This window comes from Talpa occidentalis, unplaced genomic scaffold (genome assembly GCF_014898055.3).
Source record: "Talpa occidentalis isolate TD23 unplaced genomic scaffold, MPIMG_talOcc4v2.1, whole genome shotgun sequence".
Taxonomy (NCBI): Eukaryota; Metazoa; Chordata; class Mammalia; order Eulipotyphla; family Talpidae; genus Talpa; species Talpa occidentalis.
The window spans coordinates 101,240,102-101,384,280 of record NW_026555331.1 but is presented as its reverse complement, the minus strand read 5'-3'; the positions used below and the strand labels follow the sequence as shown (position 1 = coordinate 101,384,280).

The following is a 144,179-nucleotide window of genomic DNA, read 5'->3' as shown; positions in this document are numbered from 1 at the left end:
ATTAATCTTATAGGTAGAAATTTGAACGTAGTGACCACCTTCATCCCATTCCCACATACTTTACATCCTGCCTTTCCTAACTACATTCTAATCTCTTTTTCTGGGTTTGGTGGGTCTTTTGCTTTATGGGTTGTTGGGTTTTGGTTTTTCAAATGTCTACATAAAGGTCAAATCAAATTGCATTTATTTTTGTCTGACTTATTTCACTTAGCATAATGCCCTCAAGTTCAGTCTATGTTGGCACAAATGGTAAGGTTTCCCTTTTCATAGCTAAATACTATCTCATTCACATTTTATTTAGCCATTCATCAGCTAATGACCCTTAAGTTGCTTCAATGTCTTGGTTATTGTAATTAACGTTGCAATACAAGTGGGAGAACAGATAGCTCTTCAACATAGTGGCTTCCATAAACCCCCAGATATATACCCACAAGTGGAATTGCTAGATCATTTGGTAGTTATATTGATATTTTTAACTTTTGGAGTCTTTATACTGTTTTCCATAGTGTCTTCACCAATTTACAATCCCATCAGTACTATAGAAGAGTTTCCTTTTTGCCACATTCTCACCAACATTTGCAACCATCCTAATAGACATAAGGTGATATCGCACTGTAGTTTTGATTTGTATTTCCCTAATAATTAGTGATGCTGAGTATCTTTCATGTAACCTATTGACCATTCATATATCTTTGGAAAAAATGTCTGTTCAGGTTCTTTGCCCGTTTTCAATTGGATTATTTGGGGGGCTGTGTTATCTGATTGTATGAATTCTTTATATTTTGGGTATATTGACCCCTTATCAGATATATGATTTGCAAATATTTTCTCTCATTCTATAGATTGTTTTTCATTTTGTTGATCATTCCTTTTGTTGTGCAACAGCTTTTCAGACTGCTGTAATCTCACTTGCTTACTTTTCATTTTGTTCCTTGTGCTTTAGGTGTTATATCCAAAAAATCAAGATCTCTTATCCCATGTTTTCTTCTAGTTTTATGATTTTCAGACCTTACATTTAATTCTTCAATCCCTTTTGACTTAATTTTTGTGAGTGGTGTAAGAGCCCAATTTCATTCCTTTACATGTAAATATTCATTTTCCCAGCACAATTTGTTGGAGAGGTCATCTTTTACCCAATGAGTTCTCTTAGATCCTTTGTTAAATATTAGTTGATCACATATGCATGGATTCATTTCTGGGTTCAATTCTGTTCTGCTGGTCTGTGTGTCTGTTTTTATGGCAGGATCATAGTATTTTGATTACTACAGCTTTATAATATCACTTTGAATCAGGAAATGTGCTACATTCCACTTTTTCCTTCTTTCTCAGGATTGCTTTATCTATTCAGTCTTTTGTGGTTCCATATAAATATTAGTTTTTTCTACCTTTTTGAGATAGGGCCTTGGAATTCTCATACAGATTACATGGAATCTTTAGGTGGCTTTGGATAGTACGAATATTTTGATGATATTAATTCTTCCAACTCATGAACATGAGCTACCTTTCCATTTATTGCATCTTCTTGATTTTTTTTAAATTAATCTTTTATAATTTTCAGTGGAGATCAATCATCTCCTTGGTTAAATTTATTACTAAGTCTTTTATTGTTTTGTGAATCCACTGTAAATGGGATCATTTTCTTCATTTCTTTTTCAGATAATCCATTGTGAACACATAGAAACACTACTGATTTTTATATGTTAATTTCATATCATGAAATTCTACTGAATTCACAGTTTTTTAGTGTAATGTTTAGGACTTCCTGTATATAAAATCATGTCATCTGCAAATAGAGACAATTTTAATTCTTCCTTTCCATTCTTATTATTTTCTTCCTTTTTATTGCCTTTTTGGCTAGAACTTCAAGTACTTTGTTGAAAAGAGTGGTGAGATTGGGCACAGACTTCAGATCTGTTCCTGATCTTAGAGGAAAAGCTTTTAATCTTTCATTGTTGAGTATGACATTAAGATGTGTTTCTCATGTATGGCCTTTATTATGTTGAGGTACATTTCTTCTATAGGTAATTTAAGTTTTTATCATGAATTAATGCTGAATTTTGTCAAATACTTTTTCTGTGTCTATGGAGATGATTGTACTATAAATGCTCTCCTACATTATGATTTTGTTTAATTTAAGAAATTAACTTGAAAGTCACTTCATAATGTTCATGTATGATCTCAAAATCAGGTACAAACACAGCAAATATGCAGAAGACGGATAAGCAATAGAGTTATTACACTATTGTCATGAAATGTTGCCAACATCTTTTTCCTAAATGAGGCAAAGATGATGTTCTGCCTTTAGAGTGTAGCTTGGTTCCTGTTCTATGAAGTCAGGTAAAGCTATAGGCAAAGGAGTTTCTACAGCAATAACAAAAGCAGTGCATCCTTCACGATAGAGCCTATAAATATTCAGGGTCTATGTTTGACTTATAAGAAATTCTAATTAATAAAGTTATCTGGGTTCTCTCCCCAGAAGATTTAGAGAGCACATAATAAAGCCAGAACTAATAACAAACACAGAGTCACTACTAATAAACAGAAGTGATGCTTTACAATGCAGGTGAGGCATCTAAACTATAAAATAACACTCTAAGACCATCTAATGTAGACAATGGCCCTATTAAGTAAAGTGTTCCTGAGGGTGCCACTAACCATGTTACAAATTCCTGATGAATCAGTTACTAAAATACTAAATTATGGTTGTATTGTTCTTTTTAAGAAGGTTAGAAAGGCCAGGGGGTGGGGAGGGGAGGAAAGAGCTTGTCTACATATAGAAATAAAAGGAATACCTAGAGAAAGATTTATATATTATCTCATTTAATTACCAATCACTGTAGGATAAACACTATTCAGGTCTGATTCCAAAGTCCTTGTTTTTTACACTATGTCACACATTCTCTCTTGCCATGCTTACTACTACACTGAGGATTAAAGTGCTGTGAGCCAACCCAGGAAACTAATCTTTGTTCATAGAATCATTGTTGTGGAAGAATAGGAGAACTATATCAAGCAATCTACACATTATTTTTACAACCCAGCATATTCATTCCTTGGGTTCTTGCTATACTACATTATCTTTGAAGGCCTGCCTAGCACAATACAGGTAAGAAAAGACACCATCGATTTTTATTACGGCTTATATTGTTTCCCATATCTTAATCATCTATTTAGATTCCTATTTTAGGTAAATCCTTATAATTTTCTAATACTTAGTGAAAATGTTCCTTTTTAAGGAAATAAGACACCTTTATCAATTGTATATTATATACAGTGAATTAAAGCATTTCCATTTTCAAATCTATTAGCATAAATTTCTCTTCTATAACAGTGCCAAACACAGTAGGTGCCTAAAAAATTGCCGGCGGCAGGGGAGGGAGGAAGGGTGGAAATTGCCAGTGAGTGAATACATAAATTAATGAATGTAGAGTGTTACTTACAAAAGGGAACTCAGCTTTGGCAAACTGATTTGCCTTGGGGATCAGAATATGGAAGCAGACCAATTCACCAAAAAGCAATTTACTGTCATTATCAATGAAGGCTTCATGTTATGTAACTCAATATAAGAGTAAGAGAAGTGAGTTGGTCTCATGCTCATTTTGGAAGCACGTAATTAACAAATATATCTGATTTCTTAAAATAGACGCCATTCTTATCTACCATCCTCAGCAAATCACTGCTGCTGTTGCTTACCACCATGTGGGAAACAGTGCTAGTAATCTTTCAGTACTCATTCTCTCCTACTTCCTTTAATACTTAATTTCAGCTGGACACATGATCAGCAGGTAAAGAACACAATCTCAACCTTACTTGCATTAGATATGGCCATGTAACTAGAGATTTTGTGTATAACTTCAGAAACATCCTCTTAAAAGGATATATGCTTCTTTTTTTCCTCCTTTTCCCTAGTTGTGGTCATAGAGGTAGTGAATCATCTTTGTTTACCTAGGGGTATCTAAGAGATGAGTTTGAGTCCCTGACACCATGAAACTGTTATAGGGCAGGGAGAGGGGCAGCCCAAACTCCGCAAACCTGCCTATTTTATATAGGGTTCTGCCATCCGCCACATTAACATAAAACATATGAGACTTTAATGGGAAGGAACTTTAATACAATTAGGAAACAATACAGGAAAGGCAAAGAATCTAGTTTCTAAATCCAGCACCCAAAGTTATCCGTCCCCTCGTGGGTAAAACTCCATCCAAATGGGATTGGCCCAGAGCAAGGACCCAAAGCCTGCCACAAGTCCAAAGCATCTTCCAGTGGGGACCCACAGAAAAGGGTCGGAAACAACCAGACAAGCCCAGAAGGAAAAGAGCAAAATCAAAATCAAGATAAAAGCAGCATTGTCACCTCCCCACGGGTCTCTCACCCACATCTGTGTCACCCAGTCCACGACCAAAAGGCAAGCTCAGTTTCTTCACATGTCTCTAGGCTCCATGCACCTCCTCCAGGTCTCCTTCTGGCTCCATCCTGCTTCCTTCCTTCCTCAGTCTCCTCTGCATCCTCTTCTCTTCCTGCTCAGCTCCACCCTCCCTGGGGTGGGGCAGGGAACCTGGAATCTCCCCCTTTTCTGGGGACCACCCTGTTACAAAACAAGCATGTCAGGTCTAACTATTTGCATTCAGATTGCTTTGTGAGAGAGAATAAACTTGTGTCCTGCTTAACTACTTATTTTTTTCTGTTATGGCAGTCAAATCTGGATCCCAAATATTATATGCCATACTATAATCCCCCCACTTTCTAACCCACTTCTACACTTTCTAAGTAATGGTTTTGCTCACCATTCCATCCTTATAGACATTTTTTAGTGATCACACATCTACTCTTGTTGGTAAGATCCTTTAATATTGAGGTTTTTAAAATTTTTTATTTATAGATATATATTACATCATTGTTCATTTTTGTAAAATGTATGCTTGTACGCTTTCTCCTTTTAGGTGTATATATTGAGATTTCTTAGACCTCTCTTATTCAACAGAACCTGCACTTCCACTTCATATCATTACAGTACCACTTTTGTCAATCCTTATCTCTTCTTTAGAATGCTCCTGAAAATAGCATTTCCCCTTTTGTGATAAGTCTGTCTTTCTTTCTGTTCACTCTAAAATGTCTCAAAAGAACAACTTAAAAATGTTATACCCATTTCTACCATATACTATCTGTACGAGTCATGTTTCTGAAGACTATGTATCCTAAAGAAGGTATATTCTCTCTACTACCCTCCCTCAATCCTCTCTTCTTCCAGGGAAAGTCAGTCTTTTTTTTAATTGAAGCAATCAACTGATTATATAGAAGTAAAATGTAGAGGTAAAATTACTTAAAGTCTATTGAGTTAAATCTTAATCTCATTTTTAAAAATATTTTCATGGAAACATCTAGAATGATGTTTCTAGATATTGACCAAATATCTGAATACTATAGTCCAGACAAATTGACATAAAGCTATCACATTCTGCCCCCTTATATCACGTCTGTTCCTTCAGCTCTACAGAAATTATGTCCTTAATCCTAGTGTTAGGGGGAAAGGATGTTCTGAGCTAATCCCATACAGGCTTTGTGGACTCCACCCCCACTCCAGACTAAAGCCATCAGGACATTGGGAAAGACAAATCCCATCACCACCAAAGGGAGGGTGGCTGGGACCTGAGGGTGGAGTTAAGCAGCCAGGTTGGGTATAAAAACCAAACACGTGGGCCTTGGGGGGCTCACTATCGCTCGCCTCCCTGCTTCACGGCTCCTGGCTTGCGGCCAGCTCACAGGGTGCCATTTTGGGATTCCTGATCGGCGGATAGGGTAGGACTCATTTTAAAACTTTGTCTCCCACTTTTCTCCCTGAGCTGTACATTTCCTCATTTCCCCTTTCCTTGTAAATAAACCTTTTATTAACCTTTCGCGTGTGCCTGCAGTAGAGCATTGATAAGTCCTTTTAAGCGCACCGGTGAGGACCCACAGTCAGGCACCCCGTTTTGTATCAGGGTTGCTCTACAACACTAGCATTAAGGTAGAACTGTGAAATCCTAAATTCATCCAAAGTTTTCGGTGCTTGGCATATAATCTTTTTTTCTGGTGAGAGAAAATATCAAATTCTCAAAAGATGAAAAACCATCATCCTATTCATTAAATCCATTGGTCTTTCCCATCATTTCCACCCTTGATTTCTCTGTGACCACTTGCCCTCCCTATAGTTGTTTATGAAGCAAGTCTACTTAATTACTCAAAAAACTTCAATTTGGTTTCCCATTACATGAAACCAAAGGAATCTGACTAACCCTCCCAAGGTTAATTCTAAGTCAACTGATATTCTTGCTATACATTTTCTCCAAGTGATTTTATCTACTCTCATAGATTTAGTCATATCTCTGAGATAATAATTTAGAAAGATATTGGGTATGGAAGCTTTAGACCTCAGTTTCAGTTCTAGCTCTGCTAATTAGCACCTAGACAATATATTTAACCTCTCTGAGCCCCCAATTTTCTCATCTGTGAAATTGGTGTAATAAATTTACGTCATTCAGTAAATCAACAGACTTAAGTGAGTCTAGAACAGTATAAGCATTCCATAAATAATGATTCTTACCTCCTTTTTCTAAACAGATGATTCCCAGGACTAGACCCTAAATAGCCTATTTTCTATCTAGCACTCAAGTTCAGCCTTTCTCTCTGCTTATCAATCATTACCATTCAGACATATGTCATTACAACTTATTTAATCTGCTTAAAGGTAAGATCACATCCTCCTCAAAATCACTTCTTCCTTCTGACCTTACTGTTTCTCTACATAGTATAACTGTTCTCCAAAATGAATCTTCTTTTATTCTTCTCTTCTCACTCAACTTCCTGATCAACTAGGCACAATGATCTCTTACTCTGTGTTTTGCAAGATGTCCCTTCCTTTTCATTTCCATTACATTATGATATATGTCTTTATCACCTTAAGCCCAAATTTTTATCTCTTGAGGCTTTTCCCTGACCCTAGAATGTCACCACTCCAATCCACACAAGGACACCCTAAGGATCATAAAATACTTACTTTGACCATGTTGCTACTCCTTTAAATATGGACTCAAAGATTGCAGGATAAAGAGTGAACTTCTATCCTGGTGTTCAAGGTTGTATATAATCTGACTCCAGTTTATAATATTTCTTCACAAATCTTCTGCTTTAATCAAATTGGCTTTTATTTTTTTTAAACATTTTTTTTAAAGATTCATTTATTTATTTATTTATTTATTTATACAAGCACTGGGTACAGTCAGAAGGGCGGAGGGTAAGAGAATTCACCAGAGCCAGAGCAGGGAGTAGAACAGGCAGAAGGACCGAAGTACACTGCTGAGGGGAGCAGCGGGCGGCAGGAGAGGTCTGCGCGCCATGCGGGACCCTCCTCCGGTGGCTGGGGAGCAGCCGGGGATCGAACCGTCGCTGCAGAGGCTGCGGGCAGCTTCGCAACCTAGCGCTCAACCGCTGCGCCACCGGGGAGGCCCTCAAATTGGCTTTTAATCTACCTCCAAACATGCCTGGTGCTCTCCACCCCTCAATACGACAATAGTATTCCCGTAATTCCATCCTCCTTGAACATTTTCCATGCCTATCTATCTACTCTAACCCTAATCCAGAGTGTTTGGTATCTAAAATACCATCTACTCTGTAGATGTTGACATCAATGACCCAACTCAAAGTAAGCACTTAATCCTCTGAAATCCATTTAACTTTATCTTAATTCTCTTAGTCAGGGTCCCAGCAGGATACAAAAGATACAAAAGAGTTAATGAAAAAGATACAAAAGAGTTAATAAAAAACTAATTAAGAAACCAAATCAACTGTCAAAAGTCAAATCTTCACATTGAGGAAAATAGCCTGTGCCTAGTCTCCATATGCTCTCCATAGTGTGAGCAACCAGAGAGATTAGAGAAGCCTGCTGATAAAGTCAACTTTTGTGGCCCAGAGCAAGGAATGCAAAGGTAGAGAGTGTATCTGAAGGAATAGAGAGAAGATATTTAGCATAGTAGACTACAAGTTCTCAAGCAGTAAAACTTACCTACAACATATCTTTTTCTTCCAGATTTGGTATTAGAACAAAAACAGACACACAGACCAATGGAACCAAATAGAAAGCCCAGAAATAAAGCCACACATATGTGGATAACTAATCTTTTTCATATTTTAAATGCAGCTTCCTATTTCAACTTGTCATACCAGGCTACTGAAACCTCACTAGTAATTTTCAAGGAGTTCAGAAACAAAATGTTGCACATACTGTTAATTTTTAAATGTGTGAATGCTCCCTCCATAATGAATATTCTTTTCCAATAGTATCACCTTTCTTCTAGTATATCAGTATAGAAAGACAGAGAGAAGGTGGGAAGGAGGGAGGAACAGAAGAAAGATGTTGGAGGAAGTGAGATAGAGACAGAGAGAGATCATTAGAAAGCACTTTTGAAAGATTTGAGGTAGACATAATGTAACAGGGTGGTCCCCAGGAAAGGGGGAGGTTCCAGGTTCCCTGCCCCACCCAAGGAAGGGTGGAGCTGAGCAGGAAGAGGAGAAGCGGCAGAAGAGACGAAGGAAGGAAGCAGGATGGAGCCAGGAGACCTGGAGGAGGCGCATGGAGCCTAGAGACACGTGAAGAAACTGCGCTTGTCTTTTGGTCGTGGACTAGGTGACACAGATGTGGGTGAGACCCGTGGGGAGGTGACCATGGCAGCTTTTATCTGGATGTTGATTTTGCTCTTTTCCTTCCGGGCTTGTCCAGTTGTTTGTGACCCTTTTCTGTGGGTCCCCACTGGAAGATGCTTTAGACTTGTGGCAGGCTTTGGGGCCTTGCTCTGGGCCAATCCCATTTGGATGGACTTTTACCCACGAGGGGACGGGTAACTCTGGATGCTTCATTTAGAAACTAGACTCTGCCTCACCTGTATTGTTTCCTAGTTTTATTAAAGTTCCTTCCCATTAAAGTCTCCTATGTTTTGTGTTGATGCGGCGGATGGCAGAACCCATGTAGAATAGGCAGGTTTGCGGGGTTTGGGCTGCCCCTCTCCCTGTCCTATAACAATAAGATGGATTTTAGCATTATGAGTTGCCTTACACTCTCAATATTTACAAAGTTATCACCCAAAATCAATTGTGAAATATTTTTATGCTCTCTAAATGTCAGAATCTAGAAAAGACTGATGGCCTACTAAAGTTCAATGGCTATTTCCTACTGCAAGAAGTATCAGATGATGAGTTGCAGGGCAAACGTGATTAGTTAGGTATGGAAAGAACTCACTCCCTTTCTTCCTTTCCATTCTGAGATAGTGAAAAAAGTTAATTTAAAAAAATGGTTTTGCACAATATTGTGCCCATAATACATTTACATCACAAATGAGAAATAATGTTACCTGTTGCTATGAGGACAAGAACCATGCATTTCCAGTTCTACCCTGTATCTCCAGCATCTGACATACTGCTAGGCCAGTACATGATAAGGAGATACCCTGTGAATCTTTTGAAACGTATTTTGGTTTTGTTTACTTGTTTCCTTTTTTATTGAGGTAACACTGATTATAACACTGTGTAAGTTATAGATGTACAGCTTCACACCTTGGCAACTGTATATACCTTATCTTGTCCACCACCAAAGGTCTAGTTGCCATGCCCTACCACCCAGTCAACACCTTCTAGGAGTTCCACCACCACCTACCCCTTAACCTCCGGGAGCCACTTTTCTATTTTCAGAATCTAAGGGTTTGTTTTTTGTTTTGTTTTGTGTTTACTTTCTTTATCTTCCACACATGCATTGAGTCATACCATGCTTGTCTTTCTCCATCTGACTTGTTTTTCACTTAGCATAACCCCCTCAAGTTCTATTCATATTGTTGCAAGTGACATTTCATCTTTTTACATAGTATTCCACTATATATGTATACTAGATCTACTTTATCCAATCATCCATTGATGGGCACTTAAGTTGTTTCCATATTTTGACTATTATAAATAGTACAGCAATGACCATTAGGGTACAGATAACTTTTCATAGTAATGTTTTCATATTCTTCAGATACCCAAAAGTGGAATTACTAGATATTACGATATTTCGATTTTTAATTTTTTGAGACTCTCCATATGTTTTCCATAGTGGCTGCACCAATTTACATTCTCATCAACAGAGCACAAAGATTCTTTTTTCTCCACATTCTTTCCAACACTTAATGTGTCTTGTCATTTTCATAATAGCCATTCTAATGAATGTGAGATGAAATCTTACTGTGGTTTTGCTTTTCATTTCCCCAATGACAAGTGATGAAGAACATCTTTTCATCTGTCTGTTTGCCATCTGTATATACTTTTTTGGTGAAATATCTATTTAAATCCTTTGCCCAGTTTTAATCGGGTTACTTGTTTTCTGCTGTTGATTTGTATGAGTTGTTTATATATTTTGTATATCAAACCCTTGTCTAAGGGTTTTATTTTAACATTGGTTTATTCACAATGTGAAAGTTTTGCTTGGATGTATTTTGAATACACAAGATCACAAAGACAGAGTAAGCAACATGATGCAATGAAGAATTGAGAAATTAAAGGGGAAATCTTACTAGGTATGCATAAAGAGTGGTGTAACCCCTGGGTAATCAGCTGGTTTCCAAGCCAGTTAACCAGGTAGCAAACTCTCTCTACTGGCTAAGCCCTTTTATTTGATACATCTGATATTAAGAGATTATAATAGTCAAATTATAATCAACCATTCCAGATCTAGGGATCACCCTTTCACTCCGACGACAGCACTCATTTCTGCTCTAGTAAAGTATAATTTTAACTTAAACTTTAGCTTTCAGAGAGAACTATTTTCCTTATTTCTAAGATTTTGTGTTGAAATGATTTTAATAAGTTAACTTTCCTGAGTTTTATTTCTTTATTTGTGAGATGAGGATTATTAGATCATATCACTGGGTCATTGTGTAAATTTAATTAAGATAATGCATTTAAAACTCTCCATTTTTTGTTTTTAAAATCTTAAGTCAATTTTATCTTTATGATCTTCAGCTTTTTCATCCAATTCTGCTCCTATGCCCCTTCTTTAAACCTTACAGGAAATACCAGCGTATATATCTTCTCTTTGACAAAAGTGGTAAAATTGGTTAGCCATCTGCCTTGCGAGGCCCTTAGTTCTCTGACATCCATTCTTCATATTTATCTCCGTGCTATCTATAATCCAGAGACTTGTCACATACACACTTTAGTTGTGGCCATAAGTGGATATCTCCAATTTCCCATGAGAAGGGAAAAATTTCTAACTATGATAAGCATGATAACATTGTTAAAAGTATATTAACTCAGGGCCTCCCTGGTGGCGCGGGCAGTTGAGCACCGCGCGGTGAAGCTGTCCGCAGCCTGTGCAGTGCCGGTTTGATACCCGCCGGCCTCAGAGCAACCCACATAAGGAACAGACCTCTCCTGTCTCACCCCTTGCTCCCCTCCGCAGTGTATTTCGTCAGTCTGTCTGTTCTGTTCCCCACTCTGTCTCTGGTGAATCCTCTCACCTTCCCACACCTCTGGCCTGTATTAACTTAACTACACAGATTGTGAATTATGAGTCCCCTTCCCTGCCCATTCTAAGACTATATGAAAATCTAAAGTTTTCCATTAATATAACAGAAAAACAAAAACAACAAATGTTTGCATTCCTTTAATTTTCCTGTCTCTCAAAGGCTTTTCACAACCATTCCCAAAGACTATCTCTGGTTCCAGTAGGAAGAAGAGCAATGGAGACTGTAAGAAAGACCTAGGCCCTGAGCTCAAAATAGCTTTTATTGTTAAATAAACATTTCCGACTCCTATCATAAACAAAGGAAATTTTATCTACCATATAAAATACTACTAAAAACTGAAGAGAAAAAAACCCAGTGTTACCCTATTTAAAAAAATGTAGGAAGAACATGAGCAAACTATTCATAGAAAATGAAATGTAAATGGCCCGTGTGTGTGTGTGTGTTTTTGTGTGTGTGTGCTTAAAAACTCAGTCTCTCTTATGAGAGAAATGAAATGCAAATTTATTTTTTTAATATTTTATTTTATATAATTCTTACATCATTTTCATCTTTGCACAATGTATGCATTTTCATTTTGGTTTTATTCCCCATACAATTGCACCCCACCCCCTTATTTTGACTCTAGTTTCTTCCTCACCCAGTTCCTCCTTCCTCCCCCACTTTTCCATAGTGTGTCTCTGGTTTATAGTTGCTTGTTGATTTTGATTATTACTTTGTATTGATTAGTCTTTTTCCTGGTCTCTTACTTAGGTTTTCTAAATTCCTGCTATGGGTGAGACCATCCGGTATTTTTCTTTTTCTTTCTCACTTATTTCGCTGAGCATGATCCCTTCTAGCTCCATCCATGTTGCTGCAAACTGCATGTGTTTATCTTTTTGGATGGCTGAGTAATATTCCATTGTGTATATGCACCTCATCTTCTTGATCCAGTCATCTATTTTTGGGCATTTTTGTTGTTTCCATATCTTAGCTATTGTAAACAGTGCTGCTATAAACACAGGCGTGCAGGTGCCCTTTAGAATTACTGTTTCTCCATCATTTGGGTAAATACCTAGGAGTGGAATGGCTGGATCATATGGAAGCTCTATGTTTAGTAGGTCCAGAAATCTCCACACAGCTCTCCATAGTGGTTGGAGCAGTTTGCACTCCCACCAGCAGTGCAGGAGAGTTCCTTTTTCTCCACAACCTCGCCAACATTTGTTGTTGCTAGTTTTTTTAATATGTGCCATTCTCACTGGTGTAAGATGGTATCTCATTGTACTTTTGATTTGCATGAAATGCAAATTTAAACTAACATTTCTCATGTATCAGGTTGTGAAAAAAATCTAAAATATTGACTACACAATTGGTGCAGCTGCAGGAAAAGGGGAATAACTGTTGTGAATTGGGAATATCTAACAAAATTATAGATGTATTTAACTTTTGACCAAGAAATTCCACTTCTAGGAATCTACCCTAAAAAGATGTACCTGCACAAGTATAAAATTAAATAAAAACAAGGTTGCTATTGCAACATAATTTATAACAGCAAAAGAATAGCAACAATCTAAGAGGCCCACAACTGGGGATTGAGTGAATAACATATAACACAATCACCCAATGAAGTACAGTTTCTCCAGAGGAAAAAAACCCTGATATGTTGCCTAAAGCAAAAGATTTCTCCAAAACACTTTTGTTCAGGGGTAATTTGTCAACAATTCCATACACTGTCTTCAAACCAACCCCTTTGCGTCCCTTCTTCATTCTTGGCCCCAAATTACCTCCTAGTTCTGACACTGTTCGGGATTTTGTGTGGCAAAGCAGCTCTCATTTTTTCTTTCCCTCAGCACTTTAGGCTGTTGCTTTCTTCATCTGCTTGATGTCGCGCTCTCTCTCTCTCTCTCTCTCTCTCTCTCACTCACACACACACACACACACACACACACACACACACACACACACCCCTACTTTTATTCTTCTTCTAACATATTGATTTCAAAAATAAAGATCTAGGGTTATCATAATCTGGGTCATGACACACAAATCATTAACCCATGAATGGCCTGCTTTAATGTTGTTCTTTTTTTTTTTTTTAAAGATTTATTTATTGATTGATTGATTGATTTATACATACATTCATGCAAGCACTGGGTACAGTCAGAAGCGTAGGAGGGTGAGAGAATTCACCAGAGCCAAAGCGGTAAGCAGAGCAGGCAGAAGGACCGAAGTACACTGCTGAGGGGAGCAGCGGGTGGCAGGAGAGGTCTGCGCACCATGTGGGACCCTCCTCCGGTGGCCGGGGAGCAGCCGGGGATCGAACCGGCGCTGCAGAGGCTGACGGACAGCTTCGCAACCCAGCGCTCAACCTCTGCGCCACCGGGGAGGCCCCAATGTTGTTCTTTTAATAAAACAATGAGCACCTCTGAACTCACAATCCAAACAAGAACTACAACAAGATCTATAACTTGCACCTAACCACATGTTCTTCCACTCCCAGCCCTTTGTCCCCTTCCTAGAGACAAAGACTATCTTGAATTTGTGTTTGTTATTTCTTTGCAAATAGATTTTAAAGTTTTATCTACATGTATTTAGGCCTGAGTAATATATTGTTTGGTTCAGTTGTTTTGCTTTTGTTTTTTTTTTTTGTTTTTGGGGTTTTTTTTTAATATTTATTTATTTATTTATACAAGCACTGGGTACTGTCAGAAGTGCGGGAGGGTGAGAGAATTCACCAGAGCCAGAGCAGGGAGCAGAGCAGGCAGAAGGACCGAAGTACACTGCTGAGGGGAGCAGCGGGCGGCAGGAGAGGTCTGCGCGCCATGTGGGACCCTCCTCCAGTGGCCGGGGAGCAGCCGGGGATCAAACCGGCGCTGCAGAGGCTGCGGGCAGCTTCGCAACCCAGCGCTCAACCGCTGCGCCACCGGGGAGGCCCTGTTTTGTTTTTGGTCTTTGTAAAAGATAATGCCAATATATCATGCCAATATATACAGTGCCAATATATACAGTGTTCTGAAACTTGCTATTTATTTGTTTGTTTATTTTTGGAACTTGCTTTTTAAATTTAATCATGCTCTCCTGCCGCCCGCTGCTCCCCTCAGCAGTGTATTTCGTCAGTCTGCCTGTTCTGTTGCCCGCTCTGGCTCTGGTGAATTCTCTCACCCTCCCGCGCTTCTGACTGTTCCCAGTGCTTGTATAAATAAATAAATAAATATTTGAAAAAAAATAAATTTAATCATGTATAACAAAACTTATCCATAATTTTTACATGTATCTGAAGTGATTTAGCCTTCATTGCTTTATTCTATTACACTGTGTGACTATACCACAATTTGTTCATTTACCTATCAATGGGTACTTAGGCTTGTTTCAGTACTGATATGAATATTCTTAAACATGACTCCAACATTTATTGTTATAAGACTTCTATCATTTTGTCATTTAAATGATTTAAAATGGTTTAACATTATATCTCAATTTATATTTTCTTGGTTACTAATGTGGTTAATTAGAAGCATAGAGTATATGTATTTCCTCTTCTGAGAAATGCCTCTTACCTTTTTTCCCAAATTATGTTTATTGAGACAAAGTAGGTTTACATCTTTTTATCTGCTCCAGGTAAAGTAAGTTTACATGTTTGTATCTAATTTGTATCTGTTCAAACCTCTACAAATGTATGCTTTTCACCATCACCAGTACCCCAATGATCTTCCACCATGTTCCACTGGACTCATTCCTTTTTCATCTCCCCATCACCGTCCCCATCTGGTTGCCTCAATTTTGCAGTCAGATGTTAAGAGGTTTTTTTGGTTTGGTTTGACTGACCCTTGGTTATGTTTCTCTATATTCCACATATTCATGAGACCATCCTGTATTTGTCTTTCTCCTTCTTATTTCACCTAGCATTATTCTCTCCAGTTCCATCCATGTTGTCACAAATTCAAGTTTATCCTTTTAAAAGCTGAGTAGTATTCCATATCTAATTTACCTCAATAAAAATCAATTTTAATTTAGTTTAATGAATGCTCACAAATTTATAGTTTCATATATTTTGTATTCATATATATAAAAAATTTTATCTGTATACAGAATATTTTATATCTAACAACATATTCAATATATAGAACAAATACAAAAATTCCCTTGTACCCCACCAACCAGTTCCCACACTTTATATCTCAATCAACTATTGATGATATACTTTCTATCTATAAATTAAATTTGTGACTTCTAGAAATTCAAATAAGTGAAACAGAATATTCATTCTTTTATGTCTGACTTCTTGTGGTTTCCTCTTTGATATGTAAATTATTTAAGATATAGTAATTTCTCAATATTAGATTTTCTAGACAGTTGTATTTTTATATTCCTAATTCAATTTTATCATGTTCAGAAAATAAATTTGTTACAACTGTGATTTCACTATAAACTTTTGGCTTCCAACTGCATTTGGTGCATCCCATAAGTTTTTGGTATTTTGTAATTCCATTTTCATTTACCTCAAGATATTTTTAATCTCTTCATTTCTTCTTTGACCCACCAGTTGTTCAGTGGCATATTGCTAAATCTACACATATCTGTAAATTTTCCAGTTTTCTTCTCATAATTGATTTCTAGTTTCATACTATTGCACACATATTTGCCTATTTCTTTCAGTTTGATCTGATTTTGCTTTGTGTTTCTGAAACTCTGTGATTAGCTGCATACACATCTTGAACTGTTATGTCTTTTTGATGAATAAACTCTTTATCACTATGTAATGATCCTTTATATCCCTCACAATAGTCTTCATTCTGAATCTACTTTGTCTTGCATTACAATAGCTAATATAACTTTCTTTTGATTAGGATTAGCGTTTTATTAATTTTTCTACCCTTTTAATTTATGTCTTCATATTTAAAGTGCATTTCAAGAGTGATGTCACTGGATGGGTAATAGGATGCTCCTTGCTTCACTCTCCCTCACAAGAACAACTGATAACTATTTGTGAATTTGACACCATGGAGAGTATCCTGCAGCACAGGGATGAGATTGAAGCACTCTCTTATACCACAGTGATCATCACAGACTACATTAGTTGGCAGGAAGAAACAAGCATCTGTATAATGGAAGGTAGGTGGGGAGGGATGTATGGAGGTGGCAGTATGGGGTTGGTCAGAAACAGTTGGCTGCCAGCCCAATGAAAGGCAAACAGGAATATACCACTAGACAACTTAAGACTTCAGGGAATATGATACCATGAAGAGAGAATTACAACTTCCTAAAAACTAATCTTAAATAAATGGAAGTGTGTAACCTCATAAATAAAATACTCAAAATAGCAATCACGAAGAACTCAAGAGATTTAAGAAAACTCAAAAAAGCAAGTCAATGAGCTCAGGAATAAAATTAACACAGAAGAGGAAGACTGAAGCTATAAATAAGAAACTAATAGATTCAGAGTATAATAACCCCAATAACTGTGAAGAGTACTATAGAAAGCTATGGAAATAGAGTAGACTGAATTGAAGAACAAGTCAGCAAGCTTATTTTTTGTTGTTGTTGTTTTGTTCTGTTGTTTCGCACCTGTCTTTTATTTATTTATTTTTATTTTTTAATAATCAAGTCAGCAAGCTTAAAGATAGAAACCTAGAAATAATCCAGGAGGAAAAGATGAGAAAAGCATGACATTAGAAAAAAAATGAAGAAACTTCATGAGAACTGTCCAACTCTATAAGGAAATGGCTATCAGAATAATGGGTGTCCCAGAAGGTGAAAAGGGAGAAAGGCGCAGGAAGCTAACTCAAAGACTAATACCTGAGAACTTCCCAAAACTGGGGAAAGAACTGAATATATATGTCCATGAAGGGGAGAGAACAACTTATCTAAAGACACAGAGAACTACACCAACACACCAACACACATAAGACAAAGAAAAAAGTACCTGAGCTCATGGGAAAGATCTACTAGTCGCTTATGCATGATCTACTAAAGAGTCTTTCATGGCACAGAAGGATAGTATTATAGTTTTTGCTAACCTACAATAGTCCTGGCCTTTATATTTAAGCAACTTTTAATTTGGGAAACTTTAATAATTAATTTAACAGTTCAGAATCTAGATCTCTGCTCCAACTTCTAAGTCCACATCACCTAACTTAACACTGTTTTCACCTCCTAAAGTGAACTAAACAATATTCATGAAGTTAAGTGCCCCATGGGGGAGATAAATACATGCATACATACATAGACAGATATGTATATAAACAAATATAAATGATTTTAAAGTATCCTTTATATATGTATATATGTGTACAGTGTGTGTATATACATGTGTATGAATATATATAAAGAATTTTTAAAACCATTTTTAGAAAAGGATTGTGCAGACTTTGTAAATAATATCAAAAATAGCTATGGTATAATTTTCACAAGAAAAAAATAATTACATAACAATGTCTGTGCATATTTCCTGAAATATTTTTAAGGAAAAAAAATGACATCCATCTTCTCAATTCCTCAAATGACTTACCAAAAGTCCTACTCTTCAAAACTATATAACACAGAGTTTGGGAACACTGAGATGAGTAACACTTCATTCTAGTCTCTATACATGGTAAAATCTCTGTTCCCTTTCTCTCAAACTCTGATGATAAAAATGATAGTAAAAATCATTTAACATATCTATTGTATCTGTTTTCCTTCAAATTGAGAGGGGTTTTCCTCAGGTTGTTCAGGTTGTTGTGAGAATTAATAAACCCATGATCATTTCTTACTAAAACCAGAACTGGCAATTTTATTTTCCATATTAAAATCATTTACTTGCTCTATATATGGTCACTGGCAATGACTTTGGTCTGAAAAATTAACTTCAACTACACTATATTTATTAGAAACAATACTTTCTATAACAGAGCATTTTAACTAAATAAAATAGACACAGAGAAACTGAAATACAGTTCTTTGCACATATAGTCAATCTGCCAGTCATTCAAGAAAGTGATCTTCACATTTAGTAAGATTCTAAGTTTCCAAAGTACTCAAATAATGTATGGCTTGGTATCCGAGATAAGAAGATTTTATTTCCTGTACAGAATCTACCCTTGCATGTAACTTCAAGAATGAACCAGAGATACTTTTAGGGGGGCGGGGGTGGGAGGGGAGGGATTGGGGTCAGAATGGGGGGACTGCAATTGTATGGGGAATATAACAATAAAATTTATTAAAAAAAAAAAAAAAAGAAAGTAATCAGGGAAAACAACCGACATTTTGTTAAGAGTAGCAAACAGACTCATGCAAAAATAGCAGAGTTGAACTTCATTTTTAACTTCTATGCTAGGATAGAGAGGCTTGGATAAGTTTATTGACCCCAAGATCAATTCACTTTTACTGGGAGATACCACTTTAGGATTAATGACACTTACCAAGTGATTCCTGTCTCATATTTTCAGATACACTTTGTCTCACCGACATATTGAAAATTTTCTATCATAAAGATTCATACCTTTTTGCATCTTTAGCACCTATTTTGTTATCCCACACATAATTTCAATAAAGATAAATGTAATCCTTGCAAAAAGTCTATTCTTCCCCATACCTCTCTTCTCTTTAAAAAGGGAATATGCACTTGTACTTCATAGGAATATTGTGAAGATTAAATGAGATCATGTAGATTACTATGCCTAACACCATACTGGTTTGTGCACTGTGGTAATTGATTCTACATAATCTTTAATTATGAAATAGAATAACATTTCCCAACTTCAGATATTGTTTGTGTGTGTGTCTGAAAGCAGTAGATAAGATTAATAACAAACTTCAACCCTTAATAATTTGCAAAAAATATATACAATAAAATAATTTTGTCAAACTCATAAATTAGTAAAGAATCAATTTAAAAAGACTGCTAAGGACAATTATAAATCAGAGACATACTGCAGGGGAGGAGGCAGGAGAGAGATCAGAGGGAGGGAGGGAGGAGTGCAGGGGACTGAGGTGATGGTGCACGGGTGCATTGGTGAAGGAAATTCTATGGTTGGGGGGAAGCAAATATTGTTTAAAAATGAACAATGAAGTGAAAAATAAAAAATTTAAAAAAAGAAAAAGTAACAGTAGCAGTAGCTCTAAAAAAATAAAAAGACTGCTGCTAAGCATGACTTTAAACACTATGAAACAACAACAGCAAAATTATCATTTAGTGGGGCATGAAGTTTGTTCGCTTTAAAGAAAAGAAAAAGCTGAAAATTTTATAGCAACCACTAAAAAATCATCGAGATCTTCCTGTTAAAGAAAACTTATCACATATTTACCTGTTATGATGTAGGGGTTGAAAAGGATGTAGTGGAAATAAAATTTTGTGAATCACAAATCAGAATGCAGAAGATGATGCAAGCCATGACTCAAGCAAGTACAACAATCATGATCAAAACTGTGCTTGCATTTTCATATACAGTTTATCATAGCAATTATAAATTGTTGTTAATAGTTAATTGCCATAAATGGAACAGATGTCAGATAACAATGAATCACGACATTCAGCAAAAAACGGAAAGAAATATTAAAACATTAATCTGCATAATATTTGAGGCCATTATAAAAAAATGATGATATAACCTAAGTGCAAACCCTGCTATGAACTTGTTCAAGAAATATCAATTTTCCTAGGATGTATGTTGTAAGCAGTAATTTAGTTCTTTCAGCAGTAACTAATTATCTTTCCTTAAGCAAATTAGTAAAAATTTAAAAGGGTGGGTTGGTAGCAGGGAGGAGAAAAGAGGGGAAAGAGGAAAGAGGAAAGAAAGGAGGGGGAGAAAGTAAGAAAGACAGTTATGCAATATAAATATTACTTACCTTTCAAGAAATGAAGGACAGTAAGGACCTTCAAAGTCCAAACATTCAGGCTACACATATAATGAATCTTCCTTGTCAAATACAATTGAAGAATACCTGCAAATGCAAAATAAAATAATAAAACAAAAACATTACCAACAATTTAATTCTTGTGCTAAGTAATTTTGTGGTCTTGTATCAAAAATTTGAAAGCATAACTATAATTTCTTTAAGATACCTCCTCGCTCACACTAAAATTCTTCCAAGACCTTTTCCTCTGAATAGCTTCTTTTTATGAAGGAAAAAAAAACCTGTTTCATAAACAGCTTGACAAATATTCTCTTCGTGAGAAATACAAGAGTTTGAAAAAAGGTAAAAAAAAAAATTCTAGTCAAAAGTATTAAAGACAATGTATAAAGAAGATATTTTTCAACCCCAAGTTATTTCAAAACTTTTTTCACAATAAAATACTTTTCTAAGGAAAAAAACTTTCCACTGGAAGCCCTTATGCCCTGGTTATTCCAATACAGTTTCATTTACTTGATTATACTCTTGAAGTCTTACCTTCATAACATTATTTTTTTGTATATTGAAACCTAATGTAGAGAGAAACCTAATGTAGAGAGAAACTCAGAATTCCATTAAAGAAAAGAGAAAACATTTTTGGTTATTGTGGATTTCAAATAATATAAAATGGATTTCAGGGCCTCCCCGGCACAGCGGTTGAGCGCTGGGTTGCGAAGTTGCCCGCAGCCTCTGCAGCGCCAGTTCGATCCCCGGCTGCTCCCCGGCCACTGGAGGAGGGTCCCACATGGCGCTCAGACCTCTCCTGCCGCCCGCTGCTCCCCTCAGCAGTGTACTTCAGTCCTGCCTGCTCTGCTTCCCGCTCTGGCTCTGGTGAATTCTCTCACCCTCCCGCACTTCTGACAGTACCCAGTGCTTGTATAAATAAATAAATCTTTTAAAAATATATATATTAAAAAAAATGGATTTCAACACATATGCTTTCCTCTAAAAATGAAAATATTCCTTTTTTGACACTGAAAACAGAAAAAGATTCATCTAGAAGTTACTTTAAAACTATCAAGGATATTTTTAATTGATTCTTTTATTATAAAAAAAGAACAAATACACTTCTTATAGAATTGATTTATTAATTCTTACAAAATAGCCTTTAGTAAAAGTTTCCAATCATTCTTTACATTTACTCATTCAACAAATACTGGCTGAATGATTGTCATTGTGCTAGATACAGCCCCCAAATTTTACGGAGTTTATGTTTAAAGAGCTACAGACAAAAATCAAATAATCACATGAAAGAAAAATTATGCTTGTGATGAATTTACATTGTTCAATAAAAAAGTCTGAATATTTCCACTTCCATGACTAATTTAAACCTTAAAATTATCATTTCAAACAGCTGGTTACATAAACATGTTTGCTGCACAACCTGAAACTTTTGACCAGGAGGCTGTAAAACAAGGAAGTTAAATTCCAGGTGAAAGAAATTGTGACAAAGATTTTTTTTGAACAATAACATAAAATATGTGACCTAAGTTACATTAAATCTTAACAACGGAGAAAATTATAGTACCCTCACCCAAATTAACAAAACAAGTGGGATTGCATTTAGAAGTTTCATTACTAAAACTTTCCTTGCAGATGCTTATCCCAGGATGCTGTAGGTCCAGAGCTACACCTGGTGGCCATACACAAACTTACAAGAAACTGTTCTAAACCTTTTCATGGAAATTTAAAGTTACTCCTCTATCAGGCAAAAATAAACATTGCTTATTTTTGAAATGGCACATTATTACTTGATAGCTGGGGAAAATTCTAAAATTCAATGAAAAATATAAAAACATTGAGGTAGGTAGTTATATAACAAAGTATAATACGTTAATGGTAGGACTTAAGAGATACACAAACATTCACTGTAAAATTCATTTCACTCTGCTATGTTGGGGAGTATTCATGTTTTTAAAAATTAACAGTTTGATGACAAAGGAGCAAAGAACATGCAATGGAACACAGACAGTTTGTTCAATAAATGGTGCTGGGAAAACTAGACCATCACATGAAAAAAATGAAGCAAGACCACTATCTTTCACTATGCACAAAAATCAACTCAAAATGGATAAGAGAACAGGAAATAAGACCTGAAACCATAAAATAAATAGAAGAAAATATAGGTAAAATACTACAAGACATACATCACAATAACATCTTTAAAGACTCATCACCCAAAGCAAAGATAGTCAAGGAAAAGATAAACATGGGCCTCCCCGGTGGCGCAGAGGTTGAGCGCTGGGTTACGAAGCTGCCCGCAGCCTCTGCAGCGCCAGTTCGATCACCGGCTGCTCCCCAGCCACTGGAGGACGGTCCCACATGGCACATAGACCTCCCCTGCCGCCCACTGCTCCCCTCAGCAGTGTACTTTGGTCCTTCTGCCTGGTCTGTTCCCCACTCTGGCTCTGGTGAATTCTCTCACCCTCCCACACTTCTGACTGTACCAAGTGCAGTATAAATAAATAAATAAATAAATCTTAAAAAAAAAAGAAAAGATAAACACATGAGATTACATCAAACTGAAAAGCTTCTGTACAGCAAAAGAGACATTAACCAAAACAGAGAGACACCCCACTGATTGGGAAAAAAATCTTTGCACTCCAGTCTACTAATAAGGGACTGATCACAAAGATATACAAAGAATTCATACGACCCAACAAAAACAAAATAAACAATCCAGTCAAGAAATGGGCAGAAGAACTTAAAAGACATTTCTCCAAAGAAGAAATGCAAATGAACAACAGGCATATAAAAAATGTTGAACATCCCTTATCATCAGGGAAATGCAAATCAAAACCACATTGAGATACCACCTTACACCAGTAAGAATGACACATATCAAAAAAAAACAGCAACAACAAATGTTGGCGAGGATGTGGTGAAAAATGAAGTCTCTTACATTGTTGGTGGGAATGCAAACTGGTCCAACCACTATGGAAGGCTGTCTGGAGGTTCCTCAGTTTACTAAAAATGGAGCTACCATGTGACCCAGCAATTCCACTCCTAGCAATCTACCCAAAGGACACAAAAACATTGATTCAAAAGACCACCTGAATAGGAAAAGAAGTCAAACTATCACTATTTGCAGATGATATGATAATATACATAGAGAACCCCAAAAACTCCACAGAAAAACTAATTCAACTCATCAATCAGTTCAGTAAAGTGGCAGGATACAAAATCAACACGCGAAAGTCAGTAGCCTTCCTATACACAAACAATAAATCTGAAGAAGAAGAAATCAAAAAAACCATCCCTTTTATTATCAAAACAAAAAAAAATCAAATATTTGGGAATAAATCTAACAAAAGAGGTAAAGGACCTATACAAAGAAAACTATAAAGCCCTGTTAAAAGAAATAGAAGAAGACACGAAGAAATGGAAAGGCATCCCCTGCTCATGGATTGGGAGAATAAACATTATTAAAATGGCCATCCTACCAAAAGCAATATACAGATTCAATGCTATTCCAATCAAAATTTCAATGTCATTCTTCAAAGAAATAGAACAATTATTGATGAAATTCATACGGAATCACAAAAAACCCCGAATAGCCAAAGCTCTCCTGAAAAAAAAAAGAAGGGAATGGAGGCATCACACTCCCAGACTTCAAACTATACTACAAAGCCATAACCATCAAAACTGCATGGTATTGGAACAAGAACAGACACACAGACCAATGGAATCGAATAGAAAATCCAGAAATAAACCCATAGATTTATGGTCAACTAATCTTTGACAAAGGAGCAAAGACTATGCATTGGAGCAAAGAAAGTTTGTTCAATAAATGGTGCTGGGAAAACTAGGTCGCTACATGCAAAAGAATGAAGCTTGACCACTACCTCACACCATACACAAAAATCAACTCAAAATGGATTAAAGAACTAGACATAAGACCTGAAACCATAAAATACATAGAAGGAAATATAGGCGAAACACTACGGGATTTGCACATCAAAGACATCTTTACAGACACATCACCCAAAGCAGTGATAGTGAAGGCAAAGATAAACAGCTGGGACTACATCAAATTAAAGAGCTTCTGCACAGCAAAAGAGACAATAACAAAAACAAAGAGAAACCCCACCAACTGGGAGAACATTTTTGCACCCAACACTAATGATAAAGGACTGATCACAAAAATCTGCAAAGAGCTGATGAGACTCAGCAACAATAAAGAAAATAACCCAGTCAAAAAATGGGCAGAAGAGCTAAAAAGAAACTTCTCTGAAGAGGAAATGCGAATGGCCAACAGGCATATGAAAAAATGTTCAACATCACTTGCAATCAGGGAAATGCAAATCAAAACTACAATGAGATATCATCTGACACCAGTGAGAATGGCACATATTAAAAAAACTAGCAACAAATGTTGACGAGGTTGTGGAGAAAAAGGAACTCTTCTGCACTGTTGGTGGGAGTGCAAACTGGTCCAACCACTATGGAGAGCTGTGTGGAGATTTCTGGACCTACTAAACATAGAGCTTCCATATGATCCAGCAATTCCACTCCTAGGTATTTACCCAAAGGACACAGAAACATCAATTCCAAAGAACACCTGCACCCCTATGTTTATAGCAGCACTATTTACAACAGCTAAGCTTTGGAAACAGCCCAAATGCCCAAAAATAGATGACTGGATCAAGAAGATGTGGTACATATATACCATGGAATATTACTCAGCATTCAAAAAAGATAAACACATGCAATTTGCAGCAACATGGATGGAGCTGGAAGGGATCATGCTCAGCAAAATAAGCCAAAAAGAAAAAGAAAAATACCAGATGGTCTCACTCATAGCAGGAATCTAGAAAACTTAAATAAGGGACCAGGTAAATGAATTTAACTATAAGAAAGTGAAAATCAAAATCAACAAAAAACTATGAACCAGAGACACTTTTGGGGGGGTGGGGGGCGGGAGGGGAGGGATTGGGTCAGAATGGGGGGGTTGAAATTGTATGGGAATATAAAAATAAAATTTATTATTTAAAAAAAAAAAGAAAGTTATTACTCAGGTTAAAAAAAAAAAAAAAGACCACCTGTACCCCTATGTTTATTGCAGCACTATTTACAATAGGTAAAACCTGGAAACAACCCAAATGCCCAAAAAATAGATGACTGGATCAAGAAGATGTGGCATATATACACAATGGAATATTATTCAGCAATCAGAAAAGATAAAATCATGCCATTCATAGCAACATGGATGGAGCTAGAAGGAATTACGCTCAGTGAAATAAGCCAGAAGGAAAAAGAAAACTATCAGATGGTTTCACTTATAGCAGGACTATAGGGGAACCAAATAAGACATCAGTGTAAATAAATAATAACAGTACAAAACACAGCAAAGCAAAAACACATAATTATAAATCAGAGACATACTGCAGGGGAGGAGGAGGGAGAGGGATCAGAGGGAGGGAGGGAGGAGCACAGGGGACTGAGGTGATGGTGCACGGGTGCATTGGTGAAGGAAACTCTATGGGGACTACATCTAAGGGGCTGGGGGGAAGCAAATATTGTTTAAAAATGAACAATGATGTAAAAAAATTAAAAATTAATAAAAAAAAAATAAAAATAATTAAGTATTTGAAAAATCTTTCATCACCAATGCTTTTTCCATAATTTTTTTAGGTATTATTTACCTTAAATATGAGTATAATGAGTGTCTTCTTAATTCAAGTTTTTCTAACAGTCTAATATACTGATATACAATGAAGTATGAAACAATTCACTGGATTCAAAAAAATTCAATAAATATTCCACATGTATTGTTTCCAATTGAATATTTACATATGTGAATTTTTATGTTAAATCATGTTCTGAGACATATTTGGCTATCATTAGGATCAAAGGAGATAATGATTTTTATGGCTCATGAGACATATGATCAAACTACTTTCTAAGTACTTACCATGACCTTCACAAAAGAAACCCTGTCACAAAAGATAACCTCTACCAATTTAACCAATATTGTGGGACCAACCACTTTACTAAACATAAAAGTATTATCCAAACATTAATCTAAACTTCTTTGATTTCTTAAACTCTTAAATATTTTTTATTTCTGCATTTATCTACTAGAATCTTAATACTTTTCTTGTAAATATGAATAATCACCTGTGTGTTATAACGATAATCCTATTTTCTCATAAACTCATACAAATTTTTCTGGTCAGCTTTCATCCTTTAGTTGTTTCTAGAACGTTAAGTGTAATATATTAGTCTCATGTTTCATGATTTCTTTAATCATTCAGAACTTAGAAATATACTACTTCTCAAAAATACCAAATTTTTTTGTTTTAACCTATACACATTCAATTCAGAGAGTAAAGCTTCCTTTAAAAAGATAAGAGAGAGTAGAGAGGGACCAACATGGTGACAGAGGCGGTTCCTTGCTTCTCTCCCAAAAGAGTCATCCAACAATTAACTGGAGGGATACTATATCCAGAGAGTTCTGTGGTTTTGAGCGAAACTGAAACCTTGACATCAGATAGCAACAAAAACTTCAATAGAGGAGACAGAAGAGTCACACTTCATTGAACAAGAAGGGGTGGAGAGAAATGCCTGGAGATTGTGGTCTATGGTGGCAATACAGATGGTGGGACTTCTAGAAACACATGCAGAGGAGTTGGGGAGCCTTCTACAGGCTGGGTCCCCATTAAAAAGAACAAAAACAAAACACTGAACTGCACTATCCTTCCCTAAACCCTCAGGAAGGACAGGTACTGAACTAATTAAGCATACTGATGGCACAGACTGCAGAGTTTCATATTAGCAATCACAGAAGAATATTGGCAGTGCCACAAACATAAAACAGCCCTCCCCTGTTCACACATTCACACCAGTGGCTTGACCCTCCAAGATCCTCCCCCATTCACTGATTCAGCAACTGGAAGATCAGGTATCAGAACCTATGGAAGCCAGAAAATATAATTTTAAAAAAAAATCAAATAAAGCCACAGCACCACTTGTTGGAAAAGTAGTTTAACTTTCTAAGTTACTGCCACAAATAGAAAAAAAAAGGGAAATCTAAAGCAGAAAAGTGGTTTAATGTACAAAAGTGGTTTAATGTACAGTGATCTCCAATATACTAATGCACAGTAATACAGGTGGAAGAAGAAAAGAAAATCAAAGTAAAAAATGTAAAGAAACACTTCAAGAATTATATAAGGCTATTAAAAAAAGGCAACATAAGGATAATGAGTATCTGTGTGGGGAAAAGATAACAGAGCTTATTCAAAGAAATAATAGAGGAGGGCCTCCCTGGTGGCACAGAGGTTAGTCTAGCACTATCAAGCTATCCACAGCCCACTGTGGCATGAGTTCAATCCCCAGTCAGAGAGCTAACCCACATGGTGCAGCAGACGTCTCCTGTCTTGCTCGCTTCTCCCCTCAGCAGTGTATTTCAGTAGATACACCTGCTCTGTTCCCCACTCTGTCTCTGGTGAATCCTCTCACCTCCCCAACAACCCCCTACCCCAGCACCTCTGGCCTACACCCCAGTTCTTATATGCATAAATAAATAAAAATAAATCATTTTTAAAAAAAGAAATAGAGGAAAATTTCCCAAACAAATATAAAAGTCCATGAAGTTAAAAAAAACATTTGGTTACCTGCAAGAATGAGACCTACACCAAGATACATAATAGTGAAACTTCCAAAAGGTCAAAACTGAAAGAATATTGAAGTCAATTAGGAAAAAATAAACAGATTACTTACAAAAGTACTCCATCAGTATTACATCAGACTTTTCAGCAGAAACTCCCCAAACAAGGAGAAAATGGAATAATATATTCAAAATACTCAAAGGTAAAAACTGCCATCCAAGAATACTATAACCTGCAAGACTCTTTCAGATACATGGGAGAAATAAAGGTATTCACAGACAAACAGAAGCTGAAGGAGTTGCCAATACTTTCCTCTCCTACAAGAATGATGAAAGAAGCTCTCCTATCCAAACCAAAAAGAAGAAAATATGTACTAAAAAATAGAACAAAGAAATGGATAGAAACAGAAAAGACAAAATGGACCAATAAAAATGCACAAAAAAAAACTTTCCGCTGCCCTGAGAAAACACATGTAAAATCCAAAGACAAACATAGCCTCAAAGCAAGTGTTTGGAAAACAGTCCTACAAGTGCATGGGACTCCCAAAAATCCATACTTTGATCAGATAAAATAGATGATCAACTAAAAAAGGTAACACAAGACAAGGATGGAGTATTTATAATAATTAAGAAGCAAAATAGCATGAAGACACAGCACTCATCAACATAATAATAGGGGATTTCAATGGACAAATCAGCCAGGCAGAAAATCAAAAAGGAAAAAAATCCTTAAATAAGGAATTAGACCATATGGGCTTAATGGGTATTTTATACAGTAAGCCACCACCTAAAAGTTGAATACATATTCTTCTGAAGTACACAAGGTACATTCTTGAGGTTAAACCACATGGTGAATAACAAAGAATATTTTCTCTGAAATTACAAATTCACAAAAGATTATTTTCTTTGATCACAATGGCATGAAAATACAAATCAATCACCAAATAATGGGGGGAAAAAAAAACTAGTTAGCAGAGACTGAATAACACATACCTGACTGAGTATTGGTTTTAGAAGAAAATGAAAAAAAATTTTTTAAATACCTGGAGATAAATGAAAAGGAAGACATGAGGTACCAAAAAATACAGGATGCAGCAAAAGCAGTAATAAGAGAGAAGTTTACAGCAGTAGGGGTCCACATCAAAAAATAAAAGCAATCTTAAATAAATATCCTTACACCTTAAGGAACTAAAAAAAGAACAAACAAGACCAAAAAGCAGTAGAAGGAAATAATACAAATTATAGAGTAGAAATGAAAAAAAATTTTAAGGTACACAATACCAATAAAGCAAAAGATGGTTCTTTGAAAAAATAAACAATATATACAGACCTCTAGCTAGGTTCACTAAAAAAAAGAAAAGGAGGGGGGAGAAAACTCTAAAAATAGAGTCAAAAATATACATTATATAGACAAGCAGTACCTCAATAAAAATATATCTATATAAAATTTGAGTAAATAAAAATTGTGAACTCATTCTCCCAGAGTACTATTTCAAACATGGTCCTCCCATATTAACTGCATAGAGAAATATATAAGGGACTGATTCTAAATGTAGATGATGTACTTAGGTGGTATTTCTCAGTATGGACACTAGAAAACTGCACTTTTAAAATAACAGGTGACTCATATGCAGATTTAGGCTTGAAAAATCCAAACAGAAGAAAGAATGTAGGTGAGCCATGTATTGTGAGATTAGAAGAAGGATGAGCAACATAGAGGCCTGAAAATCAAGACTGAAACGAATATCAAATAGTACATACATGTATTTTTTTCTCATAGTTTTTTTGAGATATAATTCACATACCATAAAATTTACTCTTGTTGAAAGGTGAACAATTCAGTGCTTTTAGTATATATTCAGAGCTGTGAAACCTTTACCATTATCTAATTAGAGAACATTTCCTTCAAAACTAAAAGAGATCTCACATGCATTAGCAGTTATACACTCTTAGTCCAAATCCCTATTGCAAGCAATCACTAATCTACTTTGTCTCTACTGATTTACATGTGAAATGTTCAGATAAATGACATCATGTCATATGCAGACTGACTGCTTTCACTTCACATAATGTTTTCAGGGTTTTTCCATGTTGTAACATGAACTAATACTTCATTCTTTTTTATTGCCAAGTAACACTTCATTGTATGGTTACTCCAGAAAATGTTTATGCAGTCAGCAGTAGAACATTTGGACTGTTTTCACTTTTTTGCTATTTTGACTATGTTGCTATGAATGTTCATGTGTAAGGTTTTTGTATGGACAGACATCTCCATGAATGTTGGATGATTATCTAGAATTTAAATTGCTTACTACATATGGTAACTACATGTTTAAACTTTTGAGAAATTGTCAGATTTCCAAAGCCACTTCACCATTGTACATTTGCAACACCATTTCCAGTTTGCCTCATTCTTCCCAGTATTTGTCATTATCTGACTTTTTGATTCAAGTTATGCTAGTGGGTGTGAAGCAATATCACATTGTAATTTTGATTTGCATTTCCCTAGTGACTGATAAGGTTGAGCACTTTTTCATGTGCCTCTTGGGCATTTGTGTATCTTCTTTGGAGAAATGTCTATTCAAAGTCTGGCCCATTTTTCAATTGCCTTTTATCTTTTTGAGTTCTTTATATTAAACACAAACCCTTTCGTGGTATGATTTGCCAGTAATTTTCCCAGTCTGTGGGCTGTCGTCTCATTTTCTTGGTAGTATCCTTTGATGCACAAAAAACTTAAATTCCAATAAGCCTAAGTTTTCTTCTGTTCCTTGTGCTTTTCAAATCCTATCTAAGAAAAATTACCTAACCCAAGGTCAGATTTAAACTGCTTTCTCTATGATTTTTATAGCACTAGCTTTATATTTAGGGCTATGAATTAATGAATTTTACAGATGGTATCATAGGGATGGAAATTCTTTTACATATAAATATACAGTTTTTCCAGCATCGTTTCTTGAAAAAGCCCTATTACCTTATTGAATTGTCCTGGTACCCTTGTTGAAAATCAACTGACCACATTTGTTTGTATCTATGTAAAACATAGAAGTTCCAAAATTCATCATGGATCTGTATGCCTTTCTTCGGCTTTAGCTTTCAGTAGTTTATGGCATGTCTAGTTGTGGATGTTTTCAAGTTTATCCTTCTTGTAACTTACAGAGCTTGTTGAATATGCACATTCATATTTTTAATCAAATTTAGAAAATGTTCAGCTATTACATACTCAAAAAAAATTTTTTTAAAGATTTATTTATTTATACAAGCACTGAATACAGTCAGAAGCACGGAGGGTGAGAGAATTCACCAGAGCCAGAGTGGGGAGCAGAGCACGCAGAAGGACCGAAGTACACTGCTGAGGGGAGCAGCAGGCGGCAGGAGAGGTCTGAGCGCCATGTGGGACCCTCCTCCGGTGGCCGGGGAGCAGCCAGGGATAGAACCGGCGCAGCAGAGGCTGCGGGCAGCTTCACAACCCAGCGCTCAACCACTGCGCCACCGGGGAGGCCTTCAAAATATTCTTTCTGCCCCTTTCCTCTCCTTCAAGAAGCTGAAGGGATTAAAGTTATTGGTTTGATTGATGGTGTTCACTGGCCTCACTGTCTCTGTTCATCCTTTATTCTTTTTTCTCAATTGACATGTTTTAATTCACTGATCTTTTGTAAATCTAAATCTGCTACTGTGGCCCTGTAATGAATTTTTCATGTATTATTTATTTTTTAACTCCATTAATTATACTTGATTCTTATGATTTATTTGTTGATATTCCCTATTTCATGACACAGTTCTCATTTTCCTATGATTCTTTAGGTGTGGTCTACTTCAGTTTCCTTAAACATTTTTATTACAGTTGGTATGTCTGTATACTAAATCAACAACTGACTTCCTCTAGGAAAATTTTTATTGACTGCTTGCTTTTTCCTGCCTATGAACAATAGTTCCTATTTTTTGAATGTTTCACTTTTTTACTTAAAACTGGACATTTAAAATACAACAATTTCCAACTTTGGAAATCATTTCTCCCTCTCAACCAAGAGTTTATTGCTACTGCTTGCTGTTGATTATGATATTTGCTTAGTGATTTTCCTGGACTAATTCTTTCACATCTGTACTCTTTTCATGTGCAACTAATCTTGATGGTCAGCTAATAACAGATGTTTCTTTAAATGCTTACAACCAGTAAGTTGACTTCCCAGCCTTTGCTGAGATGCTCTATATGTTGGGACACATATTCAACATCTGGCAATTTAAAACTGCTTTCAGTCTTCTTACTCTGCTTTCCACAACCTTAAGGTCAGCCAGGGACAAAAGACTGGAGACCCTGCACATGTTTCCTGGGCATTCACAGAGCCTTGAACATGTATGTAATGTGGCCTTCTGGAACCACAATATGTTTGGAGCTTTTCCATGCACCCCATCAACATAATTCCCAGATTTTCCTATTAAATTGTTGTTCCCAACAGGTATCACCACCTCAGGTAGTTGTGATATTAAACAACTGCTATGATTTTTTCAACAAATGCCCTGGAAAAAGTGTGTTTCCCTCTGAACAAGTTCTGACTTAAGCCAAATAAAGGAAAGTCCTATGAATGGGGATTTTTCCTGGGAGCTGACAACCTGGTCAAATACTGGCAATTCTCTAGTAATGGAGCTTTTTGAAGAAATAAAACATTCTGCCAATTCCACTGACTGTTAGATCACTGTTTTATATAGAAAACATGATTATAAGGCTGCTGGTTCAGAAAACTATAGCAAAAGCTGGGGACAGGGAATGGGACTACAGCAAGTAAAAACACTACAAAGCCCACAATTCTTACCAAGATTCAGTTATTTATCTTGAACATTCTTTCAAGTGTTACAAGTCCTTGGCTAAGAGTTCTGAAAACTGATTTTGATAATTTTTGGCAGTATTCTTGTTCCTTTATAGAGGAATAGATTTTTCTGAAGTCCTTACTCTGCCATTCCAGAAGCGCTTCTACATGTCATTTGAAGGGCAAAAGATATGATTGTACCAACAAATAAGAAATGATAAAAATTGTAATTTGATGACTTGAGAGAAATGCTAAAAAGAAATTTAACAAATGTTGTCATTTAAATATACACTGAAATGACTCAGCACTGATACTTTGAAATGAACCAGAGGTTTTCTATAAATTTCTTAGCATTACCTCCTCCACAATGCTTTCCCTGTCACCCCTCTTCCATAGGATGAGCAGCCCTCCTCTGTGATTCCACAAGCTCTGTCCAGAGCTATCATTGGATATTCCATGCTGTGTTGTGAAGATGTGCCTACATCTCTGACTTTCTCAATAGATTATATGCTTTATAAGTGCAAAAACCATGTTTTACTTATATTTATATCCCTTCAAGTGGATAAAAAGCAGATGACAACTATCATTTGTTGAACAAAAGTGTCACCCAACATCATGAGCCAGCCAAGATACTGAAAATCTGTACAAGATTTCTCCAGCAATCTAGTAACCTTTTCTATTATAATTATACTATATAATTTCCAAAAGTAACTACAGAAAACCCTCCCTTAACAACTACAGTTAAATAAAATTTCAAAGCATACAATATTTTACATAGCCAAATATGTTTTATTTTTTATAAGTGGAATACCAAAAACACAACCCAACTAGCTCCAGAACACATTCAGAATTTTTTTCAGTTTATTTAACCAAACTAAACAAAGTTATTAAAATGAATATTTGCACTAACAAAGAATATTATTCCATCAATCAAATTTGGTTTCACCATTTCTTATCTTTTCCTTGCTCCATCTTAAATTCTTCCTCTTTATATTGAATATATTCAGTATCTTTTTCTGGGTTTGGAATTGACTTCCCCTTTGGTAGCAAAAAACATTCAGCATTCAGAACTTGTTCAGCTGTCATTGAATTTCTACAACAGATCAAGCTACAGAGGAGGGATTTGATATTATCATCCTGCAAGCAAAAAGAGATGTTACAAAAATAAATAACAACAATCGAACAGCAAAAGGACAAATTTGTAATAAGGAAGGAGAATTCAATTCAAAAACACTTTTAGTCAATGATATAGAATAAAAGTATTTTCTATTTAGATTTTTTAAAAGATTTCTACAAAATCCAACTGGTTTTTATTGGAAAGGAATTACTCTAGTAATAAAAACAATAATAATGTGTGTTGGGGGGAGGAGTAAATGGAAAGAAAATCACCACTGAAATAAGTCAAAAACAAGTGAAAATCCAAAACGAACACTTTATAACTCCCCCTTGTTTTAAGGCATGGAGTCAGAGTTTGACACTGCAGATTTCACACTGGTGCCTCTACAAAGGCACCCTCCTTTACCTGATCAACTGCTTCTGGGTTCAATTTTGAAGTTTTGATCTTATATAGGAACTCTTCTACTACCACTACCATCACCATCATTATAGGAACCATAATTTATTAGGGCTCACTATTTCAAAGAAATGTTATTTCTATTATCACTTGTAAACAACACAATGATTATTATTTCCATGTCCCTACGCAATTGGGTATGCCTTCTTCACTCCCTTTGATGACTCTAATCAGAACACATTTCATACTAAATAAAAATCACCTGTTGACTGCTGGCATCCTCAGACCCTAAGATTCTTCAGATCATAAATTTTAGTTTACTATTTCATCCCCAACAACTAGCGTAGTGTCAAGAAGATACTCAGTATTTACTAAATGAATAAAATGTCAACACCTATACTGCACTCTATAGAATGTTTTAAACATATGTAAAGGCGAGTTTTATGGCCAAATAGATTGACTCAGAAAAGGAACTCTGGATAGCAAAATTAATGGAAGTAAACTGAGCGCTTCATTTATACAAAATACACACACACAGACACAAACACACACACACAGAGAGCGGTAGTACCCTCAGAAGGTATAAACTTAACCAAAAAGTACAAAATCTAAATGAGAAAAAATAGCACATACTCTTAAAAACAACAAAGGTAGATATAGAACAAGTAGAGAATTGTGTGTTCTTGGACAAAAAGATTCACAATAAATGTGCCGATTTTCCCAAATTTATAAACTTTACATGACTCTAATAAAAATGCAGAATTTTTCCCTTCAAACAATATAAGTGAACTGTAAAGATCTTTTAGAAGAATAATACGCAGACATGAGAGACCTGAAAAAAAATAGCAATGAAGCAATAGCCTTCTCAACTATTGAAAGATATTTAAAAATCTGTTAATAAAAAAAAAAAAGGCACTGGAACATGACTAAACAAACTAATGGGACAAAATTGAAAAACTGAAAATATACTCCTATAAAATGAAATTTTAATGTGTGAAATGATTGCCTTTCCAGGGGAGGGATAACTTTTTAATAAAATGTTTTACAATGGAAAAGGATATTATCAAATCTATTTCTCATACCAAACACCACTCTGGGGGGGATGCTGATAATGGGTAGAACACGCATACATATGTCAAAAGAGACAGTAGATGGGAAATCTCTACCTGCCTCTCAATTTTGGCAAAAACCTAAAACTGCTATTAAAAAGGGAGGGGCTACAAAAAAATAATTATAAAATATTTTTAAATGACAAAAAATGAGGATTTTCTTCACCTAAAAAATGGCATGAAAATTTATTTAGAACCCAATCAATATACTTTCACAGATTCACTTACTGCCACATGTAACCTCTTATTATCTAATCATACTAGATGATTTAATTACAAAAGAACATTAATATTAACATAACAGGATACTGGAGGATACAACAAAGACTAATTTACCTCCAGTATTAGACTTACATAATTTGTGTCAAACATACAATCCAGCAGTATTTTCTGGCAACAATTCCCTGGCAGTAGTCTAAATAGGGCACTTTAATACTTTTCAATACCTTACTGTGAATGCTACTCTGCAATCTTACAAAAATTAGAGAACATTCTCAAGTATTTAGTTTTGCATTATTACTACATATCACATTTCCAATCAAAAAATGACTAAAGATCACATACCAAATGACACTGATCCACTTTCGGGATTCCATCTTCATTTGTTTCAAATTCCTGATTTTGAACAGAAAGCTGTTAAAGAAAATGAAAATGAATAAATACCCAATGTACCAAAATGCCATTCCTATAGCAAAGTCAAATCTGGAACTTTTCAGCACCTCCCTGGTGGCCCATCAACCTGTGGGGCAGGCTGCGGCAAGAGTTCCATTCCTGGCCAGCCACAGAGCAGCACACATGGCACAGTGGACCTCTCCTGACTCGCCAGCTGCTCCCCTCAGCAGTATGTTTCAGTCAGTCTGCCTGTTCTGTTTCCCGTTCTTTCTCTGGTGGATCCTCTCACCCGCCTCCCTGCCCCCCACCCCCCTGCCCCAACACACACACACACACACCTCTGGCCTGTACTCCAGCTCTTGCATGCATAAATAAATAAATCTTTAAAAAAAATCTGGAACTTTTCAGATTCTAGTGAGAAGATGACCACTCACCCAAAGCACATTAGCTCTTGTAGGACAAAAAACTATTCATTCACAAACAACAAATAGTTCCTGAGGCTCCTAAAGCATCAGAGTTGATGCACACACTATAAGCACTTTTAATATACTAAATATACTAAAATTTAGTAGCTTACATATAAAACTGGCTTCACCAAAATTCATACATTACAGACAACAAAATAAATAAGGCAATTTTTCTTCCACTCTGATACCCAAACTGTGTTCAAGAAATGTCAAGCTTTTAAAATGAAGTAAAAGATAAACAACTGGAACTACATCAAACTAAAAGGCTTCTGTACCACAAGAGACAATTACCAAAACAAAGAGACACCCTACAGATTGGGAAAAAATACCTGCACTCCACACAACTGATCAGGGACATATATCAAAGATCTACAAAGAGCTTACACAACTAACAAAAAAAAAAAATAATCCAGGCAAAAAGTGAGCAGAAGAGCTAAAAAGACATTTATCCAAAGTAAAATAAAAATTGCCAACAAGCTCATGAAAAAATTCTCATCACTTATAATCAGCGAAATGCAAATCAAAACCACAATGAGATATCACCTCACCCCAAAAGAATGATCCACATTAAAAAAAAAAAAAAAATGACAACAACTAATTCTGGCAAGGACATGGAGAAAAAAGAACACTCTTATATTGCTGGTGGGGATGAAAAATGGTTCAAACACTATGGAAAGCTGTGTGGAGGACCCTCAAATTATTAAAAATGGATCTACCATATGACCCAGCAATTCCATTCCTAAGAATCTACCCAGAGGTCACAAAAACATTAATTCTAAAGGAAACTTGCACACCTATGTTTATTGCAGCAAAATTTACAATAGCAAGATATGGAAACAACCTAGTTGCCCCAAAACAGATGACTGGATCAATAAGATGTGGTATATATACATAATGGAATACTACTCAATCATCAAAAAAGATAAACTCATGCCATTCGCAGCAACATGGATGGAGCTGGAAGGGATTATGCTCAGTGAAATAAGTCAAAAAGAAAAACAATATGAGATGGTTTCACTTACAGGAATAATACAGGAGAACTGTACAAGGGATCAGGAAGAGAAAAAAAAAAAACTAGGGGCGGAGCAACATGGCGGCGAGGAGACGCTGCGAGTAAGATCTCCCATTAAAAAAAGTTAATAGGGAGGAAAAGCGGCAGGTCCCAGTGAGAAGTGGGACACAGAAGATAAACGGACGACTCCAGCAAACTACCCGAAGAAGAAAGTCGCCATAAAAGAGGACTAGAAGGGAGGAAAGCGCAGAACACTGCTCCCCTCCCCCACCCACAGAGTCGGCACTCTCCGACCCACAGAGAGGAGGAAAAAAAACAAACTAAAACGACCAACAAGAACAAACTACACAGCAAGCGGGACTGTGAGTGGAAAGGAACTATGGCAGCCACCACACCCTGTGAACGGGTGCTGTAGAGATCCCTGCAGGATTCGCCGCAGCGGTGAGCGAACAGCTCCAGCGCCATTAGAGAACAACAAAGACCATCGGAGGAGATCTGCACACAGCCCCGGACCAGCTGGTAAGCTTGCACGGAAAAGCAGCGCGCTTGGCGCGCTTGAAAAGCAAACACGGATTGGGATCGCGGCTGCCCAGGTCCCCGCGCCTACAACCTAGGCTTGCGGAGACGCGGAGGCCCTCACTGAGGTGAAAGTCCCTCACTGAGTGAGCAGGAACCAGGCGCCCAGGCACGGGAGCAGGGTGCAAAAGGCGCCATTCCCGTGCCACTGAACTGGGCTATAGCCCGCGTCCTGGACCTGAGGGCTTTGGAACTGAGACCCGGGGCACGAAATTCGGGGCATGGGTTCTCCACGACGGTGGGGCACAAGGCAGACACAGCATCCCAAAGCCGTTGAGGTTTACCCTACCATTCTCGCACTGTTCCCTGTCCCATGGGGGGGGGGGAAATGCAAATCAAAACTACCATGAAATACCATCTTACAGCAGTGAGAATGGCACATATTAAAAAAACTAGCAACAACAAATGTTGGCGAGGGTGTGGAGAAAAAGGAACTCTTCTGCACTGTTGGTGGGAGTGCAAACTGGTCCAACCACTGTGGAGAGCTGTGTGGAGATTTCTGGACCTACTAAACATAGAGCTTCCATATGATCCAGCAATTCCACTCCTAGGTATTTACCCAAAGGACACAGAAACATCCATTCCAAAGAGCACCTGCACCCCTATGTTTATGGCAGCACTATTTACAATAGCTAAGCTTTGGAAACAGCCCAAATGCCCCCAAAATAGATGACTGGCTCAAGAAGATGTGGTACATATACACCATGGAATATTACTCAGCATTCAAAAAAGAGAAACACATGCAATTTGCAGCAACATGGATGGCGCTGGAAGGGATCATGCTCAGCAAAATAAGCCAAAAAGAAAAAGAAAAATACCAGATGGTCTCACTCATAGCAGGAATCTAGAAAACTTAAATAAGGGACCAGGAAAATGAATAACTATAAGAAAGTGAAAATCAAAATCAACAAAAAACTATGAACCAGAGACACTTTTAGGGGGGAGGGAGGGGAGGGATTGGGGTCAGAATGGGGGGGCTGCAATTGTATGGGGGATATAAAAATAAAATTTATTATTTAAAAAAAAAAGAAAGAGTAAAAGAAAAAAAAATAAAGATTTATTTTTATTTATTTATGCAAGCACTAGGTACAGTCAGAAGCACAGGAGGGTGAGAGAATTCACCAGAGCCAGAGCAGGGAGCAGAACAGGCAGAAGGACCGAAGGACACTGCTGAGGGGAGCAGCGGGTGGCAGGAGAAGTCTGCGCGCCATGTGGGACCCTCCTCCGGTGGCCAGGGAGCAGCCGGGGATTGAACCGGCACCGCAGAGGCCGCGGGCAGCTTCGCAACCCAGCGATCAACCACTGCGCCACCGGGGAGGCCCAGAACAGGGAAATTTCTTAAGAAAAGACTTCTTGAAAAGGGCAGAAGGCTTCTCGAGGACCCAGTGGCCAGCTGGGAAGTTAGCCCACGCCAGGACCCTTCCGACCAGCAGTCTGAGCCCACAGAGGGAGCAGGCACCCACGTCCGGGGCAGACCGGGCGCGCAAAAGAGTGTGCCTGAGACCGGATGTGCAGGGACTGAGTCCCGCTTCGCCATATTAGAACAGGGAAATTTCTTCAGTAAAGACTGCCTGAAACCAGCAGAAAGCTCCCCCAGAAGCCAGAGATGGCTCCTGGAGGAGCCAGAGGGGAACAGAGAAGTTCACCCATGATGCCGGCCAGTCCCAGCAACACAGTGTCCCAATGCATACGACAAATTAGAAAACAGACAGTAGGGAGTAGAAGAACCACACGCAACCTAACAACTCCTCAGGAAAGAAGCACACCACAAAAAGAAAACCACCCCCCAGATTGCAACGACAGTAACTTGGAAGAACTTCTGAGCCTTCCAGAAAGAGAATTTAAAATTGCCATGATTAAAAAAGTGACAGAAGTCATAAAGGAAAACAATGATCAGAAGAAAGAAATTGAGTCCCTAAAGAGGGAAAACAATGGTCAGAAGAATGAACTTGAGTCCCTAAAGAGGGAAGTAAAAGAAATGCAGGAGATCAAAGAATTAATGGAGGAACTAAAGAACTCTGGGAAAAGCAATGAAAGCAGAATAGATGAAATGGAAGAACGAATAAGTACTCTTGAAGACACAGAAATAAAAAGAACCAAAACAGAAAAGGAAAGAGAAGTACGAAGGAAGAAGAATGAAGAAAGACTTCGGGAACTATCTGACTCCATGAGGAAAGGAAATATAAGAGTTATAGGAATACCAGAAGGAGAGGAGAGAGATGTAGGAACAGAGAAGATATTCAAGGAGATAATTGAAGAGAACTTCCCAAACGTGAAGAAGGAGCTGAAAATTGATATACAAGAAGCAAGAAGAACACCAAACTTCCACGACGAAAGGAAAAATACAGCAAGACACATAATAGTAAAGCTCCCAAGAATCCAGGACAAGGAAAAAATAATGAAGCTGACAAGAGGGAAGAAACAGATAACATTCAAAGGAAAACCAATCAGGCTGACATCAGACTTCTCTGAAGAAACACTACGGGCAAGGAGAGGGACATAGTCAACAGACTCCAAGAAAACAGATGCCAACCAAGAATACTCTATCCTGCAAAGCTCTCCTTCCTCGATGAAGAAAGAATAAGGACCTTCCCAGACAAACAGAAACTCCGGAATTTCATTACGACAAAACCCCCACTCCAAAAAATACTACAAGGAATCCTAAAGCCAGAACCTCAGAGGGACGAATAACAACGAAAGAAGACCAAAAAAAAAAAAGTTATTAAAAGAATAAATAAATAAAATCAAAGGAAAGACAAACACAATGGCAAATACAGATGCTAACATATCAATATTAACTCTAAATGTAAATGGACTAAACTCTTCAATAAAAAGACACAGAGTCGCAGGCTGGATTAAGAAACAAAACCCAACCTTTTGCTGTCTCCAGGAAACACATTTAGCTACAAAAGATAAAAACAGACTCAAAGTTAAAGCACGCAAAACAATCCTACAAGCAAATGGACCAAAAAAGAAAGCAGGAACAGCTATACTTATATCAGATAAAACAGACTTCAAACTCAAAAAAATAAAAAGAGACCCCAATGGTCACTACATTATGATCAAGGGGACAATACTTCAAGAAGAAATAACACTCATTAACATATACTCACCTAACGAAGGAGCACCAAAATATATCAGACAACTGTCGTCCTCTCTGAAAACAGACATCAGAGAAAACACATACGTAGTGGGAGACTTCAACACACCACTAACAACAATGGATAGATCAACAAGACAAAAAATAAGTAAAGAAACTAAAGCTCTAAATAAAGACCTAGAGCATTTGGGCTTAACAGACATCTATAGAACACTAAACCCAAAAAACACGGAGTACACATTTTTCTCAAGCGCACACAGATCATTCTCCAGGATCAATCACATACTGGGGCACAAGACAAACATCAACAGATACAACAAGATTGAAATCATACCAACCATCTTTTCTGACCATGAAGGCATCAAACTAGAAATAAACCATAAAAAGAAGGCAAGGAACTATCCTAACTCATGGAGATTAAAAACCACACTACAGGAAGACCACTGGACTAATGAGGAGATCAAAGAAGAAATTAAAAAATCTTTGAATTGAATGACAAGGAGGACACCAATATCCTAAATGTATGGGATGCAGCAAAAGCAGTAATAAGAGGAAAATACATAGCAATAGAAGCTCACATCAAGAAACAAGAAAGAACTCAAAGAAACAACCTAATCTCGAAGCTCAGAGATCTAGAAAAAGAAAAACAAAAAAAACCCAAAACCAGTAGAAGAAAAGAAATAATAAAAACCAAAGCAGAAATAAATGAAATTGAAACTAAAAAAACAATCCAAAAGATCAATGAAACCAAGAGCTGGTTCTTTGAAAAAATCAATAAAATAGACAAACCCCTAGCCAGGCTCACAAAGGAAAAAAGGGAGAAAGCACAAATAAACAGGATCATAAATGAAAGAGGAGAAATCACAATGGACACAGCAGAAATCAAAAGAATAATCAGTACCTACTATGAACAGTTATATGGAAACAAGTTCAACAGTCTAGAGGAGATGGACAAATTCCTAAAACTCTACAATCACCCAAAACTAGATAAAGAAGAAATAGAACACCTAAACCAACCAATTACAAGCAGCGAAATTGAAATGGTAATCAAAAACCTCCCCAAAAACAAAAGCCCAGGACCTGATGGATTTACAGATGAATTCTACCAAATGTTCAGAGATGAATTGGTGCTTATCCTTCAAAAACTCTTCCAAAAAATTGAGAAGGAAAGGACAATACCAAACACGTTTTATGAAGCCAATATTACACTAATACCAAAACCAAATAAGGACAACACAAAAAAGGAAAACTACAGGCCAATCTCCCTAATGAACACTGATGCAAAAATCCTCAATAAAATTTTAGCTATCAGAATCCAACAATGTATCCATAAGATAATTCACCACGACCAAGTAGGATTCATTCCAGGGACACAAGGATGGTTTAACATCCGAAAATCAATCAACGTTATCCAACACATCAACAAAAAGAAATATAAAAACCATATGATAATATCAATAGATGCTGAGAAAGCTTTCGACAAAGTGCAACACCCATTCATGATAAAAGCCCTTGAAATTCTTGGGATACAAGGAACATACCTCAACATCATAAAGGCCATCTATGACAAGCCAACAGCCAGTATCATTCTCAATGGTGAAAAGCTGAAAGCAATTTCATTAAGATCTGGAACAAGACAAGGATGTCCACTCTCACCACTGCTTTTCAATATAATACTGGAAGTCCTAGCCAGAGCAATAAGACAAGAGAAAGACATACAAGGAATCCAAATAGAAAAAGAAGAAGTCAAACTATCACTATTTGCAGATCATATGATAATATACATAGAGAACCCCAAAAACTCCACAGAAAAACTAATTCAACTCATCAATCAGTTCAGTAAAGTGGCAGGATACAAAATCAACACGCAAAAGTCAGTAGCCTTCCTATACACAAACAATAAATCTGAAGAAGAAGAAATCAAAAAAACCATCCCTTTTATTATCAAAACAAAAAAAAATCAAATATTTGGGAATAAATCTAACAAAAGAGGTAAAGGACCTATACAAAGAAAACTATAAAACCCTGTTAAAAGAAATAGAAGAAGACACGAAGAAATGGAAAGACATCCCCTGCTCATGGATTGGAAGAATAAACATTATTAAAATGGCCATCCTTCCAAAAGCAATATACAGATTCAATGCTATTCCAATCAAAATTTCAATGTCATTCTTCAAAGAAATAGAACAATTATTGATGAAATTCATATGGAATCACAAAAAACCCCGAATAGCCAAAGCTCTACTGAAAAAAAAAGAAGGGAATGGAGGCATCACACTCCCAGACTTCAAACTATACTACAAAGCCATAATCATCAAAACTGCATGGTATTGGAACAAAAACAGACACACAGACCAATGGAATCGAACAGAAAATCCAGAAATAAACCCATAGATTTATGGTCAACTAATCTTTGACAAAGGAGCAAAGACTATGCATTGGAGCAAAGAAAGTTTGTTCAATAAATGGTGCTGGGAAAACTGGGTTGCTACGTGCAAAAGAATGAAGCTTGACCACTACCTCACACCATACACAAAAATCAACTCAAAATGGATTAAAGAACTAGACATAAGACCTGAAACCATAAAATACATAGAAGGAAATATAGGCGAAACACTACGGGATTTGCACATCAAAGACATCTTTACAGACACATCACCCAAAGCAGTGATAGTGAAGGCAAAGATAAACAGCTGGGACTACATCAAATTAAAGAGCTTCTGCACAGCAAAAGAGACAATAACAAAAACAAAGAGAAACCCCACCAACTGGGAGAACATTTTTGCACCCAACACTAATGATAAAGGACTGATCACAAAAATCTGCAAAGAGCTGATGAGACTCAGCAACAACAAAGAAAATAATCCAGTCAAAAAATGGGCAGAAGAGCTAAAAAGAAACTTCTCTGAAGAGGAAATGTGAATGGCCAACAGGCATATGAAAAAATGCTCAACATCACTTGCAATCAGGGAAATGCAAATCAAAACTACCATGAGATACCATCTTACACCAGTGAGAATGGCACATATTAAAAAAAACTAGCAACAGCAAATGTTGGCGAGGTTGTGGAGAAAAAGGAACTCTTCTACACTGTTGGTGGGAGTGCAAACTGGTCCAACCACTATGGAGAGCTGTGTGGAGATTTCTGGACCTACTAAACATAGAGCTACCATATGATCCAGCGATTCCACTCCTAGGTATTTACCCAAAGGACACAGAAACATCAATTCCAAAGAACACCTGCACCCCTATGTTTATAGCAGCACTATTTACAACAGCTAAGCTTTGGAAACAGCCCAAATGCCCAAAAATAGATGACTGGATCAAGAAGATGTGGTACATATATACCATGGAATATTACTCAGCATTCAAAGAAGATAAACACATGCAATTTGCAGCAACATGGATGGCGCTGGAAGGGATCATGCTCAGCGAAATAAGCCAAAAAGAAAAAGAAAAATACCGGATGGTCTCACTCATAGCAGGAATCTAGAAAACTTAAATAAGGGACCAGGAAAATGAATAACTATAAGAAAGTGAAAATCAAAATCAACAAAAAACTATGAACCAGAGACACTTTTTGGGGGTTGGGGGCTGGGAGGGAGGGATTGGGGTCAGAATGGGGGTTTTGCAATTGTATGGGGGAATATAAAAATAAAATTAAAAAAAAAAAAAAACTAGTAGGCACACTATAGAACTAAGACACAGTGCAGGGGAGGGGTAGGGAAAGGGGCCCAAAAAGGGGAAGAAAGCACAGAAGAGACAAAGGTGACAGTTCATGGATGATTTGGTGGTAGAAATTTTAGAGGGATTACATCTGAGGGGAGCAATCAAACATAAGAAATGAACAATGATGTAAAAAATAAATATAAAATGAAATAAAAACCATTTTAAAAGTCAATATGGAAAATTTCTTACATACAAATATATTCTGAATCCCATGTATTTATCGCCCAACATTCAACCAAATACATTATTTTTGTTTTGTTTTGTGTAAAACTTTTCACAACAAATTAAGGCAAGAGCTGTGCTTGCCCTAATTGGTCTGGTTATATCTTAGAGATAATCATGTGTATAACTGACTAGATTTGTTTACTTATAATGACTGAAAGATTAGAACCATGCTAGTGGTTTATTCATAGAAAATGTATTTATCAGGGCTGATAAACAGGTTTGCTTTTATTTGCCAGTTCTCATGAATCAGTACTATCTCTTTTCTTTTCTTAGATTTATTTATTTATTTATACAAGCACTGGAAGGGTAGGAGGGTGAGAGAATTCACCAGAGCCAGAGCGGGGAGCAGAAATGGCAGACTGACAAAACACACTGCTGAGGGGAGCAGCGGGTGGCAGGAGAGGTCTGCACGCCATGTGGGACCCTCCCCTGCAGAGGCTGCGGGCAGCTTTGCAGCCCAGCACTCAAACCGCTGCGCCACCGGGGAGGCCCAGTACTATTTCTTCTCTTTTCTTTTTTTTTTAATTTTTATATTCCCCATACAATTACAACCCCCTTATTTTGACCCCAATTCCTCCTTTCCCCACCCCCCACCCGCCATAGAGTGTCTCTGGTTCATAGTTTTTTGTCGATTTTGATATTTTCTTTCTTATAGTTATTCTTTTTTCCTGGTCCCTTATTTAAGTTTTCTAGATTCCTGCTATGAGTGAGACCATCCGGTATTTTTCTTTTTTTTTCTGGCTTATTTTGCTGAGCATGATCCCTTCCAGCGCCATCCATGTTGCTGCAAATTACATGTGTTTATCTTTTTTGAATGCTGAGTAATATTCCATGGTGTATATGTACCACTTCTTCTTGATCCGGACATCTATTTTTGGGCATTTGGGTTGTTTCCAAAGCTTAGCTATTGTAAATTGTGCTTATAAAAACAGGGGTGCAGGTACTCTTTGGAATTGATGTTTCTGTGTCCTTTGGGTAAATACCCAGGAGTGGAATTGCTGGCTCATATGGAAGTACTATTTCTTATGGATGCTGCTTTGAGGTCATATCTGAACTCAGTGCACATGATCACGATCATTTTGCAGTGCCTGCTATGAGTATAAATAAGGAAGGAATGGCAATATATGCATTTTGTACTAGCAGCTTTAAATAGGTTTTTGTGATGTGCGTTTTGTAGTAATCTCATTGATAGTTCTATATTATGTATGCACCTTTTTTTTTTCCTTACCTACTTTCAATTTATCATATCTTGCTCTGTTTTAAAGTAACCTAGTAAAATGCCTTATATTCTTTTAGAACAAGATAAAGTACCTAATAAATTAAGTAAAAGTAGCCAGCAAAAAGGCATATATAAACAGAAGGTTGAAACTCTGTCAAGATGACTAGGTTACACTCACAAATGTGAGAGCCACTAACAAACAGGTGGTAAGAGAAACTATAAGAGTAAGTAAGAACACCCAAAGAAAGGCTGTACAGTGAAAATCAGAGGATAAAGCAAAACCCTTTGGGATCGCAGGGAGAAAGGGAGGAGCATAGGGGACTGTGGTGATGTTGCGTGGTTAAACTGGTGAAGGAAATTCTATGGGGACTACACCTGAGGGGCAGGGGGGACAAACATTGTTTAAAAATGAACAATGATGTAAAATATATATAAACAAAATAAAGAAACCAAAACCCTTGGACACAGAAACAGTAAAGATTAAATATTATTGCAGCACAATTTATACCTCTTGGATCCAATAGAAAAGGAATGAGTCTGAGGTCCTTGGTTGAATTTCAGAGCAAGTCCCAAAATTACATGAAATTCTTACACAGAGAAGGGTACTAGAGATTTTGTTGGGTGCATCCATCCTGGACCCTTAAATCTCCTGCATCCAATTCTGTAATAATGAGATCCACACCGCTCAGTCTGCTTTATTATTAAAAACACTTCCAGATTTTAGTGGATTTCCACCCATTTTTCTTCTCCTGAGATTTCTCTTACTTATAATATTTCTGAGTTACTCATTACAGGCCATATGAGCTAGGTCTAAAGGAATGACATAATATGAAATATTGTTTCTCCCACTGTCTCTTATTTTTGGATTAAGAATCAATATCAAGGGACTCCTTTGGTGGCACATGCAGCTGAATGCCGCACTGTGAAGCTGTCTGCAGCCTCTGCAGTGCCTGTTCGATCCCGGCTGGCCAGCGAGGGTCCCACATGGCGCGGCAGACCTCTCCTGTCATGCCCGCTGCTCCCCTCAGCAGTGAATTTCAATCTGCCTGTTCTGTTCCCCACTCTGTCTCTGGTGAATCCTCTCACCCTCCCACGCATCTGGCCTGTACCCTGGTTCTTGTATCAATAAATAAATCTTTAAAAAAAAAAAACAAATGTTAGATACAAGACTTTCTAAGAGGAACACTTCCCACCAAACAATTCACATGGCCCACATGGTGCAGCCATGTGGAGATGCCTTGACAAAGAGAATTATATATCTTAAGGAAAGTCAGTGTGATGACATTCACTGGTGACTTATTTCTGAGCTCTGGAACCCCTTCAGCAATTTTTCATTACTGGGTTCAGTGCAGGCTGTGCCTTTGAGATTTCATAATTGTGATGAGAAGGCAGAAGGTGTCTTGCACGGAGCTTCAAGACAAATTCTGCAATGGTACATAATTGAAGAAGCACTGTCCCTTTGACTCTCATACTCCTCATGTTTATGCTTGGGATAAAGAGGAGCTCCCTCATATGGTTGTTTAGGAGGATGTAGTAAGATAAAAATTGCTAAAGCACCCAAAGCAGTGATAGTGAAGGCAAAGATAAACAGCTGGGACTACATCAAATTAAAGAGCTTCTGCACAGCAAAAGAGACAATAACAAAAACAAAGAGAAACCCCACCAACTGGGAGAACATTTTTGCACCCAACACTAATGATAAAGGACTGATCACAAAAATCTACAAAGAGCTGATGAGACGCAACAAATACAAAGAAAATAATCCAGTCAAAAATGGGCAGAAGAGCTAAACAGAAACTTCTCTGAAGAGGAAATGCAAATGGCCAACAGGCATATGAAAAAATGTTCAACATCACTTGCAATCAGGGAAATGCAAATCAAAACTACAATGAGATATCATCTGACACCAGTGAGAATGGCACATATTAAAAAAACTAGCAACAACAAATGTTGGTGAGGATGTGGAGAAAAAGGAACTCTCCTGCACTGTTGGTGGGAGTGCAAACTGCTCCAACCACTACGGAGAGCTGTGTGGAGATGTCTTGACCCACTAAACATAGAGCTTCCATATGATCCAGCAATTCCACTCCTAAATATTTACCCAAAGGACACAGAAACATCAGTTCCAAAGAGCACCTGCACCCCTATGTTTATAGCAGCACTATTTACAATAGCTAAGCTTTGGAAACAACCCAAATGCCCCAAAATAGATGACCAGATCAAGAAGATGTGGTACATATACACCATGGAATATTACTCAGCATTCAAAAAAGATAAACACATGCAATTTGCAGCAACATGGATGGCGCCGGAAGGGATCATGCTCAGCGAAATAAGCCAGAAAAAAAAAAGAAAAATACCGGATGGTCTCACTCATAGTAGGAATCTAGAAAACTTAAATAAGGGGCCAGGAAAAAGAATAACTATAAGAAAGAAAATATCAAAATCGACAAACAACTATGAACCAAAGACTCTCTATGGCGGGTGGGGAAAGGAGGATTGGGGTCAAAATAAGGGGGGTGTAATTGTATGGGGAATATAAAAAATAAAATTTAAATTAAAAAAAATTCTAAAGCAATTAGGTTCTAAACATGCACTAAGCAGTCCTAAAAAAGAAGAGTGTTGCCACCATGTTAAAAATAGAAATAATAAGGCCTCCCCAGTGGCGCAGCGGGTTGAGCGCCACGCTGTGAAGCTGTCTGCAGCCTCTGCGGCAGAGGTTTAATTCCCCGCCAGCCGGGGAGAAACCCACATGCCGCAGCAGACCTCTCCTGCCTCGCCCATTGCTCCCCTCAGCAGTGGCTTCGGTCCATCTGCCTGTTTTGCTCCCCACTCTGTCTGGTGAATTCTCTCACTCTCCCACGCCTCTGACTGTACCACAGTTCTTATATAAATTTTTTTTTAAAAATAGACATAATAATGTCCTTAAAATAAGGGTACACTTTAGAGAAAAATTATGCAATGTTTTAGTTGGGTTTTTTTTTTTTTTTTTATGTTTTTTGCATCACTGTTCATTCTCCTCTTAGGTGTAATCCCATAAAATTACCACCAAGACACCCGTGAACCATCACCAAGTGTCTTATGCTCTTCCCTCCCATGTTTTTATCCCTCTCGTTCCCCCTCCCCAGTGAATATCTCCAATTTATAGTTTTCCTGTTAGTTTTGCTGCTGGGTTTTTTTCCTGATTCCTTATTTGGTTTCCCTATGTTCCTCCAATAAGTGAAACCATCTGATACTTTTCTTTTTTCCTTCTGGCTTACTTCACTGAGCATAATCCCTTCCAGCTCCATCCATGTTGCTGCTAATGGCTTATCTTTTTGATTATTGAGTAGTATTCCGTTGTGTATATATACCACATCTTATTGATCCGGTCATCTGTTTTGGGGCAATTAGGTTGTTTCCATATCTTAGCCATTGTAAATTGTGCTGCAACAAACATAGGTGTGCAAGTTTCCTTTAATGTTTTTGTGACCTCTGGGTAGATTCCTAGGAATGGAATTGCTGGGTCATATGGTAGATCCATTTTTAATAATTTGAGGCTCCTCCATACAGCCTTTCATAGTGTTTGGGCCATTCTGCATTCCCACCAGCAGTGTAAGAGAGTTTCCTTTTAGAGAAAAATTATGTATGTCTTTTATAATAATTATTCACACATAGAAATAGGAGGTTCCTGATAGACTAGGAGAAAAGGGAGACAGTATTAGAGATTTACATATTGGAGATTTACAGGGCAGGTGTAGTAAAATGAGAAGATAGGAAGTCTTGTCTAGATAAAAACTGGTGTTAAGGAGGTCCAGAAAATGCAAGGTCAAACTGGTTCAATGAGTACTCAATATGACCACTTATATCTCCTAGCTATGTATTAGGAATTGGAATTTAAAAAAAAAAAAAGAACATCTTCAAGCAAAGTTCCAAAGAAATGTACAAAGAGTGATAAATGAGAAATTAATAGAAGAATTCCCCAAGGAAACATGGCACTGTTTAAAAAAAAAACAAAACAGCCTAAGGGTCTCCCTGGTGGCGCAAGGGGTTAAGACGCAACCTATGAAGTTATTCAATGCCACTGCAGCACGAGTTCTATCCCCAGCCAGCCAGGGAGCTACCCACATGGAGCAGCAGACCTCTCCTGTCTTGCCCACTGCTCCCCTCAGCTGTGTATTTTAGTCAATCCGCCTGTTCTGTTCCCAACTCTGTCTCTGGTGAATCCTCTCACGCCCCACACCTCTGGCCTGTACCCCAGTTCTTGTATACATAAATAAATAATTTTTTGAAAAATGCCTAACATTTCAGCACATAATTATAGCTGATTTTAAATATCCATTCTGATATCATAAAAGCATACATTCACTCAGTTAACACACTTAGTGCCTACTCTATTCCAGGCTCAGTTGTAGGCACTGAGGATACAGTAGCAAATAAAACAGACAAGTTATCCCTAATGCGTTTACAATCTAGTGTTAGAAACAAACAATAATAAAGAAAAATACAGGATATTTAGAGAAAACTAAAGCAGGAAAAAGTGTTTAAGAGAAAGTCATGCTGAAAAAGTATCCTTTGAATAAAAGAAGTCATTCACTAACTATATTTTAAAATTATTTGAATTCTTTAAAGAAAATCAAAGATTACTTCATGACATATGAAAAGTAAATAAAATTCAAATTTCAATGTCCATAAAAGTGTTCTCTTGGAACTGTCAACCATTCATCTGTGTACTCTCTATCACTACTTAAATGCTTCTGCAGCAAAGATCATCATATGGCCATTACAGAAAATTTTTCTGACTCCCAAGCTACAACTTCCAACGTAATGCTAAACAGATGAAGGGAGAACAGACATCCTTTCCTTGTTTATATTTAATACCTAATAATTCATAGGAAGAATGGGTTTAAGTCACGGATAAAAAATAGCTATTTGATTTATACTGAAAGTAGGTATACTCAACATATATTCACTTAACATTTGTTTTCCACATATGCATGAACTGCTTCCAGATTAATATAGAACAAAATTATCTTCACTGTTAATCTTGACTTTACCAAAACTAAAACAATAGCATGATATATAAAATATACCAATAAATAGAATATGTACAAGGTATATAAAGTACAGCAACAATCTGTGATAAAAACTTTAAAAAGGAAAACCAAACAATTTTTTATTAAAAACTTACCACTCCTTTTTACCCAGAGTATTATGTTAAGGAAAAATATATTATACTGCAATATACTGAAATATATATATATTTATATACTGAAATATATGTATATATTATTGATCTAGCTCAATAAAAAATATGACATACCCACAATAAAAGGCAGCCATAAGCATACAGGTCAGAACTTGGAGAAGCAGGCTTTCCAATTTTTAATTCAGGTGATATCAAACTCAAGTCACCAACCATCATGTTCACTGAGGCTCGCTGACTCTACAAAAACAATAGGTTAAACATTTTAAAGGCAACATGGCTGAGCTGGCTTTCTGGTCATCACTCTGCAATTAATCAATGTAAAAAAGAAATTGACTTGAAATAATTTACTCTCTTCTTTCAAATATTCTTACCTAATTTCTATTAAAAATTGTTTTTAAAGTCAGTCTCATATATTTTACTGAATGGAAGAAGTTATGCACACACACTATGTAACCAACATAGGATTAATATCCAAGCTATACAAAAAACTCAACTCCTCTTAACTACAACCAAAAAAAGCAAGCAACCTATTAGAAAATGGGCAGCAGATGTGAACAATTTTCCAGAAAGGATATACAGAAAGCCAACAGATACATGAAAAAAAAGTGCTCATTACCATTTTTAATAAATGAAATGCAAGTCAAAACCACAATGAGCTATCTTTCATACCTGTAAGATTGGCATGCATCAAAAAAGACCTCTAACAGCCAATCCTGAAGAGGATGTAGAGAAAGAAGATCCCTAATACATTATTGGTGGGAATGTAAATTGGTACAGCTACTGGTAAACAGATTGGACTTACCTTAAAAATTAGGACTAGAACTACCTTATGATCTAGCAATCCCACTTTTGGGTATCTATATGAAGAACATGAAATCATCAACTTGAAAAATCATAATGCTCCACAATGCATACTGTGGTATTATTTATAACAGCTAGGATCTGGAAGCAACCTAAGTAACCACTGATAAAGGATGTGGTATAAAATGTGATAAAACTGTTCTGGAATTAAACAGTGATGATCAATGCATAAATTTGTGAATATATTAAAAACTACTACTAAATTCACATGTAGTATGTGAATTTTTTTAAAGATTGTTTTTCATTTATTTATGCATAGAAGAACTGGGGTATAGGCCAGAGGTATGAGGGGTGAGAGGATTCACCAGAGACAGAGTGGGGAGCAGAACAGGAAGTGTATCTACTGAGATAAACTTCTGAGGGGAGCAGCAGGTGAGACAGGAAAGGTCTGCTGAGCCATGTGTGTCAGCTCCCTGGCCGGGGATCAAACTCATGCTGCAATGGCTGGCAATAGCTTGACAGCACTGAGACTTTAACCCCTGTGCCACCAGTGAGGCCCCCTAGTATGTGGATTTTACTCCATATAGCTGTTATTTTAAGAAAGAGAACTCTCCTCTTATAATCATGTACATATATTTTTAGACTAGCCATTCTACCAAAAGAAAAATCACAATAAGCTATTTGTTTGATGTTTATCTCTACAAAATGCCTGTTTTGAAATAATATGGCACCAAATTAACAGCAAATGTAGTTGAACCAGCACTTAAACTATGAAAAAGTATAAGGTGTCCAGGTTTCTAAAAATGTCCATTAATCAGTAAATAGCAAGGCATGTCTATCTAAATTTAATCTATTGTATGGGAGAGATCCAGCAAAGTGGGAGATGGCCACCTAGTTTCCTTTGCTTATTTCCTAGCAATTAAGTGTTTCTTGATGATGATTTAAAAAATTAATGATTGTTGTCAGTGCCATCAACTATAAGGTTGATGGCATCAGACAGGTTGCTAAGACTTATTTTAAAAATGTAATGCACACACAAAAAAAGTAATACATGAATTTAAACACTCTTGTTTCAGGTACCTGGCTGATAATGGATAGTTACAATACAAAACACACTTTATTTCGAGGCAAAGATCATATAGTAAATTGCCAGATCATGTCAAAGTGCTAAATTTACTGCTCAATAATATTTAAATGAAGCCTAGAACCTATCGTATAACCAAGATGTTTTACCACAGATTTGGTGAAGTCAAAATCGCCAACAATTCCTTGTTCACGGTTTAAAGCAAATACATTGTTCTGATGAAGTGATCCATGAATTATGTCAGCTTTGTGCAATGTATGCAGGCCCTGGGCAACACCTTTCATGACCTTTAAAACTTCCTATAGACAAGTACATACAAAAGAAGTTAGAAGGTAAGTAAATCCTTTTAAAACCTGACACTTATAATTAAAAAACTTTTCCAAAATTCTATGGGGACTCAATCTGAGGAGGTGTGGGGAAGCAAATATTGTCTAAAAAAATGTAAAAAAATTGATAAATGTTAAAATAAAAAAAATTTTTTTAAGTAAATAAAAATAAAAGTTCAAGTCATATGAGTAATTTTAAAATAATTAAAAAAAACTTTTCCAAGAGTAAAGCTACCTCCAAATGAGCCCTTAATAAGAATATAGCATAAAGGAACACAGAAACCCTGATTATGTTACTGGTGACATCATACATACATATATATGTACATAAGTAAGTACATACATACATACATACATACATACATATGACTCAGAGACTGCAGTCTTTAAGACTAATAATGACAATGTAAAGTATCTAGAAAAGAAAAGGAAACTGAAATAGGGTAGGAAGATCAGAATATCACACACTGTTACAAATTCTAAATTTACAACAGAAATTAAAGCTGTCACTTAAGCACATGTATTAAGCTGTCACTTAATACCAAGTGCTACACTATCCAATTTACATACAGTACAGTTTAATAGTTATTAGCAAGGGCTCAAGGATCAAAAAGACCTAATTTCTAGTCCCAACTCTACTTCTCACTGAGAAGACCTACGCAAGCTGATTTACTCTCTCTGAGCCTCATTTTTCTCATCTGTATGTAATAGGACAACTCATATCACGGTGTTGATGTGGCAATTAGGTAGAATGAAAGTCAAAATTTTACATAAAATATAGTATGTAGCATGCTCTAAATAAACATTTGGGTCATTATTTTCTTATTTAATATATCCTCGGAAGTTGTGCTTTACTTACTTCTGAAGTTAAAGGCATGCTGGCTTGAATAGCACTCAGGTTTGCCTTAGGGTAGTATGGGACCATCAGATAAGCCATAGGATCTGACTAAGGAGCAAAAGCAGAAAATGAGACACAAAGTAAAAAATCGTTCAATATATTTTTAGTATACACTGACTGTACAAGATATCTTTTTGTTAAAAGAAATTAACCTCTCTACAACTTGGAGCTAAACCTTATTTTATATAAAATGTTTTCTGCAAGAGATTAGCATAAGATTTTACCTTACACAAAAATAGGAATATCAATGGTAGTAACCCAGACTCTTCTTTAGCTTCTCTCCAAGCTCTGTGATAGGCAGCTGCTCTCTGAATCACTCTAGCTTCTGTGTCAACATCCACAGAATAGCCCTTATTCCAAATAAAAGAGGCATTGATAACAATTTTAAGATTAAAAATTTATCATTCCAACTTAAACAATGATTTTTTTATACAAATTAAATTACAGATGATTTTATTTTTTGATTGTGTAAGTAACTTTTCTATTTGCTTTGTAGCTGTAATTTAGAAAGAACAATTCTACCTGAACCTAATGTATAATCTAGAATGTGCAGCCAATAAGGTCAAATTAATTATGCTAATATCATGATTAACAGTTCCCCCAGGTCAAAGAAGACATTAGAGAAGACTGTTGGCAAAACAGTTGAGATTTCAAAGAGAAATGTGAAAAACAGCAATTATGGAAGACAACTAGATTGAATGTAGGGATATGAAAGAAACTAAATTCGAAATTAGCTCTGGCAACCAAGCTAGAAACACAATCATCACGCCAGTCAACTCATATAATTTAGAAAACGAAGACGTTTTTACTTTCTTGTAAAGTATGAATACCACTCCCCTTTATATTTCTGAATCTCCCACAGGCAAAAGTTAAAACTTACCTTTAAAAGAATTATCTGCCCATTAACCTCAGAACACACCAAAGGACGCTTGCTGCTAAGTTCTTTCAGGGGCTCAGCATCAAGAAGATCACGTTCCAAACTCATAGTAAGAAGACCAGCAGAGTTCTAGGCACAAGTTTTTGTTACAGTTGAATAATCCAAACAATTGTAGTACTTTAAATTCATTAACTTAGTTAAATGCTATTAGATGGATTAGACATCATCACCCTACCAGAGAAACCAATGAAACAGAAATATTTAATGTTTCCTACATTTTTTAGTTCGGGCTCTTGAACTCCTCCCAACCAAAGTGTAATCATCATATATTCAGATGCTGCTACAAACTCTAGAACAGAATCTGAAGATGACTGAGATTAACCAGACGTGCTTTCAAAAAACCCTAAGTTTTACTTGCAAAACTTCATGTGTTCCCTAAAAATAATAAGGTAGCCAAAAAAAAAAAGAGGTTATAGATTGGAAATGGAAAGTGTGAAAATTATGACTACTATAAAATTATTCTACACGCTGCCTCTGAAGTGGAATCCTCAAAGATTAAGAGGACTTACAAAATTTTGAATTCTATTATATATTTATGCTACTTTTTAAAGGGAATCATTTTTGCACTAAAATATGATGATCAAGATTTTTCATAAAGTTTTACTGTGGTGTAATTTTAGGAAGACAGGTCTCAGATTTGTTTTCCAGTTCTTTTTCTTACTGTCAAAATTAAGTAATCCATAATATATAATCAGCCTTAGAGAGGTTTTCACAGCATAAATCACAGCTTAAACACCCTACAGTCATTAAATTCATTAATAAGCTTTGACTCAAATATTTTATAGTTTTCACAATAAAATAGACAAACATATTCTTAAAATTTCATTTTCACACCCTACATAGCATCATCCTACATGAAATAATCTCTAAGTTAGAGCTAAACATTTGCAAGGAAAGCCCAATAATATTTTAAAGACTGACTGAAATTTACCAATCCTATTCTGTATCAACCTTCTATTACACCAATCTCCCTGTCTTTGGTCCTGCCTGCGCAGAAAACTACATCCACATAAGAATCTATACCTTAATCAATTTCTCTAGAATTTTTTTTCCAGTCTACTTTAACTTAACAGATACATTATGTTTAAATTTCTCATGGTAAGCAGTATCCTGCTTTCAATCTAACTTTGAGAACTTATTATTCTAATTTTCAGTCTAACATTTAGAAGCACCTAAAACTGCTTTATCATTTGGAGGAAAAAACAACTATAATTGAAATAAGTGATATACAATGTATTGAATGGGTATGAAGGGGAAAAACAATAAAATATGTAAATTACAACAAAAGCTAAAATATACTATACCAGTATTAAACACAGTCTTGCGAAAGAGTTCTAATAATGCCCAGAAACTATTCATCAGGAATGTTTTTACAATAAGAACATTATAAATTTAACACTGACATACAACTTTATCATTACTTCTCAACAAAGTAGTTTGCAGAAGAGGAAACAAAGCTTACCATGTACTTAAGTAATCCTATTTCAGGATAAAGCAGAGGCAACTCAGGGAACCATTTCTGTACCAAGCCATTCAATTTCGCCTTCATTTATAAAAAAATTTTTGTTACAGATTAATATAACCTGAATTGTGACATGTTGGCCTTCAGAAAAAACATACCAGTATTTCCCTTATATATCTCACAAGACATATAAGCTAATAAATATATATAAACAGATATGCATATACACATATCTCTGATTTTGCTTTCCACTACAAGAAACAGCAAATGACAACTAAGCATCATCTTGGAAAAAGAAAAATGTAATTAACAATTTTAAGTTTCATATGTGTGTGTGTGTGTATGTGTGTGTGTGTATACACAAGCACAAAATCCTGGCTAAGTCAAGCTAAAATGAAAAAAGCATAAAAAACCAACTTGAATCATAAAACTGTCGTTTTCCATAATATTAAATGGAGACATTTAAAAATAATGACTTTCATTTAGGAGGGAGGAAAATAATAAAATCCTTGAAAGAAAAAAAAATAGAGCCCTACAAAAGCCACTCTGAAGCAAAATGTGAAAATTGATCCTAAGAAAAATCATCGTGTTTACGTTCTATAAAGCCAACATTACACTTATACGAAAACGGAACAAGGACAACACAAAAAAAGAAAACTACAGGCCAATCTCCCTAATGAACACTGATGCAAAAATCCTCAATAAAATTTTAGCTATCAGAATCCAACAATGTATCCATAAGATGATTCACCATGACCAAGTAGGATTCATTCCAGGGACACAGGATGGTTCAACATCCGAAAATCAATCAACGTTATCCAACACATCAACAAGAAGAAATATAAAAACCATATGATAATATCAATAGATGCTGAGAAAGCTTTCAACAAAGTGCAACACCCATTCATGATAAAAGCCCTTGAAATTCTTGGGATACAAGGAACATACCTCACCATCATAAAGGCCACATATGACAAGCCAACAGCCAATATCATTCTCAATGGTGAAAAGCTGAAAACATTCCCATTGAGATCTGGGACAAGACAAGGATGTCCACTCTCACCACTGCTTTTCAATATAATACTGGAAGTGCTAGCCAGAGCAATAAGACAAGAGAAAGACATACAAGGAATCCAAATAGGAAAAGAAGAAGTCAAACTATCACCATTTGCAGATGATATGATAATGTACAGAGAACCCCAAAAACTCCACAGAAAAACTAATTCAACTCATCAATCAGTTCAGTAAAGTGGCAGGATACAAAAATCAATACACAAAAGTCAGTAGCCTTCCTATACACAAACAATAAATCTGAAGAAGAAATAAAAAAAAAAAAATCCCTTCTCCTATCAAAGCAAAAAAAATCAAATACTTGGGAATAAATCTAACAAAAGAGGTAAAGTACCTATACAAAGAAAACTATAAAACACTGTTAAAAGAAATAGAAGACACAAAGAAATGGAAAGACATCCCCTGCTCATGGATTAGAAGAATAAACATTATCAAAATGGCCAGCCTACCAAAAGCAATATACAGATTCAATGCTATTCCAATCAAAATTTCAATGTCATTCTTCAAAGAAATAGAACAATTATTGATGAAATTCATATGGAATCACAAAAAAAACCCAAATAGCCAAAGCTCTCCTAAAAAAAAAAGGAGGGAATGGAGGCATCACACTCCCAGACTTCAAACTATACTACAAAGCCATAATCATCAAAACTGCATAGTATTGGAACAAGAACAGACATACAGACCAATGGAATCGAATAGAAAATCCAGAAATAAACCCACAGATTTATGGCCAACTAATCTTTGACAAAGGAGCAAAGAATATGCATTGGAGCAAAGAAAGTTTGTTCAATACATGTTGCTGGGAAAACTGGGTCGCTACATGCAAAAGAATGAAGCTTGACCACTACCTCACACCATACACAAAAACCAACTCAAAATGGATTAAAGAACTAGCTATAAGACCTGAAACCATAAAATACATAGAAGTAAATATAGGCGAAACACTAGGTGATATGCACATCAAAGACATCTTTACAGATACATGACCCAAAGCAGTGACAGTGAAGGCAAAGATAAACAGCTGGGACTACATCTAATTAAAGAGCTTCTGCACAGCAAAAGAGACAATAACAAAAACAAAGAGAAACCCCACCAACTGGGAGAACATTTTTGCACACAACACTAATGATAAAGGACTGATCACAAAAATCTACAAAGAGCTGATGAGACGCAACAAAAACAAAGAAAATAATCCAGTCAAAAAAATGGGCAGAAGAGCTAAAAAGAAATTTCTCTGAAAGGGAAATGCAAATGGCCAACAGGCATATGAAAAAATGTTCAACATCACTTGTCATCAGGGAAATGCAAATCAAAACTACAGTGAGATACCATCTTACACCGGTGAGAAAGGCACATATTAAAAAAACTAGCAACAACAAATGTTGGCGAGGTTGTGGAGAAAAAGGAACTCTCCTGCACTGTTGGTGGGAGTGCAAACTGCTCCAACCACTATGGAGAGCTGTGTGGAGATTTCTCGACTTACTAAACATAGAGCTTCCATATGATCCAGCAATTCCACTCCTAGGTATTTACCCAAAGGACACAGAAACATCCATTCCAAAGAACACCTGCACCCCTATGTTTATAGCAGCACTATTTACAATAGCTAAGCTTTGGAAATAGCCCAAATGCCCAAAAATAGATGACTGGATCAAGAAGATGTGGTACATATATACCATGGAATATTACTCAGCATTCAAAAAAGATAAACACATGCAATTTGCAGCAACATGGATGGCGCTGGAAGGGATCATGCTCAGCGAAATAAGCCAAAAAGAAAAAGAAAAATACCGGATGGTCTCACTCATAGCAGGAATCTAGAAAACCTAAATAAGGGACCAGGAAAAAGAATAACTATAAGAAAGAAAATATCAAAATCAACAAATAACTATGAACAAGAGACACTCTATGTGGGGTGGGGGGCGAGGAAAGGAGGGCTTGGGGTCAAAATAAGGGGGTTGTAATTGTATGGGGAATATAAAATTAAAAAAAAAAGTAAAATGATTTAAAAAGAAAAAAAACATCGTGTTTATTAAATAAAATTTTTAGACACGTGTCAAGTCACTATACAAAGTTTACAATGAGGTTCACAGTCACAACACTTAAAATGTGTATTATTTTCATTTTTCAAGAGCACTGTTTCTTACTTTATTCTTCCTTACAATATCCTGGAATATAAAATTCCATTTAAAAAGAATATTCTTCCCCTTTTAAGAAGAAAATGCTGAATGAGTCCCCAAAGGTTATAAAAATTGGTGGTAGAACAGAAACTTAGCTTAGGTAATCCGGTCCACATAGGCTTATTTACCTCAGAATTAATAGAATTTAAGTCTTGAATTATGAGCTCTTAACTGAAGATGCACCATATATAATGTACTTCTTAATAAAAGGAGTGGATTCCAATTAAAAAAAAGAATGGAAACTTAAAAATGCAACTCCTCCCCCAAAAAAACAGGTAGTTTTAATTTGCTATATTCTTCAATTAAATTATGCTGCCATATTAATGTTTTCATTACAGCATTATGCTAAAATGATGTTCACATAGATTTAATAAAGGAAAAAAATCCTTAGCTGTATATTAAACAGAAATCAAGCAGTATGCAAAAATGTGTTTGTGATATCTCACAAACACTTATTTATCCAAATAAGTAAAAAAACTGAAAGACAATTAAAACTTAACAGTAATTACTTCTGTTACCACTGAGAAAGTTACAGGTGATATTTTTTCTCCATTAAATTTCCACATTACAGTGGCCATGAATTATTCTGTTATCAGAAATTAAATTCTACATTAACATAAATATTAAAATGCTAATACACACTGCTTCTGATTGTAGTCCACTTCATTAAATAGATATTTGAATTCAATTTCTAGAGTAAAAACTAATTCAAAACTTTAAAGAATTAAATACTTACATATTCTTCCTGCTCATGATAAATTTCCTGAAATACACTATTACGCAATTGAGTTATTTCTTGCTTGATTTTCTCAATTTCAGATCCCTCATGGTCATCAGACTTTAATCAGAAAGAGAAAAAAATGACTTTACAAGCTTATTAAAGCAGACTGAAAATAAGACTTCCTAGTAATAACTAGTACAACTCCTACAACAAATCTGATTTCTATGTATACTTCAAAAACTAAAAAATAATGGGCCTTGATAACACTTACTGAATATTTATCAGTTTGTCCAAACAACTTTCCCAAAACTTACAAAAACAAATGATAAAAAAATAAAAATACACAATCAATTACATAGATGTTTCTTAATTTGCTTTAAATTTCCTCTAAAACAAGGAGGACAACTTCTATCATAAGATAAATGTTAAAAATTAGAACCTGAATTCAATTAAATTCCCTAGATTTATTTTCTATATGACATTTGGGTGTTTTGTTTTTTTTTGAATAAGTAAATATGCATCACATCTACCTACTAAAGAAAGACAATATAGGAATCACAAAAACACCATAAAATTCCAAAGATAATAAAAAGGTATACAGATTTTCAAAATTAGATATATTTGAAATTAAAAAAGGAAATTTAAAAAAGACCCCATTCCCTACAGTCCAGAATAGAATTTAACTAGAAAAATCTTTATTAGTTTTGTTCCATCCCCAATTAAGTGTAGCCAAAGAAGAAAGCTGATTCAAATTGGATTAAGACATACTGTCTATCCCTTTCATACTACATACACATATGCACATAATTGATACTGTAATGAACCTAACCAATGGAGAGGTTATATGTATTGATACTGTGATGTTGCTGTTTGCTCAAGAGGTGGAAGTAACTGAGACAGAGTGACTTGTTATCAATTTTTAAAAAGCATTTGTTTACAGAAACAGTGATAAACAGACAAGAAAAGGCAAGTTAAATAAAAACCTGTTTGTGCAGGGAGGTTCTGCCTAAATCAAAATTAATAAGTAGCCCTGATAAGGTTCTGAATAGTGGTCTCTATATTGGCACTGAATTTGAGGCAATTAAGATGCTTACAGGCTCCATACCTACTCCTGCACAGTTTGGTGGGAGCCACCAGACTCTGGCCTGAAAAGTGGCAACTCCCCTCCCTGCACATGCATAACCACAAGGAGTAGGCCGAGTCTCATCACTTTGTGCCAGTCTCCAAAACTTTCACTAGAGGTTCCTACCTTCCCCTTACCTTTCCTGTCAACTGGTTTATGATATTTTGCACATATTATTACAGTGCGGATTCCATTCCACCCCACCAAATTCATATTACAGTTATAAGCATTTAACTATACTTAGAGGTGAAACCTCCATGCTTCGTAGAAATCAGCACTCTAAAGATCTCAAACTTGATAAAACAACATACAGAAAGAGAAGATAAAATAAAAATTTTAAATGTGAATAATGGTTTAAAGAGTGTACTTATGCATTACTTTTCCAAAGCAGAGCTCAAAACGAAGTACAGAGTTCAGTAAAAAGCAAGTTTCCTTACTTCCTCCAAATTATTCTTTTCAACCAATTTCCATCTTAGCCGAGCTTTTAAACTTTTCAGTGTTTTTTTAATGGATAGCAACTGATCCACATTTGGGCTCTTGTTTAAACATTCAGTAATTTGCTTCTTAAACTAAGTAAGAGAAAAGAGTCATATTTTCAAAATATAGACAACAATATTTACTAAATAGTCATAACCACTTCTTATTTCTCTATTATAATTCAACTAGTATTTACAGAATTCAGATTGAAATAAGAAATCCTACAATTTGAACCAAGCAATTCTACCAATGATTTCTTAATTTTCCACACTTCTTAAAATAGTTTCAGTTCCAGCAATCAAAGTAGCAACAAAGATAAAAGAAATATTTCCAGATACACACTGAGACACACTTTGTTAAAGAGGATATAAATTAGAATTTCTACCAAGGAAAAGTTTATGTACAGTGTCTTTATGCTTAAAAAAAAAATTGAGAGTAACCTTAACCTCTAACAGATGAAAGGCTAAATAATGCTATACACCTATACAAGGGATGATGTTTCAGTCATTCAAAAGGATAATACTGAAGAATCAATAATTGTATGGAAAAATGTTCATCAAACACCTTTAAATGAAGGAAATTTTTCAAAATAGCTTACAAAATCATGCAATGCACATTATACACACACACACACACACACACACACACACACGCACGCACGCGCGCGTGCGTCACCATCCAAAAAGGAAATATTCTGAAACTACCACTAAAATTATATCTTAGGCTAGGGGGATTATCTTCTTTTTTTTAATTTAAATTTTATTTTTATATTCCCCATACAATTATAACCCCCTTATTTTGACCTCAACACTTCCTTTCCCTGCCCCCCACACCCCATAGAGTGTCTCTGGTTCATAGTTGTTTGCTGATTTTGAGATTTTCTTTCTTATAGTTATTCTTTTTCCTGGTCCCTTATTTAGGTTTTCTAGATTCCTGCTATGAGTGAGACCATCCGGTATTTTTCTTTTTCTTTCTGGCTTATTTTGCTGAGCACGATCCCTTCCAGCGCCATCCATGTTGCTGCAAATTGCATGTGTTTATCTTTTTTGAATGCTGAGTAATATTCCATGGTGTATATGTACCACATCTCCTTGATCCTGTCATCTATTTTTGGGCATTTGGGTTGTTTCCAAATCTTAGCTGTTGTAAATAGTGCTGCTATAAACATAGGGATGCAGGTGCTCTTTGGAATTGATGTTTCTGTGTCCTTTGGGTAAATACCTAGGAGTGGAATTGATGGATCATATGGAAGCTCTATGTTTAGTAGGTCAAGAAATCTCCACACAGCTCTCCATAGTGGTTGGAGCAGTTTGCACTCCCACCAACAGTGCAGGAGAGTTCCTTTTTCTCCACAACCTCACCAACATTTGTTGTTGTTAGTTTTTTTAATATGTGTTAGGCTAGGGGGATTATAATTAAAGTTTTTCTTTCTTTTCCTTCTGTATATACCAAAATTTCCTACTGGAAACTTGTATGGGCAGAAAGAAAACAAGAAAATAAAGGTTATACTTTAAAAGGTCTAAGAAAATCAAAGATTTAAGACAATCAAAAACTTACTATAATTCTATCATTATAAACTGCTATATCCCCTATAGGGTGAACTGAATAATATACCAGCTAAAAATGGTTGTAGTGATTTTCTAGCAATAATAAATACCTTGTGTACACATATGGTATTAAAGTATTTGAGAAAAGTTTGAGTATTAATAGAATTTAAAACATGAACATGTAAGACCAATAAAATGAAGCATAATCTGACCTCAACACTCTCCTTGTACTTGGATTGTACTGTAGCAATAAGCCTTTCCTCTGAATGGATCTTTTGTAGTACTTGGCTATATGTATTTGAAATGATCTGCTTGTCTGCATCACCTTGCTCCTAAAGGAAATCACATGCATGGAATTATACACAAAGTTGTACCCAAAATTGTGAAACCAGTAGTAATGGATAAACATCAAAGTAATACCTTTAACAAATTTCTATATCCATTTCAAAATATTTCTCAAATACAAATCTTTTTCTATACCGAAGAGAGATGTCAAAGATATTCATAAGGGAAATTTTACTTCCTTTACATTACTATTTCTAAAGTTGTCTAGATTGAAGCATTAAAAGAAATCAGGGGATACTACTTTACTAAATGCAAGAACTAAACATTATATAGAACTTCACCATTTAATATTTAGAACTCAATATTAACAACCACTTTTAAAATCAAGTCTGACAAAACCATCTAAGTAAGGACTCTATAGTAATAAGGAAGTATAGTAATGCAAATGTATTTTGTGAAGGCATTATGAATAAAATGACAAAAAGAAATACATAAAATGAAGACTACAACCCACTGAGACATGGTAAGCAGCCTGAAAAAAATAATAGAATCCCAGTGAACATTATTAACAATACATCAGAGCAGTTCCAGACTATTTTCATAAACTCTGAAAAGTCTTTTCTTTCATTTGGTATAACGAACTAAAGAATCAGGATATGAAGAGGTAATACTCAGATTAAGAGATTTCCTAGAAGTAAACATTGGATTTTTTAATGTGAAATTTCCTGTTAAAATGAAAAGACCACCCTGTGGAAGAACAAGATCTTGCATTGTGCTTGGATTACAACTTGACAGTATTACTCTTTCAAACAAGCCTCCAAGCAGAATGCTAAGGCAAATCTTAATACTTCCAAACTCGCAAAAGAAACCATACTGCTTAAATGGAAGCAACAATAAAAAAAATCAATACTCACAATCAGAGATATCTCCAGCTCTTTGCAGATACTTGACTCAGTATTTTCTAGGATTTCATCAATGTTACCTATCATGTCTTCAGAAGCCAGTGATTCTTCCACAGATAAATCAAAAACCTTATTTGAAAAATAAAAACAAAAAGTATCTTATTTAATTAATTCAATCAGTATTTATTTGTGTGCACTGGAGCAGAGCATTAGCCCATGCAATAAGCAAAGTGAGGGAAATAAGGGCACACAAAAAGAACAAAAAAAAAAAAAAAAATACTGCCCTCATAAAACTTATACACTGAAAGAAAAAAGAAACACAAAAAAATCCCTAAAAAATTTTTTTAATATAATTAATGGTTAAGAGACATAAGAAGACCACACAGGGCCTCCCCGGTGGCTCAGCGGTTGAGCGCTGAGTTGCGAAGCTGCCCGAAGCCTCTGCAGTGCTGGTTCGATCCCCGGCTGCTCCCCAGCCACCTGAGGAGGGTCCCACATGGCGCAGCAGACCTCTCCTGCTGCCCGCTGCTCCCCTCAGCAGTGTACTTTGGTCCTTCTGCCTGCTCTGCTCCCCGGTCTGGCTCTGGTGAATTCTCTCGCCCTCCCGCGCTTCTGACTGTACCCAGTGCTTGTATAAATAAATAAAAATAAATCTTTAAAAAAAAATAAAAAAAAAAGAAGACCACACAGAGGAAAAGGTGAGGAAAAACAGGAACAACATCCAAGAATTTTTGGGGGAATAGCTTAAAGGAGCAGTCTGAGTAAAAGCTGGTAAAACTTGAAAGCTCAGGTGGCATGTTTAAATCGGATAGATAGTAGGTAGCCAATATCAGCTCTTGCACAAGGAAGGGCTATTATTTTTTTTTAATATTTTTTTTTTAAGATTTTTTATTTATTTATTTATACAAGCACCGGGTACAGTCAGAAGCACAGGAGGGTGAGAGAATTCACCAGAGCCAGAGCGGGGAGCGGAACAGGCAGAAGGACCCAAGTACACTGCTGAAGGGAGCAGCGGGCGGCAGGAGAGGTCTGCGCGCCATGTGGGACCCTCCTCCAGTGGCCGGGGAGCAGCCGGGGATTGAACCGGCGCCACAGAGGCCGCGGGCAGCTTCGCAACCCAGTGCTCAACCGCTGCGCCACCGGGAAGGCCCAAGGAAGGGCTATTATTATAGCTGGTACTTAATAATAACCTACTGGTATTTAGGAATCTGAAGATTTAAAGTTAAAGATTAAACCCATATGATTTCCTCCTCATTAGAAAAACAAAGATATTTCCTGTCATGAAATAGGGTTTATAATAAGGTAGTAAGCAATAAAATCAGTTTACAATACTGAACATAAAAGCTACAGGTAGTCACTCTGATTCACAGATTCAGATTTTTTCATTATGGAGATCTGGATTTGGAAGACAACAATGAACATGACGGAAAAGGACAATTAATAACAAACCAAAATAGAAAGATGATTATGACTGATAACAAAAGACAAAAAAATCAGTTATGTAAATATATCCATAAGAAAGTTTCAAAAACAAAAAGTTCTGGAAATTAAAGAGTTGGGGTTTTGTTTTTTGTTTTTTCCCCATAACAAAGCTAGGTGTGAATATTTGGAAATCATTCCCACAGAGAAGATAAATGGCACCATAGGTGTCCTTACCCTTGCCAAGAATGTTGTAAAGCAAACAGAAGAACAGAGACTCAATAACAAAATTAGACCAAAACTGAATTAGGGTTCTGAATACATTATGCAAAACCACATGCCCCCAAGTTTTTAGAAAAATGTTGTATCAACAAAGACTAATATTCCCTATGTATAGATATCTTAAAGATAAGTAAGATATCTAAAATTTAAAAGATTTAAACACTACCAAACAATTAACACATCATTTAAGCATAACTACTCAAGCAATGTTAAAATACAGGCCTTGTTGAAAAAAAGAAATCAAAAAAACAAAAACAAAAAAAGATGAATGTTCTACTACTGTCTAAGTACATAATATACACATACCCTTATCTCTACACTATAGCTGCAAAATGTACACTACACTTGTAATAAACTCCAATGATATTATATTATATCTACAGCTTAAGTTTTCATATAATTCCTAAACAGAGAATATATATACATGTAAATTCTTCACTCTTCCACACCAGTGCACACATTTTTATCCATTCTCATTCATGCTCATAATCACTCTTTCCTGTACACATGAACATGTTCTCAAAAGTATATTACATTTGAAGAAGAAAACCGTATTTCTTGGTACACTACCACTGGGCAGGAGCTCATATTACCTTTAAGGTATTCTGGAACCATGCTACAAGACATTGTAGAGAAGCTTCTGTTTCATTTCTAACATTGGTGAACTCTTCTCTTTTATCACACTTCCAGTCATAAAATTTCTTAAATATTTCTTCAGAATTTGTCCAGTCTTTGGCCTGTCCATATACCGCTTCTAAGGAAATTGACAAATCCTGTAGAGATATATTTCTGTTTGTTAAAGGTTATTATTTATCAGCTTTGCATTAGTATTCAAGCACTACATTAAAATATGATTTTGTGTTGAACTCCTATACTTAAGAATTTTATAAATAAAATTTAGACTAGACAAGGCATGAACACATAATACTACATAAAAGGTGATTTATTTGGGTTATTTATTACATTAATTAAGGTTACAAATACAGCCTACCCTTGAACAGGAATTTGAACTGCATGAATTCACTTATATACAAATTTTCTTGTAAAAAGAGTGTATGTAAACTAACTGTATGAATACAGGCAGTACTGTAAAATGTATTTTTCTTCCTTATGATTTTCTTAGTAACACTGTCTTTTCTTTAGTTTACTTTATTGAAAGAACATAGTATATTATATATATATGTATATATGACATACAAAATATGTATTAATTGACTATTTATGTTATCACTAAGGCTTCTGGCCAGCTGCATGCAGGTTACTAGTGAAGTTCTGGGGGAAATCAGAAGATGTATGAACAGTTTCTACTGCACTGGAAAGGGTCAATGTTCCTAATCCCCAAGTATAAGGTCAACAGTAGAAAGTTTTAAAGTCTTAAGTTTTTAATTAAATAGAAATTACCTCCTTTCCTTGACTTCAAGTAAGAATCACTACTGTTTTGTCCTAACATAGAAGTTTATAAAACCTCTTCCTGAATAAACTACAAACCAAAATATACAAATAATTGCAATTAAGGAAAGACAGTGACCATTTATATATACATAAAAGTTTTTCTAAAGGACTAGAGGAAACAAGAGCACCTTTTGGCCCTCTCCAGGAATCAAACCTTGGAATGTGACACAAACAAGAGAAGTAGTAGATGTCTTTTCTAAAGGACTAGAGGAAGCTTTTCTAAAGGACTAGAGGAAACAAGAGCACCTTTGGCTCTCTCCAGGAATCAAACCTTGGAATGTGATAGAAACAAGAGGAGTAGATGTCATAAATTTTTATCATGAAACAGTCAAAAACGCCTGGAAAGACAGAGGATGGTTGGTGCTTAGTAGTGAAGGACATGAAGTGGGAGGAGGCATTTACAACATCAGGGAAAAACCTATGGGAAAAGAGAGCTTTCTTCACATGCCCTCCTCTCTCCTTCACACTGGGCAGGAAAGCAGCAGCATAAGTAAGAGACAAGGTGTTTATACAAGTACAGTACAGGATCCAAATGAGGCAAAAATGGTAAGTACAAAAGAGCATTCTCTTCCTTTTCCTCTGTATTTACAACTAAGGGTCTGAGTCCCTTGAAAGAGTCATGGCTGAAGTAGGACTAGGAAGTACCATGAAGACCAAGGTCTCATGCAGTAGAGATGAAAAGAGGGTATACTGGAATTAGTTTGCAACCCCTACTCTGAGAAACACCCCTATTCCTAAACATAACTGAAAACTCTGAAGTGGGAGACAAAGCTACCATACCTATATAACAGTTCAAATCTAACATCGCTTACAGTTTGCCAAGGCAATATGAAATCCTGAGGGAAGGATAGAAGATAAAATATGTGACGAATACAAGCACTCTGAAAGATATACCAAACGTAGAAAACTTATAAAAAGGAGGCAAAAGCAATGGTACAGATAAACTAAGATCAAAATATACCCAACAAACATACCCAAAAAAGAAAGAATATTGTGAACATAAAGCAAAACCAGTTATAAATAAAAAATTTACTTATAACCAACTTATTAGGTAATAAAAAAATAATCTTTGAAATAAAGGATTGGCTAAACGGTGGAAGAAATATAGCTAAAAAACAATCAGTGAGCTAGATGGTTAAGTCAAGAATCCCTCCAAAGAGACACAAAAAGATAGAAAAGATAGAAAAATTATGAGCAATTAAAATATGAAGATATGAGTTTAAATGTTCCTGTAACAGAAGTCACAGAATGAGAGAAAAAGTAAATGGGGTTGGTAGGGAAGTGGAGACAGTCTCTTAAGAAATAATTACCTACTATTTCCTACTTAAACATATAACTGAATGACTCACATAGATCTAAGCTTAAATGTTTTTAAAATTTCAGAACAAAGTCAAGAAAAATATGTTGGAAATTCCAGGGGCGAGAAAAGATCACAGAAGAACAAAAATCATACTAATAGCAACAACTATAGAAATAAGAAGACAATGGATCACTGCTGTCAAAGGTGTAAAGGAAAAAAGGTCTTTGAACCTAATATTGTATAGCCAACTAAACAACTACTTTAAGTGCTTAAATGTAAACAACTGTTTAAATGTTTAAGTTGTTTAAATAAGATTTACTGAGATATTTACTATCTCACAAAGTCCACAACATGACTGCCTTGAAAGTACTTATGAAAAATACTACAAAACACAGAGAAAACCAAAAGATGTCCAAGAACTCATGAGTGATAACTAGAAAATAAATCTAACGTTTATTATCTGATTTATCAGTATACAATATATCATTAACAATCTCAAAATCCTGAACAACTGTGCCTATTTGATTAACCGGTTTCTGGGAGGGAAACAGAGAGAGAGAGAGAGAAGAAGACAAGTAAGAATGTTCTTTAATATTAGGGACAGAAGGTAGAACAGGAGAAAAATGCAACCATGATAAACCCAAAATAATCAGAGGAATAAGTTCTAATAAAATAGTAATTGTAAATAAATCAGTGAAGTCACCCATCAAAAGGTAGCTTTAGAGGTGGGGTTCTTTTTTTTTTTTTTTTTTTTTTTTTAAATATTAAATTTTATTTTTATATTCCCCCATACAATTGCAAATGCCCCATTCTGACCCCAATCCTTCCCCTCCCGCCCCCCACCCCCAAAAAGTGTCTCTGGTTCATAGTTTTTTGTTGATTTTGATTTTCACTTTCTTATATTCATTTTCCTGGTCCCTTATTTAAGTTTTCTAGATTCCTGCTATGAGTGAGACCATCCGGTATTTTTCTTTTTCTTTTTGGCTTATTTCGCTGAGCATGATCCCTTCCAGCGCCATCCATGTTGCTGCAAATTGCATGTGTTTATCTTTTTTGAATGCTGAGTAATATTCCATGGTATATATGTACCACATCTTCTTGATCCAGTCATCTATTTTTGGGCATTTGGGTTGTTTCCAAAGCTTAGCTATTGTAAACAGTGCTGCTATAAACATAGGAGTGCAGGTGCTCTTTGGAATTGATGTTTCTGTGTCCTTTGGGTAAATACCTAGGAGTGGAATTGCTGGATCATATGGAAGCTCTATGTTTAGTAGGTCCAGAAATCTCCACACAGCTCTCCATAGTGGTTGGACCACTTTGCACTCCCACCAACAGTGCACAAGAGTTCCTTTTTCTCCACATCCTCGCCAACATTTGTTGTTGCTAGTTTTTTTAATATGTGCCATTCTCACTGGTGTGAGATGGTATCTCATGGTAGTTTTGATTTGCATTTCCCTGATTACAAGTGATGTTGAACATTTTTTCATATGTCTGTTGGCCATTTGCATTTCCTCTTCAGAGAAGTTTCTTTTTAGCTCTTCTGCCCATTTTTTGACTGGATTATTTTCTTTGTTGTTGCTGAGTCTCATCAGCTCTTTGCAGATTTTTGTGATCAGTCCTTTATCATTAGTGTTGGGTGCAAAAATGTTCTCCCAGTTGGTGGGGTTTCTCTTTGTTTTTGTTATTGTCTCTTTTGCTGTGCAGAAGCTCTTTAATTTGATGTAGTCCCAGCTGTTTATCTTTCTCTTCACTATCACTGCTTTGGGTGATGTGTCTGTAAAGATGTCTTTGATGTGCAAATCCCGTAGTGTTTCGCCTATATTTCCTTCTATGTATTTTATGGTTTCAGGTCTTATGTCTAGTTCTTTAATCCATTTTGAGTTGATTTTTGTGTATGGTGTGAGGTAGTGGTCAAGCTTCATTCTTTTGCATGTAGCGACCCAGTTTTCCCAGCACCATTTATTGAACAAACTTTCTTTGCTCCAATGCATAGTCTTTGCTCCTTTGTCAAAGATTAGTTGACCATAAATCTGTGGGTTTATTTCTGGATTTTCTATTCGATTCCATTGGTCTGTATGTCTGTTCTTGTTCCAATACCATGCAGTTTTGATGATTATGGCTTTGTAGTATAGTTTGAAGTCTGGGAGTGTGATGCCTCCATTTCCTTCTTTTTTTTTCAGGAGAGCTTTGGCTATTCGGGGTTTTTGGTGATTCCATATGAATTTCATCAATAATTGTTCTATTTCTTTGAAGAATGCCATTGAGATTTTGATTGGAATAGCATTGAATCTGTATATTGCTTTTGGTAGGATGGCCATTTTAATAATGTTTATTCTTCCAATCCATGAGCAGGGGATGTCTTTCCATTTCTTTGTGTCTTCTTCTATTTCTTTTAACAGTGTTTTATAGTTTTCTTTGTATAGGTCCTTTACCTCTTTTGTTAGATTTATTCCCAAATATTTGATTTTTTTTGTTTCGATAATAAAAGGGGTGGTTTTTTTGATTTCTTCTTCTTCAGATTTATTGTTTGTGTATAGGAAGGCTACTGACTTTTGCGTGTTGATTTTGTATCCTGCCACTTTACTGAATTGATTGATGAGTTGAATTAGTTTTTCTGTGGAGATTTTGGGGTTCTCTATGTATATTATCATATCATCTGCAAATAGTGATAGTTTGACTTCTTCTTTTCCTATTTGGATTCCTTGGATGTCTTTCTCTTGTCTTATTGCTCTGGCTAGGACTTCCAGTATTATATTGAAAAGCAGTGGTGAGAGTGGACATCCTTGTCTTGTTCCAGATCTTAATGGAATTGCTTTCAGCTTTTCACCATTGAGAATGATACTGGCTGTTGGCTTGTCATAGATGGCCTTTATGATGTTGAGGTATGTTCCTTGTATCCCAAGAATTTCAAGGGCTTTTATCATGAATGGGTGTTGCACTTTGTCGAAAGCTTTCTCAGCATCTATTGATATTATCATATGGTTTTTATATTTCTTTTTGTTGATGTGTTGGATAACGTTGATTGATTTTCGGATGTTAAACCATCCTTGTGCCCCTGGAATGAATCCAACTTGGTCGTGGTGAATTATCTTATGAATACATTGTTGGATTCTGATAGCTAAAATTTTATTGAGGATTTTTGCATCAGTGTTCATTAGGGAGATTGGCCTATAGTTTTCCTTTTTTGTGTTGTCCTTATTCGGTTTTGGTATTAGTGTAATATTGGCTTCATAGAACGTGTTTGGTATTGTCCCTTCCTTCTCAATTTTTTGGAAGAGTTTGTGAAGGATAGGCACTAATTTGTTTCTGAACGTTTGGTAGAATTCATTTGTAAATCCATCAGGTCCTGGGCTTTTGTTTTTGGGGAGGTTTTTGATTACCATTTCAATTTCGCTAATTGTAATTGGTCTGTTTAGGTGTTCTATTTCTTCTTTATCTAGCTTTGGGTGATTGTAGAGTTGTAGGAATTTGTCCATCTCCTCTAGATTGTTGAACTTGTTTCCATATAACTGTTCATAGTAGTTACTGATTATTCTTTTGATTTCTGCTGTGTCCGTTGTGATTTCTCCTCTTTCATTTATGATTCTGTGTATTTGTGCTTTCTCCCTTTTTTCCTTTGTGAGCCTGGCTAGGGGTTTGTCTATTTTATTTATTTTTTCAAAGAACCAGCTGTTGGTTTCATTGATCTTTTGGATTGTTTTTTTAGAGGTGGGGTTCTTTTTAAAAATGAGTTAGTGTGATGTCCAAGAGAGACATTTAAAGTAAGAGGTGGGGACTCCCAGAGACCTCAAACAGCCCCAGACCAGCAGGTAAGCTTGTGCTGAAAAGCAGCACTCTTGAAAAGGATACCCGGATTGCGGCTGCCCAGGTCCCTGTGCCTGTGACCTAGGCTTGCGGGGAGACGCGCGGGGGCCCTCACTGAGGTGAATGTCCCTCACTGAGTAATCAGAAACCAGGCACCCGGACATGGGAGCAGGGTGCAAAAGGCGCCATTTCTGCAGACACTGAACTGGGCTACAGCCCACGTCCTGGACCTGAGGGCTTTGGAACTGAGACCCGGGGCATGAAATTCACGGCGTGGGATGCCCATGACAGTGGGGCACAAGGCAAACACAGCACCCCAAATCCATTGAGGCTTTCCACACCACTCCCACTCTGTTCCCCTGTCCCACGGGGTAAAAAAAAACAGCTCCCCAAGGACACTAGGAGAGATCTCTGGCACCACCTAGCAACCAGAAAAAAAATCACCAACACCCCACAGAATAGGGAACTTTCTTCAATAAAGACTGCTTGAAACCGGCGGAAGGCTCCCGGAGGAGTCAGAGGTGAGCTGGGAAGTTCACCCAAGCCAGGCCCCTTCTGACCAGCAGTCTGAGCCCAGAGCGGGAGCGGGCACCCATGGCTGGGGCAGATCTAACATGAGGGACAGTGTGCCTGTCTCCGAATCGCCATTTTAGAATAGGGACCTTTCTTCAATAAAGACTGCTTGAAACCGGCAGAAGGTTCCTGGAGGAGCCAGAGGTGAGTAAGGAAGTTCGCCCACGCCAGGCCCCTTCTGGCCAGCAGTCTGAGCCCAGAGGGGGAGCAGGCACCCACGGCTGGGGCAGACCGGGCGCGGAAGAGTGTGCCTGTCTCCAAAGTGCCATTTTAGAACAGGGACCTTTCTTCAATAAAGACTGCTTGAATCTGGCAGAAGGCTCCCCGTGGAGCCAGAGGGAGAAGGTTCCCTGTGATGTCAGAGGTGAGCTGAAGGCCCCCACAAGCCCAGTCCCACTTGGCAGGAAGTTGGAGCCCAGAGGAGGATCCAGAGATTTGGAACCCAGAGTGCAATCCAGCTGCCCCACTTCCAAGGAAGTCTGTGGGACTTCAAGACGCACCTTTATAATTAAACACAGAAGGAGGAGAGATTCTGTGACAGTGACCATTATACATACTCAGTACCACTGCCTCACTAGACTTCTGGCATAACAGTTTTTGACTCGTTTGGATTGCCGAAAAACACCAAAAAGATGCCAGCCAGTACCAGTGGCACAGTGTCCCAACGCATAAGGCAAAGCAGAAGAAAGGCAGCAGGGAAAAGAAAAACTACAAGCAAAGTAGCAATGCCTCAGAAAAAAGACACACCACCAAAAAAAAAAAAAAAAAAAAAACAATCCACCAGTTTGCAACTACGGTGACTTGGAAGAACTTGTGAGCCTTCCAGAAAAAGAATTTAAAATTGCCGTGATGAAAAAACTGATGGAAGTCATTAAGGAAAACAATGCTCAGAAGAATGATTGAGTACCTAAAGAGGGAAATGAAGGAAATGCAGGAGATCAAAGGATTAATAGAAGAGCTAAAGAATACTGGGAAAAGCAGTGATAACAGAATAGAGGAGATGGAAGAACGAATAAGTACTCTCTAAGACACAGAAATAAAAAGAACCAAAACAGAAAAGGAAAGAGAAGTACGAAGGAAAAAGACTGAAGAAAGACTTTGGGAACTATCTGACTCTATGAGGAAAGGAAATATAAGAGTTATAGGAATACCAGAAGGAGAGGAGAGAGATGTAGGATCAGAGAAAATATTCAAGGAGATAACTGAAGAGAACTTCCTAAACATGAAGGAGCTGAAAATTGATATACAAGAAGCAAGAAGAACACCAAACTTCCACGACGAAAGGAAAAATACAGCAAGACACTTAATAGTAAAGCTCCCAAGAATCCAGGACAAGGAAAAAATAATGAAGCTGACAAGAGGGAAGATACAGATAACATTCAAAGGAAAATCAATCAGGCTGATATCAGACTTCTCAAAGAAACACTACAGACAAGGAGAGAGTGGAGGGACATAGTCAACAGACTTCAAGACAACAGATGCCAACCAAGAATACTCTATCCTGCAAAGCTTTCATTCCTCTATGAAGAAAGAATAAGGACCTTCCCAGACAAACAGAAACTCTGGAATTTCATTACGACTAAACCCACACTCCAAAAAATACTACAAGGAATCCTAAAGCCAGAACCTCAGAGGGACAAAAAACAACGAAAGAAGGCCAAAAAAAAAAAAAAAACCACAAAAGTTATTAAAAAAATAAATAAATAAAATCAAAGGAAAGACAAACACAATGGCAAATACAGATGCTAACATATCAATATTAACTCTAAATGTAAATGGACTAAACTCTTCAATAAAAAGACACAGAGTTTCAGGCTGGATTAAGAAACAAAACCCAACCTTTTGCTGTCTCCAGGAAACACATTTAGCTACAAAAGATAAAAACAGACTCAAAGTTAAAGCATGCAAAACAATCCTACAAGCAAATGGACCAAAAAAGAAAGCAGGAACAGCTATACTTATATCAGATAAAACATTTCAAACTCAAAAAGGTAGAAAGAGACCTCAATGGTCACTACATTATGATCAAGGGAACAAAACTTCAGGAAGAAATAACACTCATTAACATATATTCACCTAACGAAGGAACACCAAAACATATCAGACAACTATTATCATCTCTGAAAACAGACATCAGAGAAAACACATACGTAATAGGAGACTTCAACACACCACTATCAACAATGGATAGATCAATGAGACAAAAAATAAGTCAAGACACTAAAGCTCTAAATAAGGATCTAGAGTGCTTGGGCTTAACAGACATCTATAGAACACTAAACCCAAAAAAAACTGACTACACATTTTTCTCAAGTACACACGGATCATTCTCCAGGATCAATCACATACTGGGACACAAGACAAACATCAACAGATACACCAAGATTGAAATCATACCAAACATCTTTTCTGACCATGAAGGCATCGAACTAGATGCCTAAACCATAAAAAAGAAGGCAAGGAACTCTACTACCTCATGGAGATTGAAACCCACACTACTGGAAGACCACCGGACTAATGAGGAGATCAAAGAAAAAATTTAAAAAAATCTTTGAATTGAATGACAAGGAGGACACCAATTTCCTAAATGTATGGGATGCAGCAAAAGCAGTAATAAGAGGAAAATATATAGCAATAGAGGCTCACATCAAGACACAAGAAAGAACTCAAAGAAACAACCAAATCTTGAAGCTTAAAGAACAACAAAAAAACCCCAAAACCAGCAGAAGAAAAGAAATAATAAAAACCAAAGCAGAAACAATCAAATCAAAACTAAAAAAACAATCCAAAAGATCAATGAAACCAAGAGCTGGTTCTTTGAAAAAATAAATAAAATAGACAAACCCCTAGGCAGGCTCACAAAGAAAAAAAGGGAGAAAGCACAAACAAACAGGATCACAAATGAAAGAAGAGAAATCACAACGGGCACAGCAGAAATCAAAAGAATAATCAGAAAATACTATGAACAGTTATATGGACACAAGTTCAACAATCTAGAGGAGATGGACAAATTCCTACAACTCTACAATCACCCAAAGCTAGATAAAGAAGAAATAGAACACCTAAACCAACCAATTACAAGCAGCAAAATTGAAATGGTAATCAAAAACCTTCCCAAAAACAAAAGTCCAGGACCTGATGGATTTACAAATGAATTCTACCAAACGTTCAGAAACAAATTAGTGCCTATCCTTCACAAACTCTTCCAAAAAACTGAGAAGGAAGGGATAATACCAAACACGTTCTATGAAGCCAACATTACACTCATACCAAAACCGAACAAGGACAACACAAAAAAAGAAAACTACAGGCCAATCTCCCTAATGAACACTGATGCAAAAATCCTTAATAAAATTTTAGTTATCACAATCCAACAATGTATCCATAAGATGATTCACCACGACCAAGTTGGATTCATTCCAGGGACACAAGGATGGGTTAACATCCGAAAATCAATCAACGTTATCCAACACATCAACAAAAAGAAATATAAAAACCATAAGATACTGAGAAAGCTTTTGACAAAGTGCAACACCCATTCATGATAAAAGCCCTTGAAATTCTTGGGATACAAGGAACATACCTCAACATCATAAAGGCCACATATGACAAGCCAACAGCCAGTATCATTCTCAATGTTGAAAAGCTAAAAGCAATTCCATTAAGATCTGGAAAAAGACAAGGATGTCCACTCTCATCACTGCTTTTCAATATAATACTGGAAGTGCTAGCCAGGGCAATAAGACAAGATAAAGACATACAAGGAATACAAATAGGAAAATAAGTCAATCTATCACTATTTGCAGATGATATGATAATATACATAGAGAACCCCAAAAACTCCACAGAAGAACTAATTCAACTCATCAATTAGTTCAGTAAAGTGGCAGGATACAAAATCAATACACAAAAGTCAGTAGCCTTCCTATACACAAACAATAAATCTGAAGAAATCAAAAAAACTATCCCTTTTATTATCAAAACAAAAAAAAAATCAAATACTTGGGAATAAATCTAACCAAAGAGGTAGAGGACCTATACAAAGAAAACTATAAAACACTGTTAAAGAAATAGAAGAAGACACAAAGAAATGGAAAGACATCCCCTGCTCATGGATTAGAAGAATAAACATTATTAAAATGGCCATCCTACCAAAAGCAATATACAGATTCAATGCTATTCCAATCAAAATTTCAATGTCATTCTTCAAAGAAATAGAACAATTATTGATGAAATTCATATGAATCACCAAAAACCCTGAATAGCCAAAGATCTCCTGGAAAAAAAAGAGAAGGGAATGGAGGCATCACACTCCCAGACTTCAAACTATACTACAAAGCCACAATCATCAAAACTGCCTGGTATTGAAACAAGAACAGACACACACAGATCAATGGAATCTAACAGAAAATCCAGAAATAAACCCACAGATTTATGGTCAACTAATTTTTGACAAAGGAGCAAAGAATATGCTTTGGAGCAAAGAAAGTTTGTTCAATACATGGTGCTGGGAAAACTGGGTCGCTACATGCAAAAGAATGAAGCTTGACTACTACCTAACACCATGCACAAAAACGAACTCAAAATGGATGAAAGAATGACACATAAGACCTGTAACCATAAAATACATAGAAGGAAATACAGGCGAAACACTACATGATATGTACATCAAAGACATCTTTACAGACACAACACCCAAAGCAGTGACAGTGAAGGCAAAGATAAACGGCTGGGACTACATCAAATTAAAGAGCTTCTGCACAGCAAAAGAGACAATAACAAAAACAAAGAGAAACCCCACCGACTGGGAAAACATTTTTGCACATAACACTAATGATAAAGGACTGATCACAAAAATCTACAAAGAGCTGATGAGATGCAACAAAATCAAAGAAAATAATCCAGTCAAAAAATGGGCAGAAGAGCTAAACAGAAACTTCTCTGAAGAGGAAATGCAAATGGCCAACAGGCATATGAAAAAATGTTCAACATCACTTGTCATCAGGGAAATGCAAATCAAAACTACCATGAGATACCATCTGACACCAGTGAGAATGGCACATATTAAAAAAACTAGCAACAACAAGTGTTGGTGAGGACGTGGAGAAAAAAGGAACTCTCCTGCACTGTTGGTGGGAGTGCAAACTGCTCCAACCATTATGGAGAGCTGTGTGGAGATTTCTCGACTTACTAAACATAGAGCTTCCATATGATCCAGCGATTCCACTCCTAGGTATTTACCCAAAGGACACAGAAACATCCATTCCAAAGAGCACCTGCACCCCTATGTTTATAGCAGCACTATTTACAATAGCTAAGCTTTGGAAACAACCCAAATGTCCAAAAATAGATGACCAGATCAAGAAGATGTGGTACATATACACCATGGATTATTACTCAGCATTCAAAAAAGATAAACACATGCAATTTGCAGCAACATGGATGGTGCTGGAAGGGACCATGCTCAGTGAAATAAGCCAGAAAGAAAAAGAAAAATACTGGATGGTCTCACTCATAGAAGGAATCTAGAAAACTTAAATAAGGGGCCAGGAAAAACAATAACTATAAGAGAGAAAATATCAAAATTAACAAACAACTATGAACCAGAGACACTCTATGTGGGGTGGGGGGCAGGGAAAGGAAGGGTTGGGGTCAAAATAAGGGGGTTGTAATTGTATGGGGAATATAAAAATAAAATTTAAATTAAAAATAAATAAAGTAAGGTGGGGGGGGAGGTACACAAAGTATATATTAGCTAGAAAATCAAGCGGGATAGGAATTATAAACGAAAAAAAAAATTATTCCAAAACACCTTAAGAAAATTAGGTTACATAGTGATTAAAAAGAAGAATTCAAAAAGTAACAATCATGGGCCTCCCTGGTGGCACAGGGGTTAAGTCTCAGCTATCACCAGCCACTGAAGCATGAGTTGGATCCTCTCCTGTCTCGCCCGCTGCTCCCCTCAGCAGTGTATTTCAGTAGATCTGCCCCTTCTGCTCCCTACTCTGCCTCAGGTGAATCTTCTCACCCCCCTATCCCCACACCTCTGGCCTACACCCCAGTTCTTCTATGCATAAATAAATTTTTAAAAATGTAAAAGTCATGAATACATTAACGCCCAACAATACAGCACTGAAACATTTTGAATAAAGAACTAGAATGCATAACAAAATTACAGAATATACAGAATTACTAGACTATATAATGAAAATACCCCAAAACTGATAAACTGAATAGACCAAAACTAAAACACAAGATTAAATCTTCAAATAAAATAGATCAAGAATAAGCCTAGAATATACTTTCCTTTTGAAATTGTAAGAAACAGTCATGAAAAATCAACTTTATGTTGTAGGCCACAAGAAATCTCAATAAATGCTAAGGAAATCAGCAATAATGAACTTTTATTACTTTGACCTAAATCACTTAAGTTACATTTCTTCAGTACCTGAAGAAGTCAAATAAAAATTAAACTATTTCTCAAGAAAATAAAGAGAAGTTTAAAGGAAATTCTGGTGACATAGGGAAATCATATGGGAAAATAAGCCCAGAAGTAGCAAAAAGTCTTTTAAGATTAAACTTTAAAAAGACAGATGTTTCAAAGATGATCTTGGAGATAGACCCTTAACCTAGTTTGCAAAGAAAAAGAAATAAACTTTTACAGGGTCAAGTTCAAGCTGCACTGTAAGCCGGTAAATTCTTACTACATCCTTTTATATGCAAGACTTAGTAGTACACACTACAACATTCTGGAGGAACTTATACTATTTACACAATTCCATTTAAGAAAAGGCCTGTTAACCTCTTCGATAAATGGTATTGGGAAAATTGAACTGCAACATGCAAAAAAAGGAAGCTACACTACTATCTCACACCATATACAAAAATCAACTCAAAATAAAGACTTGAATGTAAGACCTGACAAGGTAAAATACACAGAAGAAAACATAAGCAAAACACTCCATCACACAAACCTCAGAAAATGTAGAGGATGTCTCTCAAGAAGCAAAGAAAACAAAGGAGATGATAAACAGCTGGGACTATATCAAACTAAAAAGGTTCTGTACAGCAAAAGAGACAATGATCAAAACAAAGAGACGCCCTACTGAATTTTGAGAAAATATTTGCACACCATACAACAGATAAAGAACTAATATCAATTATCTACAAAGAACGTACACAATTCAACCAAAACAAAGCAAACAACAGTTAAAAAATGGGCACAACTGAATGGACACTTCTCCAAAAAAGAAATGCAAATGGCACACAGGTATATGAAAAAAAGTTAAACATCACTAGTTATCAGGGAAATGCAAAGCAAAACCATGATACCACCTCACCCCAGTAAGAATGGCCCACATTAAAAAAATCAAGAACAAATCCTGGAGAGGATGTGGAGATAAAGGAACTCTATTATACTGTTTGTGGGAATGTAACCTGGTCCAGCCACTATGGAAAGACGTGTGGAGGTTCCTCAGGACACTAAAAATGGATCTACCATATGATCCAGAGATTCCACATCTAGGAATCTACATAAAGAACACAAAAATACTAATTGGAAAGGAAACCTGCACTCCTATATTTACTGCAGCACTATTCACAATAGCCAACATATGGAAATAACCTAACTGCCCCCAATAGATGAACAGATCAAAAACTTATGGTATATTTATACAACTGAGTATTACCGCTCATGAAAGACAAACTCATGCCATTTCAGCAACATGGATGGAACTGGAAAGGATTAGGCTAGCTGAAATTAGCCAGAAGGAAAAAGATAATACCAGATGGTCTCACTTCATGTGGAATATAGAGAAATGAAACAAAAGATCAAGAAAAAGTCAAAACTTACAAGCTGACCATAGAACTGAGGCATACAACAAAGGGGAGGGGAAAACAGTATAAACCCAAGGGAATATGATGATGGTTCATGGGTGATATGGTGGTGGGAGAACTATGGGGACTACAATGATGAAAGAAAAAAAATTTAATTTAAAAAAAAAAAAAGGCTTTAAGTGAGGAGTCCAACAGCTACAGAACCATACACAACAGCATCAAAACTTTATCTTCATAAAGGCAAACAGAAAAAGACAATGCCAATATATTCCTGAATAACCTTTACTCTAAATATCTCTAGCAAAAGCATTCCCTGCAATCCAAGATAAGAAGTAACATCTGGGCCTCCCTGGTGGCGCAGCGGGTTGAGCACAGCACTGTGACGCTGTCTGCAGCCTCTGCAGCATGGGTTCAATTCCCGGCCAGCCAGAGAGATACCCACATGGCGCAGCAGACCTCTCCTGTCTCGCCTGCTGCTCTGCTCAGCAGTGTTTTCGGTCATCCGCCTGTTCTGCTCCACACTCTGTGTCTGGTGAATTCTCTCACTCTCCCGTTCCTCTGGCCTATACCCCAGTTGTTGTATAAATAAATCAATCTTGAAAAAAAAAAAAAAGACAGTAACCTCTAACACAGCTACTATTTAACTTAATACTAGTTACTGACCCAAAAACTAAAAATTCAAACATCCATAAAAGATAGAAGTAGAAAAGAGTTACAGCTTTGAAGTGATATGACCACACAGAGTTCAGAAAGTATCAGCAGACAAATGAGAACTAAAGAAGAGTTCAGCAGAGTTGCCAGAGAAACATCAGTATATAAAAATCAACAGAATTCCTCTATATCATCCAAAAAAACTAGGAAATGGAAAGATAATATTCATAAAAGCAACCAAAATTATGAATGCTGGAAACTCATGAAGTCTTTTAGAGAAATTTGTAAACATTATAGGACATTTTAAAAATCTAAATAGAGAAATACTATGCTAATAGATGGAATGACACTGTCATTCTCTTTCACTCCAAATAAAAGTCATTACTGAGGCTAGATGGCAAAGCAGGGCTGAAGGCAAGGTTCCATATGGTAATGAATCTTAAAAGTCATATCTAACCTCAAGGACATGGATCCCTCTCCTTAACTGACATGTGATTCTACTTGATTTTCTGCTAGAAAGTGATGGACAACAGGCAGTATACGCCTGCTACTAGCTCTGTTTCCATGAGATTTCCCAGTGAATGTTGCTTCAGTAAGCTTCACATGTCTGACCATTTTATCTATCCTTTATAGGATAGATACACATATATAAAAAAAACACAAACATGAAATTTGAATTCCATTAAAAAGAAATTAAAATTCATCAAAGAAGAGAAGGAAAACTATTAGTCATCAATACTACATAAAGTCTCAAGGGAAATGCTGATTTCATTTCTCAAACAATGAAACTATTTTAATGTACACCTAGTATCCACAAAACTTCTAACCTGCAATGTTTTCAAGCGTTTATTAAGAGGTAACTCATCTACTTCCAGAATAAAAACTTCTACTGCCATGTACAGCTTCTGTTGTAGTTCATTTCTATTGGTAATCAAAATAGTCCCTTCATCCTAGAGGAAGGTAAAAAAAATAACCATAATTAATACACAAGGGGAAAAAAACATAACTAATCCCTTAAAATTAGTAATTTAACATTACATTCTGCAAATTATAATAGAATTTAGCAAAAACACTCATCTCCTCAGATCATCAAACTGATAAATCACTTCCCTTAACTAAACATAAGATTTTCAACAATCCTATTCTGCTTAATTTTTCCCATTTTTCCTGCAACTATGAAATTTTGGTTTGTTTTTAGAAAATTACACAAGTTCCTATTATTAACTACACACTGCATCCCTCCTATTCCTATCCCATCCTCAATTCCTTCATCTAATTATCCTTCAAGATTCAGTAAAACACAAGGATAAAACACCAAGCTCTCCCCAGAGTCTATGTCTGGAAAGAAATATGTGAGAGATTTCCAAGACCCTATGCATCATCTCTGTTAGTTTTTACCTGCCTCTATGGAAACTATCTACATGTCCACATATCTATCATAAAACCAAGACAGACAGAGAGGGAGGATCGTGCCATCTCCACTACCTATAATAGTGTCTGGCACATACACTTAAAAGTTCTAGTTTTAGGATATTCTTTCTTGTGTGAGCGCAACCAGACCATTTCATAACTATAAAAACAGAAGTCAAGAATCTCTTTCACCAAAAACTACCTGACAATGAAGCTGTGGAACTGTGCAAAATACACATATGAAATCACTTTCCTAATTTCAAACCACAAAAGCCACCCCCCCCCGCAAAAAAAACTAAAAGCCATCTCTTTATTATATGAAAATATGAAGTATTATAACGTAGCAGTTTGGCTTAAATGGAAAGAACTCTGACATACCTGACCTCAAATACTACAGTAACATTTAGTACTATGTAACCTGAGCAATTTCCTTTGACACTGAGGGACTCAGTTTCCTCATTAATAAAATGGGAGTAAAAATGTTCATTTTAAAAGTTAGTGTATGAAAACATTTATAAAGTACTTGTAACTCTGCCTATGTTTCAGAGAAGTGCAAAAATTTAATTCACTGTCACTTTTTTCATCTAAGTGACAAGTCAGGTAAAATAACCTGAATGTAATCTCTTCTCCAAATTCAACATTCCAGACATTTCTAAAGGTACAAATACCCCGTTGACTTTCTCATTCAGAGTTAGTCAGGTTATCAATGAGCCAACCTAGCTCTGAATAGGGAATAAGACTTTGAGAGTACAATCCCCAGAGGGAGAAACCACCAATACTTAAGGTGGGCAATTTCAAACACAAATATAGAATCATAGGTATTACTGAAAGCTATGACTGTTGCGCTAAATAGCATTATACAAAAAATGAATCCTATACAGTTCAATATAAAAAACTAAAGAAAACATGCTTGTGACTAAGCTAATAAAGGATTTATATGGAATGTTTCAATAATCTTCATCTGCCCCCAAATAACTGCCTCTAAACAAACAGGTGGTTAGATACCATTTAATAAAAGACACACTCCAACACTGCAGCATGGAACATGATACATTAGAAGGCAAATGCATACTAGTGAGTTTGGGAACCACTTAGGCTTCTAAGTCTCAGGTTCCCCAAGAAACATTGTCTGTTGTTGGCATTGCTTTCAGGGCTCCTGAAGGGATATGCCAGTTGCAAGGGTCTCCAACAAGTATTTGCAGTTTATAACAAGTGCAGACAAAATTTACTAATCAAAGGTTTTATTTACCTAAACCTAGTAACATGGCTCAAATGCCATTTTATCAAATTACTAAGGAACAGAGGAAGAATTAATCAAAAGTCAAATCCTCATGCAAAAGGGAAAAAATATTTTGTTCACACTTTATCCATAATCAGTATTTCTTTTCCTACTTTTCTCACAAGGCAATAAAAGAAGTCAAATTTTAAAATGATACTATAAAATTTTTTATGCAAAGTATTCTTATTCTGCTTTCTTGAAAGATATCTCAAATTCAAATGACAAAAACATTAATAGAGAAAATTTCTTGACCTACCACATCTTGACAAGTTTGAATCTTCTCCTGAGCCAGACTGTATTCTGCCCAAAGAATCTCTAATTCATTCAAAGAAACTGGAGTAGTAAAACACCCTTCATTCAACACTTGTATAGCATCTGAAAGGTCATTTCCAAAACGAACATTGATATTAACACGTCTATTTAAAAAGAAGGAGGAAAAAATTAAGAAATTTGAAAGCTGGTGTGAGAAAAATTTACACTTAAATACTACTGGTCTAAAGTTACTAGTTTACAACACTGGCTATGAAGAGGTACTCATAAAAACTTTCTTTAAAAATCATAAATAGCTTTGACACAAACTTTTAATTTAAAACTATATTTCAACCACTGAACTCCTGTGAAAATGGCTCACTCCTCAAGAAGACCAGAAACAAGTGCTGATGAGGCTGTGAGGAAAAAAGAAACCTCTGACACTGTAGAATGGAGATGGCCCAGTACAGTCCCTATGGAAAACAGTATGCAGGATTATCAAAATATCAAAAACATTATGTGACCCAGTAATTCCACTCCTGATATCTACCCAAAGAATACAAAAACACTAATTCAAAGGGAAACTTTTACCCCCATGTTAACTGCAGCACTATTTACAATAGTCAAACTGTGGAAACAACCTAAGTGCTCCAAATCAGATGAGTAGATCAGGAAGATGTGGCATATATACACAACAGAATACTACTCGCTGATCAAAAAAGATAAAATCATGTCATTTGCTGCAACATGGATGGAGACAGAGGGGATCATGCTAAGTGTACATCAGAAGGAGAAAGACAAATACCCGATGATGTTACTCATATGTGGACTATAAAGAAACCAAAGATAAAACCAAATGCAAAATTAACTCATGAAAACTAACTAAGGAAGCAAGGCATCCAGAGGAGGAGATGGATGGGGAGAGTGAAACAAAGTGGGGAGAGCACAATGGACTATTGTGGTGGTGGAATGTTAGTGTGTGTGCTTTGGTGGTGGGTGTGCTATCGTAATACCACCTGAAGGGGAGGAGGGAATACTATACTTCCAAAATATAAACAACGATGCAGAGGACAAAATTATTCGAACTCTTAAGAACCTTATAAACCAGATACCAAGGGGTATTTATACTGGTGAACACAAATTTCCAATGACAAAAGAGCAGTACAGCAGTATTCATTCAGGGTAACAACATCTTAATATTTCAAAGGACATAAGAAAACAAACCACGCTTTAAGTTCTATGTGTACCATGAAAAGGGAGTAAGCTGTTTTGAAAACTATTTTTACTATATTCCAAAGAAGGTGACAAATTATCACTGAGCAACAATAAGCAATTTTCTATGAAGATAAAATACCTACACAATTCACACAGTTTGAGAAATGCTGAAGACTTGCTAACCATTTTCTTTCCCTCTAATTCCATGAAAACCACTTTTTCCTTTATTTAAACAGAGTACTATTATGTAATTTAGGTAACTAAAAGCTTTAGCTTCTCTTTAGGGCTGAAAATAACCTCAGGCAAAACAATTAGACATAGTAGTTTTTCACCAAACTACCACTTACAAGTCATGTTGAATTTTTTTTCTTTAAATTTCACTCTCCCAAATGACTCAAGGACACTGCGATGGAAGCACTGTAAAATATGCCTCAGAAGTAACTTTTTAGTATCTCTATTTAAAGTCATAAAAATAAAGATCAAGGTCCTCCCCTGGTGGCGCAGCATTGAGCGCTGGGCCACGCAGCTGCCTGCAGCCTCTGCAGCGCCGGTTCAATCCCCAGCCACTGGCGAGGGTCCCACATGGCGCAACAGACCTCTTCTGCTGTGCCCGCTGCTCCCCTCAGCAGTGTATTTCGTCAGTCTGCCTGTTCTGTTCCCCACTCTGGCACTGGTGAATTCTCTCACCCTCCAGCGCTTCTGACTGTACCCAGTGCTTGTATAAATAAACTTTTTAAAAATAAATAAAGATCAAGTTTCAAAGAAAAAATGTTGGGCCCTCAATTTAAACAAATCACCAATTAAGAGTTATTTAAGTTGTCTTCCAATAAAATATTTGTACCTACCTAATTTCTTTTAATATTTCAACCTTAGCGGCTAGATTTTTCATCCTGGTACCCACACGAGTCTTCAAAGTACTTTCTAAATGTTTAGTCAAATCCATGGTAGTTGCTTTCTCTTGCTGAAACACAGAAAAGTATACCCTAGTGAGACTCAAATGGGACCATGAATTTCCAGTTATTTAAATGATTTCTTTGGAATAATTAAAATTTTAAAGGTTAAAAGTTTGGCCATGGGATAACAAACACTGATATCCCTATAAGTTATAATCTGAAAAAAAATTATCAGTTCCAGTCCTCTGCCTCCCCACAAAGTTGAGCCGTTTATATTTCATCCGCGTAAGGAAACATATGGAAACCAAATATTGTATGTCTTAATACTTAGACTTTCAAAAGATAAATAAAAGATCCCCTTGGAGACTGGGTAAATCAGGGAAAAGCAGTCAATTGAATGGTGATGGACAGAAACTAGACTACTGGTGGTGAACATGACACAAAACACAGAGATACAGATTTATAAAGCTATACATCTGAAACCTACATAACGTTTTAAGCCAGTATTACTTCAACTAAAAAGGAACATCAACTTCCACTCTTCACCTTTGCCATCTCTTGTACCTGACATCCAGTTAGTTTAAATAAACATGGACATTTTATTTTGAGGAGAAAAATCCCCATAAAAAGCAAATGACTATCAATGACACTTTTTCTGATAACTTTTGTCATTCTGTATTTAAAAGGTGAAACCACCTTTTCCTTGACCAAGCTAGATTAAACTCCCTAATTCTCCCAAATAGACTACTACTGTGATCATCCAAAATATAAAGCAATAATATAGAGACCAGACAATTTTATTCCAATTATACTACAAACCAGCTATGACATAAAAACACAACTTTTACTTACTATTTAAAACAACACACTCTCCAGTTCCCACATTCTTTCAAATACTTCAGGTAAAATACAGAAATCCAGAGTATACTGAATTTTATTAATATCAGGTGACAGCCAGGTATGTTCATGTCTTTCTGTTCTCATTTGTTGAGTAGGATGACCATAGTAATAATTATTCATAAATCTGTTTATATCTACTGTAACCATTGTAATTATTCCAAAAATTAAATAAATCTAACTTTTAAACTGGCAAATATAAATTTCCATTGACAAAAGATCAGTATGGCAGTATTTGTTTAGGGTTACAATATCGTAGTATTTCAAAGTACATAAGAAAATAAATCACTGCTTTAAGTTCTATGTTTAACATGAAAAGGGAACAAGCTGTTTTGGAAAATATTTTTACTACTCTGATTAAAAACGATAAATTCATGTCATATGCAGCAACATGGATAGAGATAGAGGAGATCATGATAAGTGTACATCAGACGGAGAAAGGCAAATACCAGATGATCTGACTTATATGTGGAATAGAAAGAAACCAAACAAAGATAAAACCAAATAAAATTAACCCTTGAAAACTAACTATGGAACTAAGGCATCCAGAGGTGGAGGTGGAAGGAGAAACGGAAGACAAATGAATGTAACAAAATGGAAGGTAACAAAATCAACATATAAAATTTGATACACTTATATACAAATAATGAGAACAAAACAAAATTAAGTAAATTTCATTCAATCACATCAAAAACAATCATATATCTAGGAATTAATCCAACCAAGGAATAAAATTCATGATAAAAATTATAATACTCTAAGGGATCAGAGGGAGGGAGGGAGGAGCACAGGGCACTTAGGTGAAGGAAATTCTATGGGGACTACACCTGAGGGAGTGGGGGGAAGCAATTATTGCTTAAAAATGAACAATGAGGGGTGGATAAACATGGCGGGGAGGAAACACTGCGAGTAAGATCTCCCATTAAAAAAAAAAAGTTAATAGGGAGGAAAAGCGGCAGGTCCCAGTGAGAACTGGAACATGGAAGATAAACGGACGACTCCAGCAAGCTACCCGAAGAAGAAAATTGCCATAAAAGAGGACTAGAAGGGAGGAAAGCTCAGAACTCTCCAACCAACAGAAAGGAGGAAAAAAACAAAAAAACTAAAACAACCAACAAGAACAAACTATGCATCAAGCGGGACTGAGAGTGGAAAGGAACTATTTCAGCCACCACACCCCGTGAACTGGAGCTGTGGAGAGCCCTGCAGGATTCCCCGCAGAAGTGAGCAAATGGCTCCAGGCGCCATTAGAGAAAAACAAAGACCCCCGGAGACCTACAAACAGCCCCAGACCAGCCGGTAAGCTAGTGCGGAAAAGCGGCGCGCTTGAAAAGCAAACGCGGGTTGCGGCTGCCCAGGTCCCCATGCCTGCGACCTAGGCTTCCGGGGAGACACGCAGGGGCCCTCACTGAGGTGAATGTCCCTCACTGAGTAATCAGAAACCAGGCGCCCAGACACGGGAGCGGGGTGCAAAAGGTGCCATTTCTGCAGACACTGAACTGGGCTACAGCCCACGTCCTGGACCTGAGGGCTTTGGAACTGAGACCCAGGGCATGAAATTAGGGGCATGGGTTCCCCACAATGGTGGGGCACAAGGCAGACACAGCACCCCAAAGCCATTGAGGTTTTCCCCACCATTCCCACTCTGTTCCCTGTCCCACGGGATAAAAAAAACAGCTCCTCAAGGACACTAGGAGAGATCTCTGGCACCACCTAGCAACCAGAAAAAAAAATCACCTACACCCCATAGAACAGGGACCTTTCTTCAGTAAAGACTGCTTGAAACCAGCAGAAGGCTCCCGGAGGAGCCAGTGGTGAGCTGGGAAGTTAGCCCACGCCAGGCCCCGTCTGACCAGCAGTCTGAGCCCAGAGGGGGAGCGGGCACCCACGGCCAGGGCAGACCGGGCACGCAGAAGATGTGCCTGAGACTGGACGCACAGGGAGTGCGTCCCGCATCGCCATTTTAGAATAGGGACATTTCTTCAGTAAAGACTGCCTGAAACCAGTGGAAGGCTCCGTGAGGAGCCAGAGGTGAGCTGGGAAGTTTATCCACACCAGGCCCCTTCTGGCCTGCAGTCCAAGCCCAGAGGGGGAGCAGGAACCCACCACCAGGGCAGACCAGGAGCGCAGGGAGTGCGTCCCGCATCGCAATTTTAGAACAGGGACATTTCTTCAGTAAAGACTGCCTGAAACCAGCAGAAGGCTTCCTGAGGAGCCAGAGGTGAGCTGGAAAGTTCACCCACACCAGGCCCCTTCTGGCATGTAGTCCGAGTCCAGAGGGGGGCGGGAACCCACCACCAGGGCAGACCGGGCGCACAGGGAGTGCATCACGCATTACCATTTTAGAACAGGGACATTTCTTCAGTAAAGACTGCCTGAAACAGCAGAAGGCCCCTCAGGAGCCAGAGGTGAGCTGGGAAGTTCGCCCACGCCAGACCCCTCTGGCCTGCAGTCCCAGCCCAGAGGGGGAGCGGGAACACACATCCAGGGCAGACCAGGCGCACAGAGGAGTGTGTCCCCGCATCGGCATTTTAGAACAGGGACCTTTCTTCAGTTAAGACTGCATGAAACCGACAGATGGTTCCTGGAGGAGCCAGAGGGGAACAGAGAAGTTCACCCATGATGCCGGCCAGTCCCAGCAACACAGTGTCCCAATGCATACGACAAATTAGAAAACAGACAGTAGGGAGTAGAAGAACCACACGCAACCTAACAACTCCTCAGGAAAGAAGCACACCACAAAAAGAAAACCACCCCCCAGATTGCAACGACAGTAACTTGGAAGAACTTCTGAGCCTTCCAGAAAGAGAATTTAAAATTGCCATGATTAAAAAACTGACAGAAGTCATAAAGGAAAACAATGATAAGGGAAAAATAATCAATGATCAGAAGAATGAAATTGAGTCCCTAAAGAGGGAATTAAAAGAAATGCAGGAGATCAAAGAATTAATGGAGGCACTAAAGAACTCTGGGAAAAGCAATGAAAACAGAACAGATGAAATGGAAGAACGAATAAGTACTCTTGAAGACACAGAAATAAAAAGAACCAAAACAGAAAAGGAAAGAGAAGTACGAAGGAAAAAGAACGAAGAAAGACTTCGGGAACTATCTGACTCCATGAGGAAAGGAAATATAAGAGTTATAGGAATACCAGAAGGAGAGGAGAGAGATGTAGGAACAGAGAAAATATTCAAGGAGATAATTGAAGAGAACTTCCCAAACGTGAAGAAGGAGCTGAAAATTGATATACAAGAAGCAAGAAGAACACCAAACTTCCACGACGAAAGGAAAAATACAGCAAGACACATAATAGTAAAGCTCCCAAGAATCCAGGACAAGGAAAAAATAATGAAGCTGACAAGAGGGAAGAAACAGATAACATTCAAAGGAAAACCAATCAGGCTGACATCAGACTTCTCTGAAGAAACACTACGGGCAAGGAGAGAGTGGAAGGACATAGTCAACAGACTCCAAGAAAACAGATGCCAACCAAGAATACTCTATCCCGCAAAGCTCCCTTTCTTCTAAAAAGAAAGAATAAGTACCTTCCCAGACAAACAGAAACTCTGGAATTTCATTACGACTAAACCCACACTCCAAAAAATACTACGAGGAATCCTAAAGCCAGAACCTCAGAGGGACAAATAACAACGAAAGAAGGCCAAAAAACCCACAAAAGTTATTAAAAGAATAAATAAATAAAATCAAAGGAAAGATAAACACAATGGCAAATACAGATGCTAACATAATATTAACACTAAATGTAAATGGACTAAACTCTTCAATAAAAAGACAGAGTCGCAGGCTGGATTAAGAAACAAAACCCAACCTTTTGCTGTCTCCAGGAAACACATTTAGCTACAAAAGATAAAAACAGACTCAAAGTTAAAGGAGGCAAAACAATCCTACAAGCAAATGGACCAAAAAAGAAAGCAGGAACAGCTATACTTATATCAGATAAAACAGATTTCAAACTCAAAAAGGTAGAAAGAGACCCCAGTGGTCATTACATTATGATCAAGGGAACAATACTTCAGGAAGAAATAACACTCATTAACATATATTCACCTAACGAAGGAACACCAAAACATATCAGACAACTATTATCATCTCTGAAAACAGACATCAGAGAAAACACATACGTAGTGGGAGACTTCAACACACCACTATCAACAATGGACAGATCAATGAGACAAAATAAAAGACAAGACACTAAAGCTCTAAATAAGGATCTAGAGTGCTTGGGCTTAACAGATATCTATAGAACACTAACCCCAAAAAAAATGGAGTACACATTTTTCTCAAGCACACATGGATCATTCTCCAGGATCAATCACATACTGGGACGCAAGACAAACATCAACAGATACACCAAGATTGAAATCATACCAAACATCTTTTCTGACCATGAAGGCATCAAACTAGATGCCATAAAAAGAAGGCAAGGAACTCTCCTACCTCATGGAGATTGAAAACCACACTTCTGGAAGACCACTGGACTAATGAGGAGATCAAAGAAGAAATTTAAAAAATCGTTGAATTGAATGACAAGGAGGACACCAATTTCCTAAATGTATGGGATGCAGCAAAAGCAGTAATAAGAGGAAAATATATAGCAATAGAGGCTCACATCAAGACACAAGAAAGAACTCAAAGAAACAACCTAATCTCGAAGCTTAAAGAACTAGAAAAAGAACAACCAAAAACACCCAAAACCAGTAGAAGAAAAGAAATACTAAAAACCAAAGCAGAAACAAATCAAATCAAAACTAAAAAAAACAATCCAAAAGATCAATGAAACCAAGAGCTGGTTCTTCGAAAAAATAAATAAAATAGACAAACCCCTAGGCAGGCTCACAAAGGAAAAAAGGGAGAAAGCACAAACAAACAGGATCACAAATGAAAGAAGAGAAATCACAACGGGCACAGCAGAAATCAAAAGAATAATCAGAAAATACTATGTACAGCTATATGGAAATAAGTTCAACAATCTAGAGGAGATGGACAAATTCCTACAACTCTACAATCACCCAAAGCTAGATAAAGAAGAAATAGAACACCTAAACAGACCATTACAAGCAGCGAAATTGAAATGGTAATCAAAAACCTTCCCAAAAACAAAAGTCCAGGACCTGATGGATTTACAAATGATTTCTACCAAACGTTCAGAAACAAATTAGTGCCTACCCTTCACAAACTCTTCCAAAAAACTGAGAAGGAAGGGATAATACCAAACACGTTCTATGAAGCCAACATTACACTCATACCAAAACCGAACAAGGACAACACAAAAAAGGAAAACTACAGGCCAATCTCCCTAATGAACACTGACACAAAAATCCTCAATAAAATTTTAGTTATCACAATCCAACAATGTATCCATAAGATAATTCACCACGACCAAGTTGGATTCATTCCAGGGACACATGGATGGTTCAACATCTGAAAATCAATCAACGTTATCCAACACATCAACAAGAAGAAATATAAAAACCATATGATAATATCAATAGATGCTGAGAAAGCTTTTGACAAAGTGCAACACCCATTCATGATAAAAGCCCTTGAAATTCTTGGGATACAAGGAACATACCTCAACATCATAAAGGCCACATATGACAAGCCAACAGCCAGTATCTTTCTCAATGGTGAAAAGCTGAAAGCATTCCCATTGAGATATGGGACAAGACAAGGATGTCCACTCTCACCACTGCTTTTCAATATAATACTGGAAGTCCTAGCCAGAGCAATAAGAGAAAGACATCCAAGGAATCCAAATAGGAAAAGAAGAAGTCAAACTATCACCATTTGCAGATGATATGATAATATACATAGAGAACCCCAAAAAACTCCACAGAAAAACTAATTCAACTCATCAATCAGTTCAGTAAAGTGGCAGGATACAAAAATCAATACACAAAAGTCAGTAGCCTTCCTATACACAAACAATAAATCTGAAGAAGAAGAAATAAAAAAAAAAATCCCTTTTACTATCGAAGCAAAAAAAATTAAATACTTGGGAATAAATCTAACAAAAGAGGTAAAGTACCTATACAAAGAAAACTATAAAAAACTGTTAAAAGAAATAGAAGAAGACACAGAGAAATGGAAAGACATCCCCTGCTCATGGATTAGAAGAATAAACATTATTAAAATGGCCATCCTACCAAAAGCAATATACAGATTCAATGCTATTCCAATCAAAATTTCAATGTCATTCTTCGAAGAAATAGAACAATTATTGATGAAATTCATATGAAATCACAAAAAACCCCGAATAGCCAAAGCTCTCCTGAAAAAAAAAGGAGGGAATGGAGGCATCACACTCCCAGACTTCAAACTATACTACAAAGCCATAATCATCAAAACTGCATGGTATTGGAACAAAAACAGACACACAGACCAATGGAATCAAATAGAAAATCCAGAAATAAACCCACAGATTTATGGCCAACTAATCTTTGACAAAGGAGCAAAGAATATGCATTGGAGCAAAGAAAGTTTGTTCAATACATGGTGCTGGGAAAACTGGGTTGCTACATGCAAAAGAATGAATCTTGACCACTACCTCACACCATACACAAAAATCAACTCAAAATGGATTAAAGAACTAGACATAAGACGTGAAACCATAAAATACATAGAAGGAAATAAAGGCGAAACACTAGGTGATATGCACATCAAAGACATCTTTACAGATACATGACCCAAAGCAGTGACAGTGAAGGCAAAGATAAACAGCTGGGACTACATCTAATTAAAGAGCTTCTGCACAGCAAAAGAGACAATAACAAAAACAAAGAGAAACCCCACCGACTGGGAAAACATTTTTGCACACAATACTAATGATAAAGGACTGATCACAAAAATCTACAAAGAGCTGATGAGACGCAACAAAAACAAAGAAAATAATCCAGTCAAAAAATGGGCAGAAGAGCTAAACAGAAACTTCTCTGAAGAGGAAATGCAAATGGCCAACAGGCATATGAAAAAACATTCAACATCACTTGTAAGCAGGGAAATGCTAATCAAAACTACCATGAGATACCATCTGACACCAGTGAGAATGGCACATATTAAAAAAACTAGCAACAACAAATGTTGGTGAGGTTGTGGAGAAAAAGGAACTCTCCTGCACTGTTGGTGGGAGTGCAAACTGCTCCAACCACTATGGAGAGCTGTGTGGAGATTTCTCGACCTACTAAACATAGAGCTTCCATATGATCCAGCAATTCCACTCCTAGGTATTTACCCAAAGGACACAGAAACATCCATTCCAAAGAGCACCTGCACCCCTATGTTTATAGCAGCACTATTTACAATAGCTAAGCTTTGGAAACAGCCCAAATGCCCCCAAAATAGATGACTGGATCAAGAAGATGTGGTACATATACACCATGGAGTATTACTCAGCATTCACAAAAGAGAAACACATGCAATTTGCAGCAACATGGATGGCGCTGGAAGGGACCTGCTCAGCGAAATAAGCCAGAAAGAAAAAGAAAAATACGGGATGGTCTCACTCATAGCAGGAATCTAGAAAACTTAAATAAGGGACCAGGAAAATGAATAACTATAAGAAAGTGAAAATCAAAATCAACAAAAACTATGAACCAGAGACACTCTATGGGTGGTGGGGTGCGGGGAGGGGAGGGATTGGGGTCAAAATAAGGGGTTGCAATTGTATGGGGAATATAAAAATAAAATTAAAAAAAATGAACAATGATATAAAAAATAAATAATAAATAAATAAAAACTAATACCCTACTAAAGGTTATAGAACATCATACAAGTAGATGGAAAGAACATGATACATGGATGGGGCGAAACAAAATGACTATTCCACCAAAAGTGGTACATAAATTTAATGCAAATCCATTAAAATACCAATGATATTTTTCAAGAAAACAGAACAAAAAACATTTTTATATGAAACCATAGAAGCCCAAATAGTGAAAGCTCCTGAAAAAAAAGTAGAAATGGAGGCACCATGTTACCTGGCTTTATACTATAAGCAACAGTAATTAAAACAGTATGGCACTGGAATAAAAAGACACATGGATCAATGGCACATAATCAAAAACCCAGAAAAAAAATCCATGTATATATCTATGCTTACTTTATAATAAAGGAGCAACAACCATACATTGGGAGGAGAGTATTCTTTTAAATGGTGATTAAAAAACACCATTTTATACATGATGATCAATGTATAAGAATGATGTTAGATCACTCTCCAATCTCATGCCCAAAAATTAAATGTAAAATGGACTGAACACTTAGATATACAGAAGAAAATATTGGAAATATATTTCATAACATCAATTATTAAGATGTCACTGGAGGGCCTCCCCGGTGGCGCAGCGGTTGAGCGCTGGGTTGTGAAGCTCCCCGCGGCCTCTGCGGCGCCGGTTCGATCCCCGGCTGCTCCCCAGCCACCAGAGGAGGGTCCCACATGGCGCGCAGACCTCTCCTGCTGCCCGCTGCTCCCCTCAGCAGTGTACTTCGGTCCTTCTGCCTGCTCTGCTCCCCGCTCTGGCTCTGGTGGATTCTCTCACCCTCCCGCGCTTCTGACTGTACCCAGTGCTTGTATAAATAAATAAATAAATCTTTAAAAAAAAAAAAAAAAAAAAAAAAGATGTCACTGGAAACTTCACCTCCAGAGCAAGGGAAATAAACACAAAAATAAACAAGTGGGATTACCTCAAATTAACATACTTTTACAAAGCAAAAGAAAATATAATTAGATTAAAAAGACACCCTACTGAATGGGAGAAAATATTCATACATTACACAAGTGACAAGGGGCCAATATCCCAGACCTATAAAGTTTATTGATGCATTATAATACAATAACAAGGACAGGGAAAGAACCTAACTGCACTAATAGAGGATTAGATTAAGATGTGGTAAAGCTACACAACAGAATTTTTGTTCAGCTATGAGGAAAGAAGAAATTTTGCTACTTACAGCAAAATGAAAAGAGTTTGAGGAAATTATGTGTAGAAAAACAAGTCAGAATGAAAAAGAAAAATACTGGATACATACCCAGCAGACAAATCAACAAAACAAAATTCCTAGCAGACACTAATAAACAGAGTGAGGTTTCTGAAGGTAAGTAGGAGGGTGAAAGAAGGAAAGAGCCAAAGAAGTATAAGGGATGATGGTGGCAAAAAAAAAAAAAAAAAAAATGGCTATCTTATCTAAATCAATTTACAGACTCAACACAATTACTATCAAAATACTGATTGTATTTTCCAAGGCCATAGAAGAAACAATTCTAAGTCTGTACAAACCACAAAAGATACCAAACAGCCAAAGCAATCTTGAGGAAAAATAAATATGGAAGTATTAGGCTCCCCAACTTCCAACTATAATACAAAGTGAACTAATCAAAAGAGACACACAGTCCAATGGAATAGAATTGAGAGCCCACAAATAAACACACACAAATATGGTCAGCTAAATTATGACAAGGTGCCAAGATCATATAGAGTAGAATGGAACACCTCTTCAACAAATGGTGTTGGGAAACAAGGGCAGGCATATGCAAAAAAAATGAAACCACATCATTATTTAATACCATACACAAAAATTAATTCAAAATGGACTAAAGACATGAATGTAAGACTGACATCATACACTACTAAGAAAAAAACAATCCTGGACATGACCCACAAGAGATATCTTTGAGCACTGAATCCCAACTGCAAGCAAAATAAAAACAAAAATTCACAAATTGGAGTGTATCAAACCAAAAAACTTAAGTACAATGAAAGAAACTACCACAAAAACGAAAGGCAACCTCCTAAAGATATCTGCATATATACAACAATGGGTAAATGTTCAAAATACTTAAAGAACTCATGCAACATAAACAAACAATGTAAACAAAAATAGACAAAAAATCTGAATATACCTTTCTCCAAAGAAGACATACAAATGGCCAAGAAACAAGAAAAAATGCTCAACTACACTAATTACTAGGAAAATGCAAATCAAAACCATAATGATATCACCTCACATCATGAGAATGGGTTATATCAAAAAGACTGGAAACAAGTGCTCATTAGGGTATAGAGAAAAAGGATCTCCTACACTTTGGGGGGAATGTAAATGAGTACAGCCTCTATGGATAAACATATGGAGATTCCTTAAAAAACTAAAAATAGAAATACCATATAATTCAGCAATACCAATCGTAGGGATTTAGCCAAAGAATATGAAAACAATACTTCAGACTATAATATAAAGCCATAATAATTAAAACAGCATTGTACTGGAGCAAAAACAGACACGCAGACCAATGGGATAGAACTGGGAGCCAGAAATAAAACCATATTTATATGGGCAACTAATCTATGACAAAGGAGTGAAGTATATATAGTGGAAGAAGGAAAGCCTCTTCAATGAATGGTGTTGAGAACACTGGACTGCTACATACAGAAGAACTGAACTAAACCACTATCTCACACCATATACAAAAATTAATTCAAAATGGATAAAAGACTTAGATGTTAGACTTGAAACAATAAAATACATAGAAGAAACACGTAAGCTTCAGAGATTTCTTTTTGCTCTTACCCCCAATAGCAAGGAAACAAAAGAATATACAGAAGTGGGATCACCTCAAAAAAAAAAAAAAAAAAGGTTTCTGCATAGCAAAGCAGACTGTAACTAAATTAGAGACACCTGACTCAACTGCAGAAAATATTTGTACACCACACATCCAGCAAGGAACTGATATAAAAGATCTACAAATAACTCATATAACTCAACAAAAAGAAAACAAATGACACAATCAAAAAATGGGCATAGTAGCTTAACAGGCAGTTCTCCAAAGAAGACAAAGATGGCCAATAACACGAGTGCTGTCACAGGAACCTGCAATTTATAGGAAGTCAGGGGAAGTGCAGATAGCCAAGGAACCGTATCTGTAGCTGGTGTCTGAGTGAGGAAGTCTTGTGTGACTGAGTCCTTTACTGTGGGGTCTGAGCTAGCTCAGGTTATTTAGTGTGAAAAATGAAGTGAGTTAGAAAACATCCTGTTGGTGTCAGGAGGACTGAAAAATCAGTGTTGGAGTAAAGCACTCAGGTTCAGGAAAAAACTGCACATTTGAGATACACACAGTATTTTTGGAGAAAAAACACTTTAATTACAATAGGGGCAAAGCTCAAGCCCTAACTACCAAAAAATAAAATACATAAAGAAGTCTGTCAGGGAACACAAGAATGCAGAGTAAGCAATTTAAGAGATTTATGGACCTTTTCATGTATGAATCTACTGGGATCTTTGGAAGAAGCCAACAACAAAAGGATATTCATGGAATAATATGAGAAATCTGAACACTGGATATTAAATGGTATTAAGGAATCATTAATTTTTAAGTATGAGTGGTACTAAAGTTATATTTTAAAGTTCTTTTCTATTAGAAACATGTACTAGTGTATAAACAATAAAATATTATGAATGGGATTTGTTTTAAAATAACTCAGGAGGTACAGACAAAAAAAAAAAAAAAGACTGTCCATGCATTTAATAATCATAAAGCTAGGGAGGTGAGTAGTAGGTATTAATTATTTAATTCTCCCTCGTTTTTGGAATTTTGGAAAATTTCCATAGTTACAAGGTTTTTAAAGAACATAAAAGGAAATGTAAACAAATTTTTAATCCTTCAAATATGAAATCCAAAAATGGTTAGTATGGAATGTGAGAAGAAATTTCACCTTGAACATACAGAAAGAAAGAAAGAGAATGAGAGAAAAAGAAAGTGAAAGAAAATTAAAACAATTAAGAACAGATGAGTATTCAGATTTTCCAGCTGGATTTTTTTTTTTACCTTAGCCATGGAACATACCATACCTGCAACTCCTGGGTAGTCTGTTCTACTTTCAATTCTAACGCCTTATAACTTTCAAGAAGAACTTCCTTCTCTGTTTTAAGCTTTTCATTTTCTTCAATCAATTTCTGGTCCTGCTTTATTTTTGCCAGGCTGACATTAGACCCTAAATTAAAGTCACCAACAGCCAAACTTTCCCTATAAAAAACAAATTCACTCATTTTAAAAATTGTTCTGTATCAGGCTAAAAGACACCAGAAATCTACATTAAGTTACCTTGCATTTTTTAATACCATAATATAACTTAGTTTGATTACTAATCTAAAACTTTCATTTAGTTCAACATTTAAAAATATTGTAATGCCAACTAGATTTCACAACTGAAGTCATATTTCAAAAACAATGCCACTAACTCTCAAAGAGAACATTCCAACTTCTTCATAGCATTGTCAACTACAGCAATGACAGTAAAAAGCATTTCTGTATCAGTGTTCTCCAATCCCTCCTCTCCATCACCCCCATCCCATTTGACAGTTTAGTTCTAACACATTAATAAGATGCTAACAAAGAGCTAGATCACCCAAGACATGACAGCAAGGTTTGGATTATGATATAGAAGGAAATGAGTATTTTGTTACATATAAACATCAAATCTGGCTTTCTACAAGTTTATAATTCAAAATTATCCAGACAGTGAACTTCTTCTGTAATAATTAAATTCCATCACAATAAGTTTTCAAACGAAAAATAGTTTCTCTTTTGTTAAAAAGGAAAAAAAATTTCCTGAAACTCATTAAATATTATTAAAGCCACCAAAAAAAAAATATTCAGAGCTTATCTGAAATTCTGGCTGGCACAGATATTTCTGATTAAGGGATAAGTTTTAGTATTTAATAAATTTATTTAAAAGAGCTTACATAAAGAGTTGGTAATGTGAACTTTAAACAATTTATAAATGAGTTTTTCTTTCAAAACTGATTTCATTGAAAATATTCCTGCTAAAGCAGACAGGAATGTTTGAGAAAAACAGAAATCATTAGTATTATCCCTCAAATTGTTTACTCCAAAAGCATGAGCCTTGACCTTTATTCAATTATGATAAGGACTTCTACCATCAATTAGAAATAAGGTAAAACTAAAAACCCCACCACAGTCTTACTTTGGAAACGTCACATGATTTCCTGCATCATTTTCATTCTTCAAGTCAACAGTCATCCTTCCACTTAAGCGTCCCTTTGGCCTGCTGAAGGCTGACTGATTTGATCTATGCCCCCATAAGGGAATAGGGCTTTTGAGGTTCCTGAGGACAAGCTGACCAGGATCTGATTTTTTTTCCTCACAGACGTTAGTGATGGAACTGAGTTTGCATTTTTCTGCAAATCCTTTCTTAGCTACCTCTTCCCCTATATCCACATTGCCATACTCAGCTTGAGCAATAACTGTTCCATCTTGATATGTTGCTTTAATTCTCATTTTTATTTCCTTTTCAAAAATCAAGCTCGCCAAAAAGGTTCTGCCCTAAGAAATATAAGAAAGGAGACATTAACTGGCTACACCAACATGTTTTCCTTCACTTAATTTGTTTCTACCGACATTTTTCAAAATTGTTAGGGGGAAAGGATGTCCCGAGCAAACTCCATACAGGTTTTGTGGACTCCACCCCAACTCCATAAAGACACCAGGAACTATAAATCCCATCATCACCAAAGGGAGGGTTGCAAGGACCCGAGGGTGGAGTTAAGCAGCCATGTTTTTGTATGGGTATATAACCAGCCATGTGAGCTGGGGTCTCTCTTGGCTTCACAGCGCTTGGCTTTTCGCCAGCTCTCAGCGGGGCATTGGGACTCCAGGTGAGCAGAACCAGTAGGATGCAATCACGAATTTATCTCCCTCTTTTTCTCCCTGAGTTATTCATTTCTTCATTTCCCCTTATCTTGTAAATAAACCTTTTGTTAACCTTTTGTGTGTGCCTGCAGTTTAGCATTAATAAGTCCCTTTTAAGAGCATGGGTGAGGACCCACAGTCACGCAACCTGTTTCATATTGGGGTTGCCCTGTAACAATATTTCTTCATTCAAACATCTCTATAAAAGTGCACTTACCTTGTATGCAATGTACTTCTACAAATGTATGAATATATTCAAATAACACACTTGCTAAGATCTTCCTTTCCAGAAGAAGAGCTAACACCTATATAGGTACACATATTTATAAATTTCAAAATGTGTAGCAAGGGCCTCCCCAGTGGCGTAGCGGGTTGAGCACTGTGCTGTGAAGCAGTCTACAGCCTCTGCAGCATGGGTTCGACTCCCAGCCGGCCAGGGAGATACCCACATGGTGCGGCAGACCTCTCCTGGCACACCCACTGCTCCCCTCAGCAATGTTTTCAGTCATCTGCCTGTTCCGCTCCCCGCTCTGTCTCTGGTGAATCCTCTCACCCTTCTGCATCTCTGAACTGTACCCCAGTTCTTGTATAAATAAATAAATCTTTAAAAAAAATGTGTGCCAAGTAAATAACCCTAGAATAGTATTTTTAATGCTGCATGCTGTATTGGTCAAACTAAACTGGCCCAAACTAAATACAATGGTGTCCTGAGGCGCTACAAAACATAAAAATTAATTTTGGTATCTAGAAAAGGTGCTCAAATCCACAAAAATCATTTTAATGGCAAAATCAGGTACTCTGGTTTTAAAAATAAAGCACAAGCACAAGTCAAAAAATTCAAACCACAAAACAAATTAAAAGTTAGTTTTGCACCTGAAGGAGTATACTTAAGTTATTGAGAATCTTGTGTGTGTTTCATAGATTGATCGTTTGTTTCAAGCAACATAAATTTCTTATGATCTTACTATCAGAACAGCAAGGGACTTCAGTTCTAACATTAGCTCAGCCCCAATTAGCTTTTTAACTTCAAGTCATTTAATTTTTCAAAAGCACTATTTCTTTATTTATAAAATAAGGCAAGAGCAGGTAAATTTTAAGGTCTGTAGATTTAAGATTCTACAGCTCTTGGCATGCAGAAAATTCAAAGTGAGTCCCTATCTATGTCTAAATATTTATATTTTTTAAAATTAACATTAGATTTTTTAAATATTTATTTTCTTATATCATTGTTAATTTTTGGACAGTATTTCATTTCTCCCCTCAAGTGTATTCCCTGAAGTTCTCCCACTACCATAGTACCTGTGATCCATCACCATTGTCCTTTGTGCACTTCACTCCCTGTTTTGACCCCTCTTCCCCCAACCTGCCCCACCCCATCCTCTGCTATATGCCTCAGATCTATGCTTGCAAAACTTTATATTTTAAACCAAAAATTTGGGGTATGACTTTAGAGTAATATCTATGCTATACTCTATATGAAAGTATGAACTCTATGTACATAAATGTCTTTTGTAAGTAACCTTAGTGCAAACAAAACCATACCCAACACATCTACAAGTTTCTCAAAACAAATCAGAGGCAAATAACAAGATTTCTAATTGTTACTATTTCTTATAGTGCTTTCTTCATCAGTTGTTTAAGCTGCTAAATAAAAATATACAAATCTAATTACTCTGCAGTGTAACATTCCCTCTCAATAACAGTAATAACCATCTAAAGAAAATTTTTGCACAGCAGAGTTAAAAGGAGGTAGGATTACTGATATTATCAGATGCTTTCCAGAATTACATTATTAACCTAAGTTTTAACAAAAGTAGGTATAAACAATAATATAGATTAGCAGAACATTACTGCCAACTACTCTATGAAAAAGTATTTTATCTGCAAAATAATAAAGCATGACTAGTTACAATATACTCTTTGAAATTTGTGGTATTTATTGTCAGGTCTATGTTAATTACTTTTATTTAGCAAATACTTTCTCAAAAGCAAAAAATAACAGGATAATTATACTGTTTTTCTCCATCACACTATTCTTGTAAGCTTTCACATAAGAAACACATTTATTACTAAATATACATTAAACTCCTATCTAATTAAGAATGTTTACCTGGCAAAGATAGTTACAGCTATTATATAGCAGATTTTTAATTACTCTATAATGCCTATTTTTCTCTAATTTACAAAGGCTTTTATATTTAACAAAATGTGGAATTTAATCACACTTAGATTTTGTTTCAAGCACAAGTTTTACTTTCATTAATAAAAATAGTTAAAATCTGTGACTTGCCTGATCAAACTGGTTAACTTCTTGACCAGAAGGAATCTGTAGTCCCCAAAGTCTATACTTTTTAGCAACACTGGAAAACTGTAGATCCAAAGGAATCTCAACTATATCAGATCGATTTAGAATTTCAGTATTTCCATAGTCAATGTATCTCACCAGACACTGGGGGAAAAAAAATGGGACAAATACTAATACTGAACTTACATTAAATGTCTACCCCAAATCACCGATTTTCTTCCTGTTAATTAACTATAAATCAAAAGAACATTTTACCTCATAGTGACAAAATGAATTCAAAACAAGACATATTATAATATCTTCAAAATAACAGACCATAGACCATGAGATCACAAAAGCTTCCAAATTTGGTATAGTTAAATTTTATACCAAATAGTACCATTGCCATAAATACTATGCCTCATTTTGGCTTTTTTTACATTGGTACGTCACTCCTACATCTTTGAATGTTAAAAAATCAGTCAATATTCTTAAGTTCAAGTTGGAACCAATAAAGCCCAAAAAGAAAATCAAAATTACCAAACTCCCTTTGATAAAATTAAACTCGCTCCAGTTATCAAACTTTGGAAATGAATTTAAATTCACCCTTACCTCTAGTTCTAGATTTGTTTCACAGTGAAAAAGAGAAATAATTTATGATAAGCCATTTTTCCCTTTATTTAAAAAGTTAAATCCCAAGAAACTACGAAGTATCATCCCCAGTTGACAAATTTTGCAGAAAAGATCTGTTAGAAAGGTCTATTTCACTAAGGTAAACCATTACATATGAAAATAAAAAATCACAAGTTGTATTTTAAAAGAAGTTATTCAGAGCATTACTCAAATTGTTTCATCTTATCTTCTCCTATTATACCAAGAAAAATATTTTAAAAATTATATACATTATAAAATATTTTAAATTCAGGAAAGCATATATAGGAAAAAACAAACTACAGAGAGCTGTTTCTACCAGCCTACTATGTGCAACTGCCACCAAATAGCTATCCAGAATCTCATCTCCCCTAATACCCTCAAAAATATTCCACAAGTGTACATAAACAAACACAGAGAAAATACAGACATCATATTTAACTACGGCATGAAAGAGAAAGTGGGAAATCAATCCTCATAATTAACAACTAAGCAATAGTTATCAACTAAGTAAAAGATAAACCTAATTTCAGGATCAATCTAATATTCTTTTCTACTCATCAATCTTAATTAAAATGCACTCTTAAAAGTTACTCCGCAAGAAACAAACATAATTATTAAGAACTGAGATACAAAGAATCAATCAGTCACCAAAAATAATATACAAATCATATAATGTATTCTAGGACAATCTCAGGTGATTATAGACAAACTTAAATTCAGAAGAGTATTCCTGAATCTGATCTGGATTAATTTAAGCAATTAATTTCTCTTGTGTTAACTAAGGTGGGGAACACATATGTCTTAAATTAGTTATAAATTTATTGAACCAGATCTTATTACTAATGTGAATAAGCAATGAAGGGCTAAATAAGCAGCACTTTGGAACCAGAGTATATATTCCTCAAAGCAACAAAACAAAAAATATATTCCTCAAGGAACACTCATTCCTGCCTTTTCATCACTGATGATTTTCAGTACTTTGCATCTGTACCAACATTTATCTTCAGAAAATAATCCACCATAAATCTAGAAAGAGAAAAAGAAAGTAAAATTATTTGGCACTTGAATGAACCAGACCATGCTAAGTAGACCAAAACAACGGCTAGAATTAATAAGTATTTATTGTGTGTCAAAAAGTACTGTATGGGGCCTCCCCTGGTGGCACAGGCGATTGAGCGCCTCGCTGTGAAGCTGTCTGCAGCCTCTGCAGCACCAGTTTGATCCCCACCGGCTGCACCTCTCCTGTCTCGCCTGCTCCTCCCCTCCACAGTGTATTTTGTCGGTCCACCTGTTCTGTTCCCCGCTCTGGCTCTGGTGAATTTTCTGACTGTACCCAGATCTTGTATAAATAAATAAATAAATATTTAAATATATATATAAAATAAATAAATAATCTTTTTAAAAAATATATTGTATGTATAGCTTATTATATGTCACAACCCTGAGACAGGTACTTTGTTTTTACCATTAAATGCCCAAAGTCATGAGCTAGTAAGCAGAACCAGGATTCAAACCATAGCAATATGAATTCAGAGTCCAGTAAGTTATTCTGCCTCTCCAAAAAAAGAAAGGCACAGGAAAGACATAAAAGCTATGCACATCAAGGACTTCAAATCATATTGGGTTAATGTCTGAAGTCATAACTGGTACAATTAATCATTCTAAAAACATAAATATGCCAAATACATGCCATTTAAGTCTAATTCTCAACCAAGGTAAGGTCCATATGTCCTTCCTGCCAAGAAACATTTTTATACTTTTTACCATGTGTAAGGACTTTAGAGCTATTAAATGGATAAAATTAAATAACATGTACCCCAATAGTGAACTTTCATTAATTCCAAGTTTGTAATTGTTTCATAAAAGAACAGGAGAAAAGAGAAATATTTACATAGTTTAATAAGTCTATTTCTCAGCCTCAGCACTACTGACATTGAAACTGGTTAATTCTCTTAACAAGGTTTGGAAGGGGAGAGCATGGGAGCAGTCCTCTGTCCTCTGCATTGTAACAGGTTTAAAAGACAGATCCCCCTGGCCTCTACGCACAAGATAGCACCGCATCCCCTCCAGTTGTGAAAAACAAACATGCCTCCAGATATTGTCAATTGTTTCCTGAGGGGCAGTAGGGGGGTTTACAAAATCACCCTAGACTGATAATCACCCCTTCTCAATGGGGGAAATACTATCTCCAAAATAGGAAAAACTGTTGTTTTTTTCTTGGGGGCTGGGGAGGAGGGCTGCAAGGAAGCTTAGGTATTACAAAAGCTTTCAGTCTTCAAAGTTCAAACATTCCTGACAATATAAACATGTATACAGTATATCCTGCTTGTTAAAATGTCTTGTGGGGGCCTCTCCGGTGGCGCAGCGGTTGAGCGCTGGGTTGCGAAGCTGCCCGCAGCCTATGCAGCGCCGCCGGTTCAATCCCCGGCTGCTCCCCGGCCACCGGAGGAGGGTCCCGCAAGGCGCGCAGACCTCTCCTGCCGCCCGCTGCTCCCCTCAGCAGCGTACTTCGGTCCTTCTGCCTGCTCTGCTCCCTGCTCTGACTCTGGTGAGTTCTCTCAACCTCCCGCGCTTCTGACTATACCCAGTGCTTGTATAAATAAATAAATCTTTAAAAAAAATAAATAAAATAAAATGTCTTGTGGGAAGGAGCTCCATTTGAGAAAAACAAGTATAAAAAGGCTGCTTAGAGCACTGTTTACAATAGCTAAGCTTTGGAAACAACCCAAATGCCCAAAAATAGATGACTGGATCAAGAAGACGTAGTACATATATACCATGGAATATTACTCAGCATTCAAAAAAGATAAACACATGCAATTTGCAGCAACATGGATGGCGCTGGAAGGGATCATGCTCAGCGAAATAAGCCAAAAAGAAAAAGAAAAATACCGGATGGTCTCACTCATAACAGGAATCTAGAAAACTTAAATAAGGGACCAGGAAAATGAATAACTTTAAGAAAGTGAAAATCAAAATCAACAAAAAACTATGAACCAGAGACACTTTTAGGGGGCCGGGGGCGGGAGGGGAGGGATTGGGGTCAGAATGAGGGGGCTGCAATTGTATGGGGAATATAACAATAAAATTTATTATTTAAAAAAAAAAAAAGGCTGCTTAGAAGGGCATAATGAAACAAAGTTGAGGAGCATTTCTTTAAACAATAAAATATGCATTTTATATGTATCAATGTGTGGTAGGTCAAATTCACAGCTCTTAAAGCAAAAGGTGTGAAATGTTAACACCCTCAATTCCCCAAAGCAACAAAGCATAGATCAATTCAGACATATAAATGGATATGTAACAAAGCAACTACTACAAAGGATAAGTGTGTTCAATTAGCACTTAACTTTGGTTCCCTCATAACTATTCAATAACTGGAGAGCAAGAAAAGAGTAGAACAATATGGCACTTTCCCCTAACCTTTTAACTTCATTTTTCATTAAAGAAACAGATTTACTAGCAAAATTAGCTAATAACCAAAAATATTATCCAATTCAAAATCTGGAAAAGGTCACATTATCTTAAGTTCTTGTAATAATGTATCAATATAATTAATAATTCAAAATAAGACACTGACAGAAATGGCATATCACTGCAACCCAGTCTACAGGTGAGGATACTTGTATCCAGAAATAGAGCTAGGACCCCACCAACTTCAGGAATCTGACATTCTCTATTCTTTTAGTGTGAATCATCACAATCACATTATAAATACAAGTCTATCTCAAATAGATTTTTCTTAGCACCTAGTCAGTACTATATATACATTCATTCCCAATTTTCAATTTTCTCCTCTCACAACTCCACTATTCACAGCATGCCTACAAGGTGAGAAGAGAACCAGCCAATCATTATGGAAAATTTACAAAGCATAATTCAGTCACGCATAATCACAGGTAGCTGAGCAATTATTTACTAATAGAAGTCTATTATTGAAACTAACTTAAATTTTTTATAAAGCAAGTAGTTTCTATTGCATGCAACAGGGGAAAGGGAGTAAGTCAATTTAGAACACTTTTAAACATATACAATACATAGATGCCAAAAAAACCTAAAAACTTTACAAATTGCATTACCTTATTATCCATTCTGTTGATTAGCTCTAAGCTGCATTTCTCCCTTCCTTTTAAATGTCCATATATTTTTATATATGCTACTGGCATTTTAATTATTTTTGAAGTAAAACTAATACAGGCACATTATTTTTAAAAAACACAAAGCATTGTATATAAAGGAGTAAAGAGCAAACTTCCTTCCCAACACTCTTCAGCATGCACCTCCTGAAAAAAGTCTACATTTATACTAATTTTACTTCTACATTAGGGTATGTTTATGCTTTTTTATTTATACAATGGACTTATTTTATATGTACTATTTTGTACCTATCCACATCAAAATACAGAAATGTACCTTATTGATCAGAGTTAGGTAAGGCATGTGAAGCACCCAGGACATGTAAAGAGGACACGTTCAATCTTAAGCAGCAACCCTGAATTTCACAAGTTCCTGCTTAAAGCTTTGTGCATACCTTACACTAGCATCAGCCCCTAAAAGGATTACTTAGTATTCTAAAATAAGGGCCTATAACATTCACAAAATATTCCAAAATAAAGTTAACAGGAGGTGGGCTCTGGTGACTTCCATAAATTTATCCTACTTGTGCCTCAAATTCCAAAAAAAAAGTATCAAACATTAACATCTGTTTTATAGAATTGTTTCAGGGACTGAGAACATGCAAAGTACTTAGAAGGTTAAGACTCAATAAATGCTATTATTATTATTACTATTACTATTGCTATAATTGTTAATATTAGTACTATTAGTACTACCATTTTAATATATATTCTCTCTTTTGCCTATTAAAACAATGCGGCAATGGGCCTCCCCTGGTGGCACAGGCGGTTGAGCGCCACGCTGTGAAGCTGTCCGCAGCCTCTGCAGCGCCGGCTAGATCCCAGCTGGCCAGTGAGAATCCCACATGGCAAAGTAGATATCTCCTGTCTCACCCGCTGTTCCCCTCAGCAGTGTATTTCGCCAGTCTACCTGTTCTGTTACCCGCTCTGTCTCTGGTGAATCCTCTCACCCTCCCGTGCATCTGGGCTGTACCCCAGTTCTTGTATAAGTAAATAAATCTTTAAAATAAAATGCTGTAATGAATCTTCTTACCACATCTTATAAAAACATCCAAAAGGTAAATTTGTGGTAGAGAAATTGATACATCTAAGATTACAGGCATTTATTATTTTGAAAAGAACATATTCAGTCATATCAGTCACACGATTTAAAACAAAGATTCCAAAACAATTCAATAAATGGTGCTAGCATAATTAAATATCCATATGAAAAAAATCAAATTTAATCACTACTTCATACCATAATCAAAAATGTACTGGAGGCAAATAATGATCCTAAATGCAAAAGGTAAATGTTTCTGGGGTAGGACAAGGACAGGTGGAGGAAAGAGAGAGAACAGAGGAGAATATATTCATGACTGTGGAATACGTAAAAAGGTATTTAACAGTAAGCACATACCAAAAAAAAAAAAAAACCAGCAATAAATTAGACTTCAAGTGACATTAAGAAGTGAGTAGGGATGTCACAGACTAAGAGAAGACATCAGCAATATACATATAAGAACAGGCACTGAGATACAGAATATTTTCCTACAAGACAATCTTAAAATGGGAAAGATTTGAATGGCCATTTCACAAGAGTACATCCAAATGGCTAATAAAACTCTGAAAACATACTTAGTACTCATCAGAAAAATAAAGGTAAAATGAAAACACTATACATCCAACGAAAATGGTTAAAATTAAGACAACTGACAATGCAAAAGGTGGCTGAGGATATAGGGGAACTGTCACACCCATACTTTGCTGGTAAGGATTTAAACTGCTTCAATATTTAACAGGATGGACAGAACATTATATCTAGGAATTTGGCTCACCTTCTTTGGATCAAGATTTCCAAAAACTGAATTGGCATGGGGACAAACTTCAGACAATGAGCAACCAACCTTCACAATATCCTTGTTTCTACTGATAAGCTAGAAAGAAGAACATATGTAAGATTCAGTAAAATATTATTTAACAATTATGTAATTGAGGATTTTACTTAAGCACAATACTTAAGAGTTTAGAAAATTAGAAACTGAAATTCTATGTCAGTATTTTTTCATAATTTAAATGAGTTCTTTCTAACAAAAAAGGACTAGGCTATAGAAATTTTTCATTTCCCAGTGAGTTCATGTTGCTATTAAAATCAAGATATCAGGGCCTCCCCGGTGGCGCAGTGGTTGAGCGCTGGGTTGTGAAGCTGCCCACGGCCTCTGCGGCGCCGGTTCGATCCCCGGCTGCTCCCCAGCCACCGGAGGAGGGTCCCACATGGCACGCAGACCTCTCCTGCCGCCCGCTGCTCCCCTCAGCAGTGTACTTCGGTCCTTCTGCCTGCTCTGCTCCCCGCTCTGGCTCTGGTGAATTCTCTCACCCTCCCGCGCTTCTGACTGTACCCAGTGCATGTATAAACAAAACAAACAAATAAAATAAATAAATAAAACATGCCTCTATTTAAAAAAAAAAAAATCAAGATATCAAATAATATTAAATTATATAGAGGTAACTTTAAACAATTATCTCTGTGTTTTACTTTAGAGAAAATTCTAATTATTCCATTTGGATAGCATATTTTGGTCAAATTATATTAGTATTCTCACATACTTCTTGTTATGTACAGAAAACAAGTATAAAAACACATTCAAAATGTATACATACCTCTGTACATAAATACTGTAATATAACTAGTAAATTCCTTTCTCACAGGGACATGGGTTAACTATTTTAAAATTATTTTAGGTGTAATCTAGAATCAAAAATAATACATTATAGATAATGAGAACAGGGAGAATGAAATTACAAATAAGGCAGGCAGGCTAGAATAAACCTACAGAGTCAAACTAAAATTGGAAGATACAAGTACACCTCACAGATACTGCAGGTTCAGTTCCAGATCACCGCAATAAAGTTAACAGCACAACAAAGCAGTCATTCCTGTATCAACATGAATTCATAGTATGTATACATGTTTGTTTTGTAAATATGCACATATGAAAGCATTTAACTTTAGCAAACTTTAGTTTCATAGGATTGCTGCAAGGATTAAATGAGTTAGTACATGCAAAGTACTGAGAAGGCTGACTCAATAAATATTGTAATACTACCACTATTATTACTATTACTATTATTACTACTATTATTTTAATATATAACCCCTCTTTTGCCTATAGTTTATTAAATGTATTCATTAAAACTGATTTCACGGGCCTCCCCGGTGGCGCAGCGGTTGAGCGCGGGGTTGCGAGGCTGCCCGCGGCCTCTGCGACCCCGGTTCGATCCCCGGCTGCTCCCCGGCCACAGGAGCAGAGTCCCACATGGCGCGCAGACCTCTCCTGCCGCCCGCTGCTCCCCTCAGCAGTGTACTTCGGTCCTTCTGCCTGCTCTGCTCCCCACTCTGGCTCTGGTGAATTCTCTCACCCTCCCGCGCTTCTGACTGTGCCCAGTGCATGTATAAACAAAACAAACAAATAAATAAATAAATAAATAAATAAATAAATAAATAAAACATGCCTCTAAAAAAAAAAACCTGATTTCACCCATTTCTTTTTACTTTTTTATGTATTAGCTAAATTTTATATTGCTTATATGGCTCACATATTTCTGCCGGTAAATGCTGGTCAAGAAAGCTTTATTTAAACTAGTGATGTTCCCACATAATAAGGTTAATTCATCATTCAACCTGGGACACTGTTGCGTCTTTAATAAAAAGACAATGGGCATAGAAACAGAACATGTGGACACACTTTAAAACATATATTAATAAGAAGACACAGATTTGGGCCTCCCTGGTCGCGCAGCGGTTGAGCGTTGGGTTGAGAAGCTGCCCGCAGCCTCTGCAGCGCCAGTTCGATCCCCGGCTGCTCCCCCGCCACCTGAGGAGAGTCCCACATGGCGCGCAGACCTCTCCTGCCACCCGCTGCTCCCCTCAGCAGTGTACTTCGGTCCTTCTGCCTGCTCTGCTCCCTGCTCTGGCTCTGGTGAATTCTCTCACCCTCCCGTGCTTCTGACTGTACCCAGTGCTTGTATAAATAAATAAATAAATAAATCTTTAAAAAATAATAATAATTATAAAAAAAAAGAAAACACAGATTTGCCACAAGTTTTCTGTGAATATTACCATTCTCAACCTTTTCCATATAGATCTAAGTATGCTGGGTTAATCACATTCTTCTCTAACTTTTCTTCTCACAAATTCTATTTCCCACATTACCAATTCACTCCACCCCCCACAAAAAGGATTTCCCGGGCTACAGGAAGTGTAAAGAAATGTTATTCCTTCTCTTCCATATCATATGAGAGTGATTTAGTAGTTGTATATATAACTGTATGTGTTAGAGGGATTAACCTTCTTAAATTCTGGAAGATAAATACTTAGGTAGTTTGTTCTGTATTTAAAACTCAGTAAATTTATCTAGATTTAATCCTGCCAATAAAAAAAATGACCTATTAATGCTTCCAATTTTACCAGTGAAAGTTTCGTTTCAAAACTCATGCCATTAGAAAAAAAAATTTAAAAACTTAACATCTTTCAGGAACCACTAGCATGAAAGACCCCTAGGTGGGGCTATAACTTCACAAACACAAGAGTCTCTGAGAAACTTCAGTAATTTCGTGCAGTCTACTGCTGTTGGTAATTCTGAAACCATAGTTACAAACTTGTTTCTCTTCTTTTATTGTAACACCATACATTATAAGCCTACAACTCTTAAATCGGGTAAAATAATAGTTATCACCATTTGTCTTCTAATAATCCTTATGTTAAATAATGCTCAGTAATAAATTAGGCACTGAAATGACAAGGCTATAAATTATCCCACAGTTTTTGTGCTTGGTTGTTGGGGAAAACCTATTTTAATGGAGAAAAAGGTAGGAGGGGAAAGTAAATTAACCAGGTTGCCATTTACCTGGGCCCAAAATGTTACTGCATCTTCTACATGACTTCCAACCACATCTTCAACTAAAACCAAATCACAATGCAAAAAAAAAAAAAAAAAAATTAGAAGTTAATCAAGATCCTCTACGTCCTACATTCAAAAGTCAATTTTAATGTAAGTACCTGTATTGTACTGTGTATCTTCATCCATTTGGACAATTCCTGAAAAACTAAAACAATTTGATATCTTGAATTAGGACTCTAATAATCTGTTGAGTAACAGTGAATAAAGAATACACTATTTGCATAATATTCAAATTTCTACAAGTATGTTTGTCCTAAATATAGTTAACAAAAACCAAACTCTATACTAAAAATGACCTCAAAAATATTTTCAATAATTCTGTTTTACATATACCATTGTTTGCAATTCTATCATATACAGTGTCTGACTTTGAAATTATCTCTTTGGCCAAACTTTTAAAGATTTAAACTGCAGTGAGTAATTCGTGCACACTTTGAACATTACATAAATACTTTGAAACAAAATTAATATTTTTAAAATAACTGATGTCTTCCCAAAACATGGACTTCCACAATTGAAACAAAAAAGAGCACTACAATTATAGAGTAAATGCTTCAGAATGGTAATTTTATTGAAAAGTTCACAGCTTTTAAATACCACAATTTAATATTTTAGACTTTAGTCTTCCCTATTTGAAGGAAACGGAAATTTTGTGTTTTAATAACTTCGCAAGTTATCAAAGAACATCACTATGCCAAAGTTTCAAATGCTCTCTTAACCACAGAAAAAGTTTTTAATCTCACTGTCACAGGGCAAAAGAGGTCAGAAATTTTTCTAACATTACTCTTGATTTCTTAGCTTACAAACTTTTTCCAAATACACTGAAGTAGCTTTAAAACATCTTCAAAAAAAGGATACTTCCTCCAATACAATCTCCAAGTTTTTAATTGAGCAAAAACGTGTACAATCAAATGGGAATGTACAGGGAGGCCCTATTTCTCTGGAAGAAACTGATTTATTTCTTAAAAATGAAAATGTTCGCTTTGGGAACCCCTCCACACATTCTAAGAAGCTACTTCTAGAATCGTTGCTTTTAAAATCCTATTATACAGGGCGTCAAAATGACTTTCCCCCCGATGTTTACCAAGAAATTGAAGCTGCACTCACTTTTCTGCACCCTAAATAACCAAATGGCAGTTCCAAACCTTCCCATTCATGAAGAGTTTATGAAAAGAATCCAGATTTTATGAGGGACTTTCAAGCTTTAAGGGGCACCAAAGTTGCAGGGAGAGAGAATTCCACCCCCTAACAGCCAGCGTGACCCACCCTCGCCAAGAATACTAGTCCCAACCCAAGCTATCCGGAGGACGGTTTCACCTCTTGGCTCCACATCCAGAAATCGGGGTGTCTATCACCCTTAGAAACCGGCAGGCGGCTCGAAAGCGAAAGCAGGCCAGGAAACGGGCCTCAATCCACCTTTGGAAACTAAACCGCAAGCAGGAGCCGACAAAATGGTCGTCCAGTGGGCCGTCAAAGCACCTAATCAGAAGGGCTGCTACTGACCTCACACTTTCTGTCACAGAAGCTCTAAAACAGTGCTCCTGGCCCCACATGCTGGGCCTGCCGCTCGCCCGCGACGCCGCCCGCCCTCCGCCCGCGGCGCACGCTGTGGAGACCTACCTCACGCGCCTGGGCCGCTGGAGCTTCACACTGCGCTTGCGCGCCCTGCGCTGCAGCATCGTCCGGGTGAGGCGGGAGTTGCTGCCCGGCTCACTAGGCCGCCGAGGCCTAGGGCCTAGCGCGGGCGCTCAGAGCTGGGCCCCCGCACTGAGAGCAGTGCACCGGGAGGCGCAGGCGTGTGCGGGGGTTTATGGGTAGGGATGTCCACCACCCCGCCCCCCAACCTGCACCTGACAGCCAATTGCCAATTTTGTTTTGTTTTGTTTTAGCTTTGCTTTGTTTTGTTTTGTTTTAAAACGGGACTTCCAACAATGATGTGAGGTTGTGGCATGGATTGCCTCGTCTTTCCTGACTTGCTCACACTGATTTGAATCTTAAAACAACCAAAGTAGAAGCAGCCCAACATTCTTTTTTACAAGATGGAAAGGAAAAATTTTGGTAAATGAAAATGCGGTTTTCAGGTCAATAGTTCTACAAGCGATTCTCAGCCCAACGTTATTATCTAAACTCTTGGGTAGAAGCTTTTTCAGAACTGTAAGAGCTTCCCCAAATAAAATAAGCATTATAATACTATTACTGCACATGACAGATTCTGCTTTCTAGCACCATACATTCGTTTCTAGAATTTGATATTAAGGGAATCATACAGTATGTACATTTCTGACTCTCCTTTCCTTCAGCATAATTATTTAATTCAGTTTTGTCGAGTATAGACACTACGTTTTTTTTATTGTCGAATGCTATTTTATTGCATGAATATAATTTATCGTATGACAGACATTTGGCTTGTTTCCATTTGGGGGTGTTTCAAATAAAGCTGCTCTGAATAATCATGTGTAAGTCTTTACATGGGCCTGTGCTTTCATCTCAATACCTGGGAGTAGAATGATTGGGTCTTACACTTTTGTTTAACTTTTTCAGAAACTGACACACTATTTTTACAAGGCAGTTTTACTGTTTTATATTCTCCCCAGCAGTTTAGGAGTTCCAGTTGTTCTATATTCTCTCCCACCACCTTACGTGGTCACTATTTTTAAGATTAGACTTTTATGCATAATGGTATATATCCTTGTGGTTTAAATTTGCATTTCTAGTGACTAAAAATTTTGAGCATCTTTTCATGTTATTTTCAATGCATAGATCTTGGGTGCAGGGTCTGTTCAAACTTTTTCCTTTTTTTTTCAGCTGATTTGTTTTCTTACTGAGTTTTGATAGTTCTTTAAACACTTTGGATACAACATCTTCAGATTTGCAAATATTTTCTCCCAGTTTGTAACTTGTCTTTTTAGTCTCTTAAAAAAATACTTCAAATAGCAAAGTTCTTAATTTTGAAGAAGTTAAATTTATCAGTCTTCTATGGATTATACCTCTGTGTTATAGCTAAGCAATCTATGGCTAGCCCAATTCACACAAGTTTTCCCCTATTTTATGTTGTAGAAGTTTTGATGTATTAGGCCTTACATTTAGATCTGTAATTCTTTTTGAGTTAGTTTTTGTGTAAGATGTGAAGCAGGAACAGAGGTGGGGTTTTTTGTATATGGGTATCCAAATTTTCCAACACCATTAGTTGAAGATGCTATCATTTCTTTATTGAATTGCCCTTACACCTCTGCCAAAGATCAGTTGACCATATACGTGCCAATCTATTTTTGCGTTCTCTTTCTGTTACATTGATCTGTGTTCTTTAGACTAAACTCCACCATTGATACTGTTGTTTTTATAATAAGTCTTGAAGACATATTGTAAGCCTTTCAAACTTACTCTTTTCAATGTTGTTTGCTGACTTGATTGGAGGAGAGAGTCAAAGTTGTTGCAATCTTGCCACCGGTACTATTAGATTTGGGCCTATTAGCACAGATTGACTTCACCTACAGAAGATGAGATTTTCCTTAAAGATGCTAATTGAGGCACACTAGCCTTCACAGCATGCCTTAAGTAGCTAACATGAGCCCAGGTCATTTTCTTTTTTCCAAGATTTCCAAAACAGTTAATAATGGCTAACACCACTTCCATCTTTACAATTTCCATGGATACCATTCCACTGTAATGGCACAGCCACTGTATCACCTAACACTTCTCTTCAACCTACACTTTGCCAAAATCCACTACAGCAACTTTCATGCATCTATGTCAGGAATTCATTACCACACTTACCACCATCTTTATTGTCAGCTGTCCAGCAAATGATCCAGTCACAGAATCCCACACAGAGAGTTTGCTTTCTAAGGCCATTTCTGACACCAATCTTAAGCTGGTTTTACCTCCTACCCAAAAGTAAAGCCAAAGACAATCAATAGGTGATTTATTTGGAAAGAGATCTGAGAAAACCAGAGAGACTGAAGAGCGAAAAAGGGAAAAAGAGAAAGCTAACATAAGAAATATGTTTGGAGTTGGCTACTGCTATGTGTGACTGATGTACAATCCCACAGGATTTTCTGAGGAAGCTGTGAACAGTATCACAGAATTGTCTTCCTAGAAAATGGAAGGAGGAACATTTATTGGCTTTCTGTAGGGTAAGGTAAAAAGTATCAGGCTTTTCTGCCCTCCCGCCATTAGGATGGATGACGGAACCCTGTGGTCCTGAATGCATGCCTGATGGCGGGCACCTGGAGTAGAGTATGGGCATATGTAGATGGGATTCACCTGGGCTATGACTGGGCTTTTAAGGGCGGCATCACAGGGACTCCAGCAGAAGCCGAAAAGAAGAGAAGCAGTAGAAGCAGCAGAAGCAGAAGCAGAACGAATGGAAGAACAAAGAGAACATGAGAGAAGGCCAGAGAGCCCAGAGTGAGGACTTGCTAGGGACTGGGAGGACTGCCAGCCTCCCAGCCCCCCAGCATCCCTGCCTGCTGTTTACCTGGTAAATTCCAATAAAAGCTTGCAAAAGCCACTGAGGGCTCCAGGACTCTCCTTTACCCGGTCTGCTGGATCATAGAAAACCTACACTTTCACCTCCCATTGGTCAAGGGTTTGCCCCAAAATTATTCACGGCCCCAAATGTCTGGGCTGCACAGCATGATACAGCGGGGTTCCAATCCCAAGACACAGCGTCAGAGGATCCATAGGGAAAGCCAATAGTCATGACATGATCCCAAGACAAAGTGCCATCAAATGACTTCCATATGAAGCTGCCAGAAGCCTGCTTAAAAGTATTTCACAGTAGTACAGGAGTAAGAGGTAGGACCAAGAGGATTTGAAGTGGCATACAAGAATTATATATACCATGCATACTGTAGGGTAAGTAAAGTATCGGGCTTTTCTGCCCTCCCACCACTAGGATTGATGATGGATCCCTGCAGTTCTGAATGCATGCCTGATGGTGGGCACCTGGTGTAGGGTGTGGGCATGCATAGGTGGATACACCTGGGCTGAGAAACTGGGCTTAGAAGGGTGGTGTCAGCAGACAAGGACGCCAGCAGAGCTTGAGACAACGAGAGTGAAAAGACCAGAAGGAAAACGAGAGCAAGAGAACGAAAGGAGCAGAGAAGCAAAGGCCACAGGAGAACTTGGAGAGCCCAGAAAGAGTGAAGACTTGCTGGGGGCTGGGAGGTCTGTCAGCCTCCCGGACCCCCAGCACCCCTGCCTGCTGTGTGCGTGGTAAATCCCAATAAAAGCCTGCAAAAGCCACCCGAGGGCTCCAGGACTCCTCCTTTACGCGTCTGTTCCATCCCCTCCTGCCGCTACAAATACTTAAGAAAACAACTTTAAAAATCACATACCAGGGCCTCCCTGGTGGCGCAGAGGTTGAACGCTGGGTTGCAAAGCTGCCCGCGGCCTCTGCGGTGCCGGTTCGATCCCCAGCTGCTCCCCTGCCACCAGAGGAGGGTCCCACATGGCGCGCAGACCTCTCCTGCTGCCCGCTGCTCCCCTCAGCAGTGTACTTCGGTCCTTCTGCCTGTTCTGCTCCCCGCTCTAGCTCGGTGAATTCTCTCACCCTCCCGCGCTTCTGACTGTACCCAGTGCATGTATAAACAAAACAAACAAACAAATAAAATAAATAAATAAAGCATGCCTCTATTAAAAAAAAAAATAAAAAAAAAATCACATACCACTAGAAGATGGTTATACAATTTTAAAATAGTTTATTTAGAAACATAAGCCAACATTACAAAGTTTGAAAAACAAAAAGTTAAGGATCTTAACTATTTTGAATTAAAAATGTGGTCAATGTACATTTGTTCAAAATCCTTAATAACATCTTAAATTTTTAAAATACAGATTATAGCCTGAAATTATAATAGACTAAAAGTCACCTGTATTTCAGGTTTTAACTCATGAAAATAACCTCATTTTTAGTAGAAATAAAAAGTATATACAAATTTGTAAATCATAAATTGACAAAAATAATACAAGGTATTTTCACTTATTTAAATAAACAACCAAAAAGATTTTACCCAGTAAAAGGAGTAATTTGAGAGAAAACAAGCTATATTATATTTAAATAAACACAAAAAACACATGTGGAAGATGGTTTCAATTTCCCCAGGAGTCTTCATGAAGGTTTTGTAGTTGATGGTAATGGTGCTTTTCCTTTCTGTTTAGCAGCCTTTTCCATTTTTATCTGTAAGTTTAAATTATTTGTTGATATAATTTATAAAGCATTCTAAAGAAAAGTTGCACATACATCATAGATTCATGTGTTATTTATTGCCACCATTTCACAATTATTTAGCAGTTATTAAGCTGTTAAATACTAAAGCCAAAATTAATGGCTGAAGGGACCTATTTGCATATTTTAAATATGATTTTATTTAAACTTTACAGAAACATTTTAATAACAATAACATACAATGAATATTGCCTTAGGCCTCCCTGGTGGCGCAGGCAGTTAAGCGCTGCACTGTAAAGCTGTCCACAGCCTCTGCAGCACGGGTTCCATCCCAGCTGCCCGGGGAGAAACCTACATGGCGCAGCAGACCTCTCCTGTCTCGCCCACTGCTCCCCTCAGCAGTGTATTTCATCAGTCTGCCTGTGCTGTTCCCCGCTCTGTCTCTGGTGAATCCTCTCACCCTCCCGCACATCTGGCCTGTACCCCAGTTCTTGTATAAATAAATAAATCTTTTTAAAAAAATGAATATTGCCTTACAGAAAATGAGTCAATTAAAAAGTAAAGTTTAACTGTCTAATCTAACATCCAGTCTGTACACATTCCCTACAGAGTTACAGTATACAACTAATCTACCTGAAATATCTCTGGAACTTGAACTGCTTTATAGACTGAGTCCCATAATTTTCATTTCCACATTCCTACAGTTAGCATACTGAAGGTCTTCCTTCTCTATTGTAACTGAAACAAAGAAGCAGCTCATGTTCCCTAACAAGTAGCCTTCTGACCTTTCAGAAACATAAAGTCTTTTCAATGGGATAAAACACAGCAAGGTACATAAAAACTCATCTGACTCTTACTCACTCATGTTCACACACACACATACCAATTTCCAAAGGCAGCACCACTGCCTTAACTCTGCAAGAGAAGGAGACAGAAAAGGTGGGAGAGAAGTGGGGCCTCCTACTTCTAATGTGACAGGGTAATATCAAGAAACCAGGAGGAAACTGGTCAAGCCAGTCTACCCAATCTCATCCAATTTCAAAATACTTCCCAATAAAAAAATTAGATGATTCTAATCTGTATCTTCCCCATTTTTTCCTCTCAAAATCCTGAGTTGATTAGGAACCTCATATAAAGATTGAGGCACTTAATAAGTACTCAATAAACGCTAATCTCCTTCCCCTTCATTTAAGGTCAAATTTTAGATTTGTAGTAACATTAAAAAAAAAGAGCAAAGACACTACACAAACAAAAGCCAAAGCAGCATTTGCTCAGATGGAATAGTACTTAGCAAATACATCCATCTACTGTCTAAAAAGCAAAGATACCTCCTCCTGCGCTTCCTTGTTTTTTCGTTGTTTGGTTGGTCAGTTTTTTCCAGTTTCCTGGACTGACAGTTCCTTGCATCTAATTGACCTTTGATAACTATTTCCTTAATTCTTTCTTGGGGAAAAGAGATCCACAGAAAAAAATAATTTGACTTGATACATAGAAAAGCATCTCTTCATTAATAATCCCTCTTGTTATGATTTCTAATTTCATACCATATGGTCAGAAAACTAGTTAGTAAACTATTTTACCACAAAGGCTTCAGTTTTCAAAGCTGACTCACACTAATCATAGATTCTCCCCCTCACCAAATGTTACTAATGATTAGCAAAGGATACCAGCAGAGACCAGATACAGAAGTTAGCATCCCACCTTCTTAAGGGGCCCTGAACCCATAAGACACAGCTTCCTAAACATCCCTTTTACCTCAATGGTACATGACTTGGTTATTGAATAAAGATGAATAATAATAATGTTAATGGTATATGTCAGCTCAAAGGTTTTTGTTGAAGTTTGAACTTTAATTTTTTGCTTTGTTTTGGGTTTGTTTTAAAGATTTGTTTTTTATTTATTTATACATACTGGAACTGAGGTATAGGCCAGAAATATGTTGGGGTTGGGGGTGGTTTCACCAGAGCTAGAGTGGGGAGCAAAAAAGGTGGATTGACTGAAATACATTGCTGAGGGGAGCGGCTGCGAGACAAGAAGAGGTCTGCTGCACCATGTGAGTTAGCTCCCTGGCCAGGGATGGAACTCAGGCCACAGTGGCTGGTGATAGATTGATACCGTTGAGACTTTAACCCCTGCACCACAAGGGAGGCCCTGAACTGTAGTTTTCTTTTATTTTTTTAGATTTATTTATTTATACATGCACTGGGTACAGTCAGAAGCCGGGGAGGGTGAGAGAATTCACCAGAGCCAGAGCGGGGAGCAGAGCAGGCAGTAGGACCGAAGTACACTGCTGATGGAAGCAGCGGGCTGCAGGAGAGGTCTGTACGCCATGTGGGACCCTCCTCCGGTGGCCGGGGAGCAGCCGGGGATCGAACTGGCGCTGCAGAGGCTGCGGGCAGCTTCGCAACCCAGCACTCAACCACTGCGCCACCAGGGAGGCCCACCTGAACTGTAGTTTTCAAATTCCACTAATTCACAGGCTGGAGTTACAAACTATATCTTATAAATCCATAAATTCTATGTTTGTTTATAGGAAGCTGTCTGAACACACCAGGCACGTCCTTTAAAACACTCACAAATAAAAACCTTCCATTATCTCCCCACAAGAAAAAACCTTTGGCATGTTTTAAAGGCAGTCACCACTACCCAGCCTTCTAGAGGGGGAAGAGAAGAAGAATTCAGTGCCCTCATAAACCTCTGAGGAAAAATTAAAATTTACTCAAGAGTGTGTGTTCCAAGACTAGAGACTGATTTGATTAAAGTCTATCCTTGATAATGCTGCAAAAGTAGCCCTCTTTCGTCACTCTGACCATTTCAACTCCCTCTCCTTGATCCTACTACTACCTCTTTCCCTTACGCCAGCTTTCCAAAAGAACTTCTTTTTTTTTTTTTAATAGAGGCATGTTTTACTTATTTATTTATTTGTTTGTTTGCTTTTGTTTATACATGCACTGGGTACAGTCAGAAGCACGGGAGGGTGAGAGAATTCACCAGAGCCAGAGCGGGGAGCAGAGCAGGCAGAAGGACCGAAGTACACTGCTGAGGGGAGCAGCGGGCTGCAGGAGAGGGCTGCGCGCCATGTGGGACCCTCCTCTGGTGGCTCTGCAAAGGCCGCGGGCAGCTTCACAACCCAGCGCTCAACCGCTGAGCCACTGGGGAGGCCCCCAAAAGAACTTCTTATTCTGCCCAGTACGGTAACCACTAGGCATATATGGCTACTAAGCACTTGAATATGGCTAGTATGAATGAGAAAATAAATTTTAAATTTTGACTATTTAAATTTAGACTTACAGGGGTACATATGACAAATGACTACAGTGCAGATAATAGGGCATTTCTATCACTGCAGAAAGTTGCAGAGATTTAACTAGTTCTGCCTTAAGTCAAATCCAGGTTTCTCCCCTTCTACTTCAAAATTCATCAGGGAAGTCAAACTAATCTCTCTGTCCCCTACTCACTTCTTCTGCTATGTAATGATTTCTTTTTTCCTACATCTTTAGTTATTCAACAAATAACTAAAGCACTTGTTATGGAGGATACAACAAAAAGTGACAAGAGTGTCTCTACTTTCATGGCACTTAGTATCCACTTGGAGAGATTATAAATGCCCACAAGGCAATATTAAAATAATAGTAAGGAAAGCACTATGGGGAATGTACCATGTGGCTGGAATGCCACCTCTATACTTGATAAAACCAACATTATTTTGCAATAAACAAACACTAAACTATAAAACTCTCACATATGAAAAACATCAGAAGTGTAAGTACTTGACATGCATGAAAGCAAATATCAATCAAATCTGTGTTTATCTTTTCAATTTTCAACAAATATTGATTGATATAAACATTTTTCAATATTCCATAAATATTATGTACAAGGCACTGTGTTTAGTTCTAGGGAAACTACAAAGAAGAATAGAGTGCTATGCTTATCCCCAAGACATTTTTAGTGTAAAGAACTGATGAAAATTATCACAGAGAGCAGGGAAATAAGAATATAGAATGCAGCTGTTGAGTCCTGGAAACTGTTAAAATACTTCATTGGATAAATGGAAAGCTATTGGATAATTTTAACTAGTGTCTGATACATCTAGAAGAGGAAGAAATTCTACATATAATTTATAAGTCTCCTGATAACTAATTTTTTTTTTGCTGACAATTTTCTTTGTATAATTACTCAATCTTTATGACCCATAAAGTAGCCAATGCATTATGTTATTATTATTCATTAATCCTGTTTCTATCTGAATTGTTTTAAATAAGTCTCAAGGCCTAACACCAGCTATAACTAAAGGCGTTATGTTTTTTAATAGATGGTGCTCAATCAATATACAATTGATCTGCCGTATCTCTATTACAATTAAATGCTTAACGTAAGCCGTTTTCCCCATAGACCTACCCTTTCCTGGTATTGTCTTTCAAAGAAAGCCATGTCATCCTCTTCTGGTCTCCTTAAGGAAGAAACTTGACTACTTGTACCTACTAAATGAGGAGGAAAAAAATCTAAGTAATATGTAGTTGTAAATTCTCCTGAAATAAACAACAGAAAGAAAATTTTCCAGTAATAACTTTTTTATTTTTCAAACAAGAAAAGTCCTAAGTTGATCGTAGTGATCCTACTACCTGATTCTTTTTCAGAAAGCAGAGCATTATTGAGACTAATGTAATATTTATTAGCAAACATTCCCGAAATATTCAACTGGTTCTTATTAAATGACATATAGCTATTTTATACTAGAGCACATTTGGCTCTGTTCAATTACATTTTGTACTCTATAACTAAACTAGAAATCCACGTAACACTATACAGATAATACACAAAATTATAGAAGGTTTGTGATATGGTCAGAATATTTGTGTTCCCCCAAAGTTCATATGTTGAAATTCTAATACCTAATGTGGCAATTTAAGAAGGTAGGGCCTTTGGGGGTGCTTAGGTCATGGGGATAGAGCTCTCATGAATGAAATTGGTGTCCTTATGAAAGAGATGTCACACAGATCCTACACCATGTGAGGACACAGTGAGAAGGCATCTACAAGAACAAGAAGAGAACCTGCTCTGGAACACAATCATGCTGGCGCCTGGGTCTTAAGACTTTCCCACCTTTAGAACAATGAGAAATAAATTTCTGTTGTTTATAAACCACCAAGTCTGTTGTATTTTGTTACAGCAGCCCAAAGAAGGAAAGTTTTGTATAGGTAACCATAGTGATGATATTACCAGCTTCTTTTTTTTTTTTTTTCAACTATCAACTAAAAGGAATTTAAAAGTGCTTCAGGAAAGAAAACCTGGCTTCTTTGTACATACACCAAGAAGAACCCAGTTCCATGGAAAAGTTACCCTTCATTTCAGTAGAATATCTTAGTTGAGCCCGTTCATATCAAAAATAGACTATCAACAAATGCATATTCTAGTTTTTAAAGTATATGAATTCACTCTCAACCAGGAACATACAATATCACATAACTCCAGAGAATCACCAGAGTACAACCATACTGTGTCAACCATCCCTTATAAAGGCCTTGTTGAGAAAAACAAGAAAAATGCTTACATTATGTGCTATCTAGTCATTTGTCTGGAACTCTGGGTCTTCATCTAATCACATTGGACCATTTGAGCTAAGACTCTTGCAGACTCATCTTCATTGATTTATATTTTTGTGGCATATTACCATTTGTATGATAAAATGGTATGTTACCACATTTATCAAAGGTGCCTATCAGAAATGAGCAGCAATCAGAAATGTTGCATATGATGAAAAAAAGGTTTCTAAGGACCTTGGCCACTGCATCATTGAAGGTCATATAGACACACTTAAAATTCAGCATTGGTATAACTTTAGCACTAAGAACTCATGTTTCCTCCTTTATAACAATGAATAGAGTTACTGATCACACCTTTCTTTGTGCCTTGGTTGTCACTACACTAGGTCAACACCAAAGTTTAAGGAAGTAATTATATCAACTTTGAAAGGTGACACAATCATGTCCTTTTCCTTGATTTTGATTTCTTCTATCCATATTTTATCATTCCTTCATAGTTTGTTGTTTTTGTAAGCAGCCTTTTAATTAAAAAAGTCAAAATACAGGAAAAGGTTGTATAAAATGTACAAAAAAAACTATTGTATCAAAGAAATTCCCATTTTAAAATACTAAATACTTAATATATTATGTAAATTCCTTCTTGAGTGTCTTTATTTTTATTTTCAATAAAGGATATAGAACACTTATACTTAAAAATGAACTCTTAATTTTTATGTATAATTTATAAAATGATAAGACTTGCCAAATTGTAATTATCATTGAATTTCATCTTTTTTTAGAAAAGTCTAAAGGGCCAAGGCAATTAATCCACTAGAGGGCTCTCTTATTCAAACATCAAAGCAGCAACATGGCCAGAATAAGGTTTTAAAACTTCAAATTATGGGTTGTTAAAATTCTCAGATTTAGCAATTTTTTCCAAAAAAAAAAAAATAAGTGACTTGCTTTTTCTCAGTTCTGGTCAAAAAATGATAATCAAATTGTTATAACGGGGGAGGAGAAATGCCTAGCCTTGCATTCTCATTTACTACATTCAAAAATATTTCTCAATTTTATTTTATTACCAACTGTTAATGTTTCAGGAGAAGAACTAGAGGATGCTTGAAATGCCTTGAGAAATGGATGGTCTGTGGCTGTAACTGGAGAGTCTAAAAATTCAACAGAAGGTGCACCTAAGAACAAAACATAATAAAAATGAAAATTAGTCTCGAGTGAGGTGGAAGAAAAAAAAAGAAAAAATTAAATCTTGATTTTAAGAATACAAGTAAGTTATTTCTAATGTAAAATAAACCAGAACATCAACAGAATCATTAGAAAAAAATCCTTTCTGTAAAAGAAAATTTTCATTTAGTTTTATCTCATTATAAAAAAGGCAAATTACATTTCTCAGAGATCTTTTTCACAGGAAAAAAAATGTATTATGCACAAACGAAATGTATTTCAGCAAAGTGGTATAAAACCTCAATAGAGAAACAGAACTATCAAAAACAAGATATTTATATACAATAAGGAACTTCAAATTGAAGAGTACAATAAAATGAGATACCATCTTACACCAGTGAGAATGGCACACATTAAAAAAACAGACAACAACAAATGTTGGCAGGGATGTGGAAAATAAGGAACTCTCCTACACTGCTGGTGGGAATGCAAACTGGTCCAACCACTATGGAAAGCCATGTGGAGGGTCCTCAAACTATTAAAAATGGAGCTTCCATATGACCCAGCAATTCCACTCTTAGGGATCTACCCAAAGGATACAAAAACATTAATTCAAAAAGATACCTATGTTTATTGCAGCACTATTTATAATAGGTAAGATATGGAAACAACCCAAATGCCCAAAAATAGATGACTGGATCAAGAAGATGTGGAATATATACACAGTGGAATACTATTCAGCAATCAAAAAAGATAAACTCATGCCATTTGCAGCAACATGGATGGAGCTAGAAGGGATCATGCTCAGTGAAATAAGCCAGAAGGAAAAGGAAAAATATTGAATGGTTTCATTTATAGGAGGACTGTATGAGAACCAAATAAGGGATCAGGGAGAAAAAATAACAATAATAGTCACAATAATAAAATAACAAAACTAGCAGGCAACCATGGATAAGAGACATTATGCAATGGAAGGGGAAGAAAATGAATCAGGACAGGGGAGAGAAGAGCACAGGGGACTATGGTGATGGTTCATGGGTGAACTGGTGGTGGGAATTTTATGGGGACTACACAGTGACATAAAAGATGTAAATAAAAAGTTTTTTTAAAGAGTAGTATTTTTTATTCTTCACTGGGAAACCTAAAAACCATATGTTAATAATAAAAAACTTGTGCTTCCGCAAAATGAGAAAACATTAACACCCCAAACCACAAACAGCTGCTGCAGACATTGACTTTTTTGGTTCACAAAAGGAAGGACGCTACAGAGAAAAGTACAACTTTTTATACTTTTTTATGCTCTATCTGCTTCATAAAACCATTACCTCTCCCACATTCCTATTCTCATACCATGAGCAGAGGAAGGAAATAAACTTTTAGTCCTATTTTGTTTCAAAAGTCCCATCTTATAACATAAACATGTTAGGATAAATGCTCCATCTTTTAGATTCTGGCCCCCACTCCATACCCAGTTCCTCTCTCATGCAGCTTGTGGGAAAAATAGCAGAAGGGGGCTCAGGTTCTGTACCATTCTGGTGTCCACTTATCTCAAATGTTCATGCCTGGCCTAAGTTATAATTTAGTCTCTCAATGTTGTAGGGCCGGTAGTCTCACACTTGCTCTCAGTAAAAGTACAGATTCCCCCTGAGGTCCACCACTCCCTCTGTTGAATTCCCTAGTTCTGGGGACATACATCCTGTTCTACTCTGGAATCACCCTTTCCCCTTAATGTGATAAATGCTATCCAGGGCCACTGCCTCAAAAAAATCTTCCTATAAATCAGTGAAAAAAGATAAAAACATAAAAATCAGCAAAGTATATGAACAGACAATACACAGAAAGTAAAATTCACCATTTTACTTTACTCATCTCACCAATAATCAGAAAAATCAAACTAAAACAATATAAACATTTCCACACATCATACTGGCAAAAAAATAAGTTTAATAATATCAGCAATCAGCATAAATATGATGAAGTAGATAAGCTAAAACATCACTAGAGGAAATACAGAGTACTGCATTTTTTGAGGGCACATGGCAGAATGTATTAAAATTTCACATGTGCACACACATCAGTCCAACAATTCTACTTTTCTATATCATTGAAAAACTTATCATTTTTCAATATACAATACTGAAAAGGAAATACACAAGGAAGTAAGTTCAAGGATTTTGGAGCTAGGATTATTTTTAGTAGTAAAAAAATGGAAATAATCTCAATTCCATAAACAAGGAAATGGTTTAGATAAACTGATTTATCTACAGTTTGGAACAGTATGCTGCAATTAAAAATAATTACATCGATTTGTGTGTATTAACGTAACGGGCCTTCAAAATTGTTTTAAGTTAAAAAGAAGTTGTAAAATGTAGGCTAAAGAAAATTCAGCTCAATTGATGACAAGAAAGTACCCTCTGGGAGAGAATGTGGGGTAAAAAAAAGTGTTCAAGAGGGCCCTGCATTTCATTTTTATTGTTTGAATTCTCTACAACAAGAAAAATTAATGTATATTTTTATGTAATTTTTGCAACAAAAAACTCTTTGTTTTCAAAAATGCACCAGACAGGGCCTCCCCGGTGGCACAGTGGTTGACCGCTGGGTTGCGAAGCTGCACGCAGCCTCTGCAGTGCCAGTTCGATCCCCGGCCGCCAGGCAAGGGTCCCACATGGCACGCAGACCTCTCCTGCTGCCCGCTGCTTCCCTCAGCAGTATACTTCCACAGTCTGCCTGTTCTGCTCTCCGCTCTGGCTCTGGTGAATTCTCTCACCCTCCCAGGCTTCTGACTGTACCCAGTGCTTGTATAAATAAATAAATAAATCTTTTTTTTTTTTTAATAGAGGCATGTTTTTTATTTATTTATTTGTTTGTTTGTTTTGTTTATACATGCACTGGGTACAGTCAGAAGCGCGGGAGGGTGAGAGAATTCACCAGAGCCAGAGCGGGGAGCAGAGCAGGCAGAAGGACCGAAGTACACTGCTGAGGGGAGCAGCGGGAGGCAGGAGAGGTCTGCGCGCCATGTGGGACCCTCCTCCGGTGGCAGGGGAGCAGCCGGGGATTGAACCGGCACCGCAGAGGCCGCTGGCAGCTTAGCAACCCAGCGCTCAACCGCTGCGCCACCGGGGAGACCCAATAAATAAATCTTAAAAAAAAAAAAAAATGCACCAGACAGCTTAAATATTTGAAGTACATCAAACCATATTATTCTCCCTAATCCCACCCAACACTCAGGCAGATCAAGCTACCTTCAATAGTTTGAGATATATCTAATTTTTCCTTATATTACTTTAAACTTTTTAGATATGCAAGCAGATATATGTGTGTACATACATGTGTGTGCACACCTATGTGAGTAGAATGTCATAAATCTAATGTGTATACACATGTGCATATGCACACATGAACATATATGCCTGTGTTTCCAAAATGAGATAGCAAAAATTGCACACAATAGGGTAGCGAATAAACTGTATCATATCAAGTAAAAGAAAAATTATTCAGTTATTGCAAAACAATGGATTGGGGATAGGGATTTGGATTGGATAGGGATTGGGATAGGAGTGATTTCTTTTTCTCTTTTATTTTCTACATTTCTATAATAACCATATATTGTAGACAGGCAATAAGACCTCTCCAAAAATATAAAAAACAAATGATAAAATGTGTTCTGGAAAAAAAAAAAAAACATGAACATAAAATGCTAAACAAATATAAGGCTTCACCTTTGTTAGCACACATAAAAACAATATACATGATCACAGTTCACATATCATCACTTACCAATTCCACTGTCATCTAACCGCATGTAGCCTTCTGCTAGTGAGCTGAAGCCAGTTAATCCTCCCATTGCTGCATAGGGAACATCCTGTCCCACTGGTTTTCCCTGAGCCAGTCTTTCTTGCCTAGTTTCTACTATTGTGTCATGGGCATACGCAGGCTGACCACAAGCACATGTGAAGCAACTATGGAATCCTGAACACTTGGAACCTGAATCAAGATGTAAAGAGTTAAATGTTTTTAGATATAGGTACTGAGCCTTCTGCCCTAAAAACACTTATCTAGGCTAAAGTCATCTGAAGTCAAATCGTTCACCTCTGACCCCTATAACTCTCACCACCAGCCCCTGCTGCTCTTACTTATAGAAGATGCTGAAGTAGGAAGAGGGTAAGCAGCAGGAAAAAGTACTGGAGAAATCAACATGTACTTAACAAAATTGGGCTAACCACTGGAGAATTGAAAACGCGTGCTCTGTCCTCAAATACTGAGTCAAAATCAGATGTGGGGACAGTTCTGCGGTCTGAACTTGGTGAGGAGATAGGTGGAGAACACCCTATGAGACAATCCCCCATAAAAGTCATATAAAAGGCTAATCCACAGACACAGAAGAGATGCAATGAAATATCGTTTAGCAATAAAAATGAAAGACGTACTAATACATGCTGCACTGTGGATGAATCATAAAAACATTACGCCAAGTGAAAGAAACCCATCACAAAAGAGCACATATTCTACGATTCTACTTATATGAAATGTCTAGAGTAGGCAAACCCATAGACAAAAAGTGGATTATTGGTTGCCTAGGGTTATGGGGACAAAGCAACATGGAATAATTGTCAATAGATAAAGAGTTTCTTTAGGGGGTGACAAAAATGTTCTAAAATGTATTGTGGTGATGGTTGCACAACTCTGTGAATATATCAAAAGCCATTAAAGTGTACTCTTAAAATGGATAAGCTGTGTAATCTAGGAATCCTATCTTAGTAAAGTTGTTATATTGAAAAAAACAAGTCGTGTTGAAATAGTGGCCAGAATATACCATTGACAAAATTTTTACTCATTCAGACTTTTGAGAAATGTGAATAGGAACCAAGGCAAATAATAAATGTTTTATGCAACTACTTAAACAATGAAACATTCCTGCCACGTCATTAAAAAATGTTGTTATGGGGCCTCCCCGGTGGCACAGCGGTTGAGCGCTGGGTTGCGAAGCTGCCCACAGCCTCTGCAGCGCTGGTTCGATTCCCGGCTGCTGCCCGGCCACCGGAGGAGGGTCCCACATGGCACACTGGCCTCTCTTGCCACCTGCTGCTCCCCTCGGCAGTATACTTCGGTCCTTCTGCCTGCTCTGCTCCCCGCTTTGGCTCTGGTGAATTCTCTCACCCTCCCCGGCTTCTGACTGTACCCACTGCTTATATAAATAAATAAATCTTTAAAAAAAATGTTGTTATAACCTATTTCATAGAATTTAGAATTGAAGGCCTCCCCAGTGGCGCAGCGAGTTGAGCGCAGCACTATGAAGCTGTCTGCAGCCTCTGCAATGTAGGTTCAATTTCCAGCTGGCCAGGGAGATTCCCACATGGTGCGGCAGACCTCTCCTGTCGTGCCTGCTGCTCCCCTCAGCAGTACTTTCAGTCTGTCTGCCTGTTCAGTTCCCCACTCTGTCTCTGGTGAATCCTCTCCCGTGCCTCTGGCCTGTACCCCAGCTATTGTATAAATAAAAAATAAATCTTTTTTAAAAAAATTGAATCAAATGATTTCCAATGATTCCTAAAATCTATTACTATTGGCTTAACTTAGTTTAACTACATGAGACCAAGGTTTATGATAGCAAAACATGCAAATAACTTTATGAATTTTCCACAAAAAATAAAAATTTTAAATGGTTATCCATTAAATTTTCCTCCGTTGTTTAATATGGACTCCACAGCTTAATAAAAATGGCACATAGGGTATATTACATATTCACTAAAGAAAAAGATTCTGTTTGTGTGTCGATATCAATGGAACTCACAGGCATTGCAAGCGGAGCCGGGGGCAGCGCTATGTTGATCCGCAAAGTGCTTGCATCTGCAGCGAATGGGCTGTGTGCCATTCAGAGGGACATAAACGTAAGCCCTGCACTGGCAGCCAGTCACTCGGCAAGGCAGACTAATGGGACGCTGCTGTGGAATTGTTTCAAAGTCAGTTTTATGTTGCTTATACCTAAAAAATAAAAGGAAAAGGAAAGGAAAACCAGAAATACAATGCAGGTACTGCCAAAAATTGCAATTTCTCTTTTATTAAGGAATATTATTTATTTTATTTCTGTTTCATTGTTCTTGTTTGTAAGGTGAAAACTCCCCTGCATATGGTATTTCTGTCAGCTATGTTGCTTCAGAGAAAATCTTCACTCTTAGATTTTTATCTATTTAAGAATTTTCACAGTAATATACCCCCCAAATTATATAATTCCTTTAAAATATCACTACAGAGTCTTTAATACAGAAGCATAACCTAAAACTATGGCAAGTGTTCAATAAATACATATTTAGTGTACAACAAATAAATATTAATGGAATTTATTTTAATACAGTTTAACTTTTAACCTCCAAATAAATTATAAACATTTTAAGAGACAAAGCTCTTTGTTAAAACACTGCAATTTTCTTTTTTTTTTTAAGATTTATTTATTTATTTATGTTTACAAGAGCTGGGGTACAGGCCACAGATGCTGTGGGTGAGAGTTTTCACCAGAGACAGAGTGAGGAACAGAACAGGCAGATTGACTGAAATACACTGCTGAGGGGAGCAGTGTGTGAGACAGGAGAGGTCTGCTGTGCCATGTGGGTTGCTACCTGGCCAGCCGGGCATTGAACTCGTGCTGCAGAGGCTTCGGATTGCTTCACAATGCGGTGCTTAACCCCATGCGCTGCCAGGGAGACCCCTGCAAATTTCTTTAATAAGCCACTTACTTCCTGCTAATAAGGTGATATGCAGTAAAACAATATTAAATTTATAACTCTCAATATTAATCTAAGTAATAGATAATAAAATAACAATACCATTTTTCACTAAGCAAAAAGAGCTAAAGTTATTTTTAAAATGATACATAATTTGGGCCTCCCTGGTGGCACAAGGGGTTAAGACACAACCTACAAAGCTATCTGCAGCCTCCGCAGCATGAGTTCGATCCCTGGCCAGGGAGCTACCCACATGGCACAGCAACCTCTCCTGACTTGCCCACTGCTCCCCTCAGCAGTATATTTCGGTCAGTCTGCCTATTCTGTTCCCCACTGTGTTTCTGGTGAATCCTCTCACCCTGCATCTCTGGCCTATACCCCAGTTCTTCTACGCTAAATAAATAAATCTTTAAAAAAAAAAAACTATACATAATTCACAATGCTGTCAAGAGTGTTATAAAAGAACCAATCCTGTTTAATGTTTCCAGAAACTTTAAAAAAATCTATCCTTTAACCCAGACAGTTCCTTTCTGGGGAAAAAAAAGAACTTTGTGAATAGCAATGGTATTAGTAACAGTACATACAACAGCAAAAAAGGGAAACATACACACACATACTAGTAAAGGAATAAATAACTAAAATACTAGACAACTTTTTTCAGCAGTGAAGCCCTTTCTTCAAGTTCAATCTTTTACAGAAACATAATACATAAAATATAAAAAGACAAAGCAAGACAAAGAGCCATAACTGGAATCCTTCTTCCCCTCACTGCCCTGATATCCCCAGACTACCTCACAGCTGTGAGTTACACACAGTGCACCCCACTGAATTAGCTAGCATATTAAGGAGGCATTTAAAATCCTGTTTATAATTACTACATAACAATGTGAAAACATTTCTGTCATTCTATCGTTTAAAACTGGTTAAATGTTTACACACACATAAAATCATAAAATTAACAATTAAATTATTAATATAAAGAAAAAAATTACACAAATATAGTAAAATGTATCATCAGCAGCTGGCATTCAATAGAGTTTTTTTTACTTTCTACACATTCCTTATTTCCCTTTATAACCATGTTTCACTTTTATAATGGTAGGGAAAAAATATAAAAAGAGATCTCACCGCACTGAGTTTTTATGAGAACTTTTCCAACAAAGTTGGGCTGAGTCAATTTTGAGGGTTAATCCCATGATATATACAAATAAGAAACTGGCACTAAATTCATAGCAGAGCAAGTTATAAAACTAACACAAATTGACCAAACTCCTCTTCAATTCAGGAAGATATCAATAAATCCCTCATCCTCCATTCCTCCAGTGTTTTCAGCAGGCGTTGCTAAAGAAATGTAAAGTCAATCTATACACATTACTCATCCTAGCAACTGCCTAACAACCTTTGGCAAACTCAAGTCTGTAAACAGCAACTACAAAGAGTTTCTCATGAAAGAGACCCAGAAACTATGCAAACAGGGCGGTTCTCCTGCTGTTCCTTTGGAACAGCAGTTCAAGTTGTTACCTAAAAACACATAACCGGTTCAGTGGTTTTTTCCCCTACAAAGCAGTTTTGTCCTTCTGAGTTGTACAACTGTGATCTGTGACAGGAGTAAAATTTAAAGTATAACACAACGAACACAGTCCAATGCAAACCTCAGGTACAGGCTACACACACCAATGACTGGAACTTCATATATTTACTTTCCTCCATGTGCTTTTCTCGAACATTTGTAATAAAACTCTATATGCTTATATCTTTGTTTAAAGAAAGGTATCCACCCAATATGTTTCTTAAAATGCAGAGGGAGATTAGTTAAGTTTGAGGAGAAATGCTTCTATTTGTAGTCTGGTTACCTGTTCAGTCAGGTCAATGCAAACAACTCTTAAAGCAGTTTTGCAGTCTGATGACCCAAGTTCTGCCTTGCCTAGTGGGGGACTCCCCAGTTGACTGCAAGGCCTCTGGCAAAGTCACAAGGGTACCAATATCTTTTTATCAATAGAAGAGACATTTAAAGTGATGGACTCCATAATGAGTTCTGCTAGAACATACAGAAATTTTTTTATTACAGCACAAAAAAATAAAACCTTTAGATAATTTCTAAAATATTATTTGAAGCACTATTTTAAAATGTTTCTCACTGGTCACAAATAATGTTATATATAGAAGGATGATATGCCCCCTCTCATACAGTTTCATATTTTCTAGTCATCAGAAAACTTGCCAGTAAAATATCTTACCTATGTGTACAAAAACACAGTGTCTCTGGACCCACAAGTTTACAATCCATTCCAGTTGGTGATCGCCAGCTCACAAATAATCTGTTCTGTAAGCGCATAGGTAAAACTTTTCTTTTGTATTCTTCATATTCTTCAGGAGTAAAAAGTTTCCCTCCATCATCCTCACCAACAATTCTACCAAAGAAAAAAAAAAGTTTAAAAAAAAAGTTATTTAATCCTGAGATAAACTTAAGATTTGAATATTTATTCTTCAAGTGAAAAATCTTAAATTCGGGCCTCCCCCGGTGGCGCAGTGGTTGAGCGCTGGGTTGCGAAGCTGCCTGCAGCCTCTGCAGCGCCAGTTCAATCCCCGGCCACTGGGTGAGGGTACCACATGGTGCGCAGACCTCTCCTGCCGCCCGCTGCTCCCCTCAGCAGTGTACTTCGGTCCTTCTGCCTGTTCTGTTCCCCGCTCTGGCTCTGGTGAATTCTCTCATCCTCCCGTGATTCTGACTGTACCCAGTGCTTGTATGAATAAATAAATAAATTTTTTAAAAAAAAAAAGAAAAAAGCTGACTTATTAAAAAAAAATCTTAAAATAAAAAAAAAAGAAAAATCTTAAATTCTAAAATTAGACGCTTATACGAAAGAAAGGGCACTTAATCTTGATATGTTACTTTAGTCATATGGTAACAGTAAAATTATATATTCTTAGTAATAAAGCTTTGCTTCCCATATAAAATATTACAAAAAATAAAATCAACAAATTCATAACATTTGACATTACTAATTGAGGTTTACCAATGGTGGTTTACTACATATTCATCTCAACTTCTCCTTTCATTCTGAAGCACCATGCTCATTCTTTTCATTAATAGCTAGAACCTAAACTACTAAAAATGTTAACATTTTTCTCCATTAAATATAGCACTAGCGGCCTCCCCAGTGGCACAACGGGTTGAGCACAGCACTGTGAAGCTGTCTGCAGCCTCTGCAGCATGGATTCGATTCCCGGCCCGCAAGGGAGATTCCCACATGGCACAGCAGACCTCTCCTGTCACACCTGCTGCTCCCTTCAGCAGTGTTTTCGGTCATCTGTCTATTCTGCTCCCCACTCTGTCTCTGATGAATTCTCTCACCTTCCCGCACCTCTGGCCTGTACCCCAGCTCTTGTATAAATAGAACTTTAAAATAAATAAATAAACAAATATAGCACTAAAAATTTTTAACATATTACTTCGTTAAAGATAGTACAAAACTCATGACCATAAAAGACGGCAAAACTAATGTCCATACCTGACCCCAAACCTAGGCCAGGAGTTTAAATTAAGAGAGAATGGAGGGCCTCCCCAATGGCACAGCGGTTGAGCACTGGGCTGCGAAGCTGCCCATAGCCTCTGCAGCACCGGTTCGATCCCCGGCCACCGGGCGAGGGTCCCACATGGCGCGCAGACCTCTCCTGCCGCCCGCTGCTCCCCTCAGCAGTGTACTTCGTCACTCTGCCTGCTCTGCTCCCTGCTCTGGCTCTGGTGAATTCTCTCACCCTCCTGCGCTTCTGACTGTACCCAGAATAAAATAAAATAAATAAATAAATAAATAAATAAATCTTAAAAAAAAAAAAGAGAGAATGGAAAGCGAAGGTCATTGGTTATGATGACAATGTTGCAAAGATCAGCATTTTAGCAAAAAAAAATTATATTTTATTTTTGCTTTATGAAACTACACAAAACCACAAATATTCTTGGATCTATGCAAATACCCTAGAGTCTACACAAACTCAAGCCAATACCTGTGTGTTAAGTAGTCAGGTACATCAATGTTTAATTCCAGAAGTCAGACCTTTATGCAAAAACTTAAGTTATCTCTATTTCTTAGAAAATTAAGATTTGGCCTCCCTGGAGGTAGAAGAAGACAAAAGAATTTGTTCAAAATTGAAGAAACTTCTCTTTGAAAATATAGTCCTATGAAGGTCATGAAAAGTGCTGTTTGCAGAATGCTACATAATTACTTGTGCAATTCACAGCTTTTTTCAAACTTTTCAAACTTTCAAGCCTTCAGCAGATGCTTGTTCAGAAACTATAGTCTTCCTTATTTAAAAAATTTGGATACAAAAAGGGTATTTAATCCTGAGATAAACTTTGGACCATTTCAATTTAGGGAAGCTACCAAGAAGTACAACAAGTACTAGAAAAACCTTTAAATAAATGCAAATTGTTAAAGGATGGAACAGATTGTTTGAGTTCTAAACCAATGCCCCAGAAAACTTAATTTACAGAATCCCTGTGGATCATTTTCAAATGCAGATTCACACTAAAAGTCCTGAGAATCTGAATTCCTAACAAGTTCCCAGGTGATTCCCACACCACTGGTCCATGGTTGCTACACTTTGAGTTGCAAGGTTCTAAACTTCCCTCCCAAATGCCTCCCACAAAAGCACCCAAATAAGGCTGACTCTGGGAAAACTTTGAGGAAGGAGAGTTCCTAACCTAGATTCATCCTTCAGACCCTTTCACACTCCTTTCATAACTAGCCACCCAAGTCCTGTTTCTCCCATCTTTCCCAAATATCAATGTCAGTAAAGTTCCGGATAATCTCTTACTGAAACTTGTTCCAGGTTACTTATGCTTACAAAAGTAATTAATCACCAGGCCCTAATATTTTCTGGATCAAGCAAGACACAAATCTAAATATCTAAGTTACAGTTAACATTAGGATCCAGCAAGTGTTCCCAGGGAGAAAACCCTGGCGACTTGGAGGCTAAAGGTGCTGGCTCTGCCCTGGGTGAGAGCTGGGTGGGAGCAGTTCTAGGCACAGGACACCTGGAGTTACCTGGATCTACCTGAACGTGGGATGAGGCCTGACCCATCAAGCTCTTGGCTCCCACTTTTCTGGCTGAGTGTTACCAGGACATTCTATGTGTTACCCAAACCTATGCCACCGTGACAAGAGGAATGCTATTAGCTAGGGAACTGGAGTGCCCGAACACTCCTGGGTGATTTGGGGCGGTCACTTTTAAGCAGGGCAGTTAGTCCCTCTCAAGTTTCCCAAGTGGGGTCGTGACTGTCTCACTTCCCCTTAAACACATTCCCCTCTCCAACTTCGCGTCTACTAGCTTGTCCCTCTCCAGTAATTCCCCTTCGGCCAGTTCCCAACTGTCAAAAACCCTTACAAACTGAAAATGAATCCCTCGCCATAGGTGCGCAGCCTTGTCAGGATTCAAGGAAAGGGAATCCTGTCCCCAAACCAAAGGGGCGGCAGCATTTCCAATTTCAGGAGAGGAGTTTCTCCAGAAGCCCTAAAACCACACCAGTGGGTGCCTTTTTCCCAAACCAACGCCTCGGAGTTAGGTGCACCTTTGGCAGTTTACGACGTAACCTGCTACTAACATGCAAGTTCCATGTCTGCTTTTATAGGCCCCGAATATTTAATGTGTAATTCTTTAATGTCCACTTCAGGGGGGGAAAAAATGGGTAACTCTAGAGTTAATAATCCGTCTTGTCAGGGATGGGCGTGTTGGGGGGAGAGGGAGCTCTTAATTGGCCGCGGAAGAGAGCTATCATTACAGAACTGCACGTCATTACAATATTTAATGACAGAAAGAAGAAACTGAAAATCTATGTAAGCTCCGCCAAAAGCTGGAGAAAGAACCCCGCGAGCCCGGCCAGGCCACAGCCGGGTCCCCAGCCGCCCACCCGCGATCCCCGGGGGAGCCGCACCCCACAGAGCCGCCCCTCACCTCCGGTACTCCAGGTACTCATCGACGGCCGCCGCGCCTCCGGGAGGCAACGTCACCCGCTCCATGGTCGGCGGGGAAGCGCGAAGCGCCCGCGCCGCACGCCGGGAGCCGCCCAGCGAGCGAGCGGACCCCGGGGCAGCCAGAACCCGCCTCGGCCGGCCGCGCCCCCTCCCGCTCGCCTCGGGATTGGCTCGGCCCACGACCGCCCAACGGCGCGGGCCGCCTGCGCTTCCACCCTGCGGCCGCTGCGGGGCGCGCGAAACACCCTGCGGGCGGCCCCGCCCCACTGGGGATGCTATTTGCCTTCCCCGCTCGCCTCTCCCTTTGCTTACTGCAGGAGGGCTCCCGTGAAGCAGCCAGGGACGGGAGGGTACGTACCTTGTCTATAACGGAGGCACAGAAAATGGCTTGTTTCTCTGTCCTGTGTGTTTCGCCGTTTTTGAGAAGGTTCTAGATAGTTTCAGAAACGCCATGCCAGCCGTGTTTGCAAAATTGGCAGTTTTTTAAAAAATGTGATAAACTCATGCAATTTGCAGCAACAAGGATCGAGCTGGAAGGGATCATGCTCAGCGAAATAAGCCAGAAAGAAAAAGAAAAATACCGGATGGTCTCACTCATAGCAGGAATCTAGAAAACCTAAATAAGGGACCAGGAAAAGGACTAATTATAATAAAGTAAAAATCAAAATCAACAAGCAACTATAAACTAGAGACATACTAGGGGGGAGGGGACGAGGGATTAGGGTCAAAATAAGGGGGGTGGGGAATATAACCAAAATGAAAATGCATACATGGTGCAAAAATGAAAAATGATGTAAAAAATATATAAAAGAAAAAAAGAAAAGTAACATGAAATACTACAATATTTTGCTCCTTCATTTATAAAACTTACAAAAGATACTAAAAAAAAAGTGATATAAAACCAGTAGTTCATCTATTGTACTTTAGGTGTTGCTAAAGTAACGTGGTATACAAAGGAAGAAAATCCAGGGAAACAAGTATAAACAATTTCCTTAAGATTTTTTTAAGCCTTTGGAAATATTCTTCACAAAATCTTAGAAATGTAAGTTGAATTACTATACAATTGGTAATTTGGACATAATCTTGTTGCACAACCTGAAAAAGGTGCAGGAAATCCATTCTTCTGTGGTCTGGCCTGAGCCAGAACATGATAGGACCTCTGCTTTAGCCGTTAACTTGTTTAGTTTAACCTGCTGTGACACATTCCTCAGGGCCACTGTAATGGGTTGTTTGATGCTTGAGGAGATATTTTGTTCCTTATGAAGATGAAGATAACATCAAGGCCTGATGACCATCTGCAGGTCACTTTAAACTGATAACACAGAAAAGAGGATCTATTCCAGGAAATCATTGATAACCCTGCGGCTGACTTCCCCAGCTGGGTAGCTGGTAGAGTGCTGATGTACAATATACATTTAGTAAAGGTTCATTAAATTAGCACAAAGTAATATTCAAAAAAAATCACTGAGGACATACTTTAAGTCTTACATACTTTAGTATAGTGCTAGTTCTGATTTCTCAGTTCTGCCTATTGAAATTTCACATTCCAAAATGGCATATAGCTTGTTGAATCTATTTCATTTTTCTTTTTTTCTATAACTGCTTTTTTAATTATTCAATTTTACGAATATCTAATACTAAGCAGACCCAAAAACAAATACTAGTTTGTAAAACTAAGCTATTTAAATTATTTTTGCAATAGAATGTATAGTTCTCTTGATGATGGCAGACATGTGGTTTGGTAGTATTCCGAAACATCATAGCAACGGTGGTTTTCCTGATTTTGTGTAGACTTCAAGAATTATGAAACTGCTGTCAAACCAGTAAGACTGCATTTTTGCATCCTTCATTTTCAGAACTGTTGGTAACCTGGGCATATTTTCCCCAAATAACTTTGCCTCCTTGTGTCACAAGGCCCAACTTGATCATATACACTTCAGTGGTATACCTTTCCTAATAATATCCAAAGCTGTATATAGGAGGGCTGAGGGATTTTGGCCCTCAAAATTTTGGCAGGCAAAAGATGGCTTTTAGTTCATAGTGTGTTACATAGACCTTTTTGAAATGTAAATCCTTTGGTCTAATGAATCTTTCATATTGAGGTGGTTTTCTTGTAAAGCTGTCTCCAACAGACTTTAGTGACCATGCTCTTCCACACTTTCTTCTTTCTCTTTGCTGTTTGAAAAACTTTTAATACTTCTGTTTCTCCCTGGGCATGAACTTTGAGCAGAGGGGCTTTCCGTTTTTCTGCCTCCTCTTTTGTTTTTGTTTAATCATATTGCAAACCATACTTTAGTTTGGGTCTGTCCATCTCTGTCCAGTAGATTTGTAGGCGCTGCTACTTCTGCAGTCTTTTCATCATTCTTCTGTTTGTTCTTTCTCTTTTCAAGTATCTTGATAGTCTTTTTCATTTGTATTTTCACAACATGGCGCTGTTTATGGTAGAGCTTAGCTTTCAGACCAATTATCTTTTTCGCCTTTTTTGAACCTTCATAGGCCTCTTGAACTTCCTTCTTTCTTTTTTTCTCATGATAGTCCAAACAATATCTATCCATACCATTACGGTGTAACTCAATACTTTGAGTTTTTGGCTTTGTGACAGCCATAGGGACACTGGATACAGCCTCATAGGCGCTAACAAACTCTTTATTTTCAGGTCTCAGGGGCCCACAAACTGCATGCAGCAGCAACCTGCGACACAAAAGGGCACTTCTGTTTCATTTTTCTAGTTACAGTTGAAGAGATGCTGTGACCAAGACTGAAATTAAAATGGAAAAGCAAATATATTCAAATAAGGAAAAGATACCCTTGCTTTTAAATTATTTCATTAGTATTTTTAGTTATCTTATATTTTTTTCATCTTACATTTTAAAATTAAAGTGTAAGTTAAAAATAGTTCTTTTTCAGACAAAACTAGCAGGCAAATTATAGATCTGAGACACACAGCAGGGAAGGAGTGGAGGGATCAGAACAGGGAAAAGAAGAGCACAAGGGACTAGGGTGACGGTTGTAGGGGTAATGTTGTGGTAGAGATTTATGGGGGCTATGCCTGAGGGGAGAAATCAAATATTGTACAAAAATGAAAAACGATGTAAGAAAATTTTTTTAATTTTTTTTAATTTTTAAAAAGTAAGGATTAAAAAGATGACATCGGCAAAAAAAAAGTCTTTTTCCTTTTTTGGTTCCTTTCTGTTTGGTTTTAGCTCTAAATAAAGAATGACGATTGCCTTCAAAAGTTTTTTTATAAACAGGTCAAGTTTGTTATGATTACCAGCACAAGAAAATTTAAGGGTATCCAAAGAATATCTTAGCACCTTGACGTGACCCAATTTGCTGGATGAGTAGTATATTAATATTATTAGACTAATTAAAAATTTTGAAAAATTCCTTTAAGAAACAGGATACTATTTAGTGGATCATAAAAAAAATTTCTGACTCTTAAGTCTTGATTTGTATTTTATCGCTATCTTGAATTCCTTATAAGCATCTCTAAAACGCCCTGTGTTACTAATTACACAAATATATAAAAGTTGATTAGTATAAGTTTATTTATTTTATCTTAATTCTTTTGAAATGGATAAAACAGTTATCTTACATGATTTTATAAAGTATCTGATTTCTTACATAGGGAATTTCATGTAGTTGATAATAAATTAAAGTTTATCTTACTCTTTATACCTTGGAAACCTGAACCTTATTGCAGGACAGTTCAATATTAAATGTGAAATAATGTATTGCATAATACATAGCCCTCTGTGCCACAAATTGTTACCTAATGTCTATTCTGTATCTTGCATTATATTAGGTGCTCAGGATATAGAGCGACAAATGAACAAAACAGAAAAGGCAATGATGATAAGCAGTATCAAGTAACAGGAAGCAGATTAAGAGGAATAGACAATAAAGGGGATGAGCTTTTATATCTATCAGGTAAATATCTCTAAAAACATAGGCAACTGGGCAGCATCCTGAAGGAACAATAGAATAAGCCACGAGGACACTGAGAAAGAGTGCCCCAGGAGGACAAATCTGGAAGTGCAAACATCCTGAGGTAGAAGCGCATTTTGCTTTGTTTAAGCAAAGAGATCAGAGCTTTGGAATGGTGTGAGGAAGGGGGTGTGGGAAATGAGGTCAGGGAGGAAGTGGGGCCCAGTTCATAGAGCCTTATAGAGCCAAAGAAAGATGATGTGAGCTATATATAAACTTAAGTTCTCTGGAAGATGAAGGGTAATCAAGAAAGAGTCATGTTTTAAAAGTAAAAAGAAAAA

The 144,179-nt window shown here is 37.0% G+C and overlaps 2 protein-coding genes and 1 pseudogene across 4 annotated transcripts; all 3 read right to left on the bottom strand.

The window, feature by feature from the left end:
- Positions 1 to 33,559: 33,559 nt before the first annotated feature.
- STK31 (serine/threonine kinase 31) lies at positions 33,560 to 116,057 on the bottom strand. Of its 3 annotated transcripts, none has more exons than XM_037509239.2 (24): positions 115,971 to 116,057; positions 114,449 to 114,495; positions 114,297 to 114,349; positions 111,228 to 111,326; positions 106,226 to 106,300; positions 104,627 to 104,785; positions 101,612 to 101,970; positions 100,476 to 100,650; positions 87,669 to 87,784; positions 85,616 to 85,775; positions 83,498 to 83,620; positions 67,648 to 67,827; positions 65,366 to 65,482; positions 64,379 to 64,498; positions 62,580 to 62,711; positions 61,035 to 61,136; positions 57,045 to 57,125; positions 55,526 to 55,651; positions 54,870 to 54,995; positions 54,607 to 54,693; positions 53,571 to 53,720; positions 51,651 to 51,773; positions 35,973 to 36,041; positions 33,560 to 33,923 (listed from the first exon to the last, which is right to left on the bottom strand). In XM_037509239.2, the coding sequence occupies exons 1-24, from the start codon at positions 116,027 to 116,029 to the stop codon at positions 33,729 to 33,731; spliced, it is 3,033 nt and encodes a 1,010-aa protein (XP_037365136.1). In that variant the 5' UTR covers positions 116,030 to 116,057; the 3' UTR covers positions 33,560 to 33,728. The 3 variants fall into 3 exon arrangements, with proteins under 3 accessions (XP_037365136.1, XP_037365146.1, XP_037365152.1); XM_037509249.1 differs by lacking the exon at positions 115,971 to 116,057 and adding an exon at positions 115,854 to 115,944; XM_037509255.2 differs by lacking the exon at positions 115,971 to 116,057 and adding an exon at positions 115,668 to 115,801.
- A 4,081-nt stretch (positions 116,058 to 120,138) lies between these two features.
- On the bottom strand, positions 120,139 to 139,993 carry FAM221A (family with sequence similarity 221 member A). Its single transcript, XM_037509224.1, has 7 exons — positions 139,892 to 139,993; positions 136,177 to 136,350; positions 133,012 to 133,202; positions 131,001 to 131,207; positions 127,127 to 127,234; positions 124,921 to 125,003; positions 120,139 to 120,531 (listed from the first exon to the last, which is right to left on the bottom strand). Exons 1-7 carry the CDS (start codon positions 139,954 to 139,956, stop codon positions 120,463 to 120,465), a joined length of 897 nt encoding a protein of 298 aa, XP_037365121.1. The 5' UTR covers positions 139,957 to 139,993; the 3' UTR covers positions 120,139 to 120,462.
- Positions 139,994 to 141,726: 1,733 nt separating this feature from the next.
- Positions 141,727 to 142,517, bottom strand: LOC119250185 (ribosome biogenesis protein NSA2 homolog; annotated as a pseudogene).
- Positions 142,518 to 144,179: the final 1,662 nt, after the last annotated feature.

Excerpts from the sequence above, each read along its gene's own strand:
- STK31 (XM_037509239.2), bottom strand. The coding sequence starts at position 116,029 with ATGCTGCAGCGCAGGGCGCGCAAGCGCAGTGTGAAGCTCCAGCGGCCC. Across the intron at positions 114,496-115,970 it reads CAGCGGCCCAGGCGCGTGAG|TTTTTCAGGAATTGTCCAAA; the intron begins GTAGGTCTCCAC and ends AAATTGTTTTAG. Across the intron at positions 64,499-65,365 it reads AGCTGGAGATATCTCTGATT|GAGCAAGGTGATGCAGACAA; the intron begins GTGAGTATTGAT and ends GATTTCCTTTAG.
- FAM221A (XM_037509224.1), bottom strand. The coding sequence starts at position 139,956 with ATGGAGCGGGTGACGTTGCCTCCCGGAGGCGCGGCGGCCGTCGATGAG. Across the intron at positions 131,208-133,011 it reads CGGCTCCGCTTGCAATGCCT|GTTCCAAGTGTTCAGGATTC; the intron begins GTGAGTTCCATT and ends ATCTTGATTCAG. Across the intron at positions 120,532-124,920 it reads AAAGACAATACCAGGAAAGG|ATAAAAATGGAAAAGGCTGC; the intron begins GTAGGTCTATGG and ends TTAAACTTACAG.